The sequence below is a fragment of the Gymnoscopelus microlampas genome (genome assembly GCF_963454915.1).
Source record: "Gymnoscopelus microlampas genome assembly, chromosome: 12".
In the NCBI taxonomy this organism is placed as follows: Eukaryota; Metazoa; Chordata; class Actinopteri; order Myctophiformes; family Myctophidae; genus Gymnoscopelus; species Gymnoscopelus microlampas.
This window is the reverse complement of record NC_139949.1, coordinates 40,044,348-40,188,526: the sequence shown is the minus strand read 5'-3', so window position 1 is coordinate 40,188,526 and position 144,179 is coordinate 40,044,348. Positions and strand designations below refer to the sequence as shown.

The 144,179-nt window shown below is 42.0% G+C and overlaps 2 protein-coding genes across 2 annotated transcripts; one reads left to right on the top strand and one right to left on the bottom strand.

Annotated features, from left to right (window-relative positions):
* Positions 1–45,418: 45,418 nt before the first annotated feature.
* On the bottom strand, positions 45,419–121,651 carry LOC311057812 (replication protein A 70 kDa DNA-binding subunit-like). The gene is made up of 17 exons (XM_084074910.1): positions 121,496–121,651; positions 120,165–120,212; positions 119,255–119,342; positions 117,079–117,181; positions 116,474–116,556; positions 115,694–116,014; positions 101,224–101,347; positions 96,512–96,614; positions 94,803–94,871; positions 91,760–91,958; positions 83,323–83,459; positions 80,159–80,307; positions 70,665–70,794; positions 58,651–58,827; positions 57,662–57,769; positions 56,906–56,992; positions 45,419–46,342 (listed from the first exon to the last, which is right to left on the bottom strand). Exons 1-17 carry the CDS (start codon positions 121,526–121,528, stop codon positions 46,193–46,195), a joined length of 2,109 nt encoding a protein of 702 aa, XP_083931036.1. The 5' UTR covers positions 121,529–121,651; the 3' UTR covers positions 45,419–46,192.
* A 1,903-nt stretch (positions 121,652–123,554) lies between these two features.
* smyd4 (SET and MYND domain containing 4) lies at positions 123,555–137,928 on the top strand. Its single transcript, XM_084074055.1, is given in 12 exon segments — positions 123,555–123,750; positions 124,963–125,107; positions 126,852–126,941; positions 127,375–127,654; positions 127,657–128,442; positions 129,498–129,776; positions 130,522–130,724; positions 131,509–131,656; positions 131,968–132,087; positions 133,208–133,331; positions 135,982–136,101; positions 137,793–137,928. Coding segments are annotated over 12 exon segments (2,499 nt in total). The 5' UTR covers positions 123,555–123,616; the 3' UTR covers positions 137,863–137,928.
* Positions 137,929–144,179: the final 6,251 nt, after the last annotated feature.

Here is a 144,179-nt window from a genome sequence, read left to right as displayed (position 1 = left end):
TTGAGGTACTTTTACTTTACTGGAGTATTTCAAATTTTCTGCACTTTTACTTCTACTCCACTACATCTCAGAGGCAAATATTATACTTTTACTGCGCTTGTAGATTGTATATTTTCAAACAATTTAGTACTTTTACTTTTGACATGCAATATTTTCGCGATTTGCAGAAACATACAAGGATTTCTCTGGCGACCAGGCTGGTGGAAGTGAGGTATTGTGGGTAATTGTAGATAATAATAAATAATGAATATAGCTGCAAGCAGCGATAATACGGGGCCAGTGAATAGAGAGAGAGAGAGACATGGAAACGGAATAGATTGAAGAGAGAGAGAGTGACATGGAAACAATAGATTGATGAGAGAGAGAGATGGAAACATAATGGTTTGATTGGACATCTCAACCTACTGCCATTAACAGGATTCGAACTCTCAACCTTCAGACTAATAGGCTGCAACACTACCTATAGTGCTATAGCTTTGTCCAGGCTGATATTGTCTGTTGAAGATCATAAACTCTTGCCTTCTTTCATGAACCAAGCCCCTGTTTCACTAACACTAAGATCACTCGTTCACAAACCATTTACCAATGAAGAAATTGTACATCTCCTCAGAACCAAAACTAGTGAAAGTAGCCGATCTACAAGCTCACAAACCATGAAAAGTTGTGAGATTGTAGATCAGCTATTTTCAGATAAAGTATGTCATACGTTGAAAAAACGTACTCTCAAATAAGCATTTCAGGTTATCTTTACCATTTGCACATGTATTCATTGATACAGTCATGTTGTTTGCAATTCAACTTAAATTAAGTCTGCATCAAGTGAGGCTTGAACTGGCGACCTTGAGATTGTGAGGCATTCATTTAAGGGAGACGCCATTGGCCCAACAGACAAGAAACTGTGAAAAAGGAGATCACACAGATGATACAGTTTCACGCAAATAGCTGAAAAATCCTGGGTTTAAGTGTTTTTCAAACTGCTCAAAATTGCGGACAATCTAAGGGCGGAGCTTAATGGTCAAATCGATACGTGTGTCCTCATGAGTCAAGGCACATGTGTAAGCAAGTTTCACGACTTTCGGCCAAACGAGGCATGACTTATGCCTGTTTAAAGTCTGCCTTTTCAAAAAATTGCTATAGCGCCCCCTTTTGGCCAATTGGAGTGAGATTGGTTTCAGTGATATTTGGAATGACCCTGTACATTTCTGCAAAGTTTCAAAGAAATGTGAGTCTGCATGTATGTTTTAGGCACAGATGAATAATTTTCATAAAACTGTAATAGTTAAAATCTATCTCCTCCTGGGATTTTTGAGCAATCTGCACGAAACGTTTAACACTTGAACTTTGGACCACTGCCTACAAAAATTTCCAACGGATTTTCCATAAGTGAAAAAATGCAGAAGTTAGGAGCCAATGACTGTTTTACATATAATTCAAAATGGTGGGCGATCTAAAGGTCAGAGGTCAAAAGTCAGAACACAAAAGTTGTCGGGCATGAAGAGACGCATGTGTGTATCGAAGTTTCATGGTTGTAGGTCAAACAGGGCATGAGTTGTACCTGTTCAAAGTTGGCACTTTCAATTGAGTGCTATAACGCCACCCTTTGACGAATGTGTGAGAATTATTTCTTGGTAGTTTTTCATGAGCATCTACCATATGGCCGAGTTTCGTAAAAAGCGTATGCACGGTTAAGCCAGAACTGGCAAAAACAAGTATTGTACTGCTCAAAATTGCGGACAATCTAAGGGCGGAGCTTAATGGTCAAATCGATACGTGTGTTCCTCATGAGTCAAGGCACATGTGTAAGCAAGTTTCACGACTTTCGGCCAAACGAGGCATGACTTATGCCTGTTTAAAGTCTGCCTTTTCAAAAAATTGCTATAGCGCCCCCTTTTGGCCAATTGGAGTAAGATTGGTTTCAGTGATATTTGGAATGACCCTGTACATTTCTGCAAAGTTTCAAAGAAATGTGAGTCTGCATGTATGTTTTAGGCACAGATGAATAATTTTCATAAAACTGTAATAGTTAAAATCTATCTCCTCCTGGGATTTTTGAGCAATCTGCACGAAACGTTTCACACTTGAACTTTGGACCACTGCCTACAAAAATTTCCAACGGATTTTCCATAAGTGAAAAAATGCAGAAGTTAGGAGCCAATGACTGTGTTTCATATAATTCCAAAATGGTGGGAGATCTAAAGGTCAGAGGTCAAAAGTCAGAGGGTGAAAGTTGTTCAGCATGAGGAGACGCATATGTGTATCCAAGTTTCATGGCTGTAGGTCAAACAGGGCATGAGTTGTACCTGTTCAAAGTTGGCATTTTCAATTGAGTGCTATAGCGCCACCTTTGGACGAAAGATTGTGAGAATTATTTCTTGATCGTTTTTCATGACCATCTACCATATGGCCGAGTTTCGTAAAAAGCGACTGCACGGTTCAGCCAGAACTGCGAAAAGTGGCAGAAGAAGAAGAAGTGACAGAATACTGCCAATAACAATACGGTTCCAGAGCAGAGCTCTGGCCCCGTAAAAAAGAAAAAAGCTGTTGAATTTCACTCAACCAAATATTATGTCCATAATCATTCACGTGTCTATTTTCTTTATGCTGGCACACGTTCTGCTATGCATAACTAAACTCTAGACAATGTTAAAAACACGTTTAACATAATCTCCTATAACACCGCACCGCCTGGATGTCTTCATGGAACTGAAGAAACTAAGATGGTTTCAAGCATGACTTTGTGGTTCATTTGTTTTCATTTGGACTTGACATGATAGAACAAGTGAAGCATTGATCACTGCAATCATTTGCAATGCCACTGCATTATTGGATGACTTTTTTTTTCTCTCACCAAAATCAGTTTACACATCTTTATCGAGCTCCCCTGTGAAGTTCATCTATTTGCTGTGCTTAATTGCAACAGGAGTTATACATGATCATGCCCTGGGTGACTAATAGGCTCTATTCACAGCAGCCATATTTTCACTTCCTTAACAGGTGTTACCAATGATACTAATGAAGGCTCTGTTCCATTTAGTGTAGCACAGTGGTTCTCAGATTTTTCAATTTCCACCACCCCCATAACTCTAAGAGTGCTCAGAGTTACACAACCGTAAGGGGCCATTTGGAACCCCCTTAAGGAACCATGAGGGTCCCTGAACCCACATTTTAGTCCTACTGGTGTAGCAGAGTTTCCAGTGAGTCGACATACATAATATCAGCACCCTGACTGTTTGACCAGAATGGAACAGAGCCTTCATTAGTATCATTGGTAACACCTGTGAATGTCTTCATAATATGGCTGCTGTGCATAGAGCCTATTCTGATTCTGTTTCTGATAATGATCAATTAGCTCAAAAGTTTATCCATTCCTTATTACACGCACGCACGCGCACACACACACACACACACACACACACACACACACACACACACACACACACACACACACACACACACACACACACACACACACACACACACACACACACACACACACACACACACACACACACACACACACACACACGGCAATATTTTTATTGGGCAAAGGGGCTGTCAGCACATTATGTGGGAGGAGATAGACAAGACATGACAAGACATGTCAGGTTTCTCTCACCAAGGCACACGCATTATCAAATTCACGCACGTATGTTCACACACACGAGAAGAGTACTGCAATACGGATGCTGATTTAAATGTATTACACTTCATGTTAGCCTCTCTCAGTCAACTTTTTCTCGCCCGTTATCCTCCCCGCCTGACTCACCGCTTTTGTTCTCTCCATCATCGTCTCTCCACTGATGAGAAGTGCTCTCTCCATCATTCTGTCTGTCTACCTTTGTTTCACTCACCCACTCTCTATCTCTGTCAACCCTTCCTCCTAATCCCCACCCCCCCCCCCCCCCTCCCTCAGATGCCTGTGACTCAGAATCAAGCTTTGGATTGCCTGCTGTTCACCCTTCTCTCTCTCTCTCCCTCTCTCTCCCCCTCTCTGTCCTCCAACAACTCTCTCCTTCAACATCATCCTCTTTCCTCCTCACTCTTCCGCTTCTCCGCATAGCCACATTAATACATCATTCCATCAATCTCTTCCCATTCTCCTCTGTGCCACTCCCTCTCTCCCTCCTGCTGTGCCTGCTCGATTACTGTCTACGCTGATGACACTTTCATCTCCAGAGGAGGAGAGGAGCGCAACTCCCATACATGTCACCTCACCCCCCCCCCTTCGTCTGTGCCATCCTTTATATCCACTACTAGGTCCTCTGTGCTGGCTAAGCACATCCCCTTGTTACTTCTGTGTCATTCACCAACTTGTATGTTTCATTATGACATGTATATATCATCTCTTTGTGGATTCTCAAGATTTCTCAAGTAGAGGGCTTGAAACAAAACAAATAAAAAGCTATAGCCACTACTGGTCTCACAAGGACCACTACTGGTCCTTGTGCAGAAGAGCAGCTCTTCAGCAGCAAGAGACGAGTTGGTAACCACAATAAAAATCTTCAGTTTCAAGTGGGCAATTATGCAATCATGGCAACGGTTTGACTGGTTAAAAGCACTGCTCGTAAATTACATCAATCAGGATCTCATTTTAAGATTTATTTCCCTGCTGCTCCTGGTGACTTCATCTACAGTGGGGTAAAGTTTGGGCTAGAACAAGTGCCAGGTTCAGTGTAATTTATGATTTGGTAGGGAAAAAAGCGTCGCTTGACAAAAGCGATGCATTTTCAACAGAAAAAAAGTGTCGACGCATGACACTTTTTTGCCGAAGCATATAAATTAGCCAGAGCCATGCTTGTTAAATGTGTGGTGAAAAATTGGACTCTCTGCACTTTTGCCGGATGCTATTCATCCCCGAGTGGATTGCTTTCTTCAAAATGGGATGCAAACGTGACAAAAACTTCATCTTGCATTTACAAATATTGGAGCTCAAGAGGGAGACACCACGCACGTGAGGAAAAAAGCTCAGCAGCGACTGTCTGGTTTCGCCACTTAAAGAATTTGGAGTAGGACCCCGCATCCTCAGGCTGTACTATAGCTCCATTGAAAGTGTTCTCATTAGGCTGTGTTACGGCCTGGTACAGAAACTGTCCGAGAAAAGAAAAACCTACAGCGGTCGGCAGAGTGCATAATGGGTGGCGAGCTTATACCCCTACAACGACCGTGGCCAGGCAAGGGAGTCTACCACAGTATCAAGGGCAACATCACCAGGTTCATGAACAGCTTCCATGCGGCTACCATTAGACCTTTTTTGCTCATACTTGTGGATTATACCTGTGAAAGGTACCTGACACGTTCTGATACTTTGCAACTTAATCCCATGTACAACAAGCTGATATTTACTATTCTCGCACCTTAACTACTAATGTCCATATCATGTTGCATAGTATATATCTGCTGCTACTGTATGCTCACGTACCTTCTCGTGTCTAACCTCAGGTACATACCGCACCAGATAGATAAACTATGCGTAAATATGTAGATATGTTGTTGTTTTTTTACTGATCTTTCTCTCTCTTTCCCTTGCTCCCCCAGCCCCCCTCTTCTTCTTCTTTTTTTATGGAAACGATGGAGCTTGCAAAAACGAAGCTCACCCACTGTTTTACATCAGTAAACCTGTGATGTGAAAAGGAAGTTGATTCTGACACACACACACACACACACACACACACACACACACACACACACACACACACACACACACACACACACACACACACACACACACACACACACACACACACACACACACACACACACACACACACGATTAGTGAAAGGGATCCAAATAGTGGAGTATTATGTAACTTTTAGGCAATTACTCGAAAACAAGACGAGACGTAGAGCACAGCTTATAGGAAGACTATCTTCTATCCAGCTTAACAGAGGAATTGTGCGAAAAGTGTGAAATTAACATAGTTGAAAGCAACAGAGTTCAAAGGGACAACGGAAGCGGAGCCCCCACTCTAGAAAAGGGTTAATTTTCACTGGTACCCAGCAGGGAACATCTGCACCCGCTGAGTAGGGCTGCATGTCCTAGTTAGATCTGAAGTTTTTCTACTTCCTTTCTCAGTTTGTGACTTCTTTGAGACTTTACATTTTTCTACTGTGCTTAAAGTTCAAACTTCAAACTACTTTATTAATCCCACTAGGAGCAATAGGTTATGAGCAGTGTGAGCTACTGTAAATTTGAAATACAATAATCATTCAGTAACTTAACAATGTAAAAACTAGGTAGGAATTTCAGTGAGTGGTAGATACAATGCATCATGTGACCCCTATGTGAGATTATATTGGCTAGTTTCGCCACGCGACACCGTCCTACAATGAAGTGTAAATCGTGTGCTTAAGTTAGTGCAGAGTTCGACCACTTTAAGAGCAAGGACCACAACAGGCTGTTGTACAGGCAGCACAGGCAACGTTTTCTCAGGCAAAAGACATTTTAACTATGTTAAAATGTCCAAAACCCTGACAAATTTCACTCAGCATGTGACCTGTAATACAAGAGAGAATAGGACCCTAGATTTGCTCTATGCCAACATTAAGGACCCTCCTTGGTGCATCAGACCACAACCTATTATAATAAGGCTTGTACCGACACACAAGCCTGTCGTGAGGAGGCAGCCCGTCCCCACCAGGACTATTATGAGGAGAGAGCTGAGAGAGTGTTTCAGGGACTTATTAGAGAGGGTCTATCTACGGTGAGGACATCAATGGCCTCCCAAGGCTCCCGATAATCGGGTTCTGTGAGGAGAGCATTGTGCCCACCCAAAAAGTATGCCGCTTTCTCAACAACAAGCCACGGATCAATGGGATCATTAAAGCCCCGTTGAACAGGGCAGTTGAAGGGCAGTTCATGGCGGGGGACACTGAGGGGGTAAGGCTGTCCAGAAGGAGCTGGCGGACGGCAAAGAATATTACAAGGACAGACTGGAGGGTAGGATACAGGTCAGCAGTTGCAGGGTGGTGTGTGTCTGTGCATGTGCGCGCGTTGTGTGCGTGCGTGCATTTCGTGCAAGTGCGCGCGCGTGGTGTAGAGACAGGAGGTACCCACTTGGAATCCACAATGACACATGCACTCATCAGCCCTCCAACATCCAAACTAATTTTCCACTCACATGCTCATCCTTAACCCATTGAGACCTGAAGCCGATTCTACATGTCTCCTAAATCTCAACAGTTTTCTGAAAAACGTATGTTTCTCTATCAGTGGTGCTCAATCTTTTTCATGTCAAGGACCCCCAAAATGATATGTGTTTGGCCGCAGACCCACATCAAAATATGTTGTTCCAGGGACCCCCAGAAGCAAAGATTTGAGTTAAAAATGTTCGCTTTAAAAATATATAGATTCAAAGATTTGCACACATTTTCACGATTTTTCAAAAATAGCAGATCTACGGCACTCGGTGCCGCGCTATGAGCTTGTATATCTGCTATTTTTGAATAGCCCAAAGTGTAAAATAATGCTTTTTAGCTCAAATCTAAAAATGAGACAGTTCCAGGTCTAATGGGTTAATAATACAAGGGTTATTCACATTCACTCCTACAGCATATGTATATTTGGTAAAAGGCAATAACGCAACTTTGCATAGTGCAAGGCTTCAGGAAAAATGCTTCAGATAGATCGCGACTATTTCAACTCAGGTGAGCTAAACTATTTTTTTTTTTGCACACGGTAGCTGTACTTTGTTTTGATTGTTGGAGCACATGTCCTCCAGGTGAGTTTGTTCAAAGTAAAAGGGGAAATCAGACTTCTTTGACCTCAGCCAGCCTCCCTCGCACTTCACATGGCGTGCCTAATGGATGTTTCAACTTCATCCTTTTTTCTCTCTCTCGAAAGAGTGCAGCGACACAGCAATGTTTTTGCTGTGATATCGCATCAAGTTCAGGCAGACTTAAGTCAGACACGCACGCACACGCGCGCACACACACACACACACACACACACACACACACACACACACAGGCACACGCAGAGGCAGAGTGACTCAGACATTGTGCTCTGGTGATAGCAGATTGGAAGGGTTTACTGCAGACAAACACAGATGGCGATGCTTGCACACTCCACTAAACCATTGTTCTGCAAACAACACTGATGCCCAAGACGCACACGCAATCACGCACGTGTCCTGTCCACAAACACACAGTCGTACTCAAGAGTATATACACTGGCATTATATGGTGATTTCCACGATTCCCATCCACCATCTCTATATTTACGATGACAGCTGGGTGAGCATTTTCACCAGAGTAACGATCAGACTCACTTCGGTTGCCAATAGCGCAACAAAGCCTACCATTCCTTATTTGTACTTGGCGATTACAGAGATTATGATTGAGGACATTTTTTAACCCATTAAGACCTGAAGCCGATTCTACAAATGTCTTCTAAATCCCAACAGTTTTCTGAAAAAACGTATGTTTCTATATCAGTGGTGCTCAAACTTTTTCATGTCAAGGACCCCCAACATGATGTACTATTTGGCCGCCGACCCCCATATCAAAATATGTTGTTCCAGGGCCTCCCCAGAAGCAAAGATTTGAGTTAAAAAATTATCGCTTTAAAAGAATATATAAAAAATGTGCAAACATTTTCACGATTTTTCAAAAATAGCAGATTAGCCAAAGTGTAAAATAATCTTTTCAGCTCAAATTAAAAAATTACACATTTGCGTTCCAGGTCTCAATGGTTTAATTCTCGCTAACCTGTTGAGGTATGTTTATTTACATAAACAACACTTATCCCTGGCTGGCCTATACGTCCAAATACAGATTATAAAGTCTCATAAATAAGCAAATGTAAAAAATGCCGTCCCCCACCAGTGATGTACTGTAGTCCCACCTCAGTGATTGGTGACGGTACAGGCTACAAGAATTATGGTGGAAATTGTAGAAGCAGTTTAGTATGGGACAATGAAAGGACAGACTCATATATATTTATGTTGCCTGCTCTGCTATGCATTAGGCATGCAAGTTATATAATGAAATGTAAAATTTGAATCCATTAAAACAGGGAAAACGTGTAATTTTTGATTTTTTTGCATTGGCTATTAAAAAATAGCAGATATACAAGCTCACAGCGCGTCACTTCGTGCCGCGCTGTGAGCTTGTACATCTGCTATTTTTGAACATTTTTTGAAAAATCCTGAAAGTGGGAGAACTACGGATTTAGAAGGCATTTGTAGAATCGGCCTCAGGTCTTAATAAGACCTGGAACGCATCTGTGTCACTTTAGATTTCTTTGGCTATTCAAAAATAGCAGATATACAAGCTCATAGCGCGGCACCGAGTGCCGCGCTACGAGCTTGTAGATCTGCTATTTTTTTTTAATCTTGAAAAACTTTTTTTCCCGATTTTTTTCCAAAAACGTAGGATTTAGAAAACATTTTTAAGAATCGGCCTCAGGTCTTAAGGGGTGAATTGTCCTGTTTGTATGCAATATTCCACCTGGGTCAGTTGTGTCAGGTGTGTGTGTGTGTGTGAGAGTAGGATCAGGGTGTGTGGGTGGAGACCAGGCTGGGGGACCTGAACTCAGTCTGGTGCCCCCCAGTGGAAGGAACTGTGGTTCTCTGTGTGATGCCCTACGGCCTACAGGCACGAGGTCAGCATTACAGTGTGACCAAAGAACAAAGGCACAAACGCACAAACACACAACAGAGGGAAACCTGTGCATTAGTCCGCCCTCCACTTTCGTGTTGGGAGACAAAGAATCATTATCTTTTCCGACGCGTAACTCGGCAAGAGGTTTATTTTTCTATTTGTTGTTTGTTTGTTGTTGCTACAATTGAAACGTTAGCGCTACTGTATACATACATACATACTGTATATAAAGGCTGATCAGTTCAAATACTGGGGTACAATACGTTAGTCCGACAGCGCATTCCTCCGACAGCGCATTCCTCCGACAGCGCATGCCTCCGACGTTTCCAATACTAACCCTATACCAAACCCGCACCCTAACCCTAACCGCACGCGGATGCCACATAGTCGGAGAAAAGGGATGTCGGATTATCGTATGCCTCCCCAAATACTGCAGGGTTGTGAACCATTTTCTTCTTTTTGGATTTCTGGTCCGGTGTGTTTCTCGTACATATGCAGACTTGCATGTTGCATGTTGCATGTACTGTATGTTCACACGCACACAGACACCCACAGACTAGACTATCTCTGGTGAATTATCCTAGACAGTCAGGACCGTTCCCTCGTTCCGAACGCTAACCCAGATTGTGTGTGTCCTAGTTCTGCTTGGTGGTCTGGGCAACCCTCCCAACTCATTCTCTAGAGTACACACTCACTGATGTGTTCACACACACACACACACGCACGCACGCACGCACGCACGCACACACACACCTTTCAGGTGCTGTACAAATACATACAACCATTGTTCTTAGTGGTTTTAAAGAGAGCATTCAGCAGTAGGGTTTTTTCTCAGAGCTGACATTCCTATAGATTATCCATAATTGTTATCTTGTATTTTACCCAGTGCCTACTGTAGGACCTGGCCCCATGCTCACTTTAGATGGGCATCATTTATCGGGGACGGGGGACGGGGGACATGCAGTCCCCTGCACTTTCTAACATGGTTGTACTTGTTCCACCAACTGAACATTCAGATCATTTGTTAGTGCGGTGGTGTGTGTGTGGTGGCGGTCACATCTAAACCACAACAATGGGAAAAGACAGAGCATGGAAACCTACCCTCCAGCCAAGTCTATTTGTACAGCACATTTAAACAAGACCAACAGAAAGATAACATAAAGTGACAATACTGAAGGGCAGTGGCAAGCATAAAGGTCTTCAGCCAAACAGGTGGTAATGTTCTTCGAGTTTTTATGCTTGATTGGATACAATTGTTCTTGTAAAAAAGGTATTTAAATTAGTTTTAAGTGGTTACACATATTCTGTACCCAATATGGAGGGAGGCACTGACTGCTTGAGCAGAACATGAACACTCTAATTGAGCTTGTGAGTTAGCTATAGCTTATTAGTCATAATAATTGGTATGGCATCATATAGACATTCAGAGTGTGAACTAGCTATCTCAACAAGGCTGTACGTTGTTACAAGCAAGCACAAACACCAACAGGGAGCAGAGCTCAGCAGCATGCAGAGTCTGAATATGCACGGAAAAATCCTGTTAGTTAAACACCCTAAAGCACTAGCTGCTGTTAAAAAAAAAAGAAAATAGGCTCTGCCGTAGGAGAAATGACCAAAAGGCACTCGTATAGTGACCGCTTTATAGAAGGCGCTGATCAGAATGCTTTTTTTTCTGGCCTAGCAGAGCGCTTTTCAAGGTTGAGAATAGTTTAACTTTTTGAGAAATGTGGTCATTATTTGGATCGCTTTTCATCAGCTGTCCAATCATGACTGTACACACATGCAGAGCTGCTCGTCCGAGCTGAGGGTCTCTATATGCCTCGCTATCAGCCACAGATAATGTTATGTCATGTAATGTTATGTCATGTCATGTAATGTTATGTCATGTAATGTTAAACATTACATGACATTACATGTGAGCATAGATCAATTGGTGAACCACAGAAAGCCCAAGAACCAATTCTAGTGCAGCGTCTGTTTTTTGGACATAGCCCAGAGATTAGTCTTGCGTAGCCAGACAACTATTCCACAATCTCCGAATGCGATATAAGTCTGGAACTTCACCTCCCGAAAGCCGAGAATGAAAGCTATCATCTGTTCGTCATTTCTGTTCACGAAAATACATTTACACATATTTACATTTTATTTAAAGGATCTACACCATGAATTTAAAAAAATATATATATTTGTCTCCGCCAGGCCGAAAGGCATGGCGAGAGAGTATGTTTTACCCCCTGTCCGTCCATCCGTCCGTCCGTCCGTCCGTCCGTCATTCGATCTGTCTGTGTACAGCTAATCTCCGGCACTGTTGGCTTGCTCGCAGCCAAACTGTGCACACACAGTCCCTGGATACCAGAGCAGAATCTCTGCCCCAAATTTTTCACAGGGGCCTGTTATAGCGCCACCAGGAGGCCGACTTGTACCATTTGAAAATGTTCAAATCAGCCTCATGGTGGCGCTATAACAGGCCGATTCGTGTTTTTACCTATAATTGCACCGATCTGTGTAAAACTTTGTATGCACACTCCCTATAGGTCAAGGAAAAACCTTTGCCCTGCAATTTTCACAACTGCCTTTTATAGCGCCACCAGGAGGCCGACTTGTGTAAAACTAATTTTTTTATACTACTCCTTACAATTTTATCCAAATTTCACGCAAATCGGTACACATGATCTCTATAGTCATGTGATCACAACGGATGTGTTTGATTTTTCATATTCCATACTGATTGGCTAAGATTGATATCTAAAGTTTGCAGTAGTGGCTTGTTTTGAACAAAATTCTGCAAATCATGAACGCACCGTCCAATTGCGCTCAAACTTTGCACGCACATTCACACTATGTTGAGGAACAAATGCCACCCTTTTAACATTGGCCTGTTATAGCGCCACCAACAGGTCTAATTTAGCGAAACACATGTTTTTAACAAAATGCCTCAAATCATGAATGCAGTCAGTGTCCGATTGTCGTGCAAGGCCTAAGAAGAAATGGCACCCTTTTCACGTTGGCCTATTATAGCGCCACCAGGAGGCCACAATAGCCTACCTGACCTGGCGGAGACCTGTGCTCCGAGGAGCACTTTTTCTAGTTTAATATCATATTGCTTATGTCCCTCAAACGTTTTTCAAAAGGTTTGAGCCTAAATCAAGCCCCTTTAAGAATTTCCATTTCTGATAAGCAGCAAGCTATAGTGTGCTTTGATTATTTTGATTTATATTAGGATAAATTTGCACAACTGTAAAGACAAAACGGAAGCGGGGAGGATGCGTCACATCCGCTTCATCGCTTGATCATTTTCTGTGCTCCAGACTGTATGAAGGAAGCATTTGAAAATTGTGGGAGGCAACAGTCTGGCTTGCATATCATCAATGATACCATTAGTGATTTTCATGATTTTTTTCAGACTTCAGTGGCAATGACTGGCCTTCTTCCAACTCTATTATTGCTCCAGGGGAGTTAGCACACCCAGACGGTGATAGACAGACGGTCCCATCCAATCATCTGCCAAGTAGCTTGAAAAAAGGGACCGCCCTCTTCAGCGGTTGGGCTAGCGAGATCCCAGATGGAAGCAGGTTGTGAAGCAAGTGTGTGAAACAAGCTACTTCCATCTGGTGGAGTCAGGTTACCTTTATACCCCCTAAAAATAGAAATTCATCAATAGACTTGTTTTGTAGGCTTACTGTAAATCGTTCTGGATTAAGAGCGTCTGCTAAATGCCTAAATTGTAAATTGTAGACCAGTGGAAAAGGAAATTCACAGACAACTAAGCAATACCTTCTATAGCAATTTAAGCCATAATCCCACACTGGATTTCAAACAGTGGATCAGGAACAAATTGGAGACCGGCGAAATCACAAAAACCATAACATCATTTTATGACAGTAGACTTCCCTGTCACATCGGTTTTGTATACCCTCCTCAGGATCCACACAACCTACACAGATGTACGAACCCCCAGGCAATCCAATTGTATCAGCTATTGGGTCTCTGACAGAGAACATCTTAGAATTTGTTGATCACTTCCACCAAACATCTCTTCCCTTCCATGTAAAAGACTCGATGGAGTTCCTAAAGATTCACTCTATTCAAATACCAGATGAACAGTATTTTCTAGTGACCATCAAAAGAGCTTTTCAAGAGTTTTTCTTAATTCAGCACACTGCACTGCATCCCAAGTGCTCACTGCATTGTGGACCTCATCGACCTCATCTCATTTTCCATTTTCATAACATGCGACACCAATAATGTGATAATGCTCAAATATGTGGCCTGCTCTAGATACATACCTACATACCTGTATCTATCCAATGCATTGTATTGTATGCATGTATCCAGTCCAAGGCAGCCTGTTAGGACCACTTAGTGGTATACCAATAAATGTTCATGGGAGCATGCATTATCCAGTGTGCGGACTCACGTTTTTCACATTCTTCTGTCTATTGCCTAGTATTCATGGTGTTGTAAACTTTTGTAAACTTTTAGCAATCTCTACCTTGCCTCGGCCTCCACCACAAGTCACATCTACACCCATGTCACTGCCTGGCCCTCTCTTCCCCTTAACACCCTGTCTGCCCTGGTCCTTTATGCCCAGGGACGTGCCTTTGGATTCTTTTTTTCCCCTCAAAGTGTCTGTGCGCACCACTGTTTTAGAGCTACAGTAGAGTATTTTTTTCTGTTTTTAATTCAACCATGGTGAGGCCAAAAAATAACACTCCATTTGTGCAGACATTCTATTCTATTGCATTCAATTCTACGCTACTGTCTAGACCTTGTCCTTGTACTGTCTAGACCTTGTCTAGACAGTATATAACCATCCACCCCCTACCTAAACGATCCAATACAACTTGGACCATTGCAGGGGATGAAGGGCTTTGAACAAAAGAGCGTTGACTAGTTTATGATCCCCTATTAGTTTATGGCTTGAGGCATCCTTATCTGGCCATTCGCCTCCAAACTGTATGATATAATTCCATAATATAAGCCGTTAAGCTGAGATTCTATTGAGTTACACTATGAGGTGAGAGGCTGTGTTGTGTCTCACAGGGAGATATCATTATGGTAATGCTTATGACAAACATTCAAGCAGACATTGGACGTGACCAGAGTGAACACAGCATGAACTTGATGTAGCGTAAACGCTCCAATAAGACCCAGGTCTCAAATAATGTCCGGGTGTTGTGTGTAAGTGCAAATAAAGGCTAATAAAAGCCCGGCACCCCCTAGAGGCTGTGATGGTCCTTACAACCAATCAGACCAAAGTGTTTTGAACTGACAGAAATAGGCTCTATGCACAGCAGCCATATTGGAAAGAAAGTGGGCCTCTTCCGTACTTCTTCGTAGCCAATCAGCGCCTGTCAATCACAGGGCCTTGAGCGCAGACGCTGATTGGCTCTTCCACTTTTTGGTTTCTGCAAAACGTCCAGTCAGTGCTTAGGGCCAGACCGGTCTGCAGAAGACACATGATAATGTGAATTCACACGAACGGGATGGTTTACCAGGCTAGTCAAACAGAGTCAGGGTGCTAATATTGTGCATCTTGTCTGTCTGTCTGTCTGTCTGATTGATTGATTGATTGATTGAAATACTTTATTCAGAAAGACATGGAAACAGTACATGGAAGTACAATTCACAATACAAGGTCCTCTAAACTGGATCGCCCATAAAAGCACAATGGCTTATTGTCTCTGCCAGGCCTAAAGGCATGGCGAGAATATGTTTTGCCCCCTGTCCGTCCGTGTGTCCGTCCATGTGTGTGTGTGTGTGTGTGTGTGTGTGTGTGTGTGTGTGTGTGTGTGTGTGTGTGTGTGTGTGTGTGTGTGTGTGTGTGTGTGTGTGTGTACAGCTTGTAGATTGTCTTGATTAAAATGTAGCTGTGACTAGTGTGAAAGGTCAAATGACCAGGTCCAGGCCCAGATTTACACAGTCCCCCCCCCCCCAACTTTACACCAGAAGAAAGTGACCTTTTGTACCTATACCAAAAAGTGACTTTTAAAATGAACAGGTCCGGATTTACAGAGGCCTATGTCTAAAAAGTATTAAATGCAAATTATCTCTGTCACACACACACACACACACACACACACACACACAAACACACACACACACACACACACATCCAATAACAGCCACAACACAACCGACATAGTGTAGATTCACATCAGCCTTCAATTCCAGAGCCACAAACAAACAGTCACTGAACATGTTTCACTGCCACACCGGGCACCAACATGACAGCAACAGAGCTATATCTTGAACCACATCAGCACACGACACAAACAGCATTCAACATACAACAAAAACATCATACACAAACACAAACTGCAGCAGCAGCAGCATCCAGCAAAGGACAAATTAGGTATGTCACAATTACTACATAATCGCCTAATTGCAAGTATTTGAGATAATCGCAATACTTTTTCGAATAATCGTCATAATCATTTCCATGTTGAAAATGTTTCATGTTTTCAACATTTTCAAAAATAAGATATTGAATTATGCAAGATATTTGTCATATCTGCCCTGTGCACCTTTTGTTTACGAAGCCTAAAAAGCCAGACACATTTGTATTAATGATGTTACAATGTTCAGTGTACAACGCAATAATTAATTAATTTGGCCTAGTTAATCGCAATTATTTGAGCGACAATTAATCGTCAAGTACAATCTCATAATCGTGACAGCCCTAAAGAGGTTCCTACTTTGAGCCGTCTTCATCAGCCGTCTTCAGGGGAAACCCCGAGAAGGACAAGGTCTTAGGCCGTTCGACCGTGCGGACCAAGTCTTCGGAGGAATCCCCCATGCAGACAAACCCATAGAGAGAGATCTCCGGATCTCGATCTCTAGGGCAGAGTCATCTAGACCTCCTAGTTGTAGTAGTGAAGCCCAGTTCTTGCTCCCCTCCTCCACTGATGGCCTGTCTTACTGCATAGTCCACGCTTATAATGAAGAAGAGGGGGGTGTCCCCTCTGAAACACCTCTGCCAGCCTTGAGTATCTGAAAGAAATAAAGATTAATTCAAGTAACCGAGAGCCACATATATGTCTACTGTATCCTGTCACAACATACAGCCTAGTATACGTATACTGTATCCTGTCACAACATACAGCTTAGTATACGTATTCTGTATCCTGTCACAACATACAGCTTAGTATACGTATACTGTCACAACATACAGCCTAGTATACGTATACTGTATCCTGTCACAACACTCACAGCCTAGTATAGGCCTTCATATAGTGCAGGGTTTCCGCAAGGCCATTTTTAGGCTGGCCACCTTGACCGACAGGATTATATTTTACCGGCCAAATAATAAATTAATCAGTCATATTATAATTAACGTCACATGCGTGTTTGCAGATACGTGCACCCAACTGATAATTACACCTTGTTACGTTAGCGCTGCGAATCTTTCCACTTTATCACAGAGCTAGGGGGCATCAACAAAGTACTCAACATTATTTGCAATTTGTATATTCAATTGCTTCTAAAATAAATGATATTGACTCTCAACAAACTATTGTGCAGGGGAATGTGTGTGAGTGAGCACACCCTTAGATTGATCATAAAATATTTTCAATATTGCATGTTTTTATTACTGTAAATTATGCCATACTTACTGCCATAACAGTAGAACAGCAGTTACAAAATAAAATGATTATGCCCATCTAGATTTAGCCTTGAGAAAATAGCCGAACTACAAGCTCACATGAGCTTGTAGTTCGGCTCTTATCACAATGTTTGCCTATTTCTTACGTAATATTTGATAATTTGGCCAATTCGGTGTTAAAAAGGTCTTAGGTCATTAAATTGTAACTTTATAAATGTGCAGATACCCTGTATACACTTATAGGGCATAGCAGTTGTCGGCCATTTTGTGGTGTCACAGATAGAAAACCCATGCATTTTTCCCATAGAGATTTCCGAAGATATTTTTATAAATTATGTTAAGCCTGGAACCAAGCCATCCAGGATCCTGGTGAATGTGTAAAGTAATTTACTAGGCCCAGTGGTGCAAAAAGTACTCACATTCTTAGTAAAAGTACCAATACAGCAATTTAGAAATACTCTATTACAAGTAAAAGTCTGGTATTCAAAATGTACTTAAGTAAAAGTACAATAGTATTGGTATACAAATATACTTATAGTACTGTGGCAAGTTCACCCTGCCACTAACACCACATCATAACCACACCAACACTACACAATACACCATATGCACAATAGCCAGGTAGCATGCTAGGATAGTTTGGTGGGTGCATGCACACACTAAACTCCATTTAACAGCTTTTAGTACTGTACTTTCCTGTATTATTGTTCCTTTAACACATAACATAAATGAGTTCACAACACAGGGTTAAAGGTTAAAATTGTTCTTTATTTTTTAAGTTGCAGGGAATGTTTTTGGCAAATGTTTGACTGTTTCTTTCTTTCTCTTACCACAGTGCTTCTTGGTTCTGGGCAGTGACAAAGGACCCAAGTGGAGTTGCAGGCTGCCTTATATAGTGCCTGTCTGTTTGTAGTGAGCATGCTCAGTCCATCCATTCCTGAATCATACCAACTGTGGGTTTGAGTAAATAAAATTGAGGTATTCTAATTATTATTATGAATTATTATTATTGTGGGAAACCGTTGTAATGTGATGACACTTTAAATGTGTTAAATGTGAAATAACTGGTTTGTGTGTAAATTGAGGAGTCAATTTAAGATTGGTATGGTCCAGTGGGAGGGGCTTAGCCTTTAAAAGAAGGGTGCCTACCACAGTCAGTGAAGGGCTGCAGTACAGAGCAGACCTAGTGCCAGTATTATATTATTTTGTGATTTATTTTGTTTTCCCTGGACTTTCTGAAAAAAGGTGAATAAAAACACTTGCTTTTGCATCCACGGACTGAGTTTGCTTCCAGTGTTTTGGCATATACTACCCACACTGGGACAGAGTGTGACAAGTACCAAAAGCGAATATTTATGCAGAATGTGCCGTTGTATGTTTTTTTTTTTTGGTATGTTTTGTAATAATAATCCAAATCTACAAAGTAATAGTAACTAAAGTTTTTCAATAATTGTAGTGGAGTAGAAGCGAAATATTTGTCTCTGGGATGTAGTGGAGTAGAAGTAAAAGTACTGAAAATTTAAAATACTTATAATAATTATTTACACGGATGACCTGAGACACTTATAAAGTGGTTAAAATTATGGTGACGCTATATTAACTAATTTAGCTGGTGTGATGTCCCAATCTAGGCTACAGTGGGTGTGTGTCAGTTGAGTTGCCTATTGCTCTGCTTATTCCCTGGTGAGCAGGTTGGGGTCAGCAATCTGTTCAGCTCATGTCCTTCACTCTTAAGAGAGACTCAGAGACGACAGACCTGCCAGCACTCTCCTCTCATGTTTGCGTTCCATCCACACACCTGCACTACACCATACACATCCTGTATATTATTTGTCACGGCTTTGAGCCAGTAAAGTAAAAATACCTCAAAATTGTATTTTCCACTACTGCAATTTCCAGACATTTTGTGGGAAGATAATCCACTGGGATATGTCGTGGGACAATGCCTCAAAGTACCAAAAGTAAAAGTACTCATTATGCAGAAAGTCCCATTTCAGGTTTCAAAATCTACAAGATCTACAAACGACGCGTTATGAGCTTGTAGATCGGCTATTTTCAAATAGCTGAAGTACAAAATAGGGCTTAGTTGGTTAATGTATGTTTTCTCTTATATGCAAAGTAACTAGTAACTAAAGCTAAAAAGTACAATATTTGCCTCTGAGATGTTGTGGAGTACAAGTTATATAATAATATATAAGGCTATTGAAAATTAGAAACACTCAGTAAAAATGTTACTCCTGTACAGTACTTGAGTAAATGCAATTCTTCTTTATTCTTTATTCTTTATTAGGATCCCCATTAGCTTCCACAAAGTGGTCGCTAGTCTTCCTGGGGTCCTCACATACAGTACATAACATGTATACAATAAAAACAGACAATAGTTAAAATTGTGCAATTAGGTACTTAGTGTCTGCACTCTGCGCTGTGTTTGAATGAAGTACAGTACAGTTAATGTCTGTCTGTCTGTCTGTCTGTCTGTCGTATAGCTGAATAGGATGCGATAGCACTATGCTACTGTATTTTAACATCATAATGGTGGTACTTGGAGAGACAAATATCTTCTGAGGTGGTACTCAGTCTAAAAAGGATGAGAACCACTGCTGTATTAGATTTCAAGAGGTGGGTCTACTTGCATGATTCGTCACATCATCACAGTTTGGAAACCAATCCTGGACCAGTTTTAAGACGTGTGTTTGTTGAGGATCTTTTAAGTTTAATAGCCTTCAATTATATGACGTTTTTGACGTTACAAGTACCTACTGTACACTTCTACTTAAGTAAAGAATGTGAGTACTTTTCCCATCTTTGCCACTAAGCCAAGGAAGAACCTCCATACCAAATTTTTCAAATCTCCTCATGGTGTTGCCCAATAACTCTTGAACCATAGGTCATACAATCAACATATTTGTCCTTTCTGGATTCACAACGTATCTGTGCCAGATTACATTTTCTGCCATAGTGTGTTTTCTTCGAAACGCACTAGGTTCATGTGATCAAGATGTGACTGCCTTCCAAAGTTTGAGGGCCCTGGGTAGGCAACCCGGCCTGGCGGAGACCTGTGCTCCGGGGAGCACACTTTTCTAGTTTAAAATGAGATCCCCACGCACTTAAGTCATGATGACATTTAAGAAAACAGACAGATATACAGTGCTATGCAGAACGTCATACATTCAGCTTACAGGTTACTGGTATGAAAAACAAGAAATATGTACAATATTCTCTCTGGAAATACTCTGCTACACAGCGTTCCAAATGGACCCTTACGGGTGTGTAGCTCTACAAATGGAACCAAATGGACCCTTACGGGTTCCATTTGTACACTCAGAGTTACGGGAGTCCTTGAACCACAGTGCTACTAAATGGAGCAGACTCTTCATTAGAATAATTGGTAACACCTGGGAAGGAAGTAAGGAAGAGGCCCAAATTCTTTCCAATATGGCTGCTGTGCATAGAGCCTATATTGCCATCCTTAGGGCCCTGCAGTGGGGCTAAAAATTACAATTTCAAAGCCTCTCAGATTCAACATAACATAGCCAATCACACTCTTCTCCTACTCTTCATTTGGTAATGTAAAAAAAAAAAAAAAGGATTACAGTCTACTAATCAGTCTACTATCAGCAGGTTAAGAATATATCTCACTATCACCTTAGAATATAAGGACAGCTACAGCAGGTCTCAGCAGGATTTGAAAAAACATGTCTATTCATCTTCAATAGACTCAACTAATGGTAACGGTGGCTTTACAGGTCTCCCTAAGAATCGATCAGGCAGCTGCAGTTGATTCAGAACACTGCTGCTTGAGCCCTAATACTTCAGAGGATCTTAACACTCAGATCTCAGATCCATGTCTGTCAAATAATTTATTTCAAAATATTACTAGTGATTTATAAAGCTTTTGATGGTTTTGGGCAGAAATACAATTCTGAACTTGTGCTACATCAGACTTCTCAGGCCGTCTGAACCCAGAGTCAAAACTAAACAGGGAGAAGCAGTATTCAGTTTGCACGCACCACATATCCGGAACAAATTCCCAGAACACTGCAGGTCTGCTACAACTGTCTGTCAGTTCTTTTAAATCAAAGACATTTCTGTTTGCCACTGCCTTTTATTGCGTTTTTTTAATAACTTCTTCTGCACGATAATTTTATTCTCTTATTTTTCTGCTTCGTTTTAACTTCAAATGTCCTTCAATGCGTTTCCTGTGCAGTGTTTTAATGCTCGGTGCCATAATGTCTTAATGATTAATGTTTTGTGTTAAGCACTTTGAATTGCCTTGTGTAAATGTGCAAATAAACTTGCCTTGCCTTCTCACTTTTTAGTTAGCCAATTGCTGAAATGCTGAAATAGTTGTTGTTTTCGGAGCAATTAATAAAACTTGTAAGGCAGAGGCACGGCTTAAAAGTAATTTTTACCAATGCCATCCTACGGCTGAATATCCACTTGTAAAACAAAGTATGTACTGGTTGACATGGTTATTGTTCCGTCCTTGTGCTTGTTAGGGAACTATACTATATGAGTATGACATCCATTTTCTTAATCATTTGACTCTCAAACTGGTGGAAACACAAGCCGGGAATGTTCTCCAGTTCCCCACCCCAGAAGTACAGCACTGTGTCAGTGATGGGAAAGCCTGCTTAATCGCTCTTCTTCCTGTAAGCATGTGAAAAGAGACCATAACTCTGGAACATTTTCTGATAAAATTGTCTCCTGACTTCCTGTGAGCTACTTATTTCATAATTGTAACACAGGTCATGTAATTGTCATGTAACATCTACCAATTCATGAAACCTGTGTATGTATGTATTTATGTATGTATGTGTGTGTGTGTGTGTGTGTGTGTGTGTGTGTGTGTGTGTGTGTGTGTGTGTGTGTGTGTGTGTGTGTGTGTGTGTGTGTGTGTGTGTGTGTGTGTGTGTGTGTGTGTGTGTGTGTGTGTGTGTGTGTGTATGTATGACTGCGGGAATTCCGGACTTTTACTTTTTTTTTTTTTTTCTACATTGCAGTATTGATACTTTTACTTAAGTAAAACATTTGAGTACTTTTTCCACCACTGGTCAGTGCCAGGAAGGATTCAACGCCAACTTCTCCTTTGTTACTCTTTGCTTTTATTAATGATCACAGCATGTTCAGAGGCTCGTTCAGGTCATGGCCTGCACCTTGAACTCACACACCCAGACCCTCCAGCCCTCACAAGAACTGTCATAATATATCTCTACCTGAAATCCAGCCCCCTACTTGTGGCAGCTGCCAATCAAGCAGGGGTGCTTATCTAGACAAGGTATGCATTTTCTGACAGCCGAGTGATTGGCATTCCGGTTACTCTACCCACAGCCTTCGCTCAATACTGAAACATACACCCCTGTAGGGTCATTATAATAGTAACATTAAACAGAGGAGCATAATTTAGCAAACAAAATCAGCTCTTGAGTTCTCTTTTCAGTTGGGCGAAATAAATGGCAGAGCTACTATTAGAGCTTTTAAGGGAGTTTAAATTACTGCCCAGAAATACGCTTAAGCTCATCTGCAATGTGTAGCCTACTGTCCACAGCAGCTTTCCTAACAGTCAGTAATTCATCCCCCCCCCCCCCCCCCCCCGTATGTTTTGCATAGGTTTTGGAAAGGCTAATTCTCTTGCAATATGCATTAATAAATAAGCGCTCACTGTAAAATCCTGAGTGTTGATTTAAGGGTGTACAAATGGAACCAAAATGGACCCTTAGGGTTCCATTTGGTTCTAACTCAGGATTTTACTGTGTTGTGTTGTTGTCCAAAAAAAGCTTTGTGAAATGGCCTCTACCCATTTCAGCTGTAGCTTAACTGCGTGGCAGCTTTTGCAGCCATTGTACTCTGTTGTTCCTCTGGCTTTGTTAACACGCACACACACGCAAGCACGCACACGCGCACACGCACACACACACGCACGCACGCACACACACACACACACACACACACACACACACACACACACACACACACACACACACACACACACACACACACACACACACACACACACACACACACACACACACACACACACACACACACACACACACACGTGCACACACGTGCACACATGTGCCAAACACATGCTGAGCAGCAAGAGGATGTGTCAGGGATGTAGCCAGCCTACTCACCACATGTTGCTTTCAGAGTCAACCCATTTGGAAACACAAGAGACATTATGAATATGCCACCAGTAATAAGCATCATCCTCACTCAACGATGTGCTTGTAATGTCACACTGCAGAGAGAGAGAGAGAGAGAGAGAGAGAGAGAGAGAGAGAGAGAGAGAGAGAGAGAGAGAGACCACGAGAGAGAGAGAGGGAGAGAGAGAGGCTGTGTAATTTATGCTTTGCATAAGAGGTGTTGTCAAAGAAGGTCAAAGAAGGTGATGTCAAAATGTAATGGAGGACATTTAATTGCCTAGGCCAGGTGTCGTGACTTCTGGGAAATTGAACGGTCGCAGAGGCCTTAATAAAATGTTTCATACCCTGATTTGTTAGGAAGACGAAGTAGCTAAACCACAGAGAATGCTCAAAACTCAGAATGTGGTGAGACACGTAGTGCGACGTGTTGTTTGACATTTGTCGCACAAAGCATACATTTAATGCATTCTTGATGTGTTGTGAGTTGGGCTGTCAAATGATTACACATTTTAATCAAATTAACCACAGATTAAAATGTAATTAATCATGATTAATCACCATCCGTAACTATGCCCGGAATACAGCATGCCAATTTTCTGTGTATGTTTTTGTGCACTGAAAGATAAATGACTCTCTCGCTCTCACTCTCTCATTGCTGTCTCTCTCGCTCTCACCCCGTTGTGATTTGAGTGGCTGCCCATGTGCAGCCTTTTCTGGCAATAACCTTTTTCTCCCCCCATCCAGCTAGGGCCATGCACAGGTTCTCTTTTCCATCTTGTTTGGATCATTGTTTGGATCTATCAGCCATCAGATAACGACTAATGTAGAGCGGGTGGAATTATGTGACGTATGGGGTGGGTCATTCTGTGAATGCGTCAAGAGTATTTTTAATGCATTAATTCCATAAATGAATCAACTAAACGAATTAACTATTCTTGACAGTCTTAGTTGTGAGCTTATTGATAGGATATTTTCAGGGCGCGACACCGTTGTACGAGGAAGTATAAATCAGAGCCAGAAAAGGTAAAAAGTTTAACCCACAAGCAAGACACTTAAAGGATCAGGATCTGAAATGACTGGAGAATTAGTGGCTATGAAAACTGAATAGACGTAATGCAATCAGGGAGATCAGGAAGGATTCATAAGAGAGAGCTCTGTGTTCAGAGTAATCTATTAGAACTGGCCCAACTGTCTGAATTAAAGAAAAGAAACAGAAATGAATGAAAACAATGAAGGGGGGGCAGTTCTGAATGATGTGCAGGAATTTCTTTGTGAAATGGAACGCTTGACTAAACCCGGCTCATTAGCGGGCATTCAGAGTGGAAGGTGAGGGTGTTAGGGAGGGGGTGTCTAATTAGATGGGAGACATGAATACCAGAGAGGATCTTTGCTATGGTATTACAAAAGACAGAGCATTGATTAGAAACGATGCTCACATGAAGAATGAATGACTCTGAGGGGGCTGACAGAGTTATTGGGGTAACAAGCCTCTATTAGGTGCAGTCAGCTCTATTCAAATCTACATTTATATCACAAGCCTCGTTTGATTGCTGACAATAAAACAACAGATAAGGAACTAGATTGATTATAGTCTTATTTATTTCACTCTTCAATGACCGTGTTAAAAGAAAATATATTTCAAAAAGCTTGAGCTGAGTGAATAACTTAACACAACTCAACTTTATTGTCACATCACAGGTACAGGGGGTAAAGAAAAAGTGTGTGAAATTCTGTCCTACAAGCTCCATCATTTGTAGTTTGAAGAAAGGAAAGAAATGGAGAAAGAAAGAAACAGAAAAATAGGTCAGATATCAATGTTAGCGGTGTAAAATATACATTAGGAGTATGATATACAGCCTACTGTATAAGGTGCATGGTTGAAAATAGCAATGTAATGAGGCGGTTAAATAGCAGATAATGTACATAAGGTACACGGTTTAGAAGGACATTTTAAACCGTGTACCGTTATATGATTTGGGTTCAATTCCTGGCAGTGGTGCCTCCAACAAACACAATTGGCGGTGTTGATGGGCGGAAGGCTGGCAGGGGATTGTGTCCTTGTCACTGCACTAGTGACTCCAACTGTTTGGCCGGTACGCCTGTTCGGCGGGGAGGGGAATTGGGAGAGATAGCGTGAACCTATGCACTCGTTACGCTCTCACTGTCAGGTGAAAAGAAGAAAGCCGGTGACTCCATGTGTGTCGGAGGAGGCATGTGGTTGTCTACAGTACACGCCAGTGGTTTTCGACACACCAAAAGGGCAAGTCAAAATCTCAAGGCATACCTGTATTCAAGACCAATGCAAAATAGCCTCTATAACGTGTGTCTAGATCAGTGGTTCTCAAACTTTTTCATGTCAAGGACCTCCAAATTGACACTTATTAGCCCGCGGACCCCCATTTGAAAAGATATGCCACGGACCCCCCATAAGAGATGATTTTTACAGCTCTAGCAGTCAATTCTCAACCATTTTAATTGAAGGACCACCAGGTTTGGCATGCATAAGGCTACGGACCCCTATTGTATGGCATTTCTTATCTCTGGGGCCCCTATTCATATTGTAAAATCAATGTTCATTTAACTCTGAGAGTGTACAAATGGAACCAAATGGACCCGTTAGGGTCCATTTGGTTCCATTTGTACACTCTCAGAGTTACAGACACATAAGGATCAATTTGGTTCCTAACCATTAATTTGGCTGGGGACCCCCTGGAACCCCCTCAAGTACCCCTTGGGGGTCCCCGGACCCCACTTTGAGAACCAATGGTCTAGATAACACTGTAAAGGCACGCACTTTTTGAAGGCATTAAAATCATTTTTGCATTGTACAGTGGTCTCCCTCCTTATGTTTTTCTTCGGATCTTTGGCTTTTTTTTTAAAAACCCTAGGAGTCTCCACTTTCTTGTGTGGCTAATAAAACTTTAATTGGTGCACCACTTCAACTCTAGCTTCCATATTCTGGGCATTTCATTATAGGTGAACATTTTGACAAAAACAGCAGATCTATAAGCTCACAATGCATTGCAATGCAACAAGTTGTAAGCTTGTAGATCGGCTTGGCAGAGATCTGGTGTTGAGGGAGAAAAGAAGCACGAGGCCAAGGATAAACTCCTGGGTGTCTATCTTCATACCCCGGTCAATGGAGTACATAGGGTTTAAGTGCTTAAAATAATATAATGCCAAACCACCATTGTAACGGTGTACTGTGCTACTATGAGGAGTTTTGTCTTATGGTGTTTTTGTTATTGAATTTGTACTAACAATACTGTACATCCAGTATCCACTATAATAGGTTTATTAGAAATGACTCATCTATAATTGGAAAAAGAAAAGCTCTCAAACTGTTTTCAAATGACCATTGATCATTGATTATGTGGATTGTTTTTAAGGTTTTTAATATTTTTTTTATGCTTGGTGGGTCCATTTCTACTCTCTGGATTTCGCTGCCTTTCGCTGTTTATTTGTGTGTGCGTGCGTGCGTGTGTGTGCACGTGTGGGCGGGTGGGTGCACGCATGTGCTTTGTACTGCATAATGCAGTGTCCATTATATAACCGGCTAACTGGTGTGTTCCACTCCAGCTTTGAGGGATACCACATATGGGAGGATTTCACGCCTTCCTGAGCCAACAAGTATGCAGATTTGCATTTACAGAGGTGGTGGTGGCAGAGTTTTTACTAAGTAAAAGTATCAATACCGCAATATATAAATACTGTGTTTAAAGTAAAAGGCCTGTATTCAAAATCTTACTTGAATAATTGTATAAACATATCAAATTTATTTATTTTTTACCGAAGTAAAAGTACTCAAATCCTATATTAAAATTGCCTAGAGGGTGGGTTGATCGCGGACCACGGATATCCCTGACTTGCGAGGCATACCTTTGTTCTGATCCACACCAAACTTGGCACAATCATTTTGTTATGGGGACTGCCATCAGAATAGCCACCCCCCAGGGACCACGTGTGGCCCCTAGGGGTGCCACAGGGGCACCGTTGCTCTGATCTGCACCAAACTTGGCACACACATTGTTCAGGAGACTGCCATCAGAATAGCCACACCAGGGGCCCCCTGGACAGCAGCAGCAGTGACAGTTACTGCAGGACCATGCACAGCAGTTACAGTTACTTCAGAACCATGGACAGCAGTTACAGTTACTTCAGAACCATGGACAGCAGCTACAGTTACTTCAGAACCATGGACAGCAGTTACAGCTACTTCAGAACCATGGACAGCAGCTACAGTTACTTCAGAACCATGGACAGCAGCTACAGTTACTTCAGAACCATGGACAGCAGCTGCAGTGACAGTTACTTCAGAACCATGGACAGCAGCTGCAGTGACAGTTACTTCAGAATCATGGACAGCAGTTACAGTTACTTCAGAACCAATCTCGGAGCCCAGAGACAACTGAAAAGGAAAAACAGCAACCTCTGCTGTTCGTTTCTCCTCAGTTATACTCTGGGACAATGCCGACGCAGCACATGTGCGCAAGGAAACCGGGGTTTAAGTCTGCCTTCACCGCTCCACTTCCGGGTGGTGCGACTACGTTTTCATTCCCACTAACAATATTTCTACACGGAACACTAACACCACTTCTCCCAGAGAACATGGATCGTTTTGGTTATAAGCCCACTTGTTTCTATGATGAAAGAGTAAGTTCAAATGTGAATATCTTTCCGTGGTTTTGTCTGCTCCGCGGACGCTATTGTTAAATTAGTTTCGGTTAGTTTCCAGTAGGGAAGATCGACGGACACGAGAATCCCGCCCACTACATTTGATTGGGTAAAGTGCGGCCTGCTTCCTGATCTGAAGGCACGCCCACTCCCACACAGTGTGTACACGTTCTGACGAACCTTCAGGACAGATTCCAACGCAGTGCAGAATCTCTTCTTGAGAGATTACTTCAGAACCAATGACAGCAGCCGCAAACAGTCTGTGCTATGTTCAGGGCCTCTCTCTCTCTCTCTCTCTGAGAGATATTTATACTTTTTCATCCTATATGGGTGGTATCATGCACGAGCGAAGAATTTCACATGCAAGCGAGCTCCCAGGCGTGCATGAGCGTGCATGAGCCGGTTTAGCCCGGAAGTGTTTTAAAATAGATAGAACAGACTCCGGACTGCATTATGGGTTGTGTTTTGGACTTGGACAGATTTTTGAAAAATCGTTTTGCTGTTACGTGGAGTCTCTGATTAATTCTATTCATCACGTTTTCTGGATTCTGGATTCACCATTAAGGAACGTTTTACAAACTAAAACTCAGCACGAGTCAAAGACAACACCGGGTAAGTAAACGATGTAATGCAAATGTACTTAGTTACTTTTCACCACTGGGCAGATATTGTCTCCTCTCATTCCTCCACCTCCATTGTGGAGCAGAGAGAGACAGAGAGACTCTCTCTCTCTCTCTCTCTCTCTCTCTCTCGCTCATGCTGCGACCTCGTGAGTCAAGAGGCACCCCAGTATTGCGGACCACTTAACATTGCATCATTCGCTCCACAAAATGCTCCCACTGCTTCTATGTGATTGTGGTTATTTGTGTTGTTTCAGTGTTTTTCTCTCTCTCTCTTCTGTGTTTGGTGAGATGACGGTCTCCAGCGGCAGCCGAGAGATGTGATTGGTGGATACGGCCTGGCTGGAAATGGAAATTGGGATAATTGCAAAGTTTTTGAGAACATTGACTGTGTGATAGCTGCTTGTCAATTCTGTTCAAGATGTACAGGTATATCTAGCTTACATGCACTGGTGCACGTGCATTTACATTACATGCACTGACTGATGAAAGCAGTGATTTCACATGCATGGCACATGCAAGTGAGGGTAAACTGACAAGACAGCAACGGGACCATTTTGTACGTCAACTCCTTTGTGACAACAACCCCCTCTAATGGGGGAGCATGTATGTGTTCCCTCAACCCAGGTGGGTCTGTCTATCTGTGGGCCGCTAGTGCAGCGGTTCTCAAAGTGGGGTCTGGGAACCCCCAGGTGTCCTTGAGGGGGTTCTAGGGGGTCCCCAAGTAAGATTAATATAACATCGAAAGTTTAACCTCTAGGATACTTACAAGCTCAGGACGCGTTGTGAGCTTGTAGATCTGCTTATTTCACCAAATCTTAAAAACAATGGAACAAACAACACAAATCTTGTATGGTGGTCCCTGGTACAAAGACATTTCAGATGGGGGTCTGTGGCCAAGTACTGTACATACTAATTTGGGGGTCCTTTAAATGAAAATGTTTGAGAACCACTGCGGTAGAGGGCTGTGTTTGTTTTATTTTATTTTATAGTACCGTGTCCGCGATCTAAACTAGGCTACTAATGTTGGAGTGAATTCCCTTGCTTTGCCAAGACCTGTACATAAATCGGAATGCCAGAAAATAAAAGAGAAGAAAAATAGATAGCTGGCAAGGGCTTTACACCCAAATAAAAATGTACATTTTTCATTCAGCTCAGAGTTACAGCTAATGTTATTGCCCACCACAATGGCGAGGCTTAATAAGCCAGCGCTACTTTCCATTGAGTGTGAACTGGCTAAACAGGACTTTAAATACATTATAAAGGACTTTGTATCCAGAAAGACAAGGACGGTGGTTTTTATAAGAGGCAAAGACGAAACCATAATGTAAAAAATGTGTCTTTGTTGACGTTAGTGTGTGTCTAAAGTGTGTCAAAGAGTTACATTGCCTTTATGTGTACGCATGTGTGTCCATGTGTGCCCCTTATTGTCTATTAAACATATAATCCATCGGTTTGCTCTTGAACAAGATTTTTGTTTGTTTGTGAGTATTATTTCTTGAAAAATTAACGCAGCTTTTGTAAACTCTAGTTACAACCCTTTAATTCTACCAATAGAGGCCAACATAGCCATTGTGAAATCTACATTATGAATGTTCAGTTCTCAACTTCACCAACCTGAAAAGTTTGGTCTATGCATGATTGTGTGTGGCAAACATTGTTTTGCAGATGTTTTGATTAACCACAATCAAACCACAATCAATCCTAGCAATCACATTTTTGCAGCGAAGGAATTTAGCCTAGAATGAAAAAAGGAGTACAGTATGTGTCTGATGATTATTAGTCGACTACGATTTCTTTTTTGTCAAGGACATAGTGTGCATGTGTGTGTGCATACCTATGTAACCTACAGTATGTATACGTCATGTAAATGTCTCTCTCAGTTTAAAGGTGTTTTTATGTAGGAGATATATATCATGTACTGCGTTGATGAGTAAAGCAGATTTGGGTAGGGCCCTTTCACTTGACCTTTTCAAAGGGTTATAGGCTACTTTGTGTATACTTGATTTGATAGTCAAGCCTTGACAACAACCGTGTACTGCTGTCAGCCGTGTGAAAGAGGCTGAGTGCACAATTATGCATTAGAGAGTGTGTTAACCCTGTTAATGAACTGATGCTGAAATGTGTTGAGCACAAAGTATGAAAATAACTTACATGCTACCTAGCCTACGCATGTTCCCTCAGCCCTCAGTTCCATCAGTAAACCTACAGTATATATATATATCAGCTATTTGAAAATATCTACAAAATCACCAATTGGTTGCACTTACAGTAGTGTCACGCACAGAAAATAAATAGCTGATCCACAAGAGCTTCATGAGCTTTTAGATCGGCTATTTTCGGTGCGCGACACTGGCACTCAACTCAATATAAATCAGGCCTTAGCGTCATTAAGCTCTTCACTCCCATATTTCATACTATGACTCTCTGTCACTCTACCTATCAATCCTTCCCCAATGAAGGGGACTTTACCACTGCGCTCGGGTGGCGCAGTGGTAAAGTATAGCTGCCCACCACCGCGTGACCGGGGGTTTGATTCGACCGTGGCGCATCCGGCTTTGTTAAACGTCTATACGAACACAATTTCCCCGTGTTCAGGGGAGGGGGGTATTCAGCTGGGGCGGCACCTGTCAGCAGGGAGTGTTGGGCGGGAGGAGTAGGACGGAGGCTCTACGTCGTCCCGGTGGGGGCTCCTCACTGGCAGGTGAGTCAGTAGGATACGACAGCAGTGACAACACAGAAATGTGTGTGGGGAGGAATTCATTGGCAAAACGATTAAATTGGGGAGAAAAAGGGCTTGAAAAGCAACAAACAACATTGTCACCTGACAGCTGGTCGTGTGCGTCGTCCCCCGAAACGTTGCTAGCTAGCTACCTACTGATCATCTCCTGGCAAAAACAACTGAGCTACACGCATATGGCTTGTGTGCGATTAGCCAAGTCTCTCTGGGAAAGAGATTTATGAGCTTCAAACCACAATGTTTCATTCTAGGTCAGACACCTAGTTTTTGAACACGCTGTTGCGAGGCAGAGCCAAGCTCCGATTATGACTTTTTTTTTTGCTTTTTAGATAACACAGTAAAATCCTCAGTGTTTATTTAACTCTGAGAGTGTTCAACTATAACCAAATGGACCCGTAAGCACGGGTCCATTTGGTTATATTTGTACACTCTCAGAGTTACAAAGGGATTACATTAACACTGAGGATTTTACTGAGTAGCCTATCCAGGGAAGGCTCATTCATTACCTCCCTATCAATTAAGAAATTCAGTCGCAGGAAATTGAAATACTTAATAGAATATTTATCTGTGTTAAAATTAGCTCTGTTACACAATGCTTAACACACATGCACACCTGCACTATAGTACATGCTCAAAGCGCACCTTACCACAGGGGTATAATTACATTTGTGTTGTAAACTGGGTAATTACCTGTGTCTCCACTTACCTCTGAGAGAGGTAATGCGGCATTGCAAATGCTGACTCGGATGCTATATAGGAAGGAAGTGATAATCCATAAACTGTTTATTGCAAAACCGCACGGCAGCATAATGAGAACAAACACAAACAATAACAATTCATCACCCTTTCATGTTCTTCCCTCCACTCCATTAGGACTTATTATGAGCAAAATAAATAGGTGAAAAGGAGAGTCTGTGTGGGTGTGTGCGTGTGTGTGCGTGTGGGTGTGGGGGCGTGGGCGTGTGTGTGCGCATGCGCGTGCGCGTGCGTGTGTGTGTGTGTGTGTGTGTGTGTGTGTGTAATTGACCTTGGGGACTGGTTTTCTGATGAAAGTCACAAGGAAATTGTCATGGTTAAGATTTAAAAAGAAAAGTAGGTATAAGGGGAATCGATTCAGGTTAGGGTTAGGATTAGGCATTTACGTGCTATAATTAGGGTTCATTTGTAGGATTACGGATTTTGAGATTAAGGTTAGGGTCAGGATTACAGCAGGTTATGTTTAAATTGACGTTGGGTCAGTTACATTCAGTTAAATTCATTACTGTAGGCCACATTTTGGGCCACATTTTGAACATGGGGAAGGCAAGTCAAAAAACAAAAAGATAAAAGGTAAAAGATAAAAAACAATAAGACTGATCTTGTATATGTTAGGGTTAAGGGTATTTTCTTGTATTAAGTTAAGGGTTTAGGTTATGGCTAAGGAGTCTCTGTGTGTGTGTGTGTGTGTGTGTGTGTGTGTGTGTGTGTGTGTGTGTGTGTGTGTGTGTGTGTGTGTGTGTGTGTGTGTGTGTGTGTGTGTGTGTGTGTGTGTGTGTGTGTGTGTGTGTGTGTGTGTGTGTGTGTGTGTGTGCGTGCGTGCGTGCGTGTGTGCGTGCGTGTGTGTGTGCGCACGCACGCGTCTGTGTGTAGCTTACATATTTTCATTACAGCCACCCTCGGGCATGCATGCACTTTTCTATCAATTAAGATTTTTGAAATGTGTTTAACAGACATGCGGGTGGGGAGAACAATCCAATTTGCTTGCATATTCCCTCCAACAGTTGCTAAACACGTAGGTGTACGTCTGTACATGTGTGCAATCATGCCTTCATTATCAGCCCTGACCTCTTCCTCTGCTTTTCTCTGCATAACGGAGCAATCATCGCTCCTATATCCCGTAAAATTATATCTGATCCCAATAAGATGATATCTAATCCCAGTGAAGATAAGCAGTGCATGCAGCAAAGGAATTATAGCAGTCATATCCTCCCCAGCAATCAGGGGTTAGATAGAGCTTTAATGTACACAGTAAAATCCTCAGAGTGTGGTTCCATTTGTACACTCTCAGAGTCACACAAATCGGTAAGGGCCCATTTGGTTCTATTTGTACACTCTCAGAGTCACACATCTGTGAGGGTCCATTTGATTCCATTTGTACACTCTCAGAGTAATACAAATCGGTAAGGGTCCATTTGGTTCTATTTGTACACTCTCAGAGTCACACATCTGTAAGGGTCCATTTGGTCCCATTTGTACTGTATGAGTTGAACATTCAGGATTTTACAGTGTACCGACTACCGAGGCATTTTGAGGCCTCATAATACAGGCACAGATGGACGGGATCACGATGACTATCTTGTATGGAATTTTGATGCGTTGCATAGCAAGGACATGGATGGATTGGAATGCTGTTAAATGTCAGACATTGTGCATATCAGGGTAATACCATGACTATTCTTGGCATCTGAATTGGTTCTGCCAGCGTGTTCTGCCAGTACAATGTCACTGGCTTTGCCTGTATTGTCGGATTGAACGGGTTAAACATAAAAAAAGACATAATGTGGATGGATGTGGGAGAAAAAAAAGGAGATACTTCCTTGGCCCTCTGGCAGCGTACACAAGAAAGTGTCGCTTATCGATCCAGCAGCTTGCGAGATTAGCCCTGGACAAACACACAGTCACACCAGACAGACCCTCTTCTAGTCGTCGGCTCTGCGTATTGAGAATATAATGATTACGTCGCTAGTGTCATTACCTCAATGGTGTTACCACAACATCAACCAGCAGCGATGACAAAAAGACTACTGTTTCTAAACTGAACAATGTCCTGGAGGCAGTGGTGGAAAAAGTATTCCATTTTTTTTACTTAAGTAAAATGGTAAATGGTGCATTTTATATAGCGCTTTTAACCAAAGCGCTTTACATTGATTGTGACATTCACCCATTCACACACACACATTCATACACCGATGGCGGAGGAAACCATGCAAGGCACCAACCTGCTCATCGGGAGCAATTAGGGGTTCAGCGTCTTGCTCAAGGACACTTCGACACTAACTCTGGGGGAGCGCCCCAGCCCGGGATCGAACTGGGAACCTTGCAGTTTCCAGTTCACTCTACCCGGCCACTCTACCCCTGAGCTGCCGCCCCAAAGTATCAATACTGCAAGGTAGAAATATTCTGTTACAACTTAAGTAAAAGCCCGGCATACAACATGTACTTGTGTAAAAGTCCGAAAGTATTGGTATCAAAATGTACTTCAAAAAGTACCAAAAGTATAAAGCACTCATTATGCGGCATGTCCCATTTCACAAGTTTTCAAATGTATAAATTGTATAAAAATCTTTTGAAAGTAGTAGTTCTAATAGCCGAAATAAACAGTAGGGCTGAAGTGGTTAATGTATGTTTTGTAATAATACTCCAAATCTACAAAGTAACTAGTAACTAAAGTTTTCAAATAATTGTAGTGGAGTAAAAGTACAATATTTGCGTCTGAGATGTAGTGGAGTAGAAAAAAAAGTACAGCAAATTGGAAATACTCCAGTAAAGTAAAAAAAAAAAGACCTCAAAATGTTACTTTTAAGTACCGTACTTGAGTAAATGTGATTAGTTACTTTCCTCCACTGCCTGGAGGGCAGTAGGAGGGAAAGCGTCTCCCAGGAGGAGTGTGGAACATGGTAACCCAGAAACATGTCTGGCAGCCCATGGAAAGTAGAGCACGACCTTCTTCACCTCGGACCGTAGACAAAAGTATTCATTTGACTGAAGGCAAACAAGATGTCTGGGAGTTTAGCTAAACTACATACATGCAGACTACTCTACATCTGCACACAAAGTACTGCTTTAATCAATCAAGGTTTCGGTTAGAGATGTAGCCTACCGATACAATTTTTTCCTTCCCGACACCGATTCCGATACCCATAACTTGTTAATCGGTCGATACCGAGTGTCGATCCGATACCAGTGGGTCATTTAAAATAAATCTAGGACAGTGGTTCTCAAAGTGGGGACTCCAGGGTTTCTTGAGGGGGTTCCAAATGCCTGGACCCTTACAGGTCTGTAAATGGACCCTACGTGCACATTTGGTTCCATTTGTACACTCTCAGAGTTATGGGGTTTCTTGAAATTAAAGGGTTTGAGAACCTTCTGATCTAGGAATAAATAAAAATTGTAAACATATATATATATCAAACAGTAGTGCAACATCAACTGAAGCATTAAATACAAAATAATTGATTACTGTGAATGACATATCATCATGTGGTAAATCACATGGAATCGGAAAGGCATAGACTGGCATACTTGCCGATACCAATATTTTAGGCAGTATCGGCAGCTTTTCCGATACTGGTATCGTATGGGAACAACTCTAGTTTTGGTCCTCCTGTTCGTGCTCTTTTAAGCACTTTCAACCTGGCATCGCTATTTTGGGCATTTATGTTTATAAAATTCCCGAAATCTTCAAACATAGCACAACTAACACATCTACAAGCTCACAATGTGTCACATTTACGATTTTCGTAAATTGTTGTGACCAGGTTTATAGAGATACAGTGGTTAAGAAAGAACACAGGTACAAACCATTCTACAATTTATACAAGCAGTTTTCTAAAGAACACATTTTTTGGGGAAAATAACATAGATATCTGTGAATGAGGACCATTACTATTACAAAAACTAAATGAGACAAATAAACAGTGGGCCTAAATAAATTAGACTTGAATAATGCACTCTGCCTGAATGAATAATATCTGTTGTGAGAGAAGGGTTCAAACCGCGGCTAAACAAAGTACAGTAAAGCAATAAAAACAGCAACCTTGGTTGCATTGGTTGGAGTGGAGGCTAATAGTTGAAAAAGAAGAGAAAACCAACCCACTCACCAAAATGAGAAGGCTGAAACAGAACGCTGACATCAAATGTGCATTTTCATTTATTCAGTGACATTCTGCAAAAGTGCTCATAAAAGCAAGCATTTAAGCAGCACTATGTCACTTTCCTCTTCTACCCCGGATTTGAACCTGGTTTCCTGCTTAAGTGCAGACCTTTTTTACCATTGAGCTAATAGGGCCTGCCTGCTTGCTCGGGAGATACATTGAATCTTGACCATCAGGTCAAAATTCGTGTCAGATCCTGTGTGTAGGTGAGACATGACCTTTGACACGATCTAAATGTCTCAATAGAAGAGCAGGGAGACAAAATACAACCACCCCAATTGTATACGTTGTATTGTATTGATATATTCTACCATACAGATTGGACAAAATGACATTTTATTCATAAAAAAAAGTTACATAGCGAGGCTTTAAAGGTTCCAGTCAGAAGACATTTTAGCCCTCTTGCTTTTGTGTGAGGATAGACGTTTATTGATCCCACGAGGGAAATTCAGTTTTACATGGCAGTATACTACCACTCCACAGTATGAAACACTGGACAACTACAGGGGAACAAAATACAATAGAAAGTAACATATTCGGATTAGGAATAAAGTACCAAAAATACCAAAGATTTGGGCCCTTGTTTGGCTGTCCGCACTTCCAGGACCGTCCAGGATGTGCATATTGCATAATAAATGTCCACAGTATATATTCTCATGGGTTGGTAAGGTATGGGGTTTCTATTTGTTTGCATGTCTGTAACCCATGTGTCAAAAACACTCCTCTAATGTCATATGAGGTTATGTGAACAAATTGATTCATGTGTAATACATTTCCAAGGCAGACAGAGTTAATTATGACATCTAATCTGTTGCTCTACGCCCTGATTCTATTTGCTGTCACTGCTTGTCTACCTAGCACTGTCACACCATGTAATAAATCCTTGATTATGTATGCATGCCTTGTGAATATGGTATAGCCTATACTTCATAGTACACGAAAAACGCTGAGATTTATACATTTTTTAACATCCTCTCCAAAGTCATTAAAATGCTACCAAACACAACTGCATAGTTAATAAGTCATCGACATTTTAAATACGTTCTTTTCCACAGGGGCTATTTTTGATGAATTTGCTACTGAAAAATGCATTAAAACGCTACAATAACAAAACGTGCAGTGGAATTTTGCACGCTGAATAACCTACGGTATCTCAAGCAAGTTTCAAGTCTCTGCGAGTTGATTTGCATAACTGCAAGTGAAATGAATGGAATCCTGTGGCTTCCTCGAAATGCAAACAAATCCCGTTATGCTTTGGAAAATGGTTGGCAGTAATATCAAGTACACTGTGATTCATAGTCAGTGGGCTAAACATGGCAGACCACCGAGTATAGACAGGCCCTCAGGTGGTTGGGGGAGAAAACTAGCTGTAAAGACAGCCTGGTCCAACATGGAATGACACATAGACCTGGAAACATAACAACTATCAAAACAGAAAACCTTGCAATGGAACCCAGCACTTTCACCCTGCTAATTGCTTGTGCTTATATTTTATATATATTTTTCTTCATAAAAGCCACACAGCTAGCTAACTGTCTGTACTGTTGACTTTCATCTGGCCATCCTACTCAAACTGGCTGATTGATGAACATATGTATGCATAATGTTCACTGGCTTTGAATTAGCACTGGTGGTCAACACTGGCGGGTATGTCACTTCTCCTTTTGCTTTAAAGGGTAACACACACACACACACACACACACACACACACACACACACACACACACACACACACACACACACACACACACACACTTATGTATGCTGGGCGTTGTGTCAGCATAGCCTCTGGCATTTTAACAGGAGCAGAAACAACACATAAATCCCCTCTGGCCAATATGTGTGTATGATGGAGAAGAAAGAGATTGGGAAGAGGGAGGGAGAGAGAGAGAGAGAGAGAGAGAGAGAGAGAGAGAGAGAGAGAGAGAGAGAGAGAGAGAGAGAGAGAGAGAGAGAGAGAGAGAGAGAGAGAGAGAGAGAGAGAGAGAGACACACACACACACACACACACACACACACACACACACACACACACACATATAGACAGACAGACAGAGTGAGACAGATGGACAGAAGACCATACCATACCACCATCAATACATATGATTGTCTATTCTTTGGCCATATATCGTACATAAACAGCCATTTTAGCATTAATTTTTATTTTCAGGTTTATTTACAATTTCCAAAGTCATTAAAACACTACCACACATACCTGAATAGTTGAGCAAATGTTTCATGGACATTTTTTAATTTTGTCCATTTTCGGCTCAGCTTTCAAATTAATCGACACTCTAACCACATGAACCTTAGCATCACTTTTCTGGGCATGTCATACTGTAATAGGTGAACTATTTTTGGCGAAGAGTTTTGGTGTAGACTAGGGAAAAAAGGAGGGGACCAAGTATAGACCCCTGGGGGACCCCGTCAACTGAAGTATATACTGTAAGGGTTTAATGATTACAATGGATCAACGACCCCCCAAAATAAGTTACCTCTGGGCCGTACTGGCAGTTTGCAAAAGAAAGGAAGCACTGCGTGGATCAAGTGGCTCTCTAGACTGTTTGCTCTCTAGGTGCTCTTTGGTGGAAGAGGTTGGTATAAACACAAAGTTCAAGAGGTATACTGCCAGTGCTTTGTCTCCCCAGTGGCATAAACTGCAGAACAACAAGAAGAAATCCAAGGCACTCTGTCTTCAAGTGAAATAAATATACTTCAAGTGTTATTGAGCAAGGCAACTGACACTATAGGTCTTCGACTTTACTGTGTCTTTCTATCCTTGACGTATAACGTACAAATAAAGTAATCAATCCCTCACAGACCCTCTTCTAGACGGCTTGCCTCTGAGGAGCCACGGCGTCAAAATAACGGAATGGATTTTAGCATGTTGGATTAGCTAGCTCAAACAGGTTTCATGGCTTGTATTGGTGGGTAGTCAGAAGGTGATCCCGACCCCGGTCTATGTGTCGAAGTGTCCCACACTTAACCCTTAACTGCCACCCCAGCGCTTTGCAACCATCTGAGCAGCCATCAGCTGGGTGAAGCTGAAAACTGAATTTCCTCCATGGAGCTAAAAAGGTAATCAAATCAAATCAAATCAAATCAGATACAGATAAGAGTAGAGAGATAAACCACTTTCAACCAGCCTTAACCACTTTCAACCAGGCTCATATCCCTACAATGGGCATTTAGGTACAGTATCTCGTGCAAGCTTGGGATAATAGAGATGCACCAATACACATTGACAGAGACAGACACATGGAGGGAGGGTGGACAGAGAGAGAGAGAGCCATAAATACCTTTTTTAAGGGTACCGTGTCCTTGTGGGCACTTTAAAATCCTTGAGTAGAGACAGACAGTCACTGTGTATTAAAACGTGCTGCAGGGCTATCAGAGATGACTTGGACCACAGAACTCTGCAAGTCAATACAGTATGCAGAGCGTACACTGTCCCATCATGCAACAGGAGATCATTGCTGTTGGCATTTTTCAACTATTTATTTTGTCAACTGTTTTTTTTGTTGGGGGGGGGGGTTGTAAATGAATGCCCTACTTCTTCGTACAACAGTGTGACGCTATAAAGTAGCAAAAATAGCAGATCTACAAGCTCACAACGGACAAATTGTGTATTGTACAGGTAGGTTCCTCTGTGAACTTGTAGAGCGTTATGAGTTTCATAAATGTTAACCAATGAAAAGTATTAACACAAGCTTGTGACTAAATAACTACATTCGATCCATTGGGAACACAGCCCCCCCCCCCCCCCCTTTCCTGAAAAAGTAGCAGTTTTGCACATATGAGGTTTCCACAGTGGCGTGCACAGACATTTTGAGGGGCAGGTGCTCAAGTAAATTATATATTTTTTTGTTGACTTGGTCTACTCTTTTTTCCCTCTACACCTATACCTCTTTGCCAAAAATAGCCGATCTACAAGCTCACAACGCCTCGCGCTGCGAGGCGTTGTGGGCTTGTAGATCTGCTATTTTTGGCTAAAGTTCTCCTCAGAAAAGGGATGCTAGGTTTCGAGTGGTTATGGTAAAAAGAAAAATCATATCACATAAAGATTTGGCGGACCCCCTGTAGTAACTCTGAGGACCCCCTAGGGGTCCCGTACCCCCTGTTGAAGACCCCTGCTGTAAACTGAAAAAAACAACTTTTTTTCAAAAGGGCACTTCTGGTCAAGAGGGCAAAGGGCAGGTGCTCTAGCACCACCTAGAGTCTATCTGTGCACGTCCCTGTACATTCGATCCATTGGGAACACAGCCCCCCCCCCTTTCCTGAAAAAGTAGCAGTTTTGCATAGGGTTGTCCGATATTGGCTTTTTTACCGATAACCGATATACCGATATTGTCCAACTCTTAATTACCGATACCGATATCAACCGATACCGATATATGCGGGGATTATTGTGATTAGGGTAAGCTCAAATTTCATATCACACACACCATATACAGTAAGAACTCCTGTAACTTAAAAATTTTTTTTTTTCAAAAACCGATACCGATATTTTCCCGATATCAATTGTTATGCTAATATCGGCCGATAATATCGGGAGGCCGATAATATCGGACATCCCTAGTTTTGCACATACAGTATGAGGTTTCCACCCGACAGCGACGATATACTGCTGCACATCAGACAGACAAATAGACAGATAGGTATAGTAAAGTGAGAGATAAGATAGTATGAATAAATGCATATTGTATACATAATATTACAGTAGGCCCCAATAATGGGAGAAACCTGTACTGTACACCACTGGATGTGACATGACTCCATAATACTGTGCTGTTGCTGTCTTATTATTATTTTTTTTCCGGTGTCATCAGTCCAGAGCTGTGATGCATCAATAACTTGCAAGTGTCAGCCATAATAAATCACGCCTGGCCGGTTCCCTTTATTTGCCAACAAAGTCATTTAAACTCGAGTCTCCCGGTTTGTTCGTTCTCAAGTAAGAAGGGAATGGAAGACGGAGTGACATAAAAGACACATCCCCGTAAAAGAAGATATGCACCGATTCAATTCTATACTGCGTTACTACTTGATAAAAAATCTTGAGGGGTTAATAATACAGGGAGAATTAACCCATTGAGACCTGAAGCCAATTCTACATGTCTCCTAAATCTCAACAGTATTCTGAAAAACCTATGTTTCTATATCAGTGGTGCTCAATCTTTTTCATGTCAAGGACCCCCAAAATTATATGTTTTTGGCCGCAGACCCCCATCAAAATATGTTGTTCCAGGGACCCCCAGAAGCAACGATTTGAGTTAAAAATGTTCGCTTTAAAAATATATATATTCAAAGATTTGCACACATTTTCACGATTTTTCAAAAATAGCAGATCTACAAGCTCATAGCGCGGCACTCGGTGCCGCGCTATGAGCTTGTATATCTGCTATTTTTGAATAGCCCAAAGTGTAAAATGATGCTTTGTAGCTCAAATCTAAAAATGACACAGTTCCAGGTCTCCATGGGTTAAAGAATAAAATGTAATCTCTTCATTGGGTTCCCTGCCGTCACATAATGGGACCTCCTCAGTGGTGGTGTGCTGGGGTCTGCAGACTGATGCCTCTCTGTCAATCTCTGTCAATCTTAAGTCTCAATCATGGACGAGGCTTTAACTTGGAAATGACTTTCAGAGCTGCTGGAGTCGATGCACGTGGTTCAGTACAAGGTGCACAGATACCCTCTCTGCACTCTGCATATCAGCAGTAATTGAACATTTCTTCTACAACCAGATTGTCTTTTTTTTCTCTGGTCATTCAAATCTTCCAACCTTTGATCCAGTAATCCTTTGAAAGCGTAGTGCCGTAGACGTCAAACACCGTCGCTAATCTGGGTTATTAGTGATTTCCAGCCTTCCTCACAGGAGCAGATACTGTAGCTCTCTCCCCCCCCCCCCCATAGACTAGTACTGTGTAATACCCAATGTGCTGTGCAATACTCCGCTGTACGACAAAGTATAAATCACGCTTAACCCATTAAGACCTGAGGCCGATTCTACAAATGTCTTCTAAATCTTAAGTTTTCTGAAAAACGTATGTTGCTATATAAGTGGTTCTCAAACTTTATGTATTTGGTCCCCTCCTCAAAATATTTTGTTCCAGGGACCCACAGGAGCAAAAAAAAAAGCATTGAAAAATATATATTCACGATCTTTCAAAAATAGCAGATCTACAAGCTTGTATAGCTTGAGCTTGTATTTCCGCTATTTTTGAATAGCCAACACATGTGCTATATAGCTAAATCCAAAATTACACTTTGCTTTCCCGGTTTTAATGGGTTAAATGTGAAATCTGGATTTAGTGAAAGATAGGTGAGATAGATGCTGGCAGATAGATTACATGTTGATTGCTGCTGCCTCAGAGAAAAACAAAAATACACAAATAGAAATGACCTTCCTTAACGTAAACAAATATATATATTAAAAAAAAAGAATGTCCTCTGTAGAAAGCAGGAGGAGATAATGGAAAAAGTTGAGCAAAAAGGTGAAATAGGGATGAAACCTCCTCACACACACACAGCATGGCTCCCACGCAGCGAGGAGTAGACGGTACTGATGCTAGAGAGCACTTCGTTGTTGTAAATTAGACAGTCCTGCCAACGTGAATCAGTGTCATGCCCTTGAGTCGCACCTTACTAAAGAACAATGTCACCTCCAAACGGTCTTCCTTGCTCTCCGGCGTCTTGAGTGTAAACAGCACACAGAGGAAAAAGTCATCTCTCATTCTCCCTCTAGGCTACAGATAATTCTTGTGAACAATATCTTCCACAGTAATGTAAAACAGTCAGAGGGGGATTCCCAAATATAGATGAGATGCTCTATCTTAAAGCGACAGCACGTTTTCAGAAAACTTTGTTGCCTGTACTAAAAGAAAACAACTAGTTACTACTACGAAACAATTAAAGTAAACCTCTTTAAACTTTATTCTCATCTGATTGGATTCCTTGTGTGTCCTTGTCTCCGGTCCTACGTCACAGAGGCCGGCTTCTGAAGGTGGTCTGTATAGGGCACTGGTTCTCAAACCTTTTCTTGTCAAGGAGCCCCAAATTGATATGTATTTGGCTGCGGAACCCTATCTGAAAATATGTTGTGCCAGGGATCTCCATAATTTGCACCTTTTTTTAAATAGCCAATGTATAAATGGATAAAGTGGTTAAAATGATTGATGCTATATTAACTACTTTTGCTGGGGACCCCTGGGGGTCTCCGGACCCCACTTTGAGAACCATTGGTATAGGGGATCCGTGGTAATCATATGTTCGGCAGTCTGCAATCGCATGTTGTGCCATCTGCCCACTTCATAGATGATTTGAAGTGGCTGACTCCACCGGTGGCCTCCAGCGGTCTACAGTATATACTAGGCCCCCTCCTTTTTCACCCTCTACACCAAATCTCTTTACCGAGAACAGCCAATCTACAAGTTCACAACACGTCGCAGAGAGCTTGTAGAATTGTCACGTAATGTTCACCCTCAGAATAGGGACAATAGGGTTCTTGTGGTTCAGAGGTGCCATGTTAGTAAATGTACGTGTATGGCGAGTTGAGTGAGTAGACATGATGTGCATGAAATAACGAGTACATTCCACTCTTGCGCGGGTCTAAATGTGACACTGAAACATTAGACCCAACTGTACCAATGGGCATTCAGCATGATTAGCTGTGATATCAAGCCTGAATGTTGAATGTCAAGCCTGAACAGTACACCTGCTGTTCCAACACTCCAATGTAATAACAGGGGTTGCTCTTGATCTCCCCTCCATGTAATAATAAATTATCCATCCACTGATTAGAAAACAAATAAACGAAAAAGGAAGAAAAATATCTTTGCCAAAACACATTGCTATTTTTTGGTTTGTTTGTTAGGATGGAATCATCACAATAAAAGCGGTGGAACAACAGGTCTAGCATGTGCTGGCTTTTAAAAAAATATTTTGTATCAAACAATAAAACACAAGCAGTCCTTCTGTCAATACAGCTGTCAGGTGAAATGGAAGGTTGAGTTGATTAAGAGACGAGTTTGGTTTATTTTCTTTGACTGAGTATAACAAAATAATTATTACCACAGTACTTTTGCAGGATTTATGTGCAGAGGTTCTTCCGAAATAAAGTGCACACGAAGCGGCATTACTATTATTATGTAAGCATGAATTCTTTGTCATTCCACAATAAAAAACAAACGTGGTTTGAATTCACTTGCTTGAATTAACTACCCTAGCTTCCCTATTCTGGGCATGTCACATAGACAAACACCCAGTGAAACCATTTTCTGCTAAGAGATTTGGTGTAGAGGGACCCCCCGTCAATGAAGTAGATGGGGTTTAAGTGGTTAATGGAAGTAGTAGCATAATTTGTTTCATTTACGAGAATAAAACGTAATTCTTTAAATGGCATCATAGAAAGGTTCATATTGTAAACAGGTATTTTGTTGTAGAATAAGATGAGGACAGGATTCACATTATCTCTCATCCAATGAGCCAATGACTCCAGTCCTTCTGGTGTTGGCTGAAAAGAGAGAATGGCTCATTTCTATTTCCTAACAATCCTGTGTGGTGTGGAGACAAATGTGGCACATTAGTTCAGCAAGCATGCAGTACGGGGCGAGACTTCTACAATGGATATGTGTGTATGTGCCCTAGGGAGCGTCTATTGGCATCCGAGTTCATTCTGCCTCTACAGTGCAACTAGATGGAGCAGAGAACTTCACGTCAAATAAACACATAAACAGGGTTCGATTTGTTGGGGGGTGGGGGAGGAAATCCAAGCCTCTGCTTTCGATATCCCCCCTCTGGTCATTCATTTTTATGGCCAGTGGAGATATGTTTTATATCCCTGCTTCTGGTCAGAATTAAATTTGTGAAATAAATACATCAAAATAGTTCAAACACTTTCTTATTTTTCCAATACAACAATAGATCTACAAGCTTGTAGATCAGCTATTCTCGCTATGTGTTGTATGATGAAGTAATTTATACACAACGTGTATAGGGCTTAAGTGGTTAAGGAAATCTTAGTCTCTCCCTCAGTTGTTTTGCTTTGTTTGACAAATCAAACCCTGCGAATAGACAGTTACATACTGTACATGAAAGCGCATGGCTGCGTTAGGGGGGCAGATGATAGAGACAGACACTCTTTAACTAAACATGTATTTTTTTTAATTACTCACTTCTCTCCCTGTTTGACATAATTGGGAGCCCAGAGGGACAACACCCACTGAGAAATGAACGTAAACAAGACGTGTTTAAAAATAAATGTAATACACACACACACACTCACTCACACTCACACAAAAGAACCACTCAAGTGACCGACGGCATGAATGCACACATGCACCTGCATCTCAACACGCGCGATCATATATTTTTTTAAACTAGACTAAAAAGAAAACTAAAGACATTGTCCGTGGCTCGCTGCTTTCTAAAAGCAGAGTCAACATAAACAAATATAACTTTAAAGAGGAGGGCTCATTATATGAGTAAAGATAAATTAACACGCAGCAAATGCCCTCTGAGCAATCTACTACTGTATGTTCTTTCTTACGGATTTCCAAATCAAGATATATCAACGATTAAAAGATAAAATAAAATAAAACAAACTAAAATACAAGTATGTCTAAATTGCAGCACACCGTGTAATCAAAGTACTGTAGGTCAAACTTTTTTTTTTTATACAAAGTTATTGTTGTATAACAGTCATCCGGTGGAAACTGTCAACGTGTGAAGACTGGTGAAGAAGACAGTTAAATATCAGACTATTGTTTGGCTGTCATTTAGTCAGATGAGTCTTTTACTTGGCTTTTTGCGCCGCTTCCGTCCAATATGCTCTTATCTCTTTGCTGGGAAAAGCCAAGAGACCCGCTCTGAGATCTGCCGCTAAAGAGATACTCTTATCTGGAGGAAGCCTTTTTGACGACCGGGGGGCCGAGATCGGCATGGCAGCTGGCCATTCTGCGGATGTTGCTGATCAGCCTCCTGCTGTACTCCCTGTGGTCCACTGGTTGGATTTCCATTACTGTGGTCTTCAAACGACTCTCATCCTGAAGATGGGGGAAGAAATAAAACAAAACAGAATTATAATGCTATAGAATATACAATGCTTAACCACATGAAGCCTAGATCTAAAAAAAAATCACAAATCCTGAGCTTGTAACTAATTATAAAAGGTTCAGACAGAGTGACTTGCTTATTCGCTCATCAGAATGTTGTAGTGGTTGAATGCCATCACTGTTAATAATAATAATAATAAACTTTATTTGTATAGCACCTTTCATGACATGAAATGCAGCTCAAAGTGCTTTACAGAGCAAGAATACAATTACAGTTACAACCAATAAGGTTGACGCTATAGTTTATACCTCTGACAATAGGATGTATAAGAAATGTATATAAATGTATTTAAATTAAGTAAATTAGTTCCATGACTTAAGCTGGGCTCGCATGACAGGAGTTTTAAAATCTTAAACAATCTGGTAGCACCACAGTGGCTTGCCATATAATTGGTTAAAGTCGTGGTGAAATGGCTTTTCGGTAATGAAAACATCATCTCAGCCAATCAGAAAGTCCCATCCCTTCAGGCTAAGGAAGGCTGGAATCTCACTCACTGCAGCCGTGTGCAGCAGAGGGCTAGTGTTTGTTTACCCTGGCTTCCCAAGGGAGAGAGAGACGGCCAGTTAAGCAAGTTTGTTACTACGTTGCTTATTTTTTGGCATCTATTGTTAGGTATGTCCATATTATGACCACGGATATGGTCTAAAAGTATGAAAATGTATTTTCATTTCAGCACGTCTTGAAACTTGCAGTGGTAACAGCCAAACGGTTGTGATATGTCTGGGAAAACACGTTATATAGACAGTCGTGTTCTTGCCACATCAACAAGCCTCAGCTGTCCATCGCACCACTGATTGTTTAGACTGGTGGTCGCTGTGTCAAAAGTCCTCTCATCCACACGTAATCATTCTAGAACATTTTCGGGGCGGCCCTAAGCCAATAATTCGATGACCTGGCGACAGCTCAGACTGAGACTCTTCGCGTCTCCTACCGGATAGACTCCACTGGTCATCAAATTATTGGCTTAGGACGTGTGTAATTGATAGAATTTTTTTTGGGGGGGTGAACTACTCCTTTACGATTGGATCTTTCAACCCCTCACACACTAGAATCTAATGTGATCTGGCCCGGACGGTTGGCGTAACCGTCTGAGCACGTAAGAATGGTAATCCCGAACCCGACGACCTTTGCTGCATCTTCCCCACATCTAATTCACAAACATCTCTATGGGTTTGTGATGAACAAGCGTCTGCTGCACATAAATATTCAAAACAATGTGTTGTTTTTTCATGAGCGCTTGGAAGCAAAAGAATTCCTCCGCTTTAAAAATGAGGATAATTAACCACAGGACAATGCATCATACGTAATTAACAATTCAAACACAGTGTGCACAACCAGCGAGGGTGGTTCTGTATTCACCCATCTATCTCAAATGCGTTCCAACAGTTCTATGAATGTTTTCCCCGTCTGATGACGGCAGGCACATTTAACTAAACGGGGGGGTCATCAAAGAGGTGGTCTACTTCACACAGATGACAACTCATTTAAATAAAACACAAAAAAACAGTTTACTGAAAGAGTAAAGGTCCTTACGAACTGGGAGCGTGATGAATAAATGATATGCGTCGGCAAATATTTCACATCAAAGTATTAATTTGGTGATGCCTCATTCATACAGGTAATGCGATTATCTGCGGTAAAAAGAAATCAAGCTGGTTTAAAAAAATAATTACATTGCTTTATTGCCTCGTTATATATGCGTTCAGTGTGGATGTCTTCATGTCAAAACAGCAGTTTAAATAATGTAAATTAATCGCACGAAATGAACGCTCCCGGTGTGTAAATTCTTTAAGAAAGCTCCTTAAAAGGAGCCGACTGCAATCAATACCATTATATTGTATTTGGCCTTATTCAGCAGCTGAGTAGCTGATGGAATGTTACATTTAATGGACCACAATGGCAACAAGTCCCTGGGGCTTTTTGTGTTTAGAATAACTTTTGACTGTACTACATGTACAAGTGCTGTTAACAAACTTGTTTATTAAAGTAAGCAATCAATCGAATCAATCAAAAACGTGATAATAAATGTAGGGCCCCAGATTGGGATTGGGAGCAAATGGTAATCAATCAGGAGTAAACAAAACTCACAAAATATACTGAATTAATGATATGACAGTGCAAACACACCCATACATTTTTGCAGGCGAGTGCAATTTGCCTTTGTTTTGCATCTGATGGCAATTATCCATGTGGAAAAATGCACTATAATTGGTGGCTTAGCGCCGCACTATTTATTTGAGTGCTGTATCTCTGACTGTCACTGGGGAGTTTGTGGAGTTGGTGTCAATAGAAAAAAGCCTGAAAATGGACAATACCAGAGTAGTAAACAAAACGTTTACGGTAATGCTATTAAAGCCAATAGACTAACCACCAGAAATGTGCTCTTTTGCCAGACTATAATATTTTAGACAGCCTACCCTGCATCACTGAAGTCCGCTGGTTGAGCAGAGGGGCGGTGCTCAAACATTTCTTTCAATTAGACTAGACTGTTCATGGACAGGGGTTACAGTGCTTGGATTGGGCCGGTACAAAGTCGTGCTCACTGAGCTACTTATAATTAGGTACTTCCACTTCCAGTGAATCTAGGTAGGCATGGTGGGAAGCCCTGCAAAATGTCACCCATTATTCTCTGATCGCTTTCAAGGATGCCCACGGCCACCAGTGCTGCACAAAAAAAGTGACATTGATCTGTTTAGTACCGTTGCTCTACTTGAGTCACTGACTGCGCCGATTTCAAGTAGGTATTTTATTATTGACTTGACTATGTCTCAAGGACACTACACAAGGTCTTGTAGTTTTGTTAGGACTGGATGCATCTCCTGATGATATCAGGACACAACGAAATGCAGATTTCCCTATAGGGAGCTTGCACATTTATCTTGCCTTACTGAAGTAGAACTTGATTGATTGATTGCTTGATATCTTTATGGATCATGTAATAAAACATATGTCACATGTAACATGCATCTGGCCCACCATAATCAAAAGGATAACGAAAAAAAGCTTACAGCTCGTTTCCATCGCGTAGTATGTCAAGGTGTGTATCATGTCACGTAGTGTGGTCCATGATGTGATAATGTGTCCCTGGGCACATGTGAAGAAGTCTCTGAGTGGATGCGTGGGTGTACCTGCCACTCAGAGTGTGTGTGTGTGTGTGTGTGTGTGTGTGTGTGTGTTGGGGCTTTGGATATTGACTGTAAATGGTCTTCAACAAACTTGACCTAGCATTATTGTTGCTCTTGGACTCCCTCTCCCTACCAACTAAGGTCTTAAGTATTAAACAATGAATGGATGATTACTATAGGACAACAGAGATTGAGATACCTTTAACCACTTGAACCCTAGCGTCCCTATCCTGGGCATGTCATAGCAGGCAAACATTCCTCAAAAACTGCCCATCTTTGAGCTCACAACGTGTGACCTATTTGCGGTGATGAGATTTGGTGTAGAGGGGGAACAATGTGTGGACCAAGGATAGACCCCTGTCAACAAAGAATATAGGGTTTAATAGGTTAAGTGATAGTTCTAGAGTTGAAGTTGATCAGGGGAGGAACTTCAGTAACTTATTTGACTTATGTAACTGATCTTACATGCAGGAAAAGTGAAGGAAATAACATCTGGCACAAGCAGGAATGGATGCGCCAGGGTAAGTTTAACACGTAACTGCTAATTAGGCTATTAATATCACTGTTTAACACATCAGGCCTAGCATGTTGTGTCAAGTCATATAGGGCTTTACACATTAGCTAGCTATGCAGTGTGTGAGATCCTGTGTGACAATGAAGTGCCAGATTTGATGGCACTGTGCCTTGTGCATAATTTGCGCTCGCATGGCAGCAACTATTTATACAATCAGAAGGTGTCACATTGGGGCGCCCGCTGGCCTAGCGGTCCAGGCTCATACCACATACTCTGGTAATCCCGCTTGATAGCATGTCGTGGGTTCAACTCCCGATCCTGACGACCTTTGCTGTGTGTCACCCCCCATCTCTCTCCCCATTTCCTATCAGCCTAATGTTGAATAAAGGCATAAAAGCCCCAAAAAATTACTTAAGCAAAAAAAAAAAAGGTGTCACATTAACACATTACCTTAAACATCCTTGCCAGGGCAATTGCCTTAAATAGACAATCGTTGAAACGCCGTGGAAGCCACGTTGTGTACAAAAACGGGGGACGCTCATGTCGTTCATGCAGAACGACATGGAGCTGGTTGCTTGTTTCTCTCACAATCTGGCAACACCGAGGACAAGCTTCACGTTGTTCTGCATGAACGGCAGCTCATAAGGGACATTCAGTGCATGTTTGAGTGTCAGTACACTGCAAAATGAGGATTAGTGGAAAAAAATACAAACTTTGGAGGTGCTAAAATAGGCGATTTTCCACAATGGACAACAGGGGCTTCTCTGGAAAAATTCAACGGCCCTTTGTATGTTGGTGAGTGATTAGCGACACATCAAAGCAAAGATCTAAAATGACGGGTTAAATGTGTTCAACAATGCACTGTTTTTTTATTATTATACGATTTCCTGTACATGTCCATGACTATTACACTTTTATAAACAATTCATAACTATATACTGATAACCTACATCCCATCATAATAACTATACTTTAGTACAACTCATTATGCTTTTAAATCGACTGTATGCTATCGCTGACATCGACACTGACAATGATATTTGACTTTGAACAAAATGATCCATCTTTTGTGCTTGCTTAGAGTATAACACTCAGATTGTGTGTGTGGTCTTATGTGTTGTGGTCTGTTTGATTGTGTGTGGTCTTATGTGTTGTGGTCTGTTTGATTGTGTGTGGTCTTATGTGTTGTGGTCTGTTTGATTGTGTGTGGTCTTATGTGTTGTGGTCTGTTTGATTGTGTGTGGTCTTATGTGTTGTGGTCTGTTTGATTGTGTGTGGTCTTATGTGTTGTGGTCTGTTTGATTGTGTGTGGTCTTATGTGTTGTGGTCTGTTTGATTGTGTGTGGTCTTATGTGTTGTGGTCTGTTTGATTGTCTGGTTGATATTTAGTTTTTTGTTAAACGCATTGTATTTGTGTGTTTACCGTATAATTGTACTACTTTCTTTAGGAGCGACCTCGAAAACGAGATGCGAGAGATCTCAAGGGGTTTATTCCTAATGAAGAATTTCAATGTCTAAATGCCAGACTATCTAAAACATTTCTACAGGCACTGACAGAGAGGGTCTCCCTGTAGTGGTACAAGGTCTCTTCCCCATGCAGACTGGTCTTACGCTTGACACACCATGAATGTTAATTGAGTGTGTGAGTGTGTGTGTGTGTGTGTGTGTGTGTGTGTGTGTGTGTGTGTGTGTGTGTGTGTGTGTGTGTGTGCGTGTGTGTGTGTGTGTGAGATGCTGAATGTTTGGTCTGTTAACCCATTAAGACCTGGAACTGTGTCATTTTTAGATTTGAGCTTTGAGCATTATTTTACACTTTGGGCTATTCAAAAATAGCAGATATACAAGCTCATAGCGCGGCACCGAGTGCCGCGCTACGAGCTTGTAGATCTGCTATTTTTTTTAAATCGTGAAAATGTGTGCAAATCTTTGAAATATATATATTTTTAAAGCGAACATTTTTAACTCAAATCTTTGCTTCTGGGGGGTCCCTGGAACAAAACATTTTGATGGGGGTCCGCGGCCAAATACATATAATTTTGGGGGTCCTTGACATGAAAAAGATTGAGCACCACTGATATAGAAACAAACGTTTTTCAGAAAACTGTTGAGATTTAGGAGATATGTAGAATCGGCTTCAGGTCTCAATGGGTTAACACAGTGGAGTATAAAGGAGGTGCTATCTGACACCAGCGTACCGAGGCACAACTGGTTCATTTACCCACCGCCATGTGTCACGTGCTGCACTGGAGTGCATGTGCTTGTGTGCACACACACACACACACACACACACACACACACACACACACACACACACACACACATAAATACCAGTGTAAAAGAAAGAGGCACAACATAAACCTAGCGTCCCATAGCAGAAGAGGTTCGATCCCACTTTGCAGCCATGTGTCCTGTCGAGGTGCCCTTGAGCAAGAGGACTGAACACCACATTATGTTAAAGGACGACTTCACCCATTTTCAACTTGTCTTCATATGCTTGATCCTCACTAATGCTCATATACAATTGGACCATGTTTTCCTACTCACTCTGTGTCTCATTCATAGGAGGGCTGTGGACACTTCAGAAACCCGCCTACCAGTGACATCATCGTTGGGCTTTTTTTGAGCGGCGCGATCCTGCTCTATACCTGACTTTGTCCGTGTTCACCGTCAACGTTCTGATTGGTCAGACCCGTCAACGTTCTGATCGGTCAGACCCGTCAACAAAGTGATTGGTCAAGCTTCCCGTGACACATGGCTATAAACACATTATAAACACATATCGATGACAAAATGTATCAAAGGCGCTGCTACCTTCACACAGGGTGTGATTTTTTTTTTTTTTACAAGATTATTTTTTATTTGTATTAACGTGAGAACAATGGCTTCTATTATAGCACGCTAACTTTCCAGGAATAGAAAGCCTGCAGTTTCTATTAGCTTGGATTCCCCATCGATGATGTCACTGGTAGGCGGGTTTCTGAATTGTCCACAGCCCTCCTCTGAGACACAGAGTGAGTAGACAAACATGGTACCATATTATCATAAGCATTAAGGTTGTTACACACCGGGGCGATTTTTTCGTGCGAATAATGCGTTTTTTTTAAAAACCTTATAAAGTCAATGGCTCCGTACATGGAGCGAAAAAGCGAAAAAGCGAAGCGAAAAAGCGTCTTTTAATTATTCGGAACGAGTCCGAATTTTGCGTATATTCGCTATTTTCGCCGGTGTCGCCCGGTGTGTAAGGACCTTTAGAGAGGACATTAGATAGGCTGAAAATGGGTGAAGTCGTTCTTTAATCTGGGCAATGTCATAAAGCCATCCCAGCATTCCAATGGTTCTACTCTCAGTCAGAAAGACTGAAAGCTTTGCAAGAATCAAATTGCACACGACTACCGGCTGAGATTTGTTCTACCTCCAAAAATGGTGTGAACATTTATCTGTCCGGATGTTCCCCTTACATGGCAAATGCAATTAGAACTAGCCCCATTACTATCTTTTGAAACATTCAGCTCAACACTAGCCTGATCATCAGACTGAAGCTGCGTGCAGTCCACTCAAGAGAGTGGGCGGGGCCTATGGTCTGGATCCAGGCTACCCCAACACAGCAAAATCCTGAGTTTCAAATTTAACTCAGAGCATGTAAAGATTGACACTTTTTTGCTGTACATTTTGTCTGACAACCTTGGTTCTGCAAGGTGTACAGAGAGAGAGAGACAGCGAGACTCTCAAAGTGAGAGAGTGTGAGACGGGTTGGAGCTGTGGTTCTCACACTTTTTAATTCCAAAGACCTCCAGTTTCGTATACTGTATAAGGCCACACAGACCCCCATAACTCTGTATAAATGGAGCCAAATGGACCCGTAAAGCCACATCATTATAATACCTGGCCATGTTTCCAAAACACATGTACATTCTAATCGTACCAAAGAACCATTTCAGAGGATAGAAAACGTACACTTTTGCTGCTCCATTCATTCACCCATTAACACATCGGGTGCCGAACGCGGTCTGAACCATGTTTTCACAGAGTAGCGCTTTGGTGCCGCTCACGGTCTGAACCGTGTTTTCAGTCTTTTTGTTTTTTTCGTTTTTCTCCACACGGGCGGGGCTAGAGCAGCTCTGGGAGTACCCATTGTGATCCTGAGAAGGAAGGGCCAGATAGATCACCGGAAACAAAAACATGGCTCTCATCCGCTTCTATTTCCTTCTATTTCCTTCTTTAAAACGCCTATATCTCCGAATCTGTTTCCGGTGTGGAAAACCAGTCATGCGCGGTGCGCGATCCGTCCCCGTTGTAACTTGCGAGTGAAATGTTATCGATCCAGGATGTAGCCATGATCATCGCGCAACATGAATGGATGCTTTTTTTTACGTGGATTTGCTCATCCCGGAGTCTAAAGCTTTAAATAGCAAAGCGCAGTCAATGAGGAGAATGCTGGCACCCACGGTAAGTTGTTATGAAAAAATGCTGGCACCCGATGTGTTAAGACCGGGAAAGCATCCGTGTGAGTTTATATGTTTGCGTTGCCTATTCAAAAATAGCAGATATGCAAGCTTGCAGCGCTTCACTTCGAGCCACGCTGCAAGCTTGTATATCTGCTATTTTAAAAAAATCTTCAAAGTGTGAGAACCACTGATTTAGAAGGCATTTTTAGAATCGGCCTCAGGTCTTAATGGGTTAATGCTCCCTATTTCTCTGTAGGGATGCTTTTTGGCCTCATATGTAGCAGTTAATCACTCTATCCAAACTAAGGTGGCAGGGTGGTCCAAATTAATCTATCATTTTGCAGGATTTCCTCAATCAAGGTGGCACTGGGGGCAACTGTGCACAGCTTCCCACCATGCGTACCATCCATTAGCAAGTGGCAGTATGTGATTATAATAAGGGTAATTCAGGTGGTCAAAAGACAGAAGAACCAGTAAAATGCAAGACCTTGAAGCCAGTCTGGATGATCTCTGTCACTTTCTTCATGAATAGTCCAATTTCAGCATGTCGCAGTGTGGCGGTGCAGGCCTCTAAGATGATTAGTTGGAGAATATTGTTTTGCTCATTTCTTTTTTTGTTTTACTTTCTTTTTTATTTACCCAAATCATCCTGCTGATCACCCCAGCGTCCCTATTCTGGGCATGTCATAATAGGAAAACATTTGGCAAACAAAGCAGAGGCGAAAATAGCAGATCTACTAGCTTTTTTTCTGCGAAGATATTCGTTGTAGAGGGGGAAAAAAGGAGGGGACCAAATATAGACCCCTGGGGGACTCCAGTCAATGAAGTATTAAGGGTTTCAAATGGATCTTTCTCTATGTAAAATGCATAGCAATTTATATCAGGGTTTGAATTACAAAATATGTATTCATCATTTTACAGACATCTTGTGCAGCTCCCAAATGTCAGATTACATTTTCCGTACTTATGTCCTGCATAATATCCCAAAATGAATTTTCATGAGGCCATGGTAAGAACAGCTCTTGAGCCCATGCTTAAATCCAAACATTCCTCACAGATGCTTGGTGCACAGCCCCAGTAGCAAATTAGCCTCTCAATAATTAAGCTAATTAGGCTTAGACAGACTGTAGCTAAATGCTAATTAGCGCCTAATCAAGAGAAATGATTCCATAGCCTTGTTTTCTGTTATCCCTGCTGCAATGACCACATAACAAATCTCAATCTATCAGATTGAGATGTTTTCAGATGCATGTCATCACGCTGTGCTGTTTTGTGTTTTTATCCCAGCTAGGAGGCTGGAATGGCCAAAGGCGAGGGATTATGTTTTCACTCCTCTGAGTCTTGTTTGTTTGTCCGTCCATGAACAGCTAATCTTTGGCACCACTGGAACGATTAGCACGACACTTTGCATGCACGCCCGGGAGGCCAGGGAAGAACTTCTACCGACATTTTTCAAATCGGTGTTACAGGGCCACCATTTGCTATCCTAGATCTGCGCTCAAAGCAGCACACGTTTCTAGTTGTTTTTATGTTTTTGTTTTGTGTGCTTCTTTCTTTTTGTTGCCCAAGCTGCAGGTCAGTAAGAAATAGAAGCATGCCCTTAAACATTAATAGAATTAAAATAAAATAGAATATATTGTAAAGTAGTCACTTGAGGAATTATTCAGTAACAGACTACTTGCGTTTACCATAATCTTTTACCGTTATTACCAACAGCAACGTTGCTCTAACTTGTTGGTTACGCCACACCAACCAATTCAGCCAACGCCTAGCTGATGCTAAAAGGTGTCTGCTTGCCATTGCGATAACTGTGGTAATTGAAATACTGAATGTGTAAACACAAAACTGCTTTGTTATCTTGTAAATTATATTGGCTATAAACAGTACATAACCTACAGTGTGGCAATGAATTATTTCTAGTTTAAATATTGCTAAAGGCATCTGTGGGGGGGTCAAGGTCATGTTTGCTAGCTAGATAAGGGTCATGTTGAACAATGAACAATACAATTTCCTCTTTGCAACCATTTTGAAAGCCAGTGCATTTAACACGTAGTTCACCAGGGTCCCCTAGGGGTCTATACAGGAGATCGTGCCAACGTTGTGAGTTTGTAGATCTGCTATTTTCACCGAATGTTCACACCCCCGGAATAGGGACACTGGGGTTCATGTGGTTAAAACCATGTGTCGTTATGCATAGCTGAAATAGTGAACGTCTGTTATTGCATTCATATTGAACACCGTTTTGTTGTAATAGGCAGATAAATCAATGGTCCCACAGCAGACACACAATTCCCATTGACAGGAGGACAATGGTGAGTTCCATTGTATGTCGTTCAATTCCAACCTATTTGTCCCCGGAAAGTAAATTGTATTGTATATGCCATTGTGTTCCCCTGTGTGGCTACTTACATTGTATGTCTCCAGCTTGGCTCTGTTTTTAAAGATGTGAGCTGTGAAGAAGGCTTTGCTGAGCACGTCATCGAATGCAGCCTCATCCTCGTGGACAGACACAGACGCACACACACACACAAAAAAGGACAGGATTAACACAAAGTCAGGGCTGTCACATGACAAGACAGCAGCTTTGTACAGGACGTAGTCAGTTGGAGTTAGACTGGGTCACCAAATATCACAATAATACCTCTATAGGGCATAGCAGTGGTGGCCATTTTGTGGTGCCACAGATAGAAACCTCTATCAATATATTCTTTAATTTAAGAAAAAGTTCAGAAATTACTAAAATTGCAGATCGTCAAGTGTTAATATGAGCTTATAGCCTATTTTCACCATTTCGGAAAACTTTTGAAAGTAATAAAATGGGGCATGAGTGATTAAAACCAGGATAAGAAAATACCATATCACGTTATTACGACATCCAAAACCGCTACTTTTCAGGAAACGGAACGAAAACTTTCAGGAATAGTGAACATAGCAGATCTACAAGCTCACAATGCCTCGCAGGTGTTGTGAGCTTCTAGATCTGCTATTTCCACTACTTTTGTGTGACGTTCTTGTATGATGAAGTAGGGCATGAATTTACAACAAAGCGGAAATAAGGAGATATAACCCTAAATTAGACCTTATGGACAAATGTATAGTAAGTCTGTTTTCTTTCCAGAAGATAGTGATAGAAGGCAGAACGTTGCGTGTGTGTGTGTCTCTCACTGTGTCTTTGAGATGTCCCAGTGCCTCTGAATTGTGACCCAGCAGCACCTCAGCGGTGTCCTGGAAGCATGTCACCCATCGGTTGTCCCCAAAGTCTGCTAAATTGACCTGGAGGACAGAAAAAGAAAAAGAGGAATATATGGGTAATGTGCGTGTAATCAGAAGAAAAGTTATCATCACAGCACACCCCAGATATAAGGACAATTTGGTGTGTATTTAAGTAGTAATTCAACAGTTTAAGAATAAGTCCTGTATTAAAGATTTTACTTGAGCAAGAAAAGTACAGAAGGCAATTATACTTACAGGACCAAAATAAATACTCCATATAAATGTTTTAACATTAATTCTGTCAAACCTTTTCATAAATGGCGGCTCTACAAGCTCACAACTCGTCGCGATGCAATATGAACTTGTAGATCAGTTCTTTTCGCATAACTAACCCTAAGTATAACATTGGGCTTAACGAATATTTTGTATTAATAATCTAAATAGTAACTTGTAAGAAGTAAAAGAATAAAGTTAAACATATGCCTCTGAGACGTAATGGGGTGGAAGTATAAAGTATAAAGTATTTTAAAAAATGGAAATACTCATGCCTGGGTCGGGTTTTTTCATGACCCGCCCCACCCCGCCTCAACCCGCCCCGCGAACCCATATATAAATCTATGGCTCAACCCGCCCCACCTATAATTCTGTAAAATCAAGTATACACCCCAAGTGTATTCAAACTGTTTTATTGTTATTATTCTTATTCTTATTAGGAATAAAGACAAAACAACAGCATATGATTTTTATTCTTTTTTTTGTGTGTGAGAGCGGCTGACCCACTCACCCGCAGCCCTCATAATTGCCTCTGAAATCCTGACTCGACCACCCGCGGGACCCGCGGGTTACGGGTCGGCCCGCGGATCACTATTAAGTACGTACTTGAGACTAGTTACTTTCCACCACTGGAAAGCTACTGCGTGCTTTGTTCTCTTAATACTCACGGACAGTAAAAGTCTGTTCTTGAAGTTGGGGAACTCTTGGTCACACTTCTCACATCGGTATTTGCCATTCTGCAGGTCTATGACCTTCTTGTTGCATTCTGCACGGGGACACGCCTGGTACATGCAGTTCTCCTTGCGAATGCTGACCACAGTTGCCACACAGCTGAAGTAATCCGCCTGGAGATGAGATCAAGATGACTGACATTTGGGAAGAGCACTGAACAAGGTGTCAACTACATAATCGCCGTTTTTAACTTCCTTCGTACGATGGTGTCGCACTGCAAAAATAGCCGATCTATAAGCTCACAATGAGTCACATTGTGACACGTTGTGAGCTTAAAGATGGCCTATTTTCTCAATCTTTGCAAAGTTTTGAAAATATAAGCCTATAATCACATGCCCAAAATAGGAATTACAGGTTGAAACTGGTTCATCCAAACTCACTCGCAAATCCCCATAGAAAACTGCAATTTCTAAATTGGACGTGGAACAGATAAATTATCTGCCAGATGGGTTGCTGAATTTATGTTTCCTTTGTGTTATGTATAATCTCTGGCCTGAAAATCAAGTTGCAAGCTGGATCTGACGTCTTGTGTTAGATTCAAGAAAATAACATCAAGTACCTGTCATTTTTCACCTGCAATGTAGCACTTTTCAGGTGCTGGGAAAAATGCCAAGACCGTTGGGTGTCTACATGAAACAATGAATCTCACATTTCAAACATTCAACTTCAGTATCATGCAGTATATGTTGCTGCACAAAAAAACGGGGGGAAAAAAGCCAAGTACATTGGAGTAAAGCAAAAGAACGAGGGAGAGAGAAGGGTAAAGATAGAACCATGATCGAGGAAAACAATCAATACAAATATTACAGTGGGTCCATTCCACAGATGCATGTGGGGTCCACGTTCAATTTGACTTCCAAGCAAGTAATGTTGCAAGAAAGCAGTTTAAAAAGAGAGACTGAGAAATCTATGCATAATACATGTTGGATGAACCTAATCTCTGTTCCTCTACAACACACGCACACCAGAACACACACACACACACACACACACACACACACACACACACACACACACACACACACACACACACACACTCTAATTAGACTGAGCGCAGATCCCCCCCAAATGTAAACACTTTCAAAAGAGAATGGCACAAACTTCACTGTTTCCCGGTTATGAATTAAAAGCATGCGCGTGCTCGACTTGAATCAAATTAAAATGCAGCGGTGTTGCAGTAATTTAAACGGATATTAGCACCTTAGGCGGCAGAGCTCACGCTGGTACAGTCAACAGCTAAAGAGGAAAATAAATGCAAATTCTAAGAGGGAAAAAAGGCTTGCTACTCCATTTCCATAAATATAAATACATAGAATGTACACAGCACATCAACTCAAGTCTCACAGGGATGAGATACAAACAAACACACAATCGGCTGGCACGCACACGCACATGCACACCCGTACACACACACACACACACACACACCTATACTTGTGAGAAAATCAACATTTATGAAATTACCTTCCTGCAGTGAGGAAATCAACATTGTAGGAAGGCAATTTCATGAATGCCATTTTCACCAAAACCTTTTACCCTAAAACCTAAAATAGCAAATCTACAAGCTCACAAAGCGCAGCGGCACCACATGTTGTGAGCTGGTAGATCGGCTATTTTCAGATCGTGACAGCAGTGAGTAACTAAGTATACATCAGGCAGCACTTCAGCCCTAACCCCTAAACCTAACCTCTAAATCCCTAATCCCAACCTTTCCCAAGTGTAAGCCTAAAAAAAATCCTCAAAAAGTGTATTCCTATACGTGGTAACATTTGGCCCTCACAAGAAAAAAGTCTCTCCCCCCCCCCACACACACACCATCAGGGGAACGCAAAGAGGCACATACACAAATGCAGATAAGCCTTAGAAAAATAGAGCTGCATGGATCAATAATCTACAGTCTTTTATCCTCTCCTCGGCTGGAGAATAGAGTGTTTCCTAGCAGTCATATGTTATTCACAGAGGTTAGTTACACACAGGGTTCCATTTGTAAAAGCAAAACAAACAATAAAAGAGGACGGGGGGGGGGGGGCATTTTCTTTATCTTAAATACTACATACTAATGGCTAAATCGCAATTTTGAAATGTGATACTCCATACCTCCATTGTCACATGACTCGACCATTAGTGACTGATGGTGGCGGAAAAAAACACATTTATGAAACAAACAGTGACATTTGTAGCATTTTGGGAAATCACTTCTTGCTCTGCATTGTAAAGAGGCCGCTCAATGTGTTATTAAGATATAACATTGGATGCTGTGTTCATGATTTGTGGCATTTAAAAAAAAAAGCGGGCCACTCCTGTTAACTTTGGAAGCCAAACAGCAAGTCGGAATGGAATATGAAGAATCTAACTGTTACATATATCACCTGAGAAAGTTTACTGTAAATGGCTGTGTTGACTGTATTACCGCCGGTTCGCGAGTTATAGGCCAAAACGTGAAGCGGTCTGTGATGGTGCCACCATGAGGCCAATTCGAAACGTTGCAGCTCATAGGCACACACAGACACACACACGGACACGGACAGGGGTGAAACCATAATCCCCCCGTCCCCAGCAGTTTCAGCCTGGCGGAGATGATTCCAAATATATGAAAGATGAATAGAAAAGCACTCTATCCTGGATGCATTCAAGTATTGTTTTATGTTATTTTTATTTCCAAATTAACTTCAGTGACATTTAACTGACTTTTAGCAAAGTAGGTAACATATGTCTTCACGAATTTCTAGTTAAATTATAAATCACATGTAATTATACCATGGATTAGGGAGATTTCCATTATTACTTTGGCACAGCTGTTGTGCATTTACAGCCATGCTTTTATTTAATCAAGATTAGATTACTGTAATTCTCTGTAATCAGCACACAGTAAAAAAAGCTATCTCCAATCTCCAACTGGTGCAACATTCAGCTGCTAGAGTGTTAGCTAATTCTACAAAATGCACCCATTTTAAACCCATCCTTGTCTGGTTGCCTGTGAGGATCAGAATTGATTTGATTATTTTACTGATTACTTTTAAAGCCTTAAAGGGCCAGGCTCCCTGGTCCCCTATGACAGTGTTCCTCAAATGGGGGTGCATGTAAGTACCCAGAGGTACAACAGGGGGTATTGTGAGAGAAAGTGGCAAATGGGAACATTTATTTTATTATGTTTAATGATAAAACATTGACAAATTGTGTAACCTGGTGATCAGTAAAGTGTTAAACCAAAAACTTTGACTAGCACAACTATAATTGAACAGAAAGCAATAACTATTTGCCATTCTGCTAACCACTTGAACCGTAGAGTCCCTATTCTGGGATGAAATTCAGCAAAAAGATCTACATGCTTGCAAAGTGTCACGTTTCAACATATCTGCTATATTCTTTTAGCTTGTAGATCTATTTAGTGCAAGCCATGACTTACATGGCCCTGGGTAAGCCACCTGGCTTGGTGATATTACCTCCGCAGAGTGCCCATTTCTAGTCCCTGTTTATCTACCTCTAGGCACCTCTATTTCATGCCATTTCTTTACTTGTTTTTATTTGATGTTTATATGGTACACTATATTTATTTATACTAATCCATACCAGTCAATGCTCACACCCAATATAATGTGTAGACTTGAGATTGCAACTGGCACTACAGATCCCATAGCATTAAAACAGCTTAAATTTGAGAAAAGTTTTCAGATCAATATACCAACCCGCTGAGGAGAAAAATGCATTAGATTGGCCTCGTGTATAGCTCAACAGTTCCAGTCCTCAGCCGACTGGCCGTTATGTCACTGCTGTAGCACGCTGAGTGCAGCTGCACTGTGTGTTGTCGTCGACACAATGAGACCGTTTTATAATTACAGCCAATCTGTGACTTACTGAACACACACATAGATATTGGTGCACCAAGTCTAGATACAAAATAGTCTACATGTAGCCCTGCCTTGCTGGGTGTGCTGCTTGCTATGCGTTTCAATCAAAGTCCTTAACTTTTCCCCATTGATCCAGCTCTCTTCCTGCTGGCATTTTCTCTGGTGTTGTGTGTGTGTGTGTGTGTGTGTGTGTGTGTGTGTGTGTGTGTGTGTGTGTGTGTGTGTGTGTGTGTGTGTGTGTGTGTGTGTGTGTGTGTGTGTATGTGCGCACGTGTGTGCATGTATTGTAGCCCTGAGCCCAGGTACAGCGTGCTACTATAAAGAGGATAGCGCAATTAGACAATTGGAAACACCTGCCAATCAATTAACCGTGCCACACATCTTAATTGAGTGAGAGTTCACAGAAACGCTAATAAACCGCTTAAAGTGAGGGTTCACAGAAATGCTAATAAACAGCTTAAATGTGAGAAAAGTAACGAATCGGCTTTCTCACTCCCTGCATATGCCAATGGTTAAGTCCCGTGTGCAATTTTAGATCGATTGGCCAACCCACTGAGGAGAAAAAGGGATGAGGGCACTTCCACCCACAGCAGTCTTAATTGAGTGAGAGTTTACAAAAATGGCTATGAACAGTTTACATTTGGGAGAACTGAAAGGAAAAAAAGAAAACGCTTCCTCACTCCCTTCATATAGCAGTATGGTCTATGACCATGTGCAGGTTCAGATAGATTGGTCAACCCACTGCAGAGAAAAATTGATGAGGACAGGACAGAGAAAGGAAGGACAGACAGAGGTTTCATCATGTCCTCATTTTATAGTATGATAGTAGGGTTTGTACTTTTTTCTTTGAGCTCTTCCATAGATTATATTGCTAACCCTTTCTTATTTAGTAAATCACTTTGTAACCTTGTTTTGAAAAGCACTATACAAATAAAGTGTATTATTATTCTTTTGTTATTATTATTTAGAAATTGTACATAGATAGGCTAGTACACATTTAAACACAGAGGCATGTGAATGTGGTAAATTGTTGTCAAAACTAGAGTCAGTTAAAAAGAAATCTGACGGAAAGCATCTTAAATAACTACAAGCTAGAGCGGGACCAGACTCATTCATTAGTAATGTTGGCCTAAATAAATCTATCAAAGGAACTCTGCAGGATTCAGGCCAAATCTAGCACCACACCGTGCTCCGCCAGAGCTGTAGGGCCTTGGTCTTTTACCCAGAAACATCTGGAGTATTCATTTAACTCAGAGGTCCCTATTTAAAACTATCTATAGTGGTCTAAAGTGCATGGTGCAAGTGCATTTAGGGCGTGTCCAACTCCACTTTTGCCAGTTAAACAGTGCAAAGTAAGGGGTTGTATTTAATTTGTGTTTTGGGCATAACATTAATTAAACCAATTAGTGTCCTCTCCCATTCTATACTAAAATTGGCTATTGGATGGGTGGGACGGCCAGCCAGCCAGTGGGTTGGACCACGGCCACGTCACTCTGACATAACCATAAACAAACCACGGCCACATCACTATGACAACATAACCGTAGACAAACCACGGCAACATCACTACGACTAGACATAACCATGAACAAACCACGGCCACGTCACTAGTACAACATAACCATAAACAACCCACGGGCCACGTCACTATGACTCATTGTGACATCATTATGCAAACCCGATGACTCATTGTGACATCATCATGACAACAGAGGTAAACACAGCTGAGCTATATAAAAGCCATATTTCGGCCGGCGGACCACGTCATTAACACTCATGTCACTATGACTCAGCCATAACCATATAAGGAGTTCCCAATGCAGCTACGCCCAAATATGGAGTGTGTTGTGTTGTCTAACCTCAATGTGTCATCATGGCATCAGGTGAAAAACAAATCAGTCAGCTCCATATATTTGCACAAAAAGGGGCATGCCCATTGGGCATATACTGATGACTTCAGCAATCTCCATATATGGGCATAAAAGGAACATGGACTGACAGATACAGAGATCCGGTTGTCCAGAGCCACAGATCAATCCTACAAAGATGAAGCGGTAGTATGTCGGTCTCGTTTTTGCCCTTGTGCTTCATGCAACCATGTATAAAAAGACCTATACAAATCTAATCTATGGCAGTGACGGTGTACACGTGGCAGTCTTTACCATCTCTTTTGAGATGCCTGCTTCTCAATGTGACTGAATGGCAGAAGGTCACAGACACAAAGTATTGCCGAGACTGATTCACAGCCTCAGATCCATCCATCCATTCCATTTACCCACAGCCACAACAAACCTTCCCTCCAAAAGAAACACAGTCCAAGAGGGGTTTATTTTTTAACCCTTTAAGACCGGGAACGCATCTGTGTCATTTTAAGATTTCTTTGGCTCTATAAAAATAGCAGATCTACAAGCTCATAGCTACGAGCTTGTAGATCTGCTTTTTTTTTTGTTACCGTGAAAATGTGTGCAAATCTTTAGTTTGAATATATATATACTTTTTTAAAGCAAAAGTTTTTAACTCAAATCGTTGCTTCTGGGGATTTTACAAATGTCTTCTAAATCCTAACAGTTTTTTTTTCCTAAATGTATTTATTTATTTTTTACTTATGTTGCTATATTTTCAATGGTTTTCAAACTTATTTCATGTCAAGGACCCCCAAAATAATATGTATTTGTCCGCGGACACCCTCCCATCTAAACATATTTTGTTCCAGGGACCCCCACACGCAAAGATTTGAGTTAAAATTGATTTGCACAAATTTTCCAAGATTATTAAAAAAATAGCAGATCTACAAGCTCATAGCGCGGCACTCGGTGCCGCGCTATGAGCTTGTGTATCTGCTATTTTTGAATAGCCAAAGAAATCTTAAAATGACACGCATGCGTTCCATTTCCCGGCCTTAAAGGGTTAATTAGGAGACGTTTGCCCATCAGCAACAGCCCTCTCCAACTCCCCTCCCCTCCCCACCGCGCTTCCGCCTGCCTGCCTGCCTCATCAGATCTCGTAGACCTGGGCCAGATGGGTTTGCTGGAAGGCTGGCAAGGTGGGGAACGCGATGGGTGACGGGTAGAGGCAGGCTGGCGGTAGCAAGAAAGGAGAGGGAGGGAGGGAGGGAGGGAGGGATCAAACTTTGATTCATGAGCCTTGTTACACAGTAAGGCAAGGCAAGGCAATTTTATTTGTATAGCACTTTTCAACAACGAGGCAATTCAATGTGCTTTACACACAAATTATCAAGCAAAGGAAACACAATAATAGAATTATAGAAAAAACGTGTGTTCATTCATGTATAACTGAGTGTGTACAAATGTAACAAATTGGTTGCATTTGTACAAACTCAAAGTTACATTAACCCATTAAAACCGGGAAAGCATCTGTGTCATTTTAGATTTTTGCGTTGGCTATTCAAAAATAGCAGATATGCAATAATCTCACTGCTAGCTTGTACATCTGCTATTTTTGAATAGCCCTTGTGATGTGGGCAAACAAACACAAATGTACAGATGGTAGAGGGAGGTGAAGGCTGGGGGTCAGAGAGAGAGAGGGACGTGCACTCCGGAGATTCCATTACAGCCCCCAGTATTCATAATCATCTCTCTCTCTCTCTCTCTCTCTCTCTCTCTCTCTCTCTCTCCTTCTCTCTCTCATCCTCCCTCCCTCCCTCACTTCCCTTATACAAGAGCCTTGGGCAAAGTCTTAACCTTAAGTACACTGAGGAGAGCCAATAAGAAAAAGCATCACTAATATGACGTGCAAAACTAGCCGCGCACGTACATGCACCTCTACCCTCTACACATGCGTGTGTGTGTGCGCACACACACATACTAACAAAGACACACACACACTACCCAAATACAAACTCACCCACACACACACATACAAAGAAGTGCGCGTGACACATTTTAAAAATGCTTAGCATTCCCATCACAGTAAATCCCTGTGCCACTCTCTGGCACCCAAATGCAATTAAATTTGGTGTGTGGCGTGATGAAGTGAGAATCCCATTCACATTGCTGGCACACATTGCATGGGCTTAACCCATTGAGACCTGGAACTGTGTCATTTTTAGATTTGAGCTAAAAAGCATTATTTTACACTTTGCCATTCAAAAATAGCAGATATACAAGCTCATAGCGCGGCACCAAGTGCCGCGCTATGAGCTTGTAGATCTGCTATTTTTGAAGAATCGTGAAAATGTGTGCAAATCTTTGAATATATATATTTCTAAAGCAAACATTTTTACCTCAAATCTTTGCTTCTGGGGTTTTTTGATTGATTGATTGAAATTTGTATTAGGCAAAAGAATGTAAAACAACACAGTTACATTTATAATGCTTTTGTCTAAAAGGTCCGGCCAAAAAAGTCCTTGCGGGCTTGTTTCCGTTGAGCACCACTGATATAGAAACATACGTTTTTCAGAATACTGTTGAGCTTTAGGAGACATGTAGAATCGGCTTCAGGTCTTAATGGGTTAAGATACTTCCCACAACAATACCCTCACACACACACACACACACACACACACACACACAATGCACATATCCATGAACATGTGACATGCATACACAATGACACACACAGATTGAGTTACAAAAACCTGAACACACACATTCATGCGCACGCACGCACGCGCACGCGCACGGACACACACACACACACACACACACACACACACACACACACACACACACACACACACACACACACACACACACACACACACACACACCTTTGTTAAACATTGCATTCCACTTATCGGGTCTCTACGTGCGTGTGTGCGTGTGTGTGTGTGTAACAGAGACAACCTCCTTAAAAGCCAGTCAATTACAAAGCGTGGGGGGAGGTGGTGTGTGTGTGTGTGTGTGTGTGTGAGTGTGTGTGTGGGAGGGAGGGGGTGGGTTCGTTTGGAAGACAAAAAGGAAGGAGGGCAAGGTGAAGAAAGAAGTGGAGAAGAGAACCTTAGCCTCAATTATTTACACTCTCTCACCTGTCAACTCCTTTCCTCATGTCAGTCTCCGGCACTCTTCCTGTCTCATCCGCCCCTCCCGGCTCATCTCTCTCTCTAAGTCACCCCCCATCTCGCCATCTCTCTCCCTCGTCGCTCCTGTCAAGCCCCCCCCCCCCCCCCACCCCTCTTTTCTAAATGGCCTCATTTCCATCCCTGCTTGAACACAGGTGTTTAAAACTGACATGTAGTTCATTATGGTTTGACACAAAATATCACTTAACACGGAGATGGAGTTATAAATGGGTGAATTAACCCATTAAGACCGGGAAAGCATCTGTCATTTTAGATTTTAATCACTTTAACCATTATTTTATACTTTGGCTATTCAAAAATAGCAGATATACTAGGTGATATAGATCTAAGCAGATCTAAAGGGCTTGTAGATCTATTTTTGAGAAATCATGAACATGTGTGCAAATCTTTGAATATATATATATATATATTTTAAAGCGAACATTTGTAACACAAATCTTTGCTTCTGGGAGTCCCTGGAACAAAATATTTGGAGATGGGGGTCCGCGGCCAAATACAACATTTTGGGGGTCCTTGACATGAAAAAGTTTGAGAACGACATTATAGCGGGTATTATAGCAACATAAGTGTTTCAGAAAACTGTTTAGAAGACATTTGTGGCATCGGCCTCAGGTTTTAATGGGTTAACAGAGGACTGTGCTATGTAACAAGCCACAAAACTAAAGGATTCTCTCTCTCCCTCTGTCTCTATAGATGCTAACTCAAACCCCCACCCTTTCTTGATCTCTTCCACTCACTCCGTCCAGCCTTCTTCCCTTCTAGTAGTGTTAAAAGTCCCACAGGCATCCTCTGCCTCCGTCACATAATTAGATTTTTTTTATTAGAAACTACGTTAATTAGCAAGCGCTTACGGGTACCTTAAGAAGAAAGAAAGAAAGAAAAGAAACAGACTCAGATGAGCTAGATTGAATGGAGATAAAAACCCAACAAATTAGTTGTGGTGTAGTGTTTTCTTGTGAGTGTCATTACCATTGTAAAATCTGAAGCGTTTAATTAAAGTTTTTTAATTTAACTCTGAAGGAATTTAACCCATTAAGACCTGGAACTGTGTCATTTTTAGATTTGAGCTAAAAAGCATTATTTTACACTTTGGGCAATTAAAAAATAGCAGATATACAAGCTCATAGCGCGGCACCGAGTGCCGCGCTACGAGCTTGTAGATCTGCTATTTTTGAAAAATCGTAAAAATGTGTGCGAATCTTTGAATATATATATTTTTAAAGCGAACATTTTGAACTCAAATTTTTGCTTCTGGGGGGTCCCTGGAACAAAATATTTTGATGGGGGCCCGCGGCCAAATACATATGATTTTGGGGGTCCTTGACATGAAAAAGATTGAGCACAACTGATATAGAAACACATGTTTTTTAGACTACTGTTGAGATTTACGAGACATGTAGAATCGGCTTCAGGTCTTAATGGGTTAATTAACATTTTACGGTGTCAAGGACATTACACATTTGGATGTTCTTTTCGTGTGATTAATTTGTCCGAACATTTTCAAACTATTGTTTGTGTCATGACGAGTACATACACACGACAATATTACACAGTAATAAAGCACAAGTTTAATCTGGAACAAGGTTGATTTTTAACCGTGAATGAAAGCACCAATCTGTATGAATGAGGCATCGACTATATTAAGTACAGTACTTGAGTAAATGTAGGCTACTTAGTTACTTTCCACCACTGCCTACGACACCCTGGACAACACTCCAACTGTACTAGACTCTTCCCTCTCCTCCCAAGCTTTGGAATGACCTCTGCTCGCAGTCAGGACTGTCAGTCTATTTTCCGCTGCAGAATGAAAACTCAACTCTTCAGAATCTACCTCACACCCTACCACTCCTCATCCCTTTTGTTGCCTGTGATAGATGCTAGTTATTCTATGCAGATGCACGTTGGGCACTTGTTACTCTACTATGCTATGTTACTTAGACATGTTAGTACTGTTTGCACGGCCACAAATGCTAGGTATGTTATTTAGATCATTGGTTCTCAAAGTGGGGTCCGGGGACCCCCAGGGGTACTTGAGGGGGTTCCAGGGGATCCTCAGCTAAATGATGGATAGGAACCAAATGGACCCTTTTATGGGTCTGTAACTCTGAGTGTGTGCAAATGGAACCAAATGGACCCTAACAGGTCCATTTGGTTCCATTTGTACACTCTCAGAGTTAAATTAACATTGATTTTACAATAGAAATTGGGGTCCCAGAGATAGAAATGCCATTAAATGGGGGTGCGTAGCCCTAATGCATGTCAAACTGGGGGTCCTTGAAATTAAAATGGTTGAGAATCACTGCTAGAGCCGTAAAACATCGTCTCTTATGGGGGGCCCTGGCATATCTTTTCAAATGGGGGTCCGCGGGCTAATAAGTGTCAATTTGGGGGTCCTTGACATGAAAAGGTTTGAGAACCACTGATTTAGATGGCATGTTGTTTAGGCAGATGCTAGGTTTGACGTTTACCTGGTATCCTAGTTAGTTTGTATAGCGCTAAATTGATTTCTTTGCACTCCATTAACTTTTACCATTTACCCTGTGGTTTGTTGACTAGGGTTCATGTCACTTATTCGCTCTGGAAAATAAGTGTCTGTAAATGGTAAATGCAGCCAGCACTCCGAACGGGTTTGAGGAAGGAAAACAAAAACTGTAAATGATTGATATTTTACTAGGATTTCCTAAATGTTTTGTTGTGTCACAGCACTAGTTACTAAAGAAAATACCTAAAGAACATACCTTGTTTGATCCGAATTGTCAAAGTAATTTAGATTCTGAAGATTGAGAGGTTATTAACCCATTGATACCTGGAACGCATCTGTGTCACTTTAGATGTCTTTGGCTATTCAAAAATAGCAGATATACAAGCTCATAGCGCGGCACCGAGTGCCGCGCTACGAGCTTGTAGATCTGCTATTTTTGAAAAATTGTGAAAATTATTTTTTTATATTTTTTTCCAAAAAACTGTTAGGATTTAGAAAATGTTTAGAAGCGGCCTCAGGTCTTAATGGGTTAATGTAATCAATGTGAGTAAACAAGTAAGTGTGTGTGTGTTCACGTACCACTTCTCCCCGTCCCTGAGGTCCGTCCTTTGTGTCGCTCAGGAATCTCCAGTTGACCTTGGATACGCCCCCCGGCGACCAGGTTTGTGTCAGGGATTGGTGGCTTAGGGCATGGCCTTCCCTGTCATACCTGGAACAAATCAACACACGTAACACGTAGCACACATGACATTGTGAAATACATTATTCAGACTTTGGTGACACACACAGAGAAGGAGCAAAACAGAGAAAAAGGGAGGCAGAGAAAGAGAGAGAGAGAGAGAGAGAGAGAGAGAGAGAGAGAGAAAGAGAGAGAGAGAATGTAAGGGTATTTGTATGTGCATGTGTCGCATTTATGCACCTTATTTTCTCCTGTGTAGAAGGGATAAGACGTTTCCCTCGACACAGAGTGCCATATCGGGTATTACCTTAACCCATTGAGACCTGAAGCCGATTCTACATGTCTCCTAAATCTCAACAGTTTTCTGAAAAACGTATGTTTCTATATCAGTGGTGCTCAATCTTTTTCATGTCAAGGATCCCCAAAATTATATGCATTTGGCCGCGGACCCCCATCAAAATATCTTGTTCCAGGGACCCCCCAGAAGCAAAGATTTGAGTTAAAAATGTTCGCTTTAAAAATATATATATTCAGAAGATTTGCACACGTTTTCACTATTTTTCTAAAATAGCAGATCTATAAGCTCGTAGCGCGGCACTCGGTGCCGCGCTATGAGCTTGTATATCTGCTATTTTTGAATAGCCCAAAGTGTAAAATAATGCTTTTTAGCTCAAATCTAAAAATGGCACAGTTCCAGGTCTTAATGGGTTAAGACATCATCCACGATATGTATTTATCAGTTCCCCTATAGAGCTGCATAATGCCATACAGCAGCCTTTGCTGAATAATGCGGTTGTGTGATACAGATACAGGCGGGCTCAATCTCTCGTCTTTCTTTACCGACTCCTCTAGTCGCTCAGTCTGTCTATCCAGCATCCCTCTTTACAGCTGCATCGGACAGACTTCTGCTTAATCCATTAAAACCGGGGACGCATCTGTGTAACCACTTTAACCATTATTTTATACTTTGGCTATTAAAAAAATAGCAGATATACAAGCTCATAGTAGATCTGCAATTCTTTTGAAAAATCGAATACAGTATATATTTTTTAAGCAAACATTTTTGAGTGGTGCCAACCACTCCTACATTTGACTTTGTCCGTATGTCCGTCCGTCCGTATGTCCGTCCGTCCGTATGTCCGTCCGTATGATTGGTCCAGCTTCACGTGACACATGACAATATGTTGTCACGTGACAACATATTGTTGCCGATTGCAACACAAGGATGCAACCAGTTACACTTTCAAAGGCACCACTCTCTTCACACTGGGTGTGATTTTTAACATGTATTTGGCCGCGGACTCCCATCTCAAAATATTTTGTTACAGGGACCCCAAGAAGCAAAGATTTGAGTTAAATCTTTGCTTCCCCGCACTATTGCCCCCCCGCACTATAAGCTTGTATATCTGCTATTTTTTTCTTACCAAAGACATCTAAAATGACACAGATGCGGTCCCGGATTGAATGGGTTAATTTACACGGTTGTACGACGGTGTTGCTGGATGAAAACTGCCCATCTACAAGCTCACCAGGCATCACAGCGAGCTCGCAGATCGGCCAACTTCGCCGCGCAACACCGTCGTACGACAAAGTATAAGTCGGTCTTTCCGCTCTGCATTCTGGTCCAGCGGTGCACAATCTAATCAAGGCATCATCCACACTGATTAAGAATTTCAATTATGCGAGTGAGCCAGGCCAAAACATATCCCACAATGCACTGTATCGCCACGGGAGCTGGAGTTGAGACACATGAAAAACAAATAAAAGAAGCAGTGAGAGCATTTCCAATTTCCCACCTGCTCTCTCTCGGTTCTTGATATTGAAATTCATGAATGATCTTCATTGTCATTCATTCTGCGGGTAGCTGACTGTCAGCATGTAAACTGGAGCGAGGCCAAAGTGTCGGCAGAGATCAGTGAGTAAGAAGAGAGAAAAAAAAGGTGAGGGGATTGGAGAAGCATGGAAGAAGGGATGAAAGGCGGCAGTTTGTGATTTGGTCCTTTGAAATGTCAGGATGAGACAATATATTGACCAGACTAATAACACTCAGATTAAAGCTGGAGCCCTGCACGTGCGTGCGCTCGCACACACACACACACACACACACACACACACACACACACACAGTGAATCTCCATCACTGAGGCCCATTCGATACGCCTCTCGATACACTGGCAAGGATATGATACATTAACGATACATTGAAGACCATGCCGATAAGATGCAATACGATTCACCCCTGTTCACGATGCAATGCGATTTGATAACGATGTGATTCTACACTAGGCATGGGACGATATACGATATTATCGTATATTGTGATAAAAAACGTCCACGATAACAGTATCGCGGGGTACTGTAATTATCGTGAAAATTATCAGGCTTTTGGGAGCACCCCGGACAGTTGCTTGATTAAGTATTTAGATATTATATTCATTTTATCAGACACGCCCCTCTCTCTAGTCTTAACATTACCTGCCAAGATATTAAACATAATTTTTTATCCCCTTGCCAGCGTAATTACCTTCATCCGACGATCTTTGAAACGCAGTGGAAGCCAGATTGTGTAAAAAAAAAAGTTCCTGTGAGAAGGCGGAGGGATCCGTGTGTCTATCGGAACAATAACATTCCAACGCCAATGGGCCATTTTGGGGCTATGGCCCGTTGAAAACGGGTGGTTTTCAATGCAAAAAAAATAAACTGAGTTAGGAGTTAGTTAGTTAGTTTTTCTAAAAATCCCATAGTCAGGGTGGATGGATGTGACGTTTTTTGGAATGACGTCACATCCACATACTTTTTCTCTGAGTGACGATGGATCATCCCAAAGCTGTGTTAGGGTGCCTCTTGTGGAATTTAAAAAAATAATAATAATTTGATAATAGAACGACTTTATGCGTCCATGGCAGGCAACGTGCTAATTTGGTGAATCCATCCATCCATCATCCATCCAGCCATCCATCTTCATCCACTTATCCAGAGGGTCGTGGAGGTAACAGTTCCAGCAGAGAATCCGTCTTCCCACATCAGCCACTTAGCTCTGGATATAATCTCCACTGGACACATGTCACTGTGAACCACATTATGTTTTTATGTTTCCTCTTCATCTGCATTGTCTCCTGAGGGCCATCATCTTCCTCTTCATCATCTTTCTCTGATATGCTTCGACCCTGTTGCCATTTGCAGTTTGTTTGTTTATTCTTTTTTATTTATTTATTATCATTATTATTATTTGTATTATTATTATTATTTTTTTTTAAATGGGATCACAGTTTGTTTCTCTTTTCATAGGGATTTGTATTGTTGGTACAGTAGTCATGGCTGCCAGTTCCCACCTGATGTCATGTGGTAGTTCAGACTGCTCCACACCGTACTGAATAACCGCTAGCTTGCATAAAATCTTCAGATTAGGACTTAAATCTAAGATATACAGGTCATCAGGTGTGTTGCATTCTCCAAAGAGGATGATACGATCTCCCACCATGCAACAGCACATCCAAGGCGTCCCATGCGGGGCTTTCCCTTTGGGCTCAACCTTCTTCCATGAGAGGGTCTGTGGATTGAATTTCCACAGATCATTGATTAATGGCTTGAAGTTGCTTCCACCAAATATGTACAGCTCTCCATTGTAGGCAAAGGCTGAATGACCCACGCGTCCTTTTGGAAGAAGCTGTGGAGAAGGTGTGCTCAGCCAGCAGTTGGTCTCTGTGTCAAACACACTGATGTTGTTGCTGTAGATGTTCTTCTGTTTCCCCGACCCCCAGCCCCCAAATACAAACATCTTTGTCCCGATGATGGTGGCAGAGTGACGTGATGAAGCAGGTGGTGAAGTGCCTCTGGTGTTAATTAAAGACCAGACCATTGTGGTGGTGTCCAACTTGTAGATGTCATTAGTGCATCCAGTCAGCTGGGTGATTCCTCCATATATATACATGACCTTCCTAAAGACAAAGGCTGAGTGGTGGTACCTCTCCTCTGGAACATTTCCGGCAATATTGGGTTTGGACCATCTGTGGTTGTCAACATCAAATGAATAAAGCACGTTACAGTAAGGATATCCCCCCCAGATGTAGACAATATCTTCTACCAGAACAGCTGTGTGGCCTCCGCGCATGCAGGGAACCTCAAGATGATGTTCTCCTCCTCCAGTTTTCACTGTGGTCAACTTCCTCCAGCGTAAAGACAGTGTGCTGAAGATGTGGACATCGATATAATCATTGCAGTAAGGATTACAGCGATCGTAACCTCCAAAAGAGTACAGCTTGTGTCCGACTACCACAGCAGCCAGGCAGGAAAGCCTAGGTCCTCCTTTCCGATGTATCGTCCAGTGAAACATTTCACACACCAGCACCACTGTGAATCAGTGCAACTAATTTACAGAAGAGGTTGTAAGGCAGGGCAACGTGTTTCTAACAGTTGCTGAATGGTGTTGTGTTGGGAAATAAAATAAAAACATTTAAAAGGACAATTATGCTGAATGTGATGACGATGGTGTGATGTCATTCCTTGATGACGACTTTATATGGAATAGCTAATGACGTTACTCAAAGTGAATGGCCATTTTAGCTACATCTATAATCAGAAATGTGCTACTAATAAGATGTGTTTGTCAGTACTATGACACCAGTACTATGACATCAGTCATCCATATTTGGGCACATCGAGATAAAGACACAGACAGATATGCAGAGATGTAGAAAGGCAACAACACCTTGGAAACAGAGTGTTTGTGGACTGGTAAGAGTTTGAGGCTTGATGCTCAGGAAGAGCTTCTACCCAGCAGCTGTTAAGAGTCATAAACAAGGACATGGTCAGTTCCTGTCTTTCTAGAATATCTAATCTTCTTCATCCCCCCCCCCCCTCTAAGATATCTAAGATATACAAAGTGACATTTTAAGATTTTTAAGCATATTTACATCATCGTGATAATATCGTAAATCGCATTTATTTTGGTCACAATAATCGTGACATGAAAATGTCATATCTTCCCATCCCTATTCTACACAAAGCAATACGATGTTAATTTCCCAAAACATGTACTAAAGATGCATTACATTTCAAATAAAATAAATGTATTGTTTTACTATTAGGTTAGCAGGCTCTGCATCTCTGTCCCAACTCGTGTGCGACAGGAGTTTTTACAATTATTTTTACATTTACCACTTGAACCCTAATCTCTCAAGAACAGATTCTGCTCTGCGTTTGAATCTGTCTGGGGGGTTCGTCGTATCGCGTACGCACTGGCCTACAAGTGGGCGTGCCTTCAGAAGAAAATAAATTCATGGATTAATGTTACTAACATAAATCCAACATATTAATAGAAAAGATAATGTGTAAACAAATAAACAAAACATACATTTACACACACTGATGATAGTGCTGTCATACACAAGTCTATGAAAAAGTTTAATCTGCAACAGTTTTATACAATATGTAGTGGGGGGGTCCCTGCTTCATCTCTCTCTCTCAGCTAGGGGGTCCTTGGCCTGAAAAACGTTGAAGACCCCTGTATTATTATATGAATATAATCCAGGATTATACTATTTTTTGGGACAAAATGTTTTAAAAACAAGTCCCATCCACGGCGCGTTGTGAGCTTGTGGGTCTAATATTTTAGGCGTGCGACACCGCCGTGCTGCGAAGTATAAATTAGGCCCTTCTCAACAGTGAAACGTTGTGAAACAAGGGAAAAATACTGATTTAAACGCAAGCAGTACACCCAGCAACGTTGTTGTTGTTGTTCATACAGTATACGTGTGTAGTTAATAAAGCGCAGAAGCTTTCGTTAATTACAAAATAAATGGTCTCAATCAATAGGCTCTATGCACAGCAGCCCTATTATCACTTCCTTCCCAGGTGTTACCAATGATACTAATGAAGGCTCTGTTCCATTTAGTCTAGCACAGTGGTTTCCACGACCCCCATAACTCTGAGAGTGTACAAATGTACAAATACATTTGTACACTCTCAGAGTTACACACCTGTAAGGGGCCATTTGGAAGCCCATGAGGGTCCCTGGACCCCAACTGTAGACCCACTGGTGTAAAACAGAGTGTTTCCAGTGAGCCAACATGCACAATATCAGCAACCCTGACTCTGTTTGACCAGAATGGAACAGAGCCTTCATTAGTATCATTGGTAACACCTGTGAATGTCTTCATAATATTGCTGCAGTGAATAGAGCTTATTGTGTCGAGACTCCGCAAGAAGAACATGCGTGCTACAGTGACAAAACAACTGATCAGCGGAGAGGGACTTTATACATTTTTATACATATGTAGTCGCGGGTGGATACTATAGTCTCAGGTATGCACGTAGGTTGTTTTTTTTTACCGATGCAGACACGCAATGAACGATGTATCGCGATTTCAGCCACCAATTGTATCTGATGCACACTGAGTCAACCAGTGCAGTCGCATCGCGCACGTTTATATCGATTCACCGATTCGTATAGGTGAATCTCCACACTCTTAACACACACTTTCATTTCTCTCTCTATCTCTCTCATACACTTTAATTTTTTTGCTTACAGTACATCTTTCTCTCTCTGCATCTATTGTGTGTACTATGGATAGGACGAGAATAGTTATCTTTTATTGCAATAAAAAATGCTCACAATAATCATATCGCGGAGATTTTCATTTATCGTCAAATTGTTCGTCATACGCTGGACATGAGTTGGCTCTGTTAGTTGGGTCGCTAGTTTTGGCTAATGGTACCCCCAGAATATGGATGCTGGGGTGCAAGTGGTTAACAAAAGTGGTATTTTAAGAGGTTTAAGCTTATTTTTATTACCCCTATAATATAATTATTTTGGGCACAATAATCGTGACAAATTTTCATATTATCCCATCCCTTGTGTGTACAAATGTCTAGCTGGCTATCTAGCTGTCAAATTTATAAACGTGTCTGAACCTGTCAGATACGAATCGATGTCTTATTGAGTGACAGATATTGTTGACACATCAGACCATAAAGGCTACTACAGAAATACCAGTGTATCGATTAACACACACCTTTGATTCCAATTATATACCACCATAGACCAAGTCCATGTCCCAGTATTTTTCTCCCCCCAAAAACATCCCTTAAGTTGCTTTAAGATACATTTTACTTTGCTCTATCTTTACCCTCAATTAGTACTACTAGACCATACCCGGTCGACGCATCCGTGGGGGGATATGCGCACATGATCTGGCAACCCGGGAGGCAGTTCGTCCCATAGCTGGGCAGCCCCGTAACCATGGCGACAGTGTTTGACACAAAAACGCTAATAAGAAGCTGAGATTTGGTGAAATTGAAAAACGGGCTTCACAGTTAAGTTCAGATAATGGTCAATGGCTGTGTGCAAAATCAGAGCAATTGCTCCAGCCACTGAGGAGAACGGGGTAGCTTCACCTACTCACCACTACGCCCTTCACTACGCCCTTACTAAAATTATAGTATGATTCCATATTCCATTAATTATGTACCTTCAGAATGTGGGTTCAACTTCAATGAGTTTCCAAAAAAATCCACACCAAAAATACCACAGCCAAAACAACGAGCGACCTCACTACGGGACCCACATCGGTGTTTCATCCGTCAATGTCCGTGCACACTTCCTCATTAATGCATTTAGTGAGGCTTTGATTGGCACTCGGTGTGTGATATCGCACCTCGTCACGAGTTGCGTTCCCTGCTTCAAATCCGTTTTCAGTGAGTGCTAGTCGAGATTCTAGATTCTACTACTACCCATTAAGACCTGGAACGCATCTGTGTCACTTTAGATTTCTTTGACTATTCAAAAATAGCAGATCTACAAGCTCATAGCGCGGCACTCTGTGCCGCGCTATGAGCTTGTAGATCTGCTATTTTTGTTAGGATTTAGAAAACATGTTTAAGAATCGCCTCAGGTCTTAATGGGTTAATGCTTTGGAGATATACAGAGCGCAAGAAACTGAAATCAGGATTTTCCAGAGGTAAGCTTCAAAAATACATGAACAAAACATGATTTTTGGGAAAGTGAGGTTTCAATTTATACTTACCATACCATTTGTACAGAATTTCCAAAAATAGCCAATCTACAATCTCAAAACGTGTTGCAATGCGGCGCCTATTTTCGGCGAGAGACACAAAGCCTAAACCTGTTAGCTCTGACGCAAATTCCGTCCCTAAGAATAGTACACTTGCTCGGTACGGCTGTGACAAGTCACATGGCTCACAAGCGCATATCGCCCGTTAAGTCGTGTGCTCTCAGACTGAACATAATATGTATTCCTACTTAAGCAGTGGACTTGGGAACAGCTTTAATGAGCGAATGAATCACCAACTCCAATCCCTCTACGGGAGGGAGGGAGTGTGTGTGTGTGTGTGTGTCTGTGTGTGTGTCTGTGTGTGTGTGTGTGTGTGTGTGTGTGTGTGTGTGTGTGTGTGTGTGTGTGTGTGTGTGTGTGTGTGTGTGTGTGTGGTAACAGATAAAAGTGTTGGAATCCAGAAATATCTTTGCTCTTCTTATTCTATGCCTGGTCCCAGAGGAGCCCGAGTAGGCATGTTGCTACTCTAAAGTACACGTGACTGACTTGTGCAGACTCGTGTTGCATGTGCTGTAGAGTGTGTGTGTGTGCGTGTGCGTGTGCGTGTGCGTGTGCGTGTGCGTGTGTGTGTGTGTGTGGGTGAGTGTGTGCGTGTGTGCGTGCGTATCTGTCTGTTTGTCTGTAGTGCTGCGTGTATTGTGTATGTTGGTAAAGTGATGATATAACTCAGTTCAGTGGTGCTGTGTGTCCAGCGTGTGTGTGTGTGTGTGTGTGTGTGTGTGTGTGTGTGTGTGTGTGTGTGTGTGTGTGTGTGTGTGTGTGTGTACACCGCAGTCCATCTTTGCAGCAGCGTGACGATATATACCTTCTGTCGGTCGATGGGGCTGTGTGCACGGTTTGTGCATTTGACCGCTGTGTGTTGCTTCACGTGAATAATGTGTGGACATCTATATGAATGCCTCCATTGTGCATGCATCTGTATGTACCTCTGTATGTATGCATGAGCATCACATGCACATCACATGCAAGTACGGTCGATACCTGAGGTGTGGTGTGTGTGTGGCTATAGTGTGTGTGTGAGTGAGAGAGAGAGAGAGAGAGAGAGAGAGAGAGAGAGAGATAGAGAGAGAGAGAGAGAGAGAGAGAGAGTGTGAGAGAGGTGTCAGAGTGTGTGTGAGAGAGAGAGAGAGAGACAGACAGAGAGCATCTGCCGTGCATGCTGTGCTTGCATGTACATAATATATACAGGTATTCATGTGTTGATAGCAGCAGTATTGAGGTGAAATGTGGGTTGGTTGCTCTTGAACAATGTAGTGTGTGTGTGTGTGTGTGTGTGTGTGTGTGTGTGTGTGTGTGTGTGTGTGTGTGTGTGTGTGTCTCACCATCCCCTGAGGCTAAAGGCCTCTGGTATATCTGGGTTGACCATGATCGTTGAGCTGAACAGTGCAGAGAGAGATCGGCCACCAAAGTCTGACAGGCGAGCTGCTTTGACAGCTACCACGGGCTGGGCAGAGCCATCGAACTTCTCTGCCTGGTGAGGAAGTGAACAGGATAGTCAATAATAGATGACAGGAAGGAAAGGGGGAAAGACAAGATGGCGATACACATGGTCATGGTGTCGTGCGTTTCTGTCAACTGCGTCTTTGACTTGTAGGGTTGGGACGGAGTCCCAATGTTCAGACTACAAGACTTTTGACGATCCTACTTGACAGGGTTAAATAAAATGAAAATAAATTAAAACATATGGAGATACAAGGTTTCTGACCAACAGCAACGAAATCCAAAATGTCTACATATTGGCGATTGATACTAAACACAGGGTGTAGTACCAAAATCCTCAGCACGTCAGCCTCCAAATTGTCTGCCAATGCAAACACGCACCAGACGCACTGGTCCCCTAAGGCCTCCTGAGGGACACATGGTTGAATTGGCTGATTGGGATTTTACAGCCCAGAAAACCCAAACACAACCGTCACAAACACGTCAACACCCGCGAGAACGCGCGTACCATACACACAAACGCACACGGATTAATAGCTTTCGAGGCTTTCGCGGTGCAAGTGCAAATCCATCTGGGCGAGATGGAGAAAGCCGGGGCGAGCAGGACGGCTGTGATCTTTGTGTCTATATGCATATGGGCTCGGTGTGTACCCGGGCGTATATGAGCTTCTCTGTGTGTTATCTCTGTGTCTGCTGCGCGCGTGCCCTTGTGCAGTGTGCGCGTTTCACGTGGCATTGTCCAGGTTTTGTGGGTCTCGGAGCAGCAGCACACGGGTGGGGTCCCTTCTGTCACCCGGAGGTGAGTGCAGCGTGAAGGGCTGACCTCGAACCGCCAGTTGCAGTTCCCTCAAGAGATCACCGCGACCTCCCCTACGGTCAGATACCGTACTCTGGTCTCTACCAGGACGGTCATCACGGCTGCACTGACTCTTCCATGGGAAGACGGAACGGAGGCTGGTTTCACAGAGCTGGCAGCGGTGTGGTAGCACAAGCAGGGTGGAGAGAGAGCCTTCACCTATACGGTGGAAGTTGTTTTCGGAGGCTAGGCTCAGGGATAGGGAGTATTTTCTGGCCCCCGGGAGGAGAGGAAATTGCTTTTACAACTTCACCCAGCTGAAGGCTGCCCAGGTGGCTCTGATGAGTGGACTGCGGGAGGAGCCGTTAGGTGGCAAGTGTCTTGCTCAGGGTAACTACTTTGATACGTAGACTGGGCGAGCCGAGGGTCGTGCCGTCGACAATCCGATTCCCAAACAGCCTCTCTATCCCACCCAGCTACAGCCACCCCAAGAGGAAGAGAACTCCCCTGCCTGCCACGCATAGTCCCATGGGGCAATTGATGCACAGTAAAATCCTTAGTGTTAATTATGGGTCCGTGTGGTTATTTTTGTACCCTACCCTCCCAGACCTTTTTATCATGCATCCACTGCCCCTTGTAGCCAACACTACAGAGACACGCATAAATATGAAATGGGGAAAGCCAGGATCCTATAGGGCTGGCTGGAAGGGGCGGTACGAGGGATATATCGCTGACGCTGCACCATCACCTCCAGATGTTCCGGGATTAATCCATTAAGACGGGGAAAGCAGCTGTGTCATTTTAAGATTTATTTGGCTATTCAAAAATTGCAGATATACAAGCTCTCTGTGCCGCGCTATGAGCTTGTATATCTGCAATCTTTTGAAAATTTGTGGTCATTTTTGCAAATCTTTGAATATTTTTTATATTCTTAAAGCGAACATTTTGAATTCAAATCTCTGCTTCATGGGGGTCCCTTGAACTAAATATTTTGAGATGGGGGTCCACATCCAAATACATATCATTTTGGGGGTCCTTGACATGAAAAAGTGTGAGAACCACTGATATAGAAACACACTTTTTTTTAAAATCCAGAAGCAAAGATTTGAGTGACAAATGTTTGCTTTAAAAATATATGTATATTCAAAGATTTGCACAAATGTTCACGATTTTTCAAAAAAAGCAGATCTACAAGCTCGTAGCGCGGCACTCTATGAGCTTGTATATCTGCTATTTTCAAATAGCCAAAGAAATCTAAAACTGACACCGATTATTTCCCGGTCTAAGGAGTGAAACATCAGTGGATAGCAGCGCCACGCTAAAACTGCAAATGTTCAAGTGGACCAACCTGTGCTCTCATCTGTGTCTATATGCTTACGGCTCAGTGTCTATCCGGGCGTACAAACCATCTTTGTGTTTTCTGTAACTCCACATCGTCTCCTTGTTTTGGACATGTGAGGTGGAAACCTCACATGTCCAAAACTGTGAGGTTGAGGTTGTTTTCAGGATTCAAATAAAAAAAACGGCAAAAGCAGCAGATATACAAGCTCAAAACGCATCGCTTTGCGCCGCGTTTCGAGCTGCAGATCTGCTACTTTTGATACTTTTGTTTGACGCTGAAGTATGATCACGTAGGGCATTAATTTACGAAAAAACACAAAAAGTTAAGATAAGAGATAAGAGTTTTGCCAGCCGACAGCCACGATATATGCGTTTGTCTGTTTCAGGTCGAGTTTCAGGTTGAGTATCCATGGTTGTGCATCTATTTGTGCATACATAACCCATGTGTCTCTGTGTGCGTCGTCATGAATATATTTTCAAGATTGTTATTGTTACTTTTGTTTATCTCACATACGAGTACACAAGCGTAAAATGATTTGGTTTCGGTCCCTCAATATCGAAGCAGCAAGAACAACAACAGTAGTAAGACGGTAATGAAAAATAGCAGTTTCTACATTAATCATGCTTTGAGAATCTTGAAGGTGCCGTGTGTGCTGTATGTGTGTGTGTATGTATATCATCTATACAGTACATGTGAATGTACATTTATGTGTGCATAATGTATGTTTGTGGGTGCAGTCTTAATGTGCAGTAGTATCAGGTGCCTATGAGTGTTTAAATATTGTAGGAGGAGTGTGAGGGCGAGCACACATGTGACTGTCTGTCTGTCTGTCTGTCTGTCTGTCTGTCTGTCTGTCTCCGTGCATGTGTGTGTGTGTGTGTGTGTGTGTGTGTGTGTGTGGTTCTTACCTGCTCTCCCCACAAGGTGACTCTCACCTCCCTCTCGCTGGAGTCCATCAGGCTGAGTTCTCTCTTGGAGACCTCTCTGCCCGCTTTAGTGGTGATTCGAGACACCTCCTCAACAGACCTACACACTCCAATCACATCTATGTAGAGAGAGATACATTTTCATCTTGTGGCGAGTATGTCGACGAAACAAACAACATCATTACACAATAACATCTTTCTTACATACCAGATTGATAGTGATACTCTTTAAAATCTGCTGTATCCCTGTTGGTATCTCTTTTAATGTGATACTTGACTTTTGTAAAAAAAAAAAAAATTCTATTGTTGTTAACTCATTGAGTGCCACAATCCGTCAAATCCGTCACGTGGCCTGACGCCCAGAGCGCCACAATCCGTCAAATCCGTCATAAAAAAAAATTCAAAATAAAAAAAAATGTCAAAATAAACGTTTTTTTTTTTTTTTTTTTTTTTGGGGGGAAAAACATGTTCAGAACCCAAGATATGATGATTTGAAGATTTGCTGCTCCATCCACTCCTTGTTTAACCTATAACTTAAAAAGGCTGTATCTCGCTTCCTAAGCACTTTTTTTTTACAATGAATTTTGGCTGTGGCACTTTGACTCATATGGCTATGAAGCATCAACTGACGGCAAGGAAACGCTAGCGTTACCGCCGCCAAATTAATAACATTTTCGCCATAAACAGATCGTATCAAATATGAGTGACTGACTATCGTAAACGATACAGAGCCACCTCCCTGACAATAGCGCCGGGACAATTTGTTTATTTTTGGACCACAATTCTAAGATGACCCAAAGTTATTCTCCTGAGAGAAATGACTTCCAATGACCCAGGGGTTGAACGAGTGACGTCAGGACTTCGGTACTATTGCTGAGGTTTTGTAAAGGACTGTATATGTGGACTGGTTCTGTGGGGTTATGCTTCATTCGCCACCGGGGCGTCGGAATATAGTATTCAATATAGTAATTATTTACGGTACAGTATACAGGTTATATAACCAGGGGTGCACATAACTTTTTAGGTCTGGTACGCAGAAGAGCACCTGGACATGTGAGTTGGTGCGCATGGCGCCCGTCCCGTTTGTCAACGGGGGGGGGGGGGGGGTCAGCCCGTCCCGGCGAAAAAAAAAGGACGATCTGCTTCTAAACTCCGCCGATTTTCGCCGTTTTTTTTCTCACGCTGTTAGATAAAGCCCACAAGGTTGGTGCCCTGTGCTGCTGCGCTGATTTTATCCGCCAGATTGGGACGTTCACGGCATATTTTGCACCTTTACGGTGCTTTCATCATTGGTGACGAGTACCTCTAACAGCTGTTAACGCGTGCACGCAGCGAGCCAGGCAATGCGAGGCGATGCGAGGCGACGCGAGTCATATCTCTACCCCTCCGCCTAATGGCTGTACTACATGGGGCCGACGGGTGCTTTAGAGTGATTGTGTGAGTGTGGCTTCAGGAAGTAAATTCCTAGCCTCGATCTCCAGGCTTTTATTTTTTAGTTTTGCTAAAAAATAAAAGCTTGGAAATTCCTGTCCCAGCTGTTGGTGCGCAAAAGCGCCTCGCGTTGCCTGATGTGGTGCGCATTTTTTATTTTGGGTGCGCATGCGCACCTGCGCACCAGTTATGTGCACCCCTGTATATAACATCACAGTACATGGTCAGATATGAATATCACTCATCTACAATAAGTGCATTAACTTCACCATACACATGAGTAATCAATACACCGTTACATACAAGCTGCTCAATAACATCAAACACAAACCAATTGCTCCACTAACAATCACTGCAGCCTTGAACTGTGCGAAAGCGGCTTAATCGGACATCACAGGGCCGACCGCGGATGCGTGGCGGAACCCTAATGGCAGTGCCTGTGAAATACACATGGCCAAACAATTTACAGACCTGACGTGCTATAAGGTGCTTAAACATATAAATGCGCACACCAGTGTCAAATGCACTCTCACATGATACATGACATTACATCACATATGAAATATAAAGGAAGTGTGCTTAAGGCAAGCAATGTAGGAAACTGACATGAAAGGAATGTGTGATCAATCACTGTCAATCAAACCAGCCACAGAGCCAAAATAAACATATTGCTGAGGACCCAAAGGAGTGCAGTGTCGAGTGTGAAGCACATCGCATGAGCAGCTCTCCAGAACTGGCCCACTTGGAACGGCCACATTCATTGCAGTTATTATAAACAATAATAATAATACACAAATAATAGTACTATAATTAAAAAGTTACAAATAAATGAAACAACATTTTTGGGCTTTTCTATGATGTCTCGCTAGACGAGATTGAAATCTCGACTATGAACGTCAGATCTCACCGGGGAAAAAAGCTATCAAAATATGAGATCTATCCCAAGGCCTTTTGGCGCGCGTTTTTAGCTGTGGGGGACCCGGGAAGGAGTTATGAATTTTCTATACTGTACCATTCATCCTAGGATATCGTAACATTATAGAAAAGGTTAGAAGACCGTGGTCCAAAATTCCCCTTTAAATGGCATCCGAAAGGCAAATGCGCTCTGCAAGTTTCAATGCAATCTTCCCATTTTATCTTTTGACATTTTGTGTGCAACTGGAAATCTTGGCCTAATGGTTTTGCTAGAAGACGGACGGACGGACGGACGGAAGGACAGACAGACGTAGCCATCTTTAAAGCCAGGTAGTAAAAAGTATGACAGGAAGGGGAAGTTTTACAGTCATATGCTTCTTTTACTATATTGATTGGTGAATTGCCTTCAGATGTAGTTTTACAAGATGCCAGTAGCCAGTTGATACCAGATCATAAAAATGGTAAAGATCCCACATGGTGGGGAGTTGACACTTGGTGTCTAACGGCAAGTCATTACAGGCAGAATGACACCAATTCCACAAACATGTGATGCCAAGAACCTCAGCCCCCACAGTCCTAGTCACAACAAATGCACACACTCCTCAGTCATGTTCCTTGTCACGCTCAAGGCCACAACACTTCATTCAGGATTACTTGTGCTGAAGAGCAGCTAACGCGCGGCTCCGAGGAGGAAATGAATCCGGGTGATGATATAGCCTAGCATGGCTGACATTAAAAGATGCGAAAAGACGACGGGGTGGGAGTGCTGGAACATGACCAAAACCATTTTGTAAAACTTTTCTCTTCGTCTTTCAAAACCTCATTTAAACTTATGCCGTACACAACAACGTCACTTAATGAAAATAACTTATTTTTTAAGTAAAAAATATATTTTTTTCCATTTCATCTGAAAAATTTAATTTGCCTTAACTGCACCAACCGTTTCTTAAACTATCCCTCTCGTCTCACTAAATTGCCCCCCTCCCCCCCACCACCTAGACAAACGCTATTCCTCTAACCCAGTGGTTTTCAACCTTTTTCGCGTCAAGGACCCCCAAATTGACAAATATTAGCCCAGGGACCCCCATTTGAAAAGATATGCCAGGGACTCAACCATTTAGATTTCTTGGGGGTCCCAATCTACACTGTATCACCATCATCAGTGTTCATTTAACTCTGAGAGTGTACAAATGGAACCAAATGGACCCGTTCCATTTGTACACTCTCAGAGTTACAGACATATAAGGGTCAATTTGGTTGCAAACTATTCATTTGGCTGGGGACCCCCTGGAACCCCCTCAAGGACCACCGGTGGTCCCCGGACCACTGGTTGAAAACCCCTGCTCTAACCCACCCTTGTTCCCTGTCTGTTGCTCTCGCAGTCTTGCTTAATTCCATTATGATCGAGACGATGTCATTCACCTCTGAACTCCATTATCACCACGGGAGCACGCTGACAGCTCTCATTACCATGTTATAATCCCCTATTTAACAACGAGACAGGCAGACAAGAGAGAGACGGACGAGAGAGGCGGTTTGGTGGGGCTGGGTGGGGGGGGGGAAGGTGGAGAAGTCAAATGAACTGCAAATAAAAGGTTGATTTATACTTAATTGCAAGTGTTGCACGCCGAAAATGGCACATCTACAAGCTCACAACACGTCACACAGTGGCATGTTGCATACGTGAAACTGGGGGGTTGAATTCCTCCATGGTGCTTCTGGCTTGGCCGGGCACTTCCAACAAACATAATTGACAGCGTTCACTGGTGTGGGGGGGCCTGCCTGCAGGGGAGGGTGGTCTCTGTTAAATAAAACACTTGTAAACATACGTTTTTTCAACAAAAGAAATTCCACAAGAGGGCGCTCTAACACAACTTAGGAACGATCCCTGGACGCTATGAGAGAAGGAATAGACGGATGTGACGTCATCCCAAAAAAACGTCACCGTCGTCCACTCCTATATTAGGATTTGTAGAAAAGCACATCTAGCTCTGATTCATTTTAGCAACAAAATGGCCGATCGTGGATCGAGGAGACCCTCCCCCAACCCCCCAGACACGTGTTTACTTCCGTGTCTACAACGTGGCTTCTGCGGCTCTCCAAAGATCGTCAATTTAAGGTAAAAAAACGCTGGCACCCTCCCGTTCAAACTCCTCACGGTCGGGTGAAAATACCATTAAGCAGCTGGTGACTCCATGTGTATCGAAGGAGGCATATTCTACACCTTCCTCAAGAGCAAAGAGTACGGGTCAGCTGTGACATACGCAAACACAGGGGGCGGGGGTGGGGGTTGGGGGGGGCGGGTAATTGGCAATGACTAGATCTGAGATAAAATGAAAACATCCTCCTCTGCCTTTTGTTCTGTTCTTTACAGCTAGTCACAACAAAAGCACAGCAAGTGCCAATTACCAACCAATTACAAAGACTAACACTCAGAAACAGCAGGCTGCCGCTGTCACACTGGTACATTATCATAAGGGATAGGCATCATGGCCAATTTATTGTACATGTGTACACAGTGTTTTTGCGGTCATCTGTGGTTAACCGTGGCGTGACGTCATATTTATACAAATTAACACAGAAGAGCACCTCACGAGCTTTGGACAGAGAAACTGCATTAATTATACAATACTGTGTAGCACAGTTATCATTACTTAAATGCAGAGGACAAAGACAACTGTCTCATTACAGAGTCTACAAGGTGAATAGCATCCAAATAAAGTATTTTTCTGGAAATGTTTTTTTCACTGCCTTGTGCTTTCCTAGTCGTCTTTTTATCCACTACAGTTTCAGAGCAAAGTGTTTCCTTTAATTTAAAAGACAAGTCATTAAAAAACTAAAGTGACACTTAAAGGGATATTTCACTTTCAAACATGTTCAGGGTCAATTTAACGTATACTCAAGCTTTTGTGTGCACCCCAGACAGTTTGCTTGATTCAGTATTTAGATATTTATAAATGTAATCAGACATGCCGCCTTCCTTTTTCCATGTATTCAAAATTTGTGTTTTATTCAACAAATTATACAAAATACATGAAAAAGTCAAAAAGAAAACACAGCCCCCTCACGCATTAGAAGGACAATATCAGTCAGCAGAACCAGGGACATGTTTTAAACATGAGTCTAAAATAGAGTTTTAAGTTACAATGGGTTTATATAGGAAGGGGGCGTGTCTTATCAAATATCTAAATACTGAATCAAGCAACTTAAAAACTGACTGGGGCGCCCACAAAAGCCGGAGTAGACGTTAAAATTACCCCCCCAAAAAAAAAAAAACATTGAAAGTGAAATATCCATTTAACTGGGGTATATAGAATACATAGTGGATCCCATGTTAGAACGCAGTACTTGTAGAACTAATGAATGTGTTAAATCCAGTCTGAGAATTGCCGACAGTCACTCAGAGAAAAAAAAAGAAAAACAGAGCAAGCGTGTAACATTACTGGAGTATTGTATGACTTACAATTAAATAGCATATTTTAATCATTTACATTATACATCTTAAATTCTTTGTTAATCAGTCCTAAACTGATATGCGATTTATTTTCATGTACATGGTTACCTGTGTACGCGCCCCAATCCCTAATTGTGATCGTAATAAGACTGAGCATTGACCGACTCAGAACGAACCTCGATAGCCAATTTCAACCCTTATCTATACCAGGACTTGTCCCCAATTTACCTGCCTTGGAGATAAGACACCGGTGGAAAGCAGGAAGAGTAGGCACCCCAACTAACCTTAAAAAAAATACTGGGATGAATATTTTCCCTTTTTTTTTAACCCATTCAATCCGGGAACGCAGGTCTTCTAAATCCTAAATGGTTTCTGAAAAACGTATGTTGCAATAATATCAGTGGTGCTCAAACTTTTTCATGTCAAGGACCCCCAAAATTATATGTATTTGGCTGCGGACCCCCATCTCAAAATATTTAGTTCCAGGGACCCTAGCGTGACCCTCGGTGCCACGCTATGAGCTTGTATATCTGCTATTTTTGAATGGCCAAAGACATCTAAAATGACACAGATGTGTTCCCGGATTGAATCGGTTAATCCCTTTTCAATACTTGATGTCTGCATTAACTTGTTCCCTGACCCAGTGAAAATGTAGTGAATCCACGTGATCCGCCAGAGTCTGCTAAATGTCAGTGCATTTGCCTAAATCATTTCTTATCTATATGAAGGATGTCTATTCATTTTCCCACCAATGCCATTATTATACGAGTGAGTAAACTCTAAATGTGACCTGCTCTACAAGAATCAATTGGACGTATTTGAAACTAATCTGAGAATTATCATTTTGAAGCTCGTAAATGAAGGAAGGAAGTAAGGAAGTAAGGTACGGACGGTCTCTCAATGTTAAATTATCACTGAGGACTTATATTGGGGTCCCAGGAAAACAATTAAAAAGATTTCTTATCTATATAAAAAAAGGATATATAATTTTCTCACAAATGTCATTATTATATGCAGGAAGGAAGCAAGGATAGACTATACAATTAGAAATCTCTTCTGCAGAGTGTACAGTACATACAGTATCTCCCCATAGATGAGCTTTCTGCTGCATCCAAGACCTTTATGTAGAACAGGTGGTAGCAATTACGGAAGTGCATTTATTTCTCCTCCATGCTGCATTAGTACTGCAGACAATTCTTCTCAGATTGTCATCGAGTAAGACCAAATTAGCATAATAAAGTCCCACAAGACCCTAATGTCTGACAAGCATCCAAACAACTCCTCTTGGGGACGAGGTAAAGGTAGTGGTAGTCACAATGCACGGTGCCAACAATGCAGTTACAATGGACAACACACTCTTTCCCACACACACACACACACACACACACACACACACACACACACACACACACACACACACACACACACACACACACACACACACACACACACACACACACACACACACACACACACACACACACACACACACACACACACACACACACACACACACACACACACCACTAGCAAATCGGCAAGGTTTTAACCCACTCAATCCAGGAAAACCCATCTACAAATGTCCTTCTAAATCCTAACAGTTTTCTGAAAACTGTATGTTGCTATAATGTCAGTGGTTCTCAAACATTTTCATGTCAAGGACCCTTCAAATTAAATGTATTTGTTCACGGACCCCCATCTCAAAACATTTTGTTCCAGGGACCCCGAGAAGCAAAGATTTGAGTACAAATGTTCGCTTAAAAAAAATATATATATATATATTCAAAGATTTGCACAACTTTTCATGATATTTCAAAAATAGTAGATCTACAAGCTCATAGCGCGGCACTCGGTGCCGCACTATGAGCTTGTATATCTGCTATTTTTCAATAGCCAAAGTACAAAATAATGGCTATAGCTAAAATCTAAAATGACACAGATGTGTTCCCGGACTAAACGGGTTAATCATACAAAGCAGAGTGATAATTTAGCAACTAAAACATTAAAGTAAACGTTCCAATGTTGTTGTACTGTGCAGTTGTGGGCTACTGTGCTGTAGTGGGTACTAGAGAGAGAGAGAGAGGCGTCCTGGGAATCAGAAGGTCACCGGTTCGTCCAGACTGTGAGGTCGTAAGTGTCCCTGAGCAAGACACTTAACCCCCCTAACTGCTTTATTAATAGCATCCACTGCCCCTAACGTTAGGTAGGATGGGTAAATGTAGAGGACAAATGACATGCGTGTGCAAATGTACCCTGTCAAGAACCCCTGGGGGGCAACGTTTATTATTTTAATTATCAGCACTCACAGAATACCTCTTGTCTAATCATCAAATGACTCCACTGGAACTAACTCTTTTATAATTAATTATAAAAAACATATTTGAGGGCCTTGAAAAATGACTTAAATTTACACAATTCATCATACACAGGCAGGCATGCATGCGCACGCACATGCACACACACACGCACACACAATTAAAACTCATTATTTTTCAAGGTTTTAAAGATTTTTTTTTTCATTATTTTATGATACATTATCACTAAAACCTTAAGTGTTTTGCCAATTATTTGGGGCCCCACTTGCAATATCCCTTACAGGTTGAGAATCGCTGCTCTTACCAATAATGGCGTCGGGGTCCCTGTTCTCTAGCTCAGCGATGGGCACAAAGTCACACTTGAGTACGGGGACGTTCAGGCCTGTGTCATCATCACAGGGCACGATGGTGGTGGTGCTGTTCAGCGTCATCTCGTAGTCGTTCTTCACTGTGGTGTACTGCTTGTTGGCTGGCTTTAGTGTTCCCTTGGAGAGAAGGTACACCTGGAGACAGGGGGACGGAGGTTCCAGATGAATTTCATTTACTGTACCAATACTGTTGTGACTTGAGAAGAAAGGGAACTCTGCCGCGACTCAGCCAGGTGAAAGTAGCGTTGATTTTGATTCAGTTTTAGTCATAGTCTTTTGAATCAAATTCCATTTAGTTTTAGTCATATTTTAGTCATCTGAAATGTTTTACTCTTAGTCTAGTTTTAGTTGACTAAATATCATAAGATTGTTTTTGGCGGTGCCTTGGTGGCGTCGTAATGGCTGATTTTACACTTGGTTGCATGCTGAAAATAGCCGATCTACAAGCTCACAACGCGTCGCAGCGCGACGGGTTGTGAGCTTGTAGATCTGCTATTTTTAGAGCGCAACACCCGAGCGCAACCAAGCATAAAATGACTTGTCTTTTAGTTCTACTGGATCTCTTCTCCACTGGTCCCTCCACAGGAGCGGGAAAACAACAGCCTCAAAACGTAGAACACCACACTGGAGCATCTCGGACAATAAGCCTCTTTATTAATGTGCTAAGTATAATAAAAGACAAAGACTGACGTTCCGATGGTACTGAATCTCCCTCAGAGGAAGATGCAGTAGCATCGAAACATCAGCCTTTTATTAGCACCTTAATAAAGAGGTTTATTGTCCGAGCTGCTCCAGTGTGTTCTTCTACGTTTGATACTGGTTTAATCAAAAGATTTGATGAAAAGGCTCATGTATATAATACTATACATCATTGACCGGAGTCCCCCAGGGCTCTATACTTGGTCTGCTCCTTTTTTCCTTCTACACCAAAGCCCACCCTCACACACTAGCCTACTACATGCATTTACCTGACTTTGTGCTTCCATTTAGGCTGGTACTTAGCCAAACGAAATGCCACCCAAACAGCTAAAGAGACCCCATTGGATAAATTATATACATTCCCTTACGCAAGTGAGTTTTATGACCCTCGGATACCACAATAACACCGGGAGAACGTTAAGGTCTTAATAAGACATGCTGGCTTGTCAGCACCATCAGCTCTCTAATTCACCAGAAAATAGAGTCGGCTGCTAAATATCCAAAACAATTTAAAGTCAATCTGTAAGGCATTTACTAACCTTTTCACCCTCCAAATATCTTCATATCCACTCTCTCGCTCTCTGTCTCGCTCTCTGTCTCATTTTACCCACACAGACGCTGAAGGTGAAACTAAAGAGATAAGTACGGCTGCAACTATCGATTATTTTCTCACAACGATTATTGTGAGATTCTTTTTTATTAGATAGATTTCCCCCGAAAATCATTTATTTTATTAAAATGTATAATTTTTTATATTATATATATTCTGATATGAAAATAGCCGATCCACAAGCTCAACACAGGATGCATTGTGAGCTGGTAGATCTGCTATTTTAAAATCATTTCCCTATAATGACATGCCCAAAAATAGGGATGCCAGGTTGAAAGTGGTTAGTGCCGGCAGCCAGGCACGCCCACACACATCGCTCTGTCAATATGTGGATCAGCAAGGAGAGAAGGATTCATTCTTTTATTTTTCTTTGGAAGGCAGCAGAGGGCACAAATTAAATGTGGGGCTGTCGAAGTCATTGCCAGTGGTTGCTACCTGAGCCGGCGGGGGTATGGCACGTGACGGCTGGGGTTAATTGAGTTATTAAGCTCTGTTGGCTGGACTTCGGCCCACAGAAAAGCTACGCTGAGCGCCAGCATCTCAACATGTGTTTCTACCGGTCTGTAATTAAATGGGTTTCGTGCAGGACATGCACTGGGTGGAGAGTTGGACCTCCTTAGTAGTTTTGACAGGCGGGTCGCCATCTCCCTTCAAAGCCCCAGGACCTCCATCAAATAACTTAACCTATTTGGACCTGAATGGACAGGCCCCCCGTTATATTTCTGACATCCTGGAACCCTACACGCCTGTGCGTAGCCTCAGGTCCTCAGATAAGGCCCTCCTGGAGACCCCCACACCCCAGCTCATCTCAAAACGGTGGAAGGGCTTTTGCAGTCCGGGCCCCTAAGCTTTGGAACGCCCTACCTGTTGACCTAAGACGTGCAAAATCAGTGTCATCTTTTAAAACTCTTCTGAAAACCCATCTATATGCTAAGGCTTTTTCTAAAAAAAATCCTGCCACTTTTGTTTCATTTGAGTATATCTGTATGATATGTCTGTATATATGTATCTGTATTATACATATATACATATACATATACACGCACACACACACCCCCACCCCCCCACTGGTGTAGCTGCCATTTGGGTCTATTTGTACTCTTTAATAGTTAAATGAACATACAGGATTTTACTGTCACTTTGCAGTGTTTCCCCTATCATTGTATAGTGGGGATGACCCCCAGCGGTTCATAATTATGTGCAACAGAAACTTCTAAACATTACAGCAATCAAATGCAGCAGCGACTTAAAATATCTATCTATACATTCCAAAAATGTATACATAGATTAGATATCTATGCATTAGATATTCCACCTCACCAGGAGAAGCTGAAGGATAATTATCACAGCGGTTCTCCAAGTGGGGTCCGGGGACCCCCAGGGGTCCAGCAAAACTATTTACATGTTGGCTATTAAAGAATAGCAGATGTACAAGCTCACAGCGTGTCACTTTGTGCCGCGCAGCGAGCTTGCACATCTACTATTTTCTAAGACAATTTGAAAAATCTCAAAAATGTTTGGAAAATGTTGAATAATTTTGAATGTATGAACACAAATCTCCTCAAAAAAACATTTTCAGAAGGGGGTCCGTGGCCGAATACATTATCACTTTGGGGGTCCTTGACATGAAAAAGTCACATCTGTGTGGATGATGCATGGAAGCTGCTCACCTTGCCCTGCTCCACTAAAGTGAAGAACGTGTCCACTTCTTTGTTGAAGGCTGTGACCCGGATCTCCCCCTGTCAAACACACAGTACACACTTAACCACAGGGGACCAGGGCTGACACTAAAGGTTGCCTTATTGTCCGGGACAAGTAAAAAAAATAACATTCAGGCAAGTGAAGCTGGCTTTTCTGGTTTCCCCAAACAGGCAAGTATTTTATTTATTTATTTTTCCCCTTTTAGAGTGTTTTTTAGGGACTGGAAGCATCCTTCTTCTGTTGGCTATTCACACCATCTAAGATTTATCTGTCCATAAACACGAATGAACGTCCTCGGGCTCTGTTCAGAGTACTCTCTCTCTCTGTCTCCCTGTCCCTGACACGCAAACATATGCAACCAGCTGAAAAATGTGAGTGAGCGAGAAAAAGTGATTAAAAGGCATTTATATCAAACCAGACTACCCTGACACACTGAGCAGTGATGTATTTCAATGTGTCTGTAGGTGAGCGAGTGTAACGACCCACCCGAGTATGTGTGTCTGTCTTGTCTTGTCTGTCTGTGTGTGATACTTTTACTTAAGTAAAAAAAGGTGAGTACTTTTTCCGCCACTGCTTTAGCTTGGTGCAGCAGAGGTATTCTGAGGAGTTGTTTACACTCCTAGTTAATTTGATTGTTTCAGGCTAGTCTCAATAAGACAGGCATGAATACATATGAGGACAGTTTAACAAGATTCAGAGTCAGACAATATTTAATTCCCAGGTAGCTACACTGCATACAGCCCTGGGTTCTACCAAAGTTCAGCATCGCTTTAAAGAGTGAAGTATAAACTATCAGACGTGAGGAGAGGCTCACTTGTACACTAAAGCAGTGGTTCCCAATTTGGGGGTTGGGACCCCCAGAAAGGTCCCCAAATTATTTTGGGCGGTCCCCAGATGATTAGCTTAATGTGCAAAGTTGTTTTCTCAATCAACAGTAAACAAATCAACATACAGTATAAGTGCATACATCTGCACATTTCTAAAGTTACAATGTAATGACTTTTAAGACCTTTTTTAATACCAAATTGCCAAATATTACTTAAGAAAGAGGCAAACATTGTGAAAATAGCCAATCTACAAGCTCATAACGCCTCGCACGTTGTGAGCTTTGTAGTTCGGCTATAATTTCACAATATTTACCTGTGGAACCGAGTCAAACTAAATAAAATGCCTACAATTTCAAGTGCTTCTCAGGGTGGGCGGTCCCCAGTTCAAATATGATTATTTTGGGGGTCACAGCCTGAAAAGTTTGGGAACCCTTGCACTGAAGTACATAAGCACACTCACAAATGTGTAAGTATGCACACGTGCGCTTTCGTGTCATGCCCCACACATCTGTTTTTATTTTTTGGGCAAGTGGACGTGACTGTTGGGCAAGTACAACATGACCTGTACTTGCCCGATGGGCAAGTGCTTTTCAGACCGTAGTATCAACCTCTGCAACCTCTGTTGTCCCAATTTTGGGCATGTACTGTAGTTGTAGTTTTTTGGTTTAGTGGTTAAATAACACAGTTTGAGATGGAGCAGTTGTAACAAAAAGGAAAAATAATAATAATAATAAATATTCACAACTATAGTGTAGACCTTTTCTAAAATCAAAGTTTACACAGTGCTTTATAAATAAATAATATTGATGACTTTCACTGACACCTTATATGTAAGAGTCTTCTGTACTCACGCTGTCATCCATGAGCTCAAAAGAGAAGAGCTTGCCATCTCCTCGAGAGTTGCTCCAATTACGGACACTGCTCTTGTTAGTGACCCGGGCTCTGACAGTCCACCTGGGGAGACAAATAGAATGTAGGCATAGTTCTCTTCCTGTTACGACTGCTTTGGTCAGAGCACTCAAAATGAGTTTGACCATGATTCTAGAGATATTTATAACATCTTAACTATGATAGTAAGGTAGTTAAAATCACCTTCATATCGGCATAAGAAAGACCAATCGGTGGTCTCCCCTTCAATCAGTGATACACGATCCAATCCAAACAAGTCTAATTGAACCCACGCTGGGCATAGCAAGACCTAGCCGGTAGAGTGTCTAAACAGAAGTACCGGTATTCGGTGGAAGCACCGCCCATGGAAATTACATTGAGGCTTAAAAAAATCAGTTTACATTCTCCTTCAATGAAGCGAGTGTGGTGATTGGTTGAAAAAGATTGTTTCAGAGGGAAATACATACGACGGATGTCGCGCCCCTTATTGACACTGTCTGCATTAGGTTGTGACCAGGCTTTTCTCCTCGGAAGTGAGTAAAAGCTGGGAACAAGGCTAAATTGACACGTTTTCTTCACCGATATGTGGCCTCCTGTATATTGGTCATTGTTTGTATACTGTATGTCTGATGAAGGTCCCATTGTGACAGAAAACTATTTATTTAGATTGTCTAGCTAACATATCCAAAAAGGCCACTGGCAGAACCGTCTTGTCGTCTTCCCTGGCATTGTTCTACACGGTGAGCGAAGCATACATACATCACATCCTACCTGTGGGGACGGCTCACTTGGGAATCTCAGCATATTCATGAGGAATATATCATTAATGTCCGCAAGCCTGCCATGGAACTCAAGAGAAAACACTTCACTTGGAAGCAGTTATCGTCCCCACTCCCCATACGCCAGATTACCACCTTCAAACTACATGTAGAGCCCAGAGTTTAATATTTCCGTGGCCTCCATATCCAACCTGTACCCACCAATATGAAGTTATGAGGGCAGTTTGTGAACGAAGCTGCACTATGTGGAGTCACATTGACAAACGGGTGCTTGTGGGCAACAACAGCTAGTGTGGTGACGGTCTACAATCTACAGCCACGTTTATACAGAGATCCCGCAATAATGGTGTGAAGAGGAGCTGTCATGAATGCCTCTGTGTGGGCTTTCACATTGCACGCACCATCCTGGAGACATATAACACAACATTAGCTCTCTAATGCTATTAGACAGCTGTTGTCAGTAGATTTTATAAGATATTTGAACTATATCCTACGCATTTAAATCACAAAATACAGACAGAATATGACCGCAGACAGAGCAGTCACACAGGCTCTGGTACTGAAGCATTTTCCTTCACTGAATGGCTGTTTCCCCAAAATAAATAGAGCATGCTGAAGTTGAACACTGCACCAAGTTGTCAAAAAGATCATTCCAAAGTTATAAAAATCACTTTCTATAACATCATTTCACCCTCATCTCTCCCTTTGTCTTGTTCACTCACTTGCTCTCTTCCTCTCTCAAGCACACAAACATGAGATGACAGCTGTCGGTAGACATATTTACGATAGCCTACACCAGGGGTGGGCAACTTTGATGAATGATGGAGAGGGCCACTATATTTCCACACTCACTCTGGAGGGCCACATTGCATACACTGTCTCTCCGTATTTTCACTTTTTTCGCCATTCTATGTCACACAAAAGTAGCAAAAATAGCAGATCTACAAGCTTTTACAAGCAGGGACGTTATTAGCAATTAAATAAGAGGATGAAGTATAGCAGGCCAGTTGAAGGTAAATAGTAAAGAATGCCACAGAGCAAAGCCTAATTAAGAAAAACTTTTCCTCAACAAAAATGAATTTGTTTTCAACAAAAACAAGTAAGTGTTGGCAGTTTGGCACGACTCGCCAAAGCATAAATTAGCCATAATGCTTAAAAGGTATAATAATAATAATACTTCCTTTTCTGGTAAATGAGCATCCAAAATCACTTGCCATAATAACACTGTATACAAAATTGGGCAAAAGAACAATTACCGTGGAAACTACACAAGCGTCTTTTCAGCTCCTTAGGGAAAACAAAGAAAAAGAATGAGGAGGACAAATATAACAAACAAAAACAACAACTTCATTTAGCTATTTTCAAAGACAACTAGGTGTTGAGCAATTTCCAACCCGTGGGTCTGCTTTAAAAGGTGCTCCTTGCCCCCACCCCCCTCCCCCCTCCCACAATAACCAGCCAAGCATGGCGGGTTATTCAGCAATGAGCTTTTCCACTGTGTTGATAATTGAGGCAGTGGAGGATATTCACACCATAACTTTGCCAGCAATTAAATCCCCTATCATGAGAACAGCTGCTGGCCCCGAGTGAACCTCGTTCCCTGCTCCGTATGGATAAGGCTGCTACATCAGGCTTTATGGTGGCTAAAAACCAATTATAGTCTCCTCTGGATGCTATTACTTAACAGCGGTAGAACAGGATGAGAGGGCCATACAGAGACGTACATAAAGGAGAACGTGTTGCTGAGACCGCCCCGCAGAAACCTATCCAAGTCTCAGTGTCTACTAGTCTGTCAAATTCATTTGCAAAAGGACCCTTAGTTAAATGAACGCTTTACTGAGTATACGTACTGACATAGAGAAACAAAAGCATGTTCACAAAGGAAACGGTATGTGCACACACACACACACACACACACACACACACACACACACACACGACACAACTGTAATCAAACAGTAAACAAAGCTCCATTGCTGAAGTAATCCGTTTAAGTGGCATTAGCTCCTTCCAAACTTTCAAGTTAGAAGAGTCATCAGTTTATTACAACACCTACGGGCCTAGTTATCTCCACAGCTTGCAATTTCAGACTTCATGGCCACGTTGTCGTGAGCTTGAAAAAACTGTTTTTGACGGGACACCTGTGGCTCAACAAGGATGACGACTACACCATCCAGTGCTTGTCTCTCTTTCTGTGGCTACTTTTTAAAAGGTCACAGGGAGGGTGTTAAGCCTAATGAAACGATAAGAAAGGGGTTGGGTGGGATGGCAGTAAAATGGATTCCTGAAGGAGGTGAAGTGATTGTGAGGAGGGGAAGGAGGAAAAGAGCAGGTCAGGCCAAATCCCCACCGGGGGCAAATAACCGGGAATCAAAAGACTATAAAAAGAAAAACTCAGCAGTACCAGCCATTAAAATGAGTCGGCTTCTGAGGACATTTCATTTAATTTCCATGCAAATCAACCGACTACTGTGCGCACACACACAAAACCACACACAAGTCTCCCCGTTGCGCAAAGAAAATACACAAATGCACATGCATGTATAGCTGCAAAAAACACTGCATACAAATGTGGCTCTTGCAGAAGTCAAATTGTGTGCCATCTACACAAATACTGTAGCCTACTGCACCAATGCACCACCCTCAAGAGGGATCGGATGTGTTGGATATTTCTGGTTTTCGTTTCCCTCCAAGTCACAAGGAATGGTGGAGGAACCAGTTAAAACCACAACCACATCAATACTAGTGTTCCTATTCTAAGCATGTCATAATAGGCTAACATTTGAAGAAAATAAGTGAACAAGTGGCAGATCAACAAGCGTTGCTTGTCGATTGCCTATTTTCGGCAAATAGAGTTGGTGTAGAGGAGGAAAAGGAGGGGACCAAGAATAGATTCCTGTGGGACACTGGTCAACAAAGTTGTGTATATACACAAGTCAAATTATTTACTCGGGTCAGTGGAAATAGTGAAAATAGCTGATCTATAAGCTCACAACTTGTCACATTGTGAGCTTATAGATTGACACTTTTCACTATCATATGAAATGACCAAAATAGGGACAACAGATTGAAAGTGGTTTGATAGTTGTTTATGCTATATTATTATTTGGCATCATTACATTGAAGAAGAGATAGGAATGTCCACAGCTGCTGCTGCAGTATTAATATAGGACAGATACAGACAGGAAAAATTACAACAGTTTGTATCTGATTAATTTCACTAATTTGCGCATATACTGCTTAATTCCTTGCTGAACATCAGTATATACATAAGTTAGTTGCTGTTGGGCAAAAACCTTGCACCTCCCTATTTCGTGGGGAGATACATGTTTCTGTTTTTCTTCAAAAATGAATACCCTCCTTCCTTGTACTAGAGTCTTGCTCAAAAGTAGCAAAAATGGCAGATCTACAAGCGTGTCGCATGCTTGTAGATTTTTTAAACAATTTCAAAGTGAAAGTGGCTAAATGTGTCGTTGTTTTTGTATATATTGAACCAAATAATTAACAGGAACTTGTGAATAAATAATAACTACATTGGATGACAGGTTGTTTTTTAAATTTCCTGAAAAGTCACGCTTTTGGACACACAATTTTTCCACCCGACAGCAACTATATTAGAGTTGTTCTGATACAGATACCAGTATCGGAAAAGCTGCCGATACTGCCTAAAATTGCTGGCAGTGGCTTGGCAAATTATGATTTATTTCTGTCAGTCAAAGAGTTAATGGAATTTTTGATGTATTCCTAGATCAGCGGTTCTCAAACCTTTTATTTTGGGTCCGATCCGATACGCAAGTTATGGGTATCGGTAAGGAAAAAATGGTGTCGGTACATCTCTAAACAATATACAGTACAGACAAATACAGGCACAGAATCAAGCAGGCTCAGTAACTCACTTGGTCTGGTAGGGGTTGAGACAGGCAATAGGAATCACTTTAGTTGGAGAATCAGGTGGAGCGTTACGAGGAGGAGGGGTCTTCACCGAACCTCTGCCACGGCCCCGGCCAGGAGCAGGGGATTCTGGGAAACAGAGTTTATACACTTGAGTGTCGTAAAACTTTGCATACTTTGTTTTTAAGCCATCAAGACCTGAGGCCGATTCTAAAAATGCTTTCTAAATCCTTTTTTTACATTAAAAATATTAAAATATTAAAATATTAAAATATTAAAACATAAAAATAAATAAAAAGTATACACAAAAATGTAAAAATGTAAAAGTTTTAACATTTAAAAATTTAAAATTTTAAAATTAAAATTAAATATAAACATCTCAAAATATGATGTTCCAGAGAACCCCAGTAGCAAAGATTTTAGTTACAAATGTTCGCGTTAAAAATATACATATTCAAAGATTTGCACAAAATGTTCACGATTTTTCAAAAATAGCAGATCTACAAGCTCATAGCGCGGCACTCGGTGCCGCGCTATGAGCTTGTATATCTGCTATTTTTGAATAGCCCAAAGAAATCTTAAAATGACACACAGCTGCATTCCCGGTCTTAATGGGTTAAACTATGTCCATCGATCGGAGAAATGTCTCAAACAACAGTTTTGCACTTGCGGAGAGAGAGAGGAAGAGATTTGTGTTTGTTTTGTGCAATTAAAAGACACAGTAAACCTATCAGACATATTTTAGTGCATCACTTACATTGTACTTATACTATTGCAGAATGATTTATTTTGGTAGTATCCCATAAACATTGATTTTGCAAACTTTCTCAAATGTAGATCCCAGGCGTATTCTCCATGTATAGGTCTTTGGTCTGAATATGTAAAAGAAAATAAATGAGTTGAAAGCCAATAAATTATGCAGTTTGTAGTCTACAGTGTAGCCTATACTGTATGTCGCTTACTCGCTGTTATTATTATTATTACTGTGATGGTTAAAGCTGCACTATGCGTTTTACAAAGACAAATGGCTCCAATAATAACTCACAAATGCTTAGACACGATTTCATATCTGGCTACGTATGCAATAAATCTCCGGAAGCAAACTGAACTCACAGTAACTCAAGTATATGTTTATTTGCTTTGTCGAATTTAATAGGCAAATAGAAACACCACCGCAGAGACAGTCATATTACATCACCATCATGGTTCCAACGATCCAATTTATGAGACAAATAATTTGACACCTCATTTCTACACGAGCTGAATTAGAAACCATGTTTCCTTCTTCATTTCCAATGTGTTTCAACGCCTCCGACTCTGCACTGCAGCGTGAAGCTCTTGCAACTGATATTTGGCCTGTTGATGCAGTGACAAAGCAGCAGGAATACCAACACGGTACAGGGGTCACAAGTTCACAGAACATACAATCCAATGGATTTGATAATACACTTGAGGTTGCACTCAGTGGTGGAAAAAGTACTCACATCGTTTACTTTAAGTAAAAGTATGAATACCACATTGCAGAGATACTATGTTACAAGTAAAAGTCCGGTATTAAAAATGTACAACAATTTAGGCATCAACATATACTTAATGTACCAAAAGTAAAAGTACTCATGGAATGTCCCATTTCACAAGTTTTCAAAAGTATAAAAGTCCTTTGAGATCTACAAGCTCACAACGCGTCGCAAAGCGACACGTTGTGAGCATGTAGATCAGCTATTTTCAAACAGCCAAGTACATATGCAGCAGGGATGAAGTGGTTTTGTAATATTAATCAAAAACTAGAAAGTAAGAAAGTAACTTAAGTTTTAAAATAATAGTGGAGTAAAAGTAACATATTTACTTCCGAGATGTAGTGCAGTAGAAGGAAAAGTATTGAAAATTAGAGAATACTCCATTAAAGTAAAAAATACCTCAAATTTGTAAAGTACAGTACTTGAGTAAATGTACGTGGTTACTTTCCACCACCGCAGTACACTGATATTGGCCTCATGCCAATGGCCACAGTGCATTGGTGGCAATACTACAATTTAAACTCCTGTGTTACGGGTCAATTTGGTTACATTTGTGCACTCTCAAGAGTAACAAATGGACAAATTAACAGCGAGGAACAGTATAGCAGGACCTCGAGCGCATTATCACTATCATACCAGTAGTATTATTAATATTTATAATTACAAAGCGAAGAAAACAAAAATGACTTTGTTTGCAACAGCGGCTGGCGGCCGTTTGTTAGATCAAAGGTCAGATGAACGAGGCGGATGTGTTCCGAGTGCTTTATTGTGAGATTTTGGCACTCTAAATGGAATGCCTCTCAGCCAATAATACCTGAAACGAACTGTGGTATGGCCTAAAATACACAGTAGACAGCAGACACCATTCATAGTTCAACACATTAAAACCTGGAAAGCCTACAGCTCATTTTTAGATGCTAGCGTTGGCTATTCAAAAACAGCAGATATACAAGCTCACAGCTTGTACATCTAGTATTTCTTTTTTAATTGTTTTTATCTTGAAAGTGTGAGAACTACTTTTTTCAGAAGGCATTTGTAGAATCAGCCTCAGGTCTTTAACATTAACAGGGATTAACAGAAAGTCCCCACAAAGTACCGCTGAGACCACCGGCACAGCTGCACAATATCAGATCATTCCTCATCTTCCAGGAACGTGAGGTGAGAACTCAACCTACCCTGAATGAATAAAGACTAATAAATCATAAAACCTCTGCCATGTGCATACGGTCAGCCAAGTGAAGTCATGTGTGTGTGTGTGTGTGTGTGTGTGTGTGTGTGTGTGTGTGTGTGTGTGTGTGTGTGTGTGTGTGTGTGTGTGTGTGTGGTAGCACACCCTGCCGCCCCCCTCTCTTTTTAGCATGTATAAACAAACAGCCAACAAAAAACAGTTCCACAGAGAATTATGTTCTTGTTTTAAGCTCCTGTTGTGGTTCACAGCAAACACTCACCTCTTTAAAACCCTATGTTATGTGTGTGTGTGTGTGTGTGTGTGTGTGTGTGTGTGTGTGTGTGTGTGTGTGTGTGTGTGTGTGTGTGTGTGTGTGTGTGTGTGTGTGTGTGTGTGTGTGTGTGTGTGTGTGTGTGTGTGTGTGTGTGTACACACACGTACGCGTGTGTCCATGCGTGCATAGGCGTGAGAGCAGTCCTTGGGGAAATCACAGACTTAGCAGCTATTTTCAGGCGAGGGGTAATTAACATCAATATTCATACACACACGCCACCCGAATGGAGGGATTCGGAGAAGAAGGGAGGTAGAGGAGGAATATAAGTGAAGGGAGAGAGGCAGAGGAGAGACGGGACAAGATTGAACAGGAGAGAGAGAGAGAGAGAGAGAAATAAAACAAGAGTGAGGAAGAACAAACCCTCGGACTGCGAAAACACAACATTGCTCATTGTCTCCGCCAGGCGGACGGCGGAGGTTTTCGTTCGCATCTCTCCGTCCGTCCGTCTGTGTGTCACCCTAAGCCTAACCCATTGAGACCTGAAGCCGATTCTACATGTCTCCTAAATCTCAACATTATTCTGAAAAACGTATGTTTCTACATCAGTGGTGCTCAATCTTTGTCATGTCAAGGACCCCCAAAATGATATGTATTTGACCGCGGACCCCCATCAAAATATTTTGTTCCAGGGCCCCCCCAGAAGCAAAGATTTGAGTTAAAAATGTTCGCTTTAAATAAATATATATTCAAAGATTTGCACACATTTTCACGATTTTTCAAAAATAGCAGATCTCGGCGCTAAACCTTTCTAACCCTCTTGAACCGTAAGGTCATCAAATCAAAAATGATTTTCCCCTGCAAAACGCGCAGGTGGGGCTCATTTTGCACAACATGCTACAAGCAAACGCTGGACCGATCAGCGGGAAACTTTGCATGCACACACTACTAGAGGTCAGGGTTAATGCCTGGGAAAGGGGGGTATTTTTGTCACAAGTACATTTACTCACACGTGAAATACTGTATGTCCTCTGCATTTAACCCATCCTAATCATTAGGCGCAGCGGTGGGCGCTATTTATACAGCGCCCCAGGGAGCTGTTAGGGGTTAAGTATCTTGACTCAGGGACACTTTGACATATAGACCGCAAATGGGGGGGGGGGCAAACCATGGACCTTCTGATTCCCAGGCGGCCTCTCTACCCATTCAGCTATGGCCGTCACTTACAATGTCACATTCATATTACACGGAACGAGCTGAGGTCTACTCGTGAAGGATTTCTTTATAACGGTCTCTACTTCGCCCACAATGACTCTACACGGCTCTCACCCATCCAAAAGGAAAAAGGAAGTTGGCCAATGAGAAGACAATTAGGGAGAGGGCCCCAAAGAGACAGGAGCTAATGAAATGAGGGACTGCACAACCTCTGAACTCCTCCCAAACGCCACGCCTCCTCCCGCTCCCTCGGGTCTGGTGATGCCAACAACCTCCTGGACATCCCCAGGATAAATAAACTAACCTGGGGTGACCTCCTGGACATCCCCAGGATAAATAAACTAACCTGGGGTGACAGGGCCTTCTCGGCGGCCGCCCCCCTCCCTCTGGAACTCACTCCCAGCTCACATCAAAGATGCCCCCACCCTGGCCACGTTTAAAACTAGAACCAGGAGACCTGGTACTGCCAGACCCCTCGTGGTTGAAATCTGAATGGCCGGACTTCGCATGACATGTGTGCAGAGGAAAAGGGGAAAAGAGGGACAAAGGAGGGACGAAAGTGTTCCTCAAATCCCCCCCTTTTTTTACCTTTACTTCTATAACCCTTTTTTTAAAGATATTTTTGGGGGCTTTTTCTGCCTTTATTGATAGAGATAGTAGACTGACAGGAAATGGGGAGAGAGAGATGGGGAGTGACACGCAGCAAAGGTCGTCAGGATCGGGACTCGAACCCGCGACACGCTGTCAGGCTGGCATTGCAGCCTAGGGTGCCTGGACCACCACGCTGCGGCCTAGGCCAGCTTTTAACCTTTTAATTTGTTTTTCCTAATAACGGTTTTATTTTGTTGCCGTTTTGGAAGGCGACTTTGAGTACTCAGAAAAGTGCAATATAAATTGTATGTATTATTATTATCATTATTATTATTATTATTATTAGTATTACTACAAGGGAGCCATTATGGGTCCATTTGGTTGCATTTGTAGTGTACACTCTGAGTTAGGCTAAATTAACAGTAAGGATTTTACTGTTTACCGTTCCAAGAGTAGCTTTGGTTTTCTTCTTTTTTATAACTTTACCCTCAAAAAACACATATTTGTCTAAAACAGGGGTCTTCAACCTTTTCAGGCCAAGGACCCCCTAGCTGAGAGAGAGATCAAGCAGGGACCCCTACTCTATATTGCATAAAATTGTGTTTCAGATTAAAGTTTTTTTTTCTACTTAGTCTGCTATTTTTTCCCTCTACACCTATAGCCTCTTTGCCAAAAATAGCAGATCTACAAGCTCTCAACGCCTCGCAGCGCGAGGCGTTGAGAGCTTGTAGATCTGCTATTTTCGGCTAATGTTCCCCTCAGAAAAGGAATTCTAGGGTTCAAGTGGTTAATGTAAAAAAACTAAATCCTATCACACAAAAATTTGGCGGACCCCCTGTTGAAGACCCCTGGTCTAAAATGATCTATGGTTGATTGGCTGAGTGTGTGAGTGTGAGAGAGACAGAGTGAGTGTGTGAGTGTGAGAGAGACAGAGTGAGTGTGTGAGTGTGAGAGAGACAGAGTGAGTGAGTGAGTGAGTGAGAGAGAGAAACTAAAGTGTAATGTACAGTATAGATGTGTGGTGGGAGTATTGCATGTACAGTACGTAGGCTGCCTGCTCTTCCAGTTCAAGGCCTCATGAATATTGTGACTCGAGGCTCCTCATGAAGAGAGAGAAAAAAGTGAGAATAAGGAGAACAAAAGGAAAAAAGAAAAGCTAGCAGAGCTAACCTGCAAGGAATGGTTGGCGATGAATAATGAATCGTTTTTTTCAACTGCATTTCAGCAAATGTAAATATCTGGTCAGAATTTACATGCAGCAGCTCCCACTGGTAGCATTCTGCAGGTTATCTGAATGACAACCGTTTATTAACCCATTGAGACCTGAAGCCGATTCTACATGTCTCCTAAACCTAAATCCCAACAGTATTCTGAAAAACGTATGTTTCTATATCAGTGGTGCTCAATCTTTTTCATGTCAAGGACCCCCAAAATTATATGTATTTGGCCGCGGACCCCCATCAAAATATGTTGTTCCAGAGCCCCCCAGAAGCAACGATTTGAGTTAAAAATGTTCGCTTTGAAAATATATATATTCAAAGATTTGCACACATTTTCACGATTTTTCAAAAATAGCAGATCTACAAGCTCGTAGCGCGGCACTCGGTGCCGCGCTACGAGCTTGTATATCTGCTATTTTTGAATAGCCAAAGTGTAAAATAATGCTTTTTAGCTCAAATCTAAAAATGACAGTTCCAGGTCTTAATGGGTTAATATTTCAACGCGAACACAGACACCTTGCTTGGAGTGACAGTGCAGAATCCTTGGAGTACACACCTCGGCAAGAGAGAAAGAAACCTTATTTTTGTTTCGTACTTTCTGAGAACAATCAGTTGAAATGATAAAATATTTTGAAATAAAAGGTTTTTAAAAAAAAAAGAAATTAGACTTGAACGCTCCAATGACATTCCAACATCCCAACCCATTGAAGGCAACCTTGAGGACCAAACACGACATACTTAGAAAAAGCCTAATGATGGTTAATGAATGCCTAATGTCTAATGAAAAGCCTAATGATGATGATGATTGTGATCGTATTATTGCTTAAAGGGATAGTTCACCGTATCAATTACTTACTTGTAGTCGCATTTCTGATCTAATACTTCAATTTCTATGCGCCAATCGTCTTAACAAGAGCAGGACTATATTTAAAACGATCATTTATAAGCCGGACGGCAGTAGGCCTCCCAGTGATTACACGGTTGTTTTGGAGTTTATTATTTTTCATTTGGTTACACTCCAAAGAGTTAAATTATCATTGTAAATTAGCGCTGGAGGGTTCCCTGTTGTTCCATCTGTTGTATGGAGCCTACAAAACAAAACAAAACAAGCCCACAGAATTGGTATTAGAGTCAACAAACTGTGTTCTATTTACTCCTGAGTCCCGAGGTGACATCTCACTAAGCGGGAGGTCCTGCTCAATCATGCTGCGAAGGTGGAAAAAACACAAGCCCCCGCCTTGGCCTGTGTTTTTGACAGCTTGATTGTAAAAGACTTAAAACAGTGGATTTAAAAAATAACAAATATCAAGCTCACAATCTTGAAAGTGTTTGAAAAAGATGTGTAATTCTTTTTTTAACACATAATTTTCAGATGGGTTTCCGCAGCCAAATACATCCTGGGCACGAAAACCGTTTGAAATCCACTGATTTAGAAGGCATTTGTAGAATCGGCCTCAGGTCTTAATGGGTTAAGTGAGTGTTTCCACAGTACGTGTAGTGATGAAGAGGTGATTAGTTGAACACGTGAACGAACACTTTTTTTATCCCATCGCAACACCCAGCGGCCAAAGTGAAGCGATTTCAAGCGACTTTCGAAAGATATCTCGGTGGGAACGCAGCTTGAGTTTCAGTTACAGTAGGCAGAGACCGCTCTTCACTGACACCAGATTTGCACACTGCCATACGCCGTGTTCCCATATGTATTCCCACCGTCTACTTGTTTCACAGAGCTGGATCATGTATTTCATTCGCTTTTACATCAACCCCAAATGAGAGCGGGCACTGTGACTGGTTTTACTCCTGTGATGAACAAAAAACAGCTGACTTCAAAAGATATGCTTAAGAGTAATGACTAACAACAACCTTCACAGAAATGTAGTGGAGTACAATATTTATCTTTGAAATGCAGTGGAGTAAGAGACATACATACACAGACACACACACACACACACACACACACACACACACACACACACACACACACACACACACACACACACACACACACACACACACACACACACACACACAAACTCAAACAATGCACTCAAGTAAATGTAATTGGTTACTGTCCACCACTGCATCCAATCATAACACAATTTAGATTCACACAGTACATGCGGGAAGTGGTCAAGTGTTTTGGGTCAAATGTGTGTGAAAACAGAGTCATTCTGCGCTGGTGCAGAAGGCTCATTCTCAGTCATTAAGATCAAGGCTCTATGTGGTCAACAGAACAATGGCATGCAGCAGTAGAGACACTTTGTATCCAGAGGGATCTCTGAGGTAGCTAGCACGCACACGGATCAAAGGAGAGAGCGAGGAAGCACTCTGATGAGCTCCTTAATGCAGCGCTGAGTGTTGAGGCAAATTACTCTCTCTCACCTTCTGTCATTTCCTCCCTCTCTCTGTCTGTCTCCCTTTCTGTCTCTCCCCATACCACCCCTACTACCCATCTCCCTCTTCACATCTCTTTCTATGTCTCTCTCCCTCTCCCTCTCTCTCTCCCTGTATCCCCCTCTACCCATCCCTCTCTGTCTCTGTCTTTATGAGGGGCCTAAACTCAGCGCAATATTCATGAAGCCTTGAACTAGAGGTACTGCCGGCCTACACAAGCCCCAACACTCAAACAGCACACGCACACACACACACACACACACACACACACACACACACACACACGTGCGCGCACGTGCGCGCACGAATGCACACACGCACACACATACACACACACTATGCCCAACACTCATTATACATCCCCCACACACCCACACAGCCAGCTTCTCCACAGAGAACTGTTGGATATGTTTCTGGCACATAACAAAATCAATGTCTGTCTTCAAAGCGGCCAGCTGTAGAAAACAACTTGACTGAGACAAAGGCCAAGATAAGAATAACAAAAGTCAAGTACAATTCCTGGGCTTATGATACATGGCACTCCATCAGTGTTTCCCAAATACAGGGTCGTGACCCATTTTTGGTCACGGACCCGTTTTTATGGGTCACAAGTAACCCCCCCCCCGCCCCCCTCCCTCGCCCCAGGGAGGCAATCGTTCAATAGATTTTCAGAAAAATAAAATAAAAACTATAGTAAACTAGGGAAAATAGCCAATCTACAAGCTCACAATGTGCATCACAACGCGAGAGAGACTGCATGTAGATCTGATATTTTTACTAGTTTTGAAATAGGGCTTTGTGCTTGATTCATTTATTTTATGTTTGTGTCTCGAGCTGAAAAGGTTTGGGAACCAACCCCTGAACTAGATAGTGGTCGACGTGGTAAATGGTGCAGTTACATAGCACTTTTATCCAAAGCGCTTTACATAGAAGATTGGGCCCATTCACACACACACACACACACACACACACACACACACACACACACACACACACACACACACACACACACACACACACACACACACACACACACACACACACACACACACACACACACACACACACACACACACACACACACACACACACACACACACATTCACACACCGATGGTGGAGTAAACCATGCAAGGCACCAACCTGCTCATCGGGAGCAATAGGCTCTATGCACAGCAGCCATATTGGAAAGAAATTGGGCCTCTTCTTACTTCCTTCACAGGTGTTACCAATGATACTAATGATGGCTCTGTTCCATTCTGGTCAAACAGAGTCAGGGTACTGATATTGTGCATGTTGGCTCACTGGAAACACTCTGTTACACCAGTTTGTCTCACATTGGGGTCCAGGGACCCTCATGGTTCCTTGAGGGGTTCCAAATGGCCCCTTGCAAGTGTGTAACTCTGAGAGTGTACAAATGGAACCAAATGGACCTCCATTTGGTTCCATTTGTACACTCTCAGAGTTAAGGGGTCCTTGAAATGTTTGAGAACCACTGTGCTACACAAAATGGAACAGAGCCTTCATTAGTATCATTGGTAACACCTGTGAAGGAAGTAAGGAAGAGGCCCAATTTCCTTCCAATATGGCTGCTGTGCATAGAGCCTATTAGAGGTTCAGCGCCTTGCTCAAGGACACCAACTCTGGGGGAGCCCGGGATCGGACTGGGAACCTCGCGGTTGCCATCCGGCCCGCTCTACCGGCCACTCTACCCCTGAGCCACTGCCGCCCCATATGTGGCACACATGCCGCTTGCATGATGCACATGCAGGCAAATAGTAGAAATTTGCCTAATGGGATAATTGGGACTTTATAGTTTCCATTTCATTAACGTGGCTAAGGGGCGCTGCTGCATTCTGCTGATGTGTTATCATGCTGATGCTTACTAGAAGACAAAACTGTGCATTTTAGTTTCTTTCTTTGTCTTTAGGCTATCTCAACGTGGGGCTCACCTAGTAGGAGAGCATACTCCACAGAATTGGTTCCCAAAGTGGGGTCCGGGGACCCCCAGGGGTCCGTGAGGGAGTTCCAGGGGGTCCCCAGCTAAATGATGGATAGTTAGGAACCAAATGGACCCTTATGGATCTGTAACTCTGAGTGTACAAATGGAACCAAATGGACCCTTATGGATCTGTAACTCTGAGAGTGTACAAATGGAACCAAATGGACCCTTGTGGGTCTGTAACTCTGAGAGTGTACAAATGGAACCAAATGGACCCTAACGGGTCCATTTGGTTCCATTTGTACACTCTCAGAGTTAAATGAACATTGATTTTACAATATGAATTGGGGTCCCAGAGATAGAAATGCCATAAAATAGGGGTCCGTAGCCTAATGCATGTCAAACTGGGGGTCCTTCAATTAAAACGGTTGAGAATTGACTGCTAGAGCTGTAAAAATCATCTCTTATGGGGGGTCCGTGGCATATCTTTTCAAATTGGGGTCGGCGGGCTAATAAGTGTCAATTTGGGCGTCCTTGACATGAAAAAGTTTGAGAACCACTGCCCCATTGTATGTAACGCTTCAGTCCTTCCCATAGCCGGCCCAGGTTTGAATCCGACCTGCGGACCACAGCTGCATATCATCCTCCCTCTCTCTCCCGGCCTTTCCTAAGTCTGTCTCACTTTTACTGTCAACAATAAAACAGACAAGCAAACTAACAAAAACTAAAAACAGGGGTTGTTTGGGGGTGGGCTGGGCTTTTTTTTGCAGGACTAATCATCTGGCCGCAGTATTAACATTATGTTAATCTATAAATCAGATCCTAGTTTAATTTTGTGAAGAAAATATAGTGTATAATAGTGACATTTGAAAGAAAAAACAACAACTAGAAAACAAAAAAAAAGCACATGCTGGGCATGTACAGCATTCAGACAATTTACCATATTGAAACCTTTGTAAACACATTTGAAAGCCTTCAACTGTACGCACAAGCCACCCACTAGAGCTTAAAGCTTAAAAGTTGTTTATATTATATGAACAATCTGCTCTCCCACTGTAACTACAGCTGTATGAAGTTAACGGGACCATAAATGATAATGCAGTATCCCTTTCCAACCAAGTCTCTGGCTCCCTCTGCTGGCGATACAAGGATTTCCAAATAGAGAGAGATTCTCAATTAACAATGCCAAAATGATCTCTTAATGGCGTTCTCATCAGGATGAGGTCTTTTGGTAGGCTAATGCGGAAGTTCTACAGGTTCCTACAGGCAGATTTCCAGTAACAGTCTTGCATTGGGTTAAGAAAATAAGCTACAGGTAGGCTATGCAGCAAAAAAAAAAAACATCACACTTTTTGAGATTGAACAATATGTGGTTCAAAGATCTCACTGATTATAGATATTTTTTTGCAATCAATGTAATGTTTGATATTAATACAATTAACTTCCGGAAACAAACTAACACTCTTGTTAATAGGCACAGCCAGTACTGGAAATATTTTTTAATGAATGTTCTGTTATTACCACTACGCAAAGAGCTGAGTGATATGATGAAAATGAAAAGAAATTTCATACTGACTTTGACATGAATTTCATGGAGTTCCATTTAAGTTTGAAGATGGCTTATACTTACATTAAACCTTAAAAGAGTGAACATTTTTAACCACTTACACCCTACAATTTGGTTGACTGGGGTACGTACCTCAGGCATCTATAATTGTATAGAGCCCTGTAGATCTGCTTTTTGTCAAATGTTTGCCACAGAAATAGTGATGCTAGGGTTCATGCGGTTAATTCTACTTACACTAATAATGATTACATTATGGAATTTTGCATGATCAGCGCTGGGTTATGCTAAAGGAAATGTCATGCAATAAATGTTGGAGGAGCTTCGAGTGCATTGTTTCTGCCGTGTTTGAAAAGCATTAACGCCCTCAGCAGTCAAACCAAGTTGAACTTTTCTCTAGCTTGCCAAACAAGTTCTCTGAGGACGAAAGTTGTTTTATACTCCGACGGTTCCCAACCTTTTCTGGATCAGGGCCCACTCGAAAATCTCAAAGGCGTTCACAGCCCACTCACCCATCTGACCATTTAACACGGCAGCCGAGTACGCGCACATTTTCATGTTTATTTAAATGATCAGTCAAACTAATGATCAAACGGTTGTATTCCGGCTTCAATCAATGGATCTAACCTTGTATATTTTGAGTTCCTATTTATGATGTATCACTATGAAAAGTAAGGTTTTAACCCATTAAGACCTGGAACGCATCTATGTCACTTTAGATTTCTTTGGCTATTCAAAAATAGCAGATATACAAGCTCGGTGCCGCGCTACGAGCTTGTAGATCTGCTATTTTTGAAAAAACGTGAAAAACATTATTATTTTTTTTTTTTTCCTTTCCATTTAAAAATATATATACATAAATGTTATATTATTAAAATCTTAGTGTTTTGCCAATTATTTGGGGGCCCACTTGCATTATCCTCATGGCTCACAGGTTGGGAATCACTGCTCGATAAGGCTCCGCTCTGAGATCTCCACTGTTTGTTTTCATCAACCTACAGTACGACGAAGCTATGACATAATTTGTCTGTGACATTTTGCAATTTCTGGTGACAGACACAGTATAGACACAGTGTGCGCCATCTCTCTCCAAGAATTAATTGCCATCTGGTTGTGTTTGTCGTCCATCAGATAGGGATTCTAGAGATGTGTATCTGCTATAACCTCCTCAGCCAACCTTTCCTCCAAACCGTCCATGGTACGTTGCTGGCAGTCACATTGCGGACATAAATCACAAGCCCACCTTGAGTTTCTGACTAAGGGTGCCACTAACAGATGGTCTTGCAATCGGTTAGCAGACATCCTTATTCCGTTACTTAACGGTTATTAAAAAAAAAGTACAAAATCAAATATTAGTTTAAAGATTTAATTAACGGTGTAGCCTCAGGCTGAAATACAGATACGATGACCCACATACCCAAACCGAAATGAAAGCATAGCATGTCAGCGTGTTTTGGTATCAATCTAGTGAGCACTGCAGTCTATTGAGTGTAAGGTATACTGCCGAAAACACCCGCTCCAATAGCACTTTGTTTACTTGCCCTTTTCCCACAGAAGTAACATGGTTATGTCCGAGCGAGAGCAGTTGCATCATGTTCTTCTTTGTACCCACCCCCTCCCCATCCATGAGTAGTGGATCGCTTGGACACACAGGTGCTAATTTTAATTGATTGCATGTTGCTTGTGCAGCTGTTATATTTGAGCACCGATTCACAAGGTTTACATGGAACTTTGTCATTGTCTTTCCTTGTGGTCCCAAACAGAGCTACACCTTCACTCTTGATCCCTCTCTGAACTACTGCCCGGTGCACAAATGCGTATTTACTAGTATACAAATGGACCAATAAGTCGAAAAGCATATTAAGATTTTGTATTATTTTCTTTTCACGGCGGACACTCCTGACAGGCTAACCCTTGATATCTACAAAATCCCAGAAAAGTGCAGGTCTGCTGCTACACTGTTCTTTTAAATCATGGCTTTCTGTGCTGCCTTATAGTGATGCGCGGGTCGGGTTTTTTCATGACCCGCCTCGCCTCGCCCCGCCACGGAACCCAACCTGCCTCAACCCGCCCCACGAACCCATATATAAATCTATGGCTCAACCCGCCCGCGACCCGCGATTTTTTTTTTATTCTGTAAAATCATGGTTAGAAAATAATCCCCAAGTGTATTCAAACCGTTTTATTGTTATTATTCTTATTCTTATTAGGAATAAAGACAAAACAAGAGCATGTGATTTTGTATTTTAGTTTTTGCGTGTGAGAGCGGCTGACCCACTCACCCGCAGCCCGCATAATTGCCACTGAAATTCTGACTCGACCCACCCGCGCCGCGGTTTGACCCGCGGGTTACGGGTCAACCCGCGCATCACTACTGCCTTATATTAAAGTGTGTTAATAATTTCTTCTGCACTGTAATTTGATTACAATGTGTTTGCACTTTGCTCTTAATGTGTCTTAGTACTTAACGTTTTGTGTGAAGAACTTTGAATTACCTAGGTTCTGAAATGCGCTGTACAAACAGTCTTTCCTTGCCTATGTTATTATCGGCATCAGGTATGATGAGGATACACATTCAACTGCCTGGCACTCACCGGACTGGGGGCTGTTTGATGGGCCAGGACGTGTAGCAGATGGAGATGCAAACGTGAAGCTGCTTGGAGTAGGCTTCTCGGGAGAGAAAGAGGTGCTTCGAGCACGCTTCTCGGGAGAGAATGGGACGCCTGGAGCACGCTTCTGGGGAGAGAACTTCATGGGAGAGATCGATGTGGTGCTTGGACTGGGCTTCTGGGGAGAGAACGATGTGGAGCTTGGAGCACGCTTCTGGGGAGAGAACGACGATGTGCTGCTTGGACTGGGCTTCTGGGGAGAGAACGAGCTGCTTGACATGGACTTCTGGGGAGATTTAGTCGTACCTGTAGGTTGAACACACTGCATAAAGGAGTTGTAGATGCTGAGGTGTAAAGTTTCCCCAAGTTAAAATTCCCTCACTTTTTAAAATGTCTCCATGACGCACAAATACATGTCCATGGCCAAACTTGTACATGCTATCCACAAGTTTCCTAGGGCGCTGTGGGATCACTTCCTGTCGATTTGATCAGGTATCTAGGGATCAAATCGACAGGAAGTGATGCCCACAACGCCCTAGGAAACGTGTGGATAGATCAGAGGGAGTTGGAGTCATTAACCCCGTTGGCCGAACCCACCAAATGGGGATACAGCCAATTGCGTCCCAACAGCTGAAAATAAACATAAGATAACCAGGCCTGGGACAAGGGGCATTTTGAAACTCCATGACTTTTGCAGTTTCCTTTTTTTTTTTCTCTCAGGAGAGTGCAGACAGTGACACTGTAGCATTTTTTGAAGAATCTTACCATATGGGGTGGGATTTCCAATCCTGTCTCCAATTTCCTCAGCCGACTTCATTACGTCCATGTCCAATATAATAACCACACGTCTGAAGGACAAACACATAAATAACATGAACAAAGTACAAAACATAATTATGCCTCTGCCAGCGGACAGCCGCGCCCGGAAGCATTATGTTTTTGGGCTGTCTGTCTTGTCTATCCATACGTCCGTCCCACCCATGCGAACATGATATCTCAGGAACGCCTTGAGGGAATTTCATGAAATAAGGCGCCAACGGTTATTGTGACAAAAATTATGTTCATAAAATGTCTTCAAAGTCATCACTACATTTACTATAAAATAACATAGCATGTACTGAATACTACAACATAGCGTATGAGTATAGTTCAATGTACATTATTAATCTGGACAGACATGGCTGAAAACTGCAACTGGTTGGCGGAGGCATACAACCACCATGTGGTATTTCTACTTTAATACATACAGTAATATAGAGCGGGAGAGCCCAGGGAGTGAGTGAGGGAAGGAGGGAGAAACAGAGAGAGGAACATACGAATGTAAAAGGGGGGAATTAAAAGACAAAAAAACGCATGAATGAATACTCTACCTTCCATCTGACAGTGTGTTGGTGGTTGTCCTATTCAGCTGGCACACACAGTGAACCGCCATCCGCTCAGACAGACTGTTTAACTGGGATGCTAGCATGAAGTCTACACACACAGAAAAAAAAGTGGATAAGCACTTGTACAAACAGACCCACTTGAGGTACCGTCTCAAAGACTATACACACAAATGGAAAACTTGTAAAAACGGTTATAAACACACTGCACATTTATCTCAAGCTCAGAAATTCAAATCCCGATACCATATTCAACTGAACATAGATCAAATGTTCTAAATACATGCTAAATGATATGATAAAGGCTGACTGGGCCAAGACATTCACATTTTGTCTGGCCAAAATAAATTGGTGAAATTGACCCTGTCCTTATTTTAAAAGTTGGTCAGTGCTACCATACATCCTTGGATGTTGAGTGTTTTTAAACATAATGTTATCATCTGCTATATATTTATTTTTGCTTAATCATAATGTTAGCCATTTGGATTTTCTCAAAGTTTACATTTAACAGGCAGGAAATTCTAATTAAAGTAAAGGAAAGCAAGACAAACTGGTAGCAAGTAACAACCATGTACACAGTAAAAGAAAAACGATGTCCTCTCCCGACCTGGGATAGGGAATCAAACGCAGGTCTCCTGTGTGGGAGACCATACATCTACCGCTCATGCAAGAGGGAATCCCCACTTGGCTAGGGGAATTATTGGGCTTAGGAGCTTCAGGCAGTTGTCAACCAGCAGGTGTCCAACACAACGATCTAAAATGTCTAAATGGAACAGTATGGAGACCAGACCACCTCTAAGCACTGCAGTTGTTCTAGCATTATTGTAATAACATGCTCTACGCGGCAGGGGTCTTCAACGTTTTTCAGGCCTAGGACCCCTTAGCTGAGAGAGAGATGAAGCAGGGACCCCCATTACATATTGGATTCATGTTAAATGTGTGTTTTAAACATTTAACCATTTACACCCTCAACACTTTCGGCTCCAAAAATAGCCGATCTACAAGCTCACAACGCGAGCGTCTGCGACGCGTTGTGAGCTTGTAGATCGGCTATTTCCGGCTAATGTTCCCCCCAGAATGGAGATGCGAGGGTTCAAGTGGTTAATGTAAAAATATAAAAAATAAAGTCCCTATCACACAAACATTTGGCGGCCCCCTTGCAGTATCTCTGAGGACCGCCTAGAGGTCCCGGACCCCCTGTTGAAGACCCCCTCCTCTACGGTCTACCATATAGATAGGTTAAATAGGATATAGGAATAAGGTTAAAATGAATACGTTCAGAATCACAGCTTTAATGCTCAGCTGTTTTTCTTTTACCAGCAGAAAGACTATTGTTCAATCTGTAATAATGTCTGTATTTGATTATGGGGATACACTGTATATGCATGCTTCACTCTCTACACTGAAGCCTCTGGTTGCAGTCTACCACAGTGCTTTGCGTTTTATTACTGGTGATGATTATCTCACCCATCACTGTATTTTATAAGATAAAGTGGGTTGGCCATCTCTCGCAGTTCGTAGAGAGCAACATTGTATGTTATTTATTTATAAGGCCTTGTGTGGTAAACTTCCTTTATACCTAACCTCGCTTTTGGAACCAAAGGTTACTGGTCACTCAACACGTTCACAAACACACATTAGATATACCAGTCCACGTAAGAGCAGTGAACATGGAAAAACTGCATTCATGTATTATGCTCCACACAAATGGAACAAACTTCAGGACTCTCTGAAACTGGTGCGATTGGTCTCAATAGAGACATTCAGGGTGCTTCTTGAGGACACACTACAGTACATAGTGACTGTACCTGTTTCATGTAACACTGTTTATTTGCATCTGATTTTTAAATCTCTGTGTTGTTATCCATGTCCTCACTGTATTGTCTGATTCACCACCTTTTGCGATTATTTTAATGCTGTTTTATGCTTCTGCTTTTCTTTTTTGCTTTATTGTCAAAGTTGTGACATTGTAATGTGATTCAAATGTTTGTTATCAGGGCGTCCTTGAAAAAGAGAGCTTGCTCTCAATGGGTTTCCCTGAATAAATAAAGGAAAAAGAAAGAAAGAAATATTTCACATTGTACCAAGATACATCCTAGCGGCTAGCCTATTATGTAAATAGATGCCATGTGATCGTGTCGACTGTCTGGAGTGTGTTACTCACAGATGCTGGAGTGCACACCGTCACTCATCATCAGCCGGAACTTGGGTGGGCCGGGCCGGGCGGAACTGGCAGCCACCTCACCGATTTTCTGCAAAAACACCACAAAAAAGAGCAACTGTATTTAAACTTGACATTGTAGATACAAATGGGAAAGGTGGTTATTATTACATATAAGTTTCTATGGATGTTTTTTTATGCAGGATGTAAAGCAAGTCTGGTAGTGAAATAATATTACTAACAATAACCCTGTGGGTGCTATTGTGAACACAAATGATCTCCTCTGCCAAACTATTGGTAAAAATAAGTATCAGCTTGGGTTTCACGACTATAACTTTTACTGGCCTAAAGCCCTGTGATGTTAACTGTAGTTGTTTGCCGTTTGTCATTGTAGAACAGACAAAGACATACCTGTCAACATTGTGTGAGTTGAAAATAATGTGCACATTATGTTCAGCTTAATTTCCGTTATGGGGGGGGGGGTCATGTTGATACAAGGACATGCCCAAAATTATCATATGTTAACTGGGGACCCCCCACCCACCCTGACAAGCACTTGGAATTTAGAAAATAGCCGATCTACATGCATGTAGATTGGCTATTTTCTAAATGTTTGCCTCTTTCTTAGGTAATATTTGACAATTTGGTCAATGTTTGACCATTTTCTATAGCATAGTTTGTTGATTACTTTTGACGCAATAAAAAAAATATTTCAGAGGTGTTAAAAAGGTCTTAAAAAGGCCTTAACAGTCATTAAATTGTCACTTTAGAAATGTGCATATGCCCTGCATACACTTACGTATGCTGTATGTTGGTCTGTTTACTTTTGAGCGAGAAAACAATGTTGCACATTAAGCTTATCGTCTGATCATTTGCCCACAGGTTGAGAACCACTTAAAAGCACTTTACTTACCAGCACTTGAAGCACCGGTCTGTTCACCTCCACATCTTTCATCAGGGCCTACAGGACACACCAATTAACACCGTTCAACACGTACCACTGTTTGCAATGTCGCTGCAACAGTCTACTTGACAGGGGTCTTCAACAGGGGGTCTGGGACCCCTACTAGGGGGTCCTCACATATACTACAGAGGGGCTGATGATTTTTTTTTACATTAACCACTTGAACCCTAGCCTCCCTATTCTGAGGAGAACTTTAGCCAAAAATAGCAGATCTACAAGCTCACTGTGAGCTTGTAGATCTGCTATTTTCGGCAAAGAGGTTGGTGTAGAGGGGGGAAAAGAGCAGACCAAGTACAGGTTTTCAAATGATTGAGGGTTTAAGTGGTTAACAGTCTGAAAATACATGAATCCAACATACACTGATGAAACAAGTTACTGTCAAACAAGTCTATGAAGCCATCTATGAAATATATGAAAAAGTTTAATCTGCAACACAATGGTATACAATTATGTTGTGATGGGGGTCCCTGCTTCATCTCCCTCTCAGCCAGGGGGTCCTTGGGCTGAAAAACGTAGAAGATCCCTGGTCTTTACATGCATGGACCCCCAATGGAAACAAGCCATATAGTGCTTTCTTGGGTTTAATCCTTTTAGCAGACCTTGCTTGTATAGAACTGTACTTTCTGTGCTTTTTTTTTCGCAAACTGTTAATAAAGTATTCAATGAATCTATCAAGTCTAGACTCTTGAGGGGGTTCCAGGGGTCCCCAGCTAAATTATGGATAGGAACCAAATGGACCCTTATGGATCTGTAACTCTCAGAGTGTACAAATGGAACCAAATGGACCCTTATGGGTCTGTAACTCTGAGAGTGTACAAATGAAACCAAATGGACCCTTATGGGTCTGTAACTCTGAGAGTGTACAAATGGAACCAAATGGACCCGTTAGGGTCCATTTGGTTCCATTTGTACACTCTCAGAGTTAAATGAACATTGATTTTACAATATGAATTGGGGCCCCAGAGATAGAAATGCCATAAAATAGGGGTCCGTAGCCTTATGCATGCCAAACTGGTGGTCCTTCAAATGGTTGAGAATTGACTGCTAGAGCTGTAAAAATCATCTCTTATGGGGGGTCCGTGGCATATCTTTTCAAATGGGGGTCTGCGGGCTAATAAGTGTCAATTTGGGGGTCCTTGACATGAAAAAGTTTGAGAACCACTGCTTTACTGTACTGCACGTTATTGCTGCATCTGCTTCAACAACATTAGCATGCAAGAAGAAGAAAAACTCCCAGCATCAATCATAATTTCATCATTATTGTATTGTTGACAGCCTACCTCCACGGCCCCCTCTGTTAATGTCACCACCATCCTCTCTCAATGCTTCATCTGTTTAGCGTTTAAAGACACGGGGAATCGTTGAACTTGACGTTGACGTTGTTAGTTGTTACACGTCTCCAGTGTTTTGGTTTGGTGTTTTATTTTACAGGGCTGCTGTTTGGACATGCGTGGTACAGCTGATCGGTTCTCGCGAGACTTTACGGCTTTCACACTTCCTGGTTTCCAGGAGTTAAAGAAGGAATGGCCGTGTACGTCACGTTATGTGTGCTCCGTCTTTTACTTTGGATACAGGATAGGTGGGCACTTATAGGGACATCTGGGCACCTCGATGTAAAATGGGCTATTTTGTCCAAAATGGTAAACTAATGTATATATTATATAATATTTCTACAATTATTGCTACAAATTGCTACAAAAACTGTATTTCCAGTCATTTTTTCATCATTATTATCATTATTATTATTATTATTATTATTATTATTATTATTATTATTATTATTATTATTATTATGTTATTATTATTATTATTATTATTATTATTATTATTATTATTATTATGTACCGTGAATGTTCACATCATGTATACTTTTAATAATAAAGAAAAACATCACATGGATGCAACTGGGACGTATCATCAGTGTTGTAGCCTGGGGTCATAGGGTGTTTCGGGTCTCGCAACATACAACATACACATACGCCCAGGTGACCCAGCCAGGGTTGATCAAGCCCCGACTAACGTCCCAGTAGCACCCACGGTCAGTCCTATAGGGAAAGACAGGGCAGTCCGCTTCTCCCGAAGTACTCTGCCGGGACTCGGGGAGGCTCTGGCACGTGGAGGGACTAGGCTCTGTGGGTTGTCTCCTGGCCGGGCTCCTCCTTCGTCTCACCAGGTCCAGGACCTGAGCGCTGCGCCAGATCAGGTGCACCGCCCCGATCCAAACATTTCCTTCTGGCGTGATGGTTCCTTGGGCCGATACCACTAGATTGGGCCGTCTAATGGTATTAGCCCCGATTGCGGTACGCTGGAATGGCCCTCCTAAAGGCCTCACCGCGGGTTTGTTGGGCTTCTTCCTCACGGAAGACACAGCATGGGGCGCTAACCCATACTGCTCCCGGGATGCCGTCTACATTCCGGCTGTCAACAGTCTCTCCTGTGGTCACCAAACTATTCCTGGTTGTCACGTAGTCTAAAAAATCCTATGAGCCACTATAAATAGAATAACTGATAAAGAAAAACATCACATGGATGCAACTGGGACGTATCATCAGTGTTGTAGCCTGGGGTCATAGGGTGTTTCGGGTCTCGCAACATACAACATACACCCTCGCCCAGGTGACCCAGCCAGGGTTGATCAAGCCCCGACTAACGTCCCAGTAGCACCCACGGTCAGTCCTATAGGGAAAGACAGGGCAGTCCTTTACATTACTTATAAGACCATTGTTCAAATATTTTATTTTTTAATGTTTTGGACAAATTTGCCAATTTTACATTGAGGTGCCCAGATGTCCCCTAGTGCCCACCTATCCTATATGCTTTACTTTCATCAACCAATGAACCATGTATTTCATTGACACATGTTAATTCAAAGATAAGTGTATTTACCCGGCTGTCATTGACTACAATCCATTGCATGCAGTGGTGGAAAAAGTACTCACATTTTATTAAGGAAAAGTATCAATACTGCAATGTAGAAAAATACTCTGTTACAAGTGAAAGCCCGGAATTACAAAAGTACAAAAGTATTGGTATCAAAATATACTGAAGTACAAAAGTACTCATTATGCAAAATGTCCCATTTCACACGTTTTTAAATGTATAAAATGTATACAAATATTTTGAAAATAGCAGATCTACAACCGTAGATCTACAATGCATCACGATGTGACGTATTGTAGCTATTTTCAGTACAGTACTTGAGTGTATCATGTACTTACTTAACTTTACACCACTGATTGCATGATGACACATTTTCTTGCTTACCAGATATACGTAACTGACCGTTCCTTCTTCACATAGCCTTGGTTAACCCACGCATGCTGCTCGATCCTGCCTTTAGCGAGCACAGAGAGTTATAATCATATTATACATACAACAGATCTACTGGATCTGGTTTCATAATGGATCTCCCATGCGTCCAGTGGCAGGATCATGTCGCACAGAAGTGGACCGGACTGGACCCTGCACGTAAACAGTGTTTTACGTCTCTGCTGGAGATAGATGATGTTTTCCAGTTTGCCTTGACTCAAATAAAGTGAGTTATAGCGTTGGTTCTCAAAGTGGGGTCCGGGGACCCCCAGCAGGGGTCCTTGGGGGAGTTCCAGGGGGTCCCCAGCTAAATGATGGATAGTTAGGAACCAAATGGACCCTTATGGGTCTGTAACTCTGAGAGTGTACAAATGGTACCAAATGGACCCGTTAGGGTCCATTTGGTTCCATTTGTACACTCTCAGAACATTGATTTTACTATATAAATTGGGGTCCCAGATATAGAAATGCCATTATATGGGGGTCCACTCCGTAGCCTAATGCATGTTAAACTGGGGGTCCTTGAAATTAAAATGGTTGAGAATCACTGCAAGAGCCGTAAAAGTCTTCTCTTATGGGGGTCCCTGGCATATCTTTTCAAATTGGGGTCTGCGGGCTAATAAGTGTCAATTTGGGGGTCCTTGACACGAAAAAGTTTGAGAACCAGTGAGTAGAGTATCTCTTTCTCTTCATGTCACCTCACACACTGTTCTAGAACTGTTATACATTGTAAAGACTGTGCTGTATTCGTAAGACTCCTTTAATTGCTTTTGCTTAACCCAACTCCTAACCCTGATGCATCTAATGTGGCAATGAAACAGTTTACATGTAGGCTACTATTTTACTACTAAGAAACAGTGGTAGAAAGTAACTAAGTACATGTACTCAAGTACTGTACGTAAGTAAAATTGTGAGGTATATTTGCACTTTACTTGAGTACTTCCAATTTCCAATACTTGTACTTCTACTCCACTACATCTCAGAGGCAAATATTGTGCTTGTACTCCACTACAATTGTTTGACAACTTTAGTTACTATACTAGTTACTTTGTAGATTTTGATTATTATTATAACACATATTTTAACCACTTCAGCACTTTATACACCAATCCGCCATTTGAAAATAGCAGATCTACTGTAGCTCACAATGTGTTGCATCTGAGCTTGTAGACCTGCTATTTTCAAAAGATTTTTATACATTTGAAAACTTGAAATTGGACATTCTTTATACTAAGTACTTTTATTTTTGGTACTTGTGGTACATTTTGATGCCAACACTTTTGTACTTTTACTCAAGTACATTTTGAATTAGTATTTCTATATTGCAGTATTGATACTTTTACTTAAGTAAAATGTTTTAGTTTTTCCACCACTGCTAGTGAACTGTTTAAAAAGTGACATTGCAATTCAGGTCTTCTTGTCTATTTCTCCCATCCAGTCAAGGGGATTTGGACCTTCTCTCCAGCACTTCCGAGGCATACTTCATTCAGAAGGACCCAGAGCAAGCAGCTCGATGCAGGGAAAGGGGCAACTCTTCCTTCAAGACCAGAGACTACACAGGAGCTGCCCTGCACTATTCACAGGTTTGAACCAGTGCTGTAAAGTAACTGTTACTAAAGTACTGTACTTTTTTTTTTTTTGGTACATTTACTTTACTTGAGTATTTCCAATTTTCAATAGTTTTACTTCTACTCCACTACATCTCAATGCTGCATAGTCAACATCTTCAACTCTGAGAGAGTAGAGATGTAACCAAATGGACCCTTAACCCATTGAGACCTGAAGCCGATTCTACATTTCTCCTAAATCTCAACAGTTTTCTGAAAAACGTATGTTTCTATATCAGTAATCTCTCAAGAACAGATTCCGACCTGATCACAAACAGCAGAGGTCGCTGTTTTTCATTTTCTGTGGGGTCTGGCTAGCGAGACTACTATATCAGTGGTTCTCAATCTTTTTCATGTCAAGGACCCCCAAAATTATATGTATTTGGCCGCGGACTCCCATCAAAATATTTTGTTCCAGGGACCCCCAGAAGCAAAGATTTGAGTTAAAAATGTTCGCTTTAAAAGTATTTATATTCAAAGATTTGCACACATTTTCACGATTTTTCAAAAATAGCAGATCTACAAGCTCATAGCGCGGCACTCGGTGCCGCGCTATGAGCTTGTATATCTGCTATTTTTGAATAGCCCAAAGTGTAAAATAATGCTTTTTAGCTCAAATCAAAAAATGACACAGTTCCAGGTCTTAATAAGGTAATGTATGGATGCATTCCATTTGGCTACATTCTGAGTTAGAACTGTGTGCCCTGCACTGTAAACAGGTGAGGTGGATACATTGCTTTGGTTCCTCTGTACCTCAAATACAGAAGAGAGCATTTCCAACGAACCGCTCCTCAGTTTCTATGATCTTTTAATGGGCCCAGCTCCAGTGACCTCATCACCCCATTTAAATACCCAAGCTCTTTCAAAATGGGTTCATTTAAACATGTTGCATTATTCAGCAGGTGTTAGTCAAGGGGAGTTGGAGGCAGATTAGCCCTAGAATGGCTTATATTCCATACTTTGCATGTGTAACACTTTTATCGTGGCGGGATTAATCTCGGCAGCATTCTGATTTGTGCCGCTTGTGTACTCACCCAATAATTAATTGCTGTGACTTGGGGTCAGCCCTTATATGTAGGGTCATATCCATTTGTAAGTTCTGGCAGAAAACGCGTATTTAGTCAAATATCTCCTTACAAGATGGGATGCCATTCACGGCAGCACTAAACACGTTTAAGTGTCCTTCAATGAGAACATATGTACGTAGGCACACACAAACTGACAGGTGTGATTATAATGACCCCTGTCAGTTTGTCACAGCAATTCATTTTTTGAGTGATTACACACAGCGTGACAAATTAGAATGCCACTGTGATTAATCCCTCCACGGAAATGCCTTCAGTGTTCTATGGCTGTGTATGGAACACATGCAATGTATGCAATATCAGCCATACTAGGGCAGATAGATATGGGCAGATCCGTTCCTGTGGCAATTGTTAGTCTCAATGTTGGAGAGCAAACTATTGATATTTTAGCATTTCACTAGAGAGGGCATTTCACAGGATATTGAAAAGTCGTAATAACAATCTGTCACACGACTTAATGTACACACGTGATGGTTGCTCTTGTCCAGGGACAAGATCCTTTAAGAAATGCATGATATATTCTTGATAATGTAAATTTGTGATTGTGTGATGTCAGTCTTCCTCCCTGTCTTATTTTACACACGTATCAACACTCGCCTCTCTGTCATGTCATCTCTTATCTATGTGACACACAGGGTGTGTGTTTTGCGCCCCAAAGTTCAGAGCAGCTGTCTCTGTGCTATGCTAACCGCTCTGCAGCTCTCTGCCATCTGCAGCGTTACCAGGTGAGATGCTTCTCCTGTCGAGTTTTCACATGCTGCTAATTATCCTACTTAAGATGCGAGACATGATTTAAGACTTGTAATGTAGCATCATTAATGGTTCCTTTAACCGCATTAACCCCAGTGTCCCTTTTTTGGGGAAAAAGTTTTCAAAATCATTCAAGAACTTTTTTAAATTTGAATTAAAAAATTGCTAGATTTGCAGATCTAGTACAAGCTTGAGCCCGTAAATCATCTATTTCAACTATATAGGTTAAGTGGTTAACAAGCACTGTACTGTTCCTCCATGTCTGTAGGCTACAGCTTTTTAACTGGTACTGCATAGTATTTTTGCTGCACCCAGAAAATCAAAATTTTCATCAATAAGTTAAACTTCTAGCTTTCGAGGCTCCTATTTTCTCTGCAGTTCTGACAGCAGCGTTTCTCGTCTCCTCAGGAATCTCTTGATGATATCGACAGGGCCCTGGCGTTTGGCTATCCCTCTCATCTGCAACACAAACTACAGGATCGTCGTGCACAATGCCTCGACCATCTCTCTTTGAGTCAAAGGGGAAAGCCAGATCGCCCTGAACCAAACTCGGGAGATAAGAGAGGAACCGGAGACGGAACAAATGTAAAACCGGCCAACGAATCCATCCATCACGGCATTGATCAACCGTCCGGCATTTCTCCAGGAGTAGCTGTTTCCTTCAGCCCAGAGAAAGGCCGACACCTGCTACGGAGAGAATAACACCTGGACGGGTGATTCTTGAAGACAGGCCATACAGCTGTGTCCTCATACCCTGGACGGAGGAGATGAGAAGGAATGAAAGGAGGACAGAGACCAAGGAGAGAGGATTGTTTGGGACAGAGGACAGGCACTGTCACAAGTGTTTGAGTGAGACTTTATGTCCCGTGCCCTGTGAAGGTTGCAGCTACGGCCGTTACTGTTCAAGCGAGTGTCGGCAAGAGGCGTGGGAGGAGCATCATCGCTGGGAGTGTCCACTCGGAGCGCAGCTGATGGCGCTGGGTGTGATGTCACAGCTGGCCCTCAGGGTCACCCTGAAGGCGGGGTTAAAAGATGTCCAAAGTGCCAGGGAGCCTGTGGAAGATGGGGACGGCAGTCATAAACCGGTCACAGAGCCCGGGACCGGCTGTTCAATCACTGGTACTTTATGTGACAGTATTAACATTCAGCCATCATCCATGCATCATTATGGTGACTCATACCCCAGCATCTACCACCTGCTGCATCACCTCAATAGCCACAGTCCCAGTCTGCGTTTCCTCTGTGCTATTACCGCGGCGGCGCTTTACATGAAGCTCAGCAGGGCAGGGCCTCCGCCGCCCGTGTCTTGGGACCTCAGGGGATCCTCTGTGACCAACGGCCAATCACAAGGCCCGGAAGCCGAGGAGGAATCTAAAGGTTGGAGTCCAGAGCTGTGGCTGCTGGGAAGTGTGGTTTTGAGGCACTTGCTGCAGCTGAGGTGTAATGCTCAGGCGATAAGCATGCTCCAGGATACAGGTGAGTCAAAGATACAAGCAAACATAAAAGAGAATACTTAGTTTTGACACTTTTACACTTAAAGGACCATACAGAGGGCGGCAGTGGCTCAGGGGTAGAGTGGCCGGATGGGAACCACGAGGTTCCGATCCCAGGCTCCCCCAGAGTTAGTGTAGAAGTGTCCTTTTTTTAAATTTTTTATCCCGCGATTTTTGTAACCCATTTTTTCACCCGGTGCCAATTTCCTAAGTGATCCTGGGCGCTACACCAGCCCTACACCAGCCCTACACCAGCGCTACACCAGCCCCCCACAGCCTGGGGAGGCCAGGGCCGAGCTCATGCTTCCTTCAATGCATGAGAGCCAACTGACCTTCTTGTCACCTGACAGGGGGGAGTTTCCCTGGTAGGACGTAGCGCGTGGAAGGAACACGTTATTCCAAACAGTTCCCTTCCCGTCCATCAGGCGCCCCGGCTGTCATGGGGGAGGCAGTATAGCGACCAGGATTACTACATGTTTTTGTGAGGGTATTAACTACCCTAGGAGACACGGGGAGAACATGCAAACTCCACACAGCGTAGGCCCTTTCAGTGTAGAAGTGTCCTTGAGCAAGACCCCTAATTGCTCCCGATGAGCAGGTTCTGTGCCTTGCATTGTATCCTCCGCCATCGGTGTATGAATGTGTGTGTGAATGGGTGAAATCTATGTAAAGTGCTTTGGATAAAAGCGCTATATAAATGCACCATTTACCATTTACAGATGGATGGGCTGGCATATGACTCACGGTAATACTTGACATTACTGCTGATCATTTTCCAAATATATATTTATATATTTATATATTTACGGTATATATACATATATTTCACTACTCCTTTGACTTGAGTGTTGCTTGAAATAGGTCATCCAACTCAAAATTTCACCGTGCTGTTACATTATTGCATTTAAATACATTTTGAAGCGGTATGGTCATTTAACTGAACGTACATTTCCCATTTTACCAAACAAACACGAGATGTTACCATCCCATTACAACACAACTGAAATTTCGTATTCGTCTCGTCTCTGCATCCCACAGGTGTGACAAACTCTGCGGTCCAATCCAGCCAGGAAATCCGGATAGCCACGGCAATGTTCCCGACACTGAGTCTTCTGAATCACTCCTGCTCCCCAAACACAAGCCTGGCGTTCAGCCCAGGAGCCGCTGCACCCGGGTTGTCACACTCTGTAGGTTCTGGCCCAGACGTATCGTCCTGCCCCAGCGAGCGCAAAGACACATTCAGTAGCAGTGACGTCACCATCACTGTCAGAGCATCCAAAGACATCGCTCCTGGACAAGAGATCCTGCACTGCTATGGTAAGAAAAGGTTTGCTACTGTTTCCATATGTCTGCAGTGTTGATTTCGTCGACTAAAACTATGACGAATAATATTCGTCAACTACCTATTTTCACTGAAGAAAACTAGATAAAAACTAAGCTATGAGGACGAAAACTTAGACTAAATATATTGACAATTTCGTCAACAAATAAAAACTAGACTAAAATGTTAGGGAGGGTCTAGTGGAGAAGAGATCCAGTAGAACTAAAAGACAAGTCATTTTATGTTTGGTTGAGCTCAGGTGTTGCGCTCTGAAAATAGCAGATCTACAAGCTCACAACGTGTCACAGCGCTCACAACGCGCTGCGAGGCGTTGTGAGCTTGTAGATCGGCTATTTTCAGCATGCAACCAAGTGTAAAATCAGCCATCAAGGCCCACCAAAATACATTTTTGTCGACTAAATCAACTGTAGATTTAGTTTATTAACTAACAGTAAAGACCATTTCAGATGACTGAAATGTTTCTAAAACTAAATGGAATTCGATTCAAAAGACTATGACTAAGACTGAATACAAAATTGCTGTCAAAACACTACATGTCTGTCTGTCTGTCTGTCTGTCTGTCTGTCTGTCTGTCTGTCTGTCTGTCTGTCTGTCTGTCTGTCTGTCTGTCTGTCTGTCTGTCTAAATATGTGTGCTCATCATGCAGTGTTATTTCATGATCCGGTGTCTTGTCATAGGTACACTATATAACACTACCCCGCCCCATCTTTCGTCCTTCAGGTCCTCACAGCAACAGGATGGCTATGTGTGAACGCCGGCGACTCCTGCAGGAGCAGTACTATTTCCTGTGTACGTGTGAGGCGTGTATCCAGCAACAGGAGGAGGTAGAGGAGAAGTCAGAGGGCGGTTGGCGGGGGTCAGGCGCGCAGGGCCGCCCAGGTGGCTCTGGACTGCAGTGTGGCAAGTGCAAAGGCCCTCTCAAGGTGGATGTGGTTGTATTAGTTTTATACCATATATACATACAGTGTATATATACCTGTTTTTTTTACACAAACAGCACTCACTTAGTACACATCTTTCCCCCAATGTTTTTTTGTCTTTAACCCTTTAAGACCTGGAACGCATCTGTGTCATTTTTAGATTTCTTTGGCTATTCAAAAATAGCAGATCTATAGCAGATTTTTCAAAAATAGCAGAGATACAAGCTCATAGCGCGGCACTCGGTGCCGCGCTATGAGCTTGTATCTCTGCTATTTTTGAAAAATCGTGAAAATGTGTGCAAATCTTTGAATATATATATATATATATATATTTTATTTTTTATTTTTTTTTAAGCGATTTTTGCTTCTGGGGGGTCCCTGGAACAACATATTTTGATCCGCATATTTGATCCAACATATTTGGTCCGCGGCCAAATATAACATTTTGGGGTCCTTGACATGAAAAAGTTTGAAAACCACTGATATTACGTTTTTTCTTAGGACTTTTGTTAGGATTTAGAAGACATTTATAGAAGCAAAGATTTGAGTTAAAAATGTTTGCTTTAAAAATTGCTTTTAAAAGATTCCATGACCTTTCAAAAAAAAATAGCAGATCTACAAGCTCGTAGTGTGCTTGTATATCTGCTATTTTTTTAATAGCCAAGGTAATCGTAAAATGACACACAGATGCGTTCCCGGCCTAAGTGGGTTAAGTAACCTTAGGGGTCTTTCAAATTGAAAGTGTCAGCCGTCAGCCAACTCACTTGCAGCCATCTTGCCGTTTCAGAAATGTGATGTGCGAGAAGGGGTCAAATATATTTGTGCACAGTCATCCTGCGGTCAGCATGTCTCTTCCTCTGAAGTGAGTCGCAGATTGCAGGAAGTGAGGAAACACTTGGAGAAAGCAGTTAACCTCATGGAGAGAGACAGGCCAGGTGCGTGGTGACAAATGCTACTGTACTTTCACGCAGGACTGTGACATTCTAATGTCCGAAATGGTGGACTAATGCAGTGGTTCTCAAACGTTTCAATTTCAAGGACCCCCGTAGCTCTGAGAGCATACAAATGAACCCAAGTGGTTCCATTTGTGTACTCTATAGTTACAGACCTGTAAGGGTCCATTTGAAACACCCTCAAGGAACCCTGAGGGTCCCTGGACCCCACTTTGAGAACCACTAATGTACCCTATGAGTCCCTTTTGGAAATGTCTCATAACAGCTTCCTATTATTCTTGCTTCCACCTCAGATGAGGCCCTGAGGTTGCTGCAGAGGACTGCAGTGTCTCAGTCGGGGCTGATCCTCACAGAGAGCCATCCATTACAGGGGGAGGTAGCAGATGCCATGGCCAGAGCACACGCAACAATGGGTGAGAAAGGGACGGTCCATCCGTGTTCCATGAGTGTATTTTTCTTTTCTTTTTTAATCTTTTATTTACCCAGGGAGGTAGCTAAGCTAGGGTGCTTATTTTCAGCCGCACCCTGCACACGGACACACACAGACACACACACATTTAAACCTGGGAGCTGACCAGAAGTTTAACCACAGTCTCCACTGGAGCAGTCTGGGGTTCAGTGCCTTGCTCAAGGGCACTTCAGCCCTTTTGTTTTTCTCCTGCCGGTCCGAAGAACCGTTAACCTTCTATCAACAAGCACGCTCCTCTAACCTTTAGGTTACACTGACAGAACAAAAATAGCACCCACCTCCAATCATTAGTTATCTATACCACGAGCAGTTTATGAACAAAGCCACACAAATCCCAATGCAGTGTTCAGTGGTGAAGCTGCACTATACAAGCTGGCTACTTGCGTGCAAGTCATGGTGTGGTGATGGTCTACTACGCTTTATTTGGCCAAAATGGAAATAGTGAGCTTGATAGCTAATAGTGAGGTGAGTACTTCACCGATAACATTACATTACATTACATTACAGTCATTTAGCAGACGCTTTTATCCAAAGCGACTTACAATAAGTGCATTCAACATAGGTAGGGAACGAAACTACTAATCACCAGAAGTCTTAAGTGCATTTCCTGTAAAAACAAGCAACCAAGAGTATACCTAGCGCTAAGGTAAAAGTGCAATATATCAGCTATCTACTTTCATAAACACATGAGATAAAATAGCCAAATCAAATGAGCACGAGCTAATAGATCCAATACAACAATACAACAATAGTTCCTACAACTAGTTAACAACAAGTAGGCCAGGCAAAGATAACAACAAAACTGCTTCACAAGAGCAATGTTGGTGTAACTAAGAGATAGATTTTATGTCAAATATTGACGTATGCTTTGCATGCATTGGCTACGACCCAATGAGTGGTTGCATGAGCTGTGACAACGAGTCTGTTGCTAAAGAAGCCTCTCTACCCTGCCACAGTGTCAATGTAGAGGGTCAGAGGCTGAATAGTTGAGTGGTGCCTGCTGCTGGACATTGGGGGTTTTGCAGTCCTCTCACTTTCTTGTTTCCACTCTGCTGTTGCCGTAGGTGACTGGAACAGTGCAGCTTCTCAGCTGGAGCGCAGTGCTGTGGCCATTCACTCCCAGTACGGAGAGGACAGCATTGAAATGGGCCGGCAACTCTTCAAACTGGCTCAGCTACACTTCAATGGGTTAGTACAGTGATTCTCAAATATTTTCATGTCAAGGACCCCCATTTGAAAATATTTGGTGCTTTTTTGGAGATTTGTTAAAAAAGAAATGGCCGATCTACCATTTAAATGGCCGATCTACAACCTCACAACATGTTGCATCGCAATGCGTTGTGAGCTTATAGATCGTATTCAAATTTGTCCTCATATTGCTCGGGACCCCCTGGAATCCCCCCCAAGGACCACTGAGGGACCCCACTTTGACAACCAGTGGTTTTTAGGGGTGTGCCGATATATCGTCCCGCGATATATCGCGATACGTTTTCGCGACGATATGTATCGTTTTGGGGGGGGAAAATATCGTTTTGAATTTTTTTTTTTTTTTTTTTTTTTTTACCCCAATCAAAATAATCAGGCATGCAAACAGCCCCGAGGTGAAAAGGGTGACAACATGTTGTTTTTTTTCGGGTCAGGTGTCACACTATTGCCCTATTTGGATTCAAAACGGCTGAAAAGCTACAAGTTTGCATGTCTGAATAATGCAAAAACAGAATTATTTGTTTGCATTTCCTTTTTTTCTCCCCCATTTATTTTCATAATAAAAAAAGTGCGTATCGTATCGTATCGAAATCGTATCGAAGTTGTGAGCCAAATATCGTATCGTATCGTTTCGTGAAATTAGTGTATCGGCACACCCCTGGTTAGTATAAATGAAGAAAAGGGAATATCAATATATATATTGTACTACAAACTACAACAGTGTAAAATCATAGCAGGCTAGTAAGCCATGCAGTTGCAGTTTGCAGCTGCAATCAACACAAATAGATAATGGCAACTCTAACACAAATTAATAACAGGTGTGTTAGATTTATGTGTGCCCAGAGTCATGGGTGTACCAATGTACAAGCATAGACAGCAGTCAGCCTAAATTTAACAGTCAGCCTAAATATTATTTTATTTGTATTAACTACAGCTGTGTTGCTTACATCACAGTGTACCATAAGGTCAGCCGTGTGTTTTTACCCTGCTGTAGATTTTAACCTGAACTGGAAAAAAAAGGGTGAATGTGTGCCCTCTGCTGTGGATATTTTAAACAAGAACATTACAAAATAACCCAACCACCCAACCCCCACAGCTTATGATCACTGTTGCTGTTGTTATGGGAATGTATTTTTATGAGGTTTGTATTTTATGTAGGCCTATTAGTTGTGTTTTTATTGTCCGTTGTATACTGTATGCCAGAGTGCCAAAGGCAAATTAGCATTTTATGTAACATTTAATGGATAATATCTTTACAGCAGCCATCTAGGATTTCCTCCCCCTTTAGTGCATCGCAGCAGCAATCACAAATGTTCTGTGATTGCTGTAGTGATGTATTAAAAGAAGCTATATTGTGCAGATTTTTTTTCAATGTAAATTCAAGAATCTGCACCTGGCATTAAGTTTTAAAAGTTTTGTGAGTTGAGAGTGCCAATCGTTTGGACTCCTTGAGAATAAATTAAGCCAATGGAGAGGCAATTTGATAGCCTGGAATCCTGACTGATTCGCCCCGTTCAGCTGGGGTTTTTTTCCCTCAAAAACCAAATGCTGAACGAGCAACTACACGTCTGGATTCCAGGCTAGCAACTTGATAATTAAATAAATCCAAACATACAATCCCCAAAGGAATATGTGATATTTGTGCAAGCATGCAGTTGAAAATGTATGACTTGATTGGAGCATTTATTTTTGTATTGCTTCCGTGATTAAAATGATGGCATTTCATGCTTATTAGTTCAAGCAAGTCTCCGGCAGGAGGTGCATCAGAAACCTGTCCTGGATGGGAGTCTCCAGACAGATGATGATTAGTTCAGCTGTGCAAAGCAGTATGAATCTAATATACTAAAGGAAGAAAGAGACAGACTGCATCATTTCTGTCTCTCAGTGTCCTTCAGAGAGCCATGTTTCCCAACAGACAGTGAGGCCTTGTAGCTATGTGTTAGGACGGGGGTCTTCAACAGGGGGTCCGTCCGGGACCCCTAGGGGGTCCTCAGAGTTACTACAGGGGGTCCGCCAAATCTTTGTGTGATAAGATTTTTTTTTTTACCATAACCACTTCAACCCTAGCATCCCTTTTCTGAGGAGAACTTTAGCCAAAAATAGCCGATCTACAAGCTCACAACGCCTCGCAGCGCGAGGCGTTGTGAGCTTGTAGATCGGCTATTTTTGGCAAAGACGTATAGGTGCTGTAGAGGGGAAAAAGCACAGTAAACGTGAACAAAAAAAGTTGAATCTAAAACACAATTTTATACAATATAGAGGGGGTCCCTGCCTCATCTCTCTCTCAGCTAGGGGGTCCTTGGGCTGAAAAGGTTGAAGACCCCTGTGTTAGGAGGTAGTCCAACATTGCAGATGCATAAAATCAAAACTTGATTTCATCCACTGGATGTACTTAATGTGATCAGTCCACCTTGTCTTACAAAACTCCCACATTGTGAAGCACACATTGCAACCACTTTCAACCTGGCTTCCCTATTTTGGGCGTGTCATTCCTGTATATTGTCAAAGATAGCACATGTAAAAACTCACAAGGTGTCGTTCTTATTATTTTCGGCTAATGTCCCCCCCCCCTCCCCCCAGGATATGGATACTACGGTTGAAGCGGTTAATAACTTGTCTCCGTGTTTCTCAGTGGCACCTTAGGAGCAGCCCTCTCTGTCATCCCAAGAGCCAGAAGACTCCTCTGCCTCCACTGTGGCCCTCAGTGCTCTGAGCTACTTGAGCTACAAGCCATGGAGGACTGCCTGCAAGGGTAGTCTTATGTAAATACAACACACCATGTTTATTTTTGGGGATGATGGGGATGACCCTGATGAAGACCTGTGTTACTGTCTATTACATGGAAATGTTATATTTTTGTATTTTATTGTCTCCGCCAGAGGTGGAGAGTATGTTTTCGTTCTTGTCCTTCCGTGTGTCCATCCGTCTCAGCCAAGCTAACGTTGGTCAAGCTTCACGTGACACGTGACAATATGTTGTCACCAATGCTTTTGATTGGCAACGGGACGCATGACGAAATAGAAACCTATAAATAGGTGTGTCACTTCAAAAAAAAATATATATTTTTTTGAAGTGAGCTCCCATTAGCCAAGCTAACATTGGTCAAGTGACACGTGACAATATGTAATATAAATAGGTAAGACAGGATTAATCAGGAACAGTACTGGCGGAGACCTGTGCTCCGAGGAGCACATTTTCTAGTTATTTTTTTTTTTTTGTTAAGTTGGGCGCTTCAATCTTGTCTTGCACCCTGCTGGTAAGGAGTCAGTGACTGAGTTGATACATGAGTGATTGAGTTGATACATGGAAAGAGCCAGAAATTACATACATGTAGCTCCACCTCTTGGCCAGGAGGTGGCAGCCCCCATTGACAAATTCAGTCTAGCATAGTTTCGGGATGAGCTTTTACCAGTGTGTTAAATTAACAGTGGGGGCATGGTTGGAACATGGCATGGCTTCTTGAACTGACCTGTTACGACCCCCTGTCTGTCTAGGGTAGGGGAGGTGACATAATAATGGAGAACAAAGTCGCTTTCAAAAATGAATTGATTTTATTTTCCTTTTTTTGTGCAGAGATTTCAAACTCTTTTTGTCTTTTTTGAATAAGTGCAGAAACTTCAGGGTGCCGGTTTACATTTGCAAAAACTTCGACCTAATAATTAAAATTACCCCCTAACCTAAACCTAACCAAAGAAAAATATACAATTGCTAAACTTACTTACCTAACTAATACAATTTATATTGTTCTGAAGCTAAATAAAATGCGTTAAATGTTTTATAACTGTCGTCCCTTTTTTGCTGATGTCCATAATACGTACATTTTGTTTATACTGCACATGAAGGTTTATACAAGTCACAAAAAGCCACTGGTACACCGAAGCATGTATGAACGCTTCAAGTGAGCACTAATTTATATACCGTTATATACCGTGCTTGATGCAGATCTACAAGCATGTTTGGCATGAGACACCGTTGTACGACTAAGGATACATCAGACCATTAAGACCTGGAACTGTGTCATTTTTTGATTTGAGCTAAAAAGCTTCATTTTACACTTTTGGCTATTCAAAAATAGCAGATCTACAAGCTCGTAGCGCGGCACCGAGTGCCGCGCTACGAGCTTGTGGATCTGCTATTTTTGAAAAATCGTGAAAATGTGTGCAAATCTTTGAATACATATTTTTAAAGAGAATATTTTTAACTCAAATCTTTGCTTCTGGGGGGTCCCTGGAACAAAATATTTTGATGGGGGTCCACGGCCAAATACATATCATTTTGGGGGTCCTTGACATGAAAAAGATTGAGCACCACTGATATAGAAACATAGGTTTTTCAGAATACTGTTGAGATTTAGGAGACATGTAGAATCGGCTTCAGGTCTTAATGGGTTAACGTAAGTATGAAAGAATGAGAACTGAACCATGAACCTTCACTCACTGTCAGGAGGAGAAGAGGAGGGAGTGTTGCTGAGCAATGCAGACGATGCAGTCAATCACAGAAGGGAGATCCTTAAGCGTCATTCTGGATGGCTGCCAGTCAGATGTCCCTCGAGGTCAGGTCACAGATGGAAAGTCAAGGTCAGAGGCTAACTTGGGGCCGTTGCAGAGGCAAGGGGTGAAGCTAGAACTTAGTGAAACCAGGGTGGAGGACTGACATTGAGGATGTCATACGTTATGGCATTGGTTCTCAAAGTGGGGTCCGGGGACCCCCTGGGGTACTTGAGGGGGTTCCAGGGGGTACCCAGCAAAATGTGTTAATATAGCATCACAATAATTATGACCTTTTATACTTTGGCTATTCAAAAATAGCAGATCTACAAGCTCATAGCGCGGCACCGAGTGCCGCGGTATGAGCTTGTAGATCTGCTATTTTTGAAAAATCTTGAACATTTGTGCAAATCTTTGAATATATATTTTTTAAAGCGAACATTTGTAACTCAAATCTCTGCTTCTGGGGGGTCCCTGGAACAAAATATTTTTAGATGGGGGTCCGCGGCCAAATACATATCATTTTGGGGGTCCTTGACATGAAAAAGTTTGAGAACCACTGCGTTATGGGATGTCTGTGCTCATTAGTGATGTTTATGTCATCAACCAGATTTAGGACAGACTGTTGCGGTGCCAAATTACGAGTGTCAATGCAAGTACAAGAGTGTAAAAAAAGAGGTGCTTATGTGTCAATTTTTACACTCAGCGGTAAATTAACACTCAGGATTTACTGTAGTAAAGCCATTAAAAACGGCTGAAATTAAGGTCAACTGGAAGTCAGAAGGAGATGAAAACACTGTAGGAGTTTCTCTGGAGGGGTCCAGGACCTTCTGGCGGTAATGATGCTGGCTGAAACCCAAATCCATTATTAAACTTTTCCGAGTAATTAACGCGTATAGTTAAGTTAACACATAAGCCCACCTTTTTAATTGGCAAAAATAAGATGGATTTTCTCATGGACCCTGTTACATTTTTGATATGTTGAAGTGCATTTTATTTTATGTATTCATCAATTTATTTATTTTGTTTGAGAACACCAAATGATCTGATGCCACTGGAAACGATAAGTAGTTATATTTAAGGATAGTATAAGGAAAGAAACAGATCTGTCTGTCTGTCTAATTTAATCTATAGATATCTATTAACCCATCTCAAAATATTTTGTTCCAGGGACCCCCAGAAGCAAAGATTTGAGTTAAAAATGTTCGCTTTAAAAAAATATATATTCAAAGATTTGCACACATTTTCACGATTTTTCAAAAATAGCAGATCTACAAGCTCATAGCGCGGCACTCGGTGCCGCGCTATGAGCTTGTATATCTGCTATTTTTGAATAGCCCAAAGTATAAAATAATGCTTTTTAGCTCAAATCTAAAAATGAGACAGTTCCAGGTCTCAATGGGTTAATAGAGTTGGCCTTGGCTCCAAAAGAACAAATAGAGTATTTACATATAGTGCTTTCCATGTCATCCACTTTATTCGTTGTGTGTGTGTACACTGTGTAGCATATCAGATATCTGATGTTTTATTTATTGGAGGCATTCAAGCAGATCAAACTGCCCCAAGGGCACAGAACTAGAGATAACATAATGTAGCTATTCACAGGCTAAAGCTTCTGTGTTACAAACCTTTTAGCATGGGCATACACCTTCCAAGTGTTACATGTGTACCTTTTAACCTGATAGTTACATTATTACCTGTGCTCTCATATATAGAGTCCAGAGGTAAGCACGCACGTCCCAAAAAAACGTATCAGGTGCTGGACAACAATACGTACATTAGAGGTAAAGAGGGGAGGTCCGCACACTGTTAGCTCCCAGTAGAAAAATATATGAAATATTTAATCAAATGTTCTACTGGGAGCTAACAAAGTGCAGACTTCCCCTCATTTCCTCTAATGTACTTTCACATATCTCATATTCTCCTCCTAGTTCATTTTGTAAAAAGCTAAAAATACATACTGACTCCTAGATTTAACTCTTCTATCAGGAGTTTTGGTCATTCATTTCAGTTCAGTTATATGTGTGATAAATAGATGGGATAGATGTATTGTGTTTGCCTGTCCACATATGCTATGTACAGTATGTTATTGAGATGGCATGTGATTATTATGTTATTATTATGTCTAAAAACATTTAATGACTATACCTGGTATCCTACTGTAGTTACTTTGTACTGTAGCACTGAATTGTTTTCTTTGCACTCTACTAGTCTACGAATGGGGGCGGCAGTGGCTTAGGGGTAGAGTGGCCGGGTAGGTTCCCAGTTCGATCCCGGACTGGGGGGCTCCCCCAGAGTTAGTGTCGAAGTGTCCTTGAGCAAGACGCTGAACCCCTAATTTCTCCCGATGAGCAGGTTGGTGCCTTGCATGGTTTCCTCCGCCATCGGTGTATGAATGTGTGTGTGAATGGGTGAATGTAATGCACAATCTATGTAAAGCGCTTTGGATGAAAGCGCTATATAAATGCACCATTTACCATTTACAAACATGTCATTTGTAGACTATAGGGTTCCTGCAGTTAAGTCTGATCTTGCACTTTGTACGTTGCTCTGGATAAAAGTGTCACCTACATTATAAATAGTGTGTGTGCGTGTGCGTGTGTGTGTGTGTGTGTGTGTGTGTGTGTGTGTGTGTGTGTGTGTGTGTGTGTGTGTGTGTGTGTGTGTGTGTGTGTGTGTACAGTATGTGGCTGCACTTGTGGGTGCACTTCTCGAGAACAAAATATTTAAGTACTCGTTTGTGTGTCCATGCATGCATGCATACACACACGTACACGCATGTGCGTGCGGTGTGTGTGTGTGTGTGTGTGTGTGTGTGTGTGTGTGTGTGTGTGTGTGTGTGTGTGTGTGTGTGTGTGTGCGTGCGTGCGTGCGTGCGTGCGTGCGTGCGTGCGTGCGTGCGTGCGTGCGTGCGTGCGTGCGTGCGTGCGTGCGTGCGAGAGTTTGTGTGGAACATTCTCCAGACGGCCAACAGGAAATCCATATTATAGTGGAAGGAAAGCCAGTGAAAGGAAGAGCTGAAGGCAACTGGAAGGGCAAATGAGACACAGGAAGGATTTACTGTAATGGAGAGCTCGCATAAAGGGTCTACCCACGTGCCTGGTCCTCAGATATCAGATCTCCGAAGATTTATCTGTTACTGTGCACCGCTACTTGAAGCCATTTCTAACGGCTGTGATCTTAGACTTATCAGATGTCTTTCTATAATGCAATTAAAATCGTCCGACTAAAATGGAAAATCTACCCTGTGTGTAGCCTATTCTATGACAAGACGTGCGTCACCATATGTAACAAAGACCCACACAGTTACTGCTGGCCACTTTGGCCTGACAAAGTCTTTACTGGCAGTCACCCGACATTGACATGACAGCCGTAACTACATGAATTATACATACAGAGTGGTCACTATGGCGATGAACTTTGACCTCAAGTCACTTACTTTGAGAGTCCCATTTTTGAAACGACATGAGTCATTGTAAAGAATTACGTTATGTGCTGGTGGTGGTAGGCTATTATGTAACTTGGAATTGCCTGTTATAATGACTTTTACTTTCAGTATGAACTCATGTCAATGTCATAATGATAAATATAGTTATCCGCTGGCCATTGGTTATCCAACCAAGGGCCAGCGGCAGCCTGCCTGAGGTTGGAAGCCAGACAATAAGTGGTGTATCACTGTAATGATGTATCACATACCCATAACCTTATATTTTCACAAAGATAGCCTAATCTGGAAATAGTATTAACTCTTTGAATAAATAGTGTACCATTGCTACATGGTACGGCCCCAGCGTGGTCCCACTGGAATGTAAGTGTGGGGAGTTGACCGAAAACTCACATGTCAAGTTCCTGCAGCAGTAGTCTACTGTCTCTTGCCGTGACAGTTCAGTGAGCAGTGGCAACTGGTAGCACTGAAGGCAATATTTTACCGTCCTTTTGGCGACTCTGGACTGTGTCACTTGAACCTTAGCATCCCCTAAAGATATTTAGTATTGAGCGAAAACTGGAGGGGGTCCGGCCTAGTATAGAGCCCTCGGGAATCAGGCCATCTAAGTTATAAGTGGTTAATCTTGTTGTGATATGAGTGACATAGATAATGAAGGGGCTGTGATGGGGTCATACGCTGGTTGCATAATTATGCCCTGCTGGAATCTAATGAGTCATGATGACCTATAGATAGCCCTGGGGGACCCCGCGGTCAGCAAAGCATATAGGGTTTGAGTGGTTAACATTACTGTCCACAAGTAACTGACCGAACAAAATGGTACATGTAGTCCCACTGGGCTTTCTGGAGTAGGATGCACAGCATGTGCTGCTGGCTCTCTCTCTTGTTGGTAAGCAGTCATTCTGTGAACCTTTAGTCCACAGCAGTCGGTCAAGTTTCCTCCATTTTTGACAGTGCCGTGCACAGACATTTTGAGGGGCAGGTGCTCAAGTAAATTATACTTTTTTTTGTTCACTTGGTCTGCTCTTTTTTTCCCTCTACACCTATACCTCTTTGCCAAAAATAGCCGATCTGCCAAAAATAGCCGATAGCAGATCTACAAGCCCACAACGCCTCGCAGCGCGAGGCGTTGTGGGCTTGTAGATCGGCTATTTTTGGCTAAAGTTCTCCTCAGAAAAGGGATGCTAGGTTTTGAGTGGTTATGGTAAAAAGAAAAATAATATCACATAAAGATTTGGCGGACCCCCTGTAGTAACTCTGAGGACCCCCTGTTGAAGACCCCTGCTGTAAACTGGAACAAAAAAACTTTTTTTTTTCTTTTTTTCAAAAGGGCACTTCTGGTCAAGAGGGCAAAGGGCAGGTGCTCTAGCACCACCTAGAGTCTATCTGTGCACGTCCCTGATTTTTGACATGGTGATGACTCAGCAGTGATGTTGCTCACTCATCACTAGGTGCAGATGGGTCAGTGGACACTCAGCGCTGATATGGCTTTTCACCCTCTTGGTCCTTTTATCCAGTGTTGGGGAATCTAGTCACACTACCTATATTTTAGCTGAAATGTTTAGTCTACAATCTACAAGATCAATGTGACACGTTGTGAGCTTGTAGATCTTTTGCTGAATGTTTGCCACAGATGCTAGGTTATAGGTTATAGGTGGTTATAAGCGGCACTATGTAACTTTTTCTTTATGAATAAAATGGCATGTTGTCTGTATGGTAGAGTTAGAGTAAGTTTATTCAATATCATTTATACATTTGGGGTGGCTGTATTTTGTCTCCCTGCTCCTCTATTGAGACATTTACGGTAGATCGTGTCAAAGGTCATGTCTCACATAGACACAGGATCTGACACGAATTTTGACCTGAAGGTCAAGAGGCAATTTATCCCCTGAGCAAGCAGGCCGGCTCTATTAGCTCAATAGTAAAAAAAAAATCAATCAGCAATGTTGTGAATAAATAAGGCTATGGGTATGTGATAAACAAATTATCGCTGCCCTCATCCACCCTGGGCCAGCCCTCTGTTGGATAACTTCGAGCAATGACAAATATCTGGGTGATATTCTATATCTATATTTATTGCCATTATTACATTATTATTAGTTGAGGCACAAAGCAATGTGACTATTGTAATTAAGCTGTTTGGCCTTGTATATTTACCTACTGTATGTACATGTATGTATTTACAAAGGTATGTATGTATGTATGTACAAAGGTGTGTAGGCTACAGTATTATGTATGTAACGTACATGTATGTCAATTCCACACATTTCTCCACCAGAGGGTGCTGAAAATGCCTAAACGTACACACTACCTACCATGCATGCACCCCAAAGGATGAGACACATGGCTCAGCTAGCACACCTCTAAGTGACCTTGTAATTATCAAACAGCAAGACCACAGCAAACCAATCACTACCATGCTCATCTTCCCATTATCATTAGGAACAATGTTTCTGCTTGAGCAGGTTTAGCACCACATCCCCAAACACGAGGGATTATCTTACCTCTGGTGGGATGAGTTGTTGGTGTAGCAGTGTGTGACATTTCTCTGCTGTGGCCTGAGGTTTCTAAGCTGTAGAGGAACTCCATGGGGGGTTGTTGTCTGTCACCGTAATATAGCAGAAAGGTGGGGGTAAAGCCTTAAGGGAGGGGAGCCTTTCACCACTTTACCCATCAACCTTCTAGCCCATTTTCAGCCCTTTGTGGTACAGATTAGAAGATACCTCTTTCCCCACCTCTATAATCATACTGTACAGTACTAGCCCTCACACATAGATTAAATTCAGAGTTAAATTAAAGCTGCGATCCATAACTTAGTTTTTGTGAATGAAACGTTATTTTGACCAATCTGTGTATGTTAACACTCTAACAACTTATTCAACTCTGGTTGTAGTTGGT

Bases quoted from the DNA above. Each gene is read 5' to 3' on its own strand.
- LOC311057812 (XM_084074910.1), bottom strand. From the start codon at position 121,528: ATGGTGGTGACATTAACAGAGGGGGCCGTGGAG. The intron at 101,348-115,693 runs GTGAGTGCCAGG...TCTGTTTCCCAG, and splicing joins ATCAAACAGCCCCCAGTCCG to AATCCCCTGCTCCTGGCCGG. The intron at 57,770-58,650 runs GTGAGTATTAAG...TCTGTCCTCCAG, and splicing joins AGAACAGACTTTTACTGTCC to GTCAATTTAGCAGACTTTGG.